This window comes from Tachysurus vachellii, chromosome 1 (assembly GCF_030014155.1).
Source record: "Tachysurus vachellii isolate PV-2020 chromosome 1, HZAU_Pvac_v1, whole genome shotgun sequence".
In the NCBI taxonomy this organism is placed as follows: domain Eukaryota; kingdom Metazoa; phylum Chordata; class Actinopteri; order Siluriformes; family Bagridae; genus Tachysurus; species Tachysurus vachellii.
The window spans coordinates 5,675,036-5,817,726 of record NC_083460.1 but is presented as its reverse complement, the minus strand read 5'-3'; the positions used below and the strand labels follow the sequence as shown (position 1 = coordinate 5,817,726).

General features: G+C 39.2%; 12 protein-coding genes across 16 annotated transcripts in view; 7 read left to right on the top strand and 5 right to left on the bottom strand.

Moving 5' to 3' along the window:
* nectin4b (nectin cell adhesion molecule 4b) overlaps positions 1 to 12,037 on the top strand; it is a 13,460-nt gene extending 1,423 nt beyond the window's left edge. Inside the window, exons 2-11 of one of the 3 annotated variants that reach the window (XM_060869872.1) lie at positions 763 to 957; positions 1,074 to 1,241; positions 2,460 to 2,738; positions 3,869 to 3,986; positions 6,172 to 6,323; positions 7,067 to 7,235; positions 7,344 to 7,419; positions 8,762 to 8,824; positions 9,051 to 9,164; positions 10,354 to 12,037. In XM_060869872.1, the coding sequence (XP_060725855.1) occupies positions 763 to 957; positions 1,074 to 1,241; positions 2,460 to 2,738; positions 3,869 to 3,986; positions 6,172 to 6,323; positions 7,067 to 7,235; positions 7,344 to 7,419; positions 8,762 to 8,824; positions 9,051 to 9,164; positions 10,354 to 10,611 (1,592 nt within the window). In that variant the 3' untranslated portion in view covers positions 10,612 to 12,037. Of the gene's footprint in view, positions 1 to 762; positions 958 to 1,073; positions 1,242 to 2,459; positions 2,739 to 3,868; positions 3,987 to 6,171; positions 6,324 to 7,066; positions 7,236 to 7,343; positions 7,420 to 8,761; positions 8,825 to 9,050; positions 9,228 to 10,353 lie in introns of all 3 variants that reach the window. The other 2 variants (XM_060869863.1, XM_060869855.1) reach the window with 2 other exon arrangements.
* LOC132845716 (zinc finger protein 16-like) lies at positions 11,936 to 17,607 on the bottom strand. 2 transcript variants are annotated; one of them, XM_060869918.1, is made up of 2 exons: positions 17,225 to 17,607; positions 11,936 to 12,990 (listed from the first exon to the last, which is right to left on the bottom strand). In XM_060869918.1, the coding sequence occupies exons 1-2, from the start codon at positions 17,514 to 17,516 to the stop codon at positions 12,053 to 12,055; spliced, it is 1,230 nt and encodes a 409-aa protein (XP_060725901.1). In that variant the 5' UTR covers positions 17,517 to 17,607; the 3' UTR covers positions 11,936 to 12,052. The 2 variants fall into 2 exon arrangements, with proteins under 2 accessions (XP_060725901.1, XP_060725910.1); XM_060869927.1 differs by having other exon boundaries at positions 11,936 to 12,987.
* Positions 17,608 to 21,195: 3,588 nt separating this feature from the next.
* Positions 21,196 to 25,551, bottom strand: si:ch211-155e24.3 (uncharacterized protein LOC100150696 homolog). Its single transcript, XM_060869906.1, has 4 exons — positions 25,103 to 25,551; positions 24,148 to 24,287; positions 23,906 to 23,990; positions 21,196 to 23,779 (listed from the first exon to the last, which is right to left on the bottom strand). The coding sequence occupies exons 1-4, from the start codon at positions 25,314 to 25,316 to the stop codon at positions 22,716 to 22,718; spliced, it is 1,503 nt and encodes a 500-aa protein (XP_060725889.1). The 5' UTR covers positions 25,317 to 25,551; the 3' UTR covers positions 21,196 to 22,715.
* Positions 25,552 to 26,733: 1,182 nt separating this feature from the next.
* Positions 26,734 to 36,570, top strand: si:dkeyp-68b7.12 (rho GTPase-activating protein 30). The gene is made up of 14 exons (XM_060869808.1): positions 26,734 to 26,777; positions 27,739 to 28,114; positions 28,672 to 28,774; positions 28,864 to 29,008; positions 30,596 to 30,678; positions 30,783 to 30,890; positions 30,968 to 31,098; positions 31,221 to 31,386; positions 31,985 to 32,079; positions 32,224 to 32,295; positions 32,501 to 33,211; positions 33,288 to 33,451; positions 33,598 to 34,292; positions 34,818 to 36,570. The coding sequence occupies exons 2-14, from the start codon at positions 28,027 to 28,029 to the stop codon at positions 36,283 to 36,285; spliced, it is 4,029 nt and encodes a 1,342-aa protein (XP_060725791.1). The 5' UTR covers positions 26,734 to 26,777; positions 27,739 to 28,026; the 3' UTR covers positions 36,286 to 36,570.
* An 812-nt stretch (positions 36,571 to 37,382) lies between these two features.
* Positions 37,383 to 40,763, top strand: si:dkeyp-68b7.5 (zinc finger protein 572). The gene is made up of 5 exons (XM_060869795.1): positions 37,383 to 37,907; positions 38,566 to 38,618; positions 38,693 to 38,762; positions 39,028 to 39,090; positions 39,193 to 40,763. Exons 1-5 carry the CDS (start codon positions 37,634 to 37,636, stop codon positions 39,750 to 39,752), a joined length of 1,020 nt encoding a protein of 339 aa, XP_060725778.1. The 5' UTR covers positions 37,383 to 37,633; the 3' UTR covers positions 39,753 to 40,763.
* Positions 40,764 to 42,153: 1,390 nt separating this feature from the next.
* si:dkeyp-68b7.7 (zinc finger protein 184) lies at positions 42,154 to 43,735 on the top strand. The gene is made up of 2 exons (XM_060869781.1): positions 42,154 to 42,541; positions 42,617 to 43,735. Exons 1-2 carry the CDS (start codon positions 42,292 to 42,294, stop codon positions 43,537 to 43,539), a joined length of 1,173 nt encoding a protein of 390 aa, XP_060725764.1. The 5' UTR covers positions 42,154 to 42,291; the 3' UTR covers positions 43,540 to 43,735.
* Positions 43,736 to 45,217: 1,482 nt separating this feature from the next.
* Positions 45,218 to 46,735, bottom strand: LOC132861561 (ankyrin repeat domain-containing protein 34B). The gene has a single exon (XM_060893190.1). It carries the CDS (start codon positions 46,637 to 46,639, stop codon positions 45,218 to 45,220), a length of 1,422 nt encoding a protein of 473 aa, XP_060749173.1. The 5' UTR covers positions 46,640 to 46,735.
* A 6,604-nt stretch (positions 46,736 to 53,339) lies between these two features.
* Positions 53,340 to 59,147, top strand: LOC132845619 (inositol-3-phosphate synthase 1-A-like). Of its 2 annotated transcripts, none has more exons than XM_060869759.1 (11): positions 53,340 to 53,462; positions 53,574 to 53,697; positions 55,111 to 55,272; positions 55,410 to 55,539; positions 55,870 to 56,063; positions 56,167 to 56,316; positions 56,488 to 56,703; positions 56,815 to 56,979; positions 57,344 to 57,457; positions 57,599 to 57,816; positions 58,030 to 59,147. In XM_060869759.1, the coding sequence occupies exons 2-11, from the start codon at positions 53,581 to 53,583 to the stop codon at positions 58,220 to 58,222; spliced, it is 1,659 nt and encodes a 552-aa protein (XP_060725742.1). In that variant the 5' UTR covers positions 53,340 to 53,462; positions 53,574 to 53,580; the 3' UTR covers positions 58,223 to 59,147. The 2 variants fall into 2 exon arrangements, with proteins under 2 accessions (XP_060725742.1, XP_060725751.1); XM_060869768.1 differs by having other exon boundaries at positions 53,388 to 53,485.
* A 185-nt stretch (positions 59,148 to 59,332) lies between these two features.
* Positions 59,333 to 61,723, top strand: tpgs1 (tubulin polyglutamylase complex subunit 1). Its single transcript, XM_060893073.1, has 2 exons — positions 59,333 to 59,853; positions 60,402 to 61,723. The coding sequence occupies exons 1-2, from the start codon at positions 59,534 to 59,536 to the stop codon at positions 60,946 to 60,948; spliced, it is 867 nt and encodes a 288-aa protein (XP_060749056.1). The 5' UTR covers positions 59,333 to 59,533; the 3' UTR covers positions 60,949 to 61,723.
* A 5,851-nt stretch (positions 61,724 to 67,574) lies between these two features.
* Positions 67,575 to 69,965, bottom strand: plekhj1 (pleckstrin homology domain containing, family J member 1). Its single transcript, XM_060869745.1, has 6 exons — positions 69,605 to 69,965; positions 69,396 to 69,463; positions 69,235 to 69,301; positions 68,470 to 68,560; positions 68,299 to 68,362; positions 67,575 to 68,115 (listed from the first exon to the last, which is right to left on the bottom strand). Exons 1-6 carry the CDS (start codon positions 69,780 to 69,782, stop codon positions 68,038 to 68,040), a joined length of 546 nt encoding a protein of 181 aa, XP_060725728.1. The 5' UTR covers positions 69,783 to 69,965; the 3' UTR covers positions 67,575 to 68,037.
* A 639-nt stretch (positions 69,966 to 70,604) lies between these two features.
* sf3a2 (splicing factor 3a, subunit 2) lies at positions 70,605 to 75,097 on the top strand. Its single transcript, XM_060869729.1, has 8 exons — positions 70,605 to 70,762; positions 71,839 to 72,100; positions 72,187 to 72,233; positions 72,937 to 73,046; positions 73,157 to 73,206; positions 73,301 to 73,441; positions 74,236 to 74,304; positions 74,409 to 75,097. The coding sequence occupies exons 2-8, from the start codon at positions 71,903 to 71,905 to the stop codon at positions 74,685 to 74,687; spliced, it is 894 nt and encodes a 297-aa protein (XP_060725712.1). The 5' UTR covers positions 70,605 to 70,762; positions 71,839 to 71,902; the 3' UTR covers positions 74,688 to 75,097.
* A 969-nt stretch (positions 75,098 to 76,066) lies between these two features.
* Positions 76,067 to 89,930, bottom strand: LOC132845649 (uncharacterized). The gene is made up of 7 exons (XM_060869819.1): positions 89,681 to 89,930; positions 80,074 to 80,177; positions 79,597 to 79,625; positions 78,723 to 78,786; positions 77,778 to 77,912; positions 77,456 to 77,559; positions 76,067 to 76,468 (listed from the first exon to the last, which is right to left on the bottom strand). Exons 2-7 carry the CDS (start codon positions 80,168 to 80,170, stop codon positions 76,121 to 76,123), a joined length of 777 nt encoding a protein of 258 aa, XP_060725802.1. The 5' UTR covers positions 80,171 to 80,177; positions 89,681 to 89,930; the 3' UTR covers positions 76,067 to 76,120.
* Between the last annotated feature and the right edge of the window lie 52,761 nt (positions 89,931 to 142,691).

Below are 142,691 nucleotides of genomic sequence, written 5' to 3'. Positions count from 1 at the left end.
AACTAGAAACTGGAGGCAGAATAGTGACATTCTTAGTGAGGCGAGTGTGGTGTAAGAATGAATAGTGATTAATGATTACTCACCTGTTAAACACCTGCTTAGAGGAAGTGTTTAAGATTTTTGGCGTGTGAATGTGTGCCTTTAAAAAGTAAGCATTAAGTTTGTGAGTTATTTTTACTGTACATTTGTGCTTGCATCCAGGAGTTGTGTGACAAGCAGGAACACCCTCAGTGTTTCATGTCTTTATGTAAATATCAGTATGAACAGGAAACGCCAGAACAGCCAGTGTGCAGAAACACAAGAGAAAGAGGTGATCAGAAATGTCTGTTGTCCCAGGACTGAAAACTGAGCAAGATTGAAAATGTTGTGTTGCAGTTGTGTGAGTGTGGGAATGTCCTTGTGTCTGAATGTCAGTGAGCTGCTAACGTCCTTGTGTTATTTTTTTTTAAAAGTCTGTAGACACAGTTGAACATTAACTGAAAAGACAGGTTATTCACCTTAAAATATTTTTCTCCCTAAGCACCCACCCAACCCCTCAACACACACACACAGACAGACACACACACACACACACACACACACACACACACTAATCTTTGAAATCCACAACCACTGACAGTTTAGAGACAGTCTACTCTTCTCCTAAGACTACACATGCTCAAACCTGTTTCTCCCCCACCCCTACTTTGTTTTTATGGCAACATAAATAAATGATGTTTTACATATTTCTCTTGTTTGCTGTCATCTTCTGGACGCTACCAGCCTGTGTCTGTGGCGAGTTTCTTCAACCCCCTCCGTCCCTGACTCTGCTCTCCTTCGCCGAGGAGGAGACTCGACTACCGTGTGAGTTTAAACCACAGGACGGTGAAAAGGTAATACAGGTGACCTGGTCTGTAGAAAAGAGCAGCAAAGACAAGGAGCAGATCATCACCAGACACATGACAGAGGGGCTTCAAGGTGCTTACACACACATACACACACCCATTGTGTTAAAACACACCTTCCAATTCGGTGTTGCCTTCACCTGAACATCTCATGTATGTATATGTTTGAATGTGTGTGTGTGTGTATAGAGTTTCCTAGCTTTGCAGGCCGTGTGCGCTTCACAAGTTCTGATCCAATGAAAGACTCAACATTGTTGATTCTGAGCACAAGGGAGTCAGATCAAGCCACATACACCTGCCACATCTCCACTTTTCCTTCAGGGAACTTCGAGAGACAAATCAGCCTTACTGTCTGGAGTAAGTGAAGTCTCACCTTTTTCTCTGACTTGATCTAACACATAACAGTAAGATGTAAAGATGTAAATTGACATTTTCTGACAGAAGAGAGGACAAATTGCTTTATTAATGCCTTAATAAATTTTAAAACATTGTTATGCTTGGCAAATTGTGATATAAATAAAAACAATAAAACACTTTTTGAGGCATGCTTTTATAAAAAAAAAAAAAAAAAAAAAAAAATTAGCGGAATTGTGTTGAGAATTTTCTTAACAAGATTAAACACGTGAACATTTTGACGTACCATTCAGAAAATCTGTTAAGTGCTGTCTGATGCAGATTTGTAACATTCTTCCGTAGTTTCACTCTCCTGTTTGTGTTTTCTAGAAAAAGTTGCACAAAAAGCCTAGTTAAAGGGTTGAATACAAGAAAAAGGTGCTAAACACCTCTACTTACAAGATATGGGAGGTCTGGCCTAGCTGCTCTATTAGAGATTTCTTAACATTAACAGTGTTTAATAGTAATAACTTAAAATAAAAATCTAAGTTTTTTTTTTTTTTTTTTTTGTGAACAGACAATTGGGTCATTAAACTAGATATAACAAGACCTAAAAACAGAACTGGAGAAGTTTAGAAAAATAAAACGTATCATGTGGGAGACAGAATTACCAAGTGAGATATGAAGGCATAACTATTACCAATAGATATGATGGCACAACCAAATAATGAATAGAATATAACGGGAAACAAGGAGCAAGTGCTATTAAAAAGTGAGAGGCAAGTGGAATAAACACTTAAATTCTTAACACGCATTTTTCGTCATTTGACCATAACTTATTTTAAAGGTTGGTTTTATACGTTTCATGACAGTTATGCAAAGTTTAGAACTGTAAATATACTTTGCATGTATTGATTTTTCCTTAGGGATAAACTTGAATCTTTGTGCTTGGCTTATTCTCAAATAAACTTGAGCTGAAATTTTTACTAGTCATGCTTAAATATTACAGAAGCTGAAATTGGTTATTTTTTCTTTCCTCACTTGTTTTACACTCGCACTGCGCCTAGTGTGCCATCAAGAAGATCTCCAATATAGGTAGTGTTTTTGTGTAAAATATTGTTTATATCACTAATGATGCAGTACTTGAATTAGTGTGAATGTAGAATGTAACGAGATGGCGTGTGTGAGTATGACGACCATTGCTAGGTTATGTAATTAAAACGTTCCTGGCCTGCTTTTCAGGGATTCCCATCTCCACACTGGAACCGGTCGTCCTGGAGGAGGGTCAGTCATTCCGTGTGGCTGCCACCTGCCGGGCGATCGGGCTGCCTCCACCACGGCTTTCCTGGGAGACCGACGTGCCCGGTCAAATACAGAACAGGAGCTCAGGGGACGGGGTCGTCACCTCCCAGTATTCGCTGCACCCTCTGCGCAGCATGAATGGCCGCAAACTGGACTGCTTGGTGTGGCACCCTGCTCTAGATCAACCTCGCAGGCTGAGCAACCAACTGGTCGTGCACTGTGAGTCCACTTTCATGTCAGACTATATGGCATAATACTACTCTCTGTGAAAGTCTTCCTCAAAAGGGTTCTGGGTGTAGATTTAACCTTCGTCACAGCACACGTTGTGCGTCTGATTTATCTGGCAAAAGTTGTTTTGTTCTGCATTCTATTCATTCTATTTATCCTCATGAGCCTGTAATGTCTTCTTTAGATGATATCACTTTTCTTCACAAATCACTTCCTGTTTTTAGACGTTGATTTCTTTACAAAATATGTGAAGAAATCAAAGTTCCCATAACAACATGGAAGTAGTCATGTGGATATGCAAGACTTCATTTTAATAATATATAAATATTTCTCAAGTAACATGATAAGGGTTTATGTACTATTTCAACTTGTCCAGGCTTGTAGTTCAATCTGCTTGAAGTTTCTAGCTAGCCAAATTTAGCAGCCACAAAACACTAATCAGTTTCAGGCTGATAAAGTTTCACTTGTGTTTGAGGTAATTGCTATGTTTACTATGCAAACACTCTCTTTTTTTTTTTTCTGGTTTATGATGATCAATGCTGGCTTCCTGTTGGTTCAGCTTATAGCAATATGCAACGTTCTGGCTAGAAATCTAATCTATACATCTATACACTTTTCCTTTCTCTGTAACTGGCAAGATATAATATATGAATTTATTCTTGGTGTCCACCGACATCCTATGAGTGTGTTGGACGACCTCATGTGTCTCAGAGGAAGCATGTTTTTAGCTGTTGTGTGGTAAGAGAGAACTGGCTGGTGTGGGGGAGATTTCAACACCAGAGCAAGTAACATTTACATAATATAACTAGCCAATGTTTATAAAACTTCTGAGATTGAGAATAAAGATAACTGCTAAGTTAATATCGATACAGGACACTGTATCCAATGACCATTCAATGAATATGAAATGAAGTTTTGTAGGTGTCACAAAGCTTAGGCAAATCACTTTGCACTTAGCTGTAACTGTGAAAGCAAAATTCAAACAGGAAGTGACTGGTGTAAAAAGTGAGATGTTCTTTTCCTCATAACTCACGAGGCAATAAATAAGACATTAATGTGGTGTGTAATATGCTTTAATAAATAAAATTTGTCATATGAATTAATCGTGTGTGTGTGTTTAGTTCCTCCTGATGCTATCGTTTCTGGATACGATCAAAGTTGGGCCATTAATCGGAATGGAGCTGAGCTCAAGTGCGAGGGTGCTGGAAATCCTCCCCCACACAACTTCACCTGGACCAGGTACCTCCTGCCTGTCTCTTCGTCTCTCTCCGCCTGCATGTGTTTGTGTTTGAGCACCCAAAAACGTCTTCCTGGCCTTTCTGTTTTTGCATTTCCTTGCCCACAACACTTAGCTTATGTAACATCAGTTTTCTTTACCCTCCTCTGTTCATGACACTCATCATCATTTATCTCCATATGATCTGTCTGTTTACCCAAAAAAAAAAAAAAATCCATGACTCTGCAAGAATCTCCATATCATCAGGAGAAAAAGCACATCATACCCACCTGGACCAGCCTCTTTCACTACATGTAATCATACACAAAAGGCATTAAACTCCCTGAGCGCCGCTTATTCAAATGTTCTTTTTAGTGTAAAATAAAAGCTGTGGTGTAGCATTACAACCTATTACTAGACAGACAGTGGGGAGACCTGATTTCACATCGGGTGAGAGCGGGAGGTGGGGGGAGAGATGGAGAGAAACCAGTCAGCGAGAGAAAAGACCGAGAGTAGAGGAGAGGAGGAGGAGGGAGACAAACAAGGAGACACATCCTAAGCCTTAAATGACAGAGCTCTGCTTTAAATATCATTTTAATGGGCACCAAAAGACAGGGTTTTAGTTTGATTAGAGACAGTGTGCGGAAGGTATATCAAGAGTGACGCCTGCACACGCAAACTTAACAATCTTTTATCTTTCGGGGTTTGACATCATTATAGCAGGCACAACTGTGGTCGAGAAGGTCTGTGTTTCTGTTCTCAGACAATGCAGATTGTCTGCTCTTAGTCACTCGTACATCACACACATGCAAATATTCAGGCTTTGGCCTGATCGGCATCTATATGAATTATGTAACAGTCCTATTATATGATACTGCATAATTGTAATTATCACACAATTGTAATTAATTATATAAAGAGAATAGCAAAGATGTGTGTGTGTGAGAGAGAGAGAGAGATTGAAGAGCTGGAACCTGAGAACGCTGGTTTTAACTGCGTACATGGAAACGTGACCCCTTTCATTACAACAGTGGTTCTTTCTGGTATGTGTGTGTGTGTGTGTGTGTGTGTGTGTGTGTGTTAGATTTACTGGCTGAGTGACGAAGTGCACCACAGATAGATATTAACTGGGAAAAAGGGTTGCATGAGAAAAAAGGGCAGAAAACTGTACATTTTTATATCACGTGGGTGATTTTTGTTTTAATGCTTCACATTGTCAAGTTTAAAATCTATTCTCGTTTAAAGATATTTTAAATTAGTTTTTGGCTAATTAGCTTAAATATGTAAATGTACACTATATACATCCTTCTAGTTAAAGGATTAAAGAAAGGTTAAAGGTGCAGAAGGTGTACACTTGACTGTACCACCCCAGTGACCCCAGAACTGATCCATTTTAGTACCTTTTTGTGAGAATGTGTGTTGAGCTTTTTATCTCCTTTTGCTTTGTTTCACTTTAATTTATTCTTCTTCTACGTTCAGTTGTTCCCGTTAGGGGGATCATCTGAATCATCAGTTTCCACCTAGCTCGATCCTTGGCATCCTCTACTCTCGCACCAGTTCCCTTCATATCCTCATTAACACATCCATATATCTCCTCTTTGTCCTTCCTCTTGACCTCTTTACCTCATAGCTCCATCTCCAACATCCTTCTACCAATATAACCGTCTCCCTCCTCTGTACATGTCCAAACCATCTCAATCTAGTCTCTCTGTCCTTGTCCCCAAAAGAGCCAACCTGAGCTGTTCTTCTGTGTGCTCCTTCCTAATCCTGTCCATCCTCGTCACTCCTAAAGAGAACCTCAACATCCTCATCTCTGCTACCTCCATCTCTGCCTCATGTCTTTTCCTCAGTGCTACAGTCTCTAACCCATACAGCAGAGCTGCTCTCACTACTGTCTTCTACACCTTTCCTTTGATTCTTGCTGACACTTTTCTGCCACACACAACACTCCTGACACTTTTCTCCACCCACTCCAACCCACTCGCCTCTTCACCTCTTTTCCACACTCCTTGTCACACTGGACGTTTGCCCCCAAATACTTAAACTCCTGCACCTTCCTGACCTCAGCCCCCTGTAACCTCACTGTTCTACTTCCCTCCCTCCCTCTATATTAATTTCTGTTCAAATACCGATGATAAATGTTAAGAACATTTGTGTAAAATGATGTAATAAATACGTAATTAATTCTGATTTATCGACTCTGTTCAGGAAGGGCGGGGTTTTGCCCAAGGACGTGTTTGTGGAGGGGGACAGGCTCCGTTTCACTCGCCCACTAAATAAAACCGATGAAGGTGTGTACGAATGTGAGGCCAGAAACTCTGTGGGATCGGTGAAGACGGAGGTTAATATACAGATCCATGGTAAGACTCACGCTAACTATGACCACTGCAATGTGGCATCGAGATGTAATATTTGCTAAATGTGTGAAAATGACTTATTTCATTTCAACTCTAACCGACTAAAGTGCATTGTGGGAATTAATGAGGACACTCCATATTGTCCTCTCTGTATGTTTTTTCTTTTTTTTTTGCGATTTTGTAACCAATGTAGTGTATAGTACACTATAGCACAATGTTTACTGTGTCACAACACAAGCAAGTGTTGTTTCTCTCTAAATGGATGTTGAGCTTTAAAAAAAACTTGCTTTTCTTGCAAAATAATCTGTCTTGTGAGGGGGAAAAAAAAAGGCTTTTTCCCTTCACTTCAGCTCCTTCTGCTTTCCACTGTAAGATCGCTTTCAGTCTCGGGACAGTAATTTTTGTTTTTTTGTTTTCAAATAAAACTATAGTAAGAGTAAAAATCTCAACCTGTTCATATTGGGGTTTTTTTTCCTTCATAAAAGCAGTAAAGGATTTAAAGTGACACTTTTTTTTCTTCATTTTAACCTCTTAATAAACTATTCATAGCATTTTCCGAATGCTCTCTTCTAACATTATAGATCAGAACTAAATTGCACGTTAATGAATTACTTAAAGCAAGCAGTGTAGGAAAGTTCTGTAACGAAATAACGTGTTATCAACTGACTGCTGCATTCATATACATACACCGCCCCCATTTGGTAGAAAAATGCACTCAACTTTTTTTCTTCCCCTCACACTTCAAGTAGCCTCTAAATCATCCCAGCTGGAGGCTTCTTTCAACAACCTCCTCCTTATAATCGTGGGTGGAGCGGCCGGGGTTTTAGTAGTTGTCATGACGACCATCATCCTTCTGATTACCTGCCGCCATAGACGCAAGACCAGGAAACTTAAACAGGAGCTCACAGAGACGAAGTGAGTCTGCCATCCTTTAGCAGCAACACTTAAATTGTACAAAATCAAACGTCAAACTGAATTCAAACTCTGAAATGTCAAACTCTTTGTCGACTCTTTTTCTTGCAGGGAGGAGATCAATAATCTTTCGAGGCAGACTTCTATGAGGAGACTTAACTCGTTCAGTACTGACCACAGGATGCGGGTACAGTTGGCTAACGTACACTTTTTTTTTTTCCTAGTAACTGTTTTGGTATTTTAATTAGTTTCCAAGAAACTAATAAAACATCCTAGGAACTTCTCTACACACATTTTATACATGTGTATATATAAACAAAACATGCAGCAAAACATGCAGTGTGTCAGCTAGACACCCCAGCAGGAATTTGTTTTCAGTATATGAAGAGTTTTAGACTTGCTTTACTTTGTCTAATCCTAACAAAAGTCCACTAACACTTTAACGCTGATTTTTTTTTTCTTTCTCCTGAACTTAACCGGGCAGCTAACTAACTGCTAGTAAACTAGCTTGCATTTGTTACAATTTTTTGTTAAACGTAACTCGACGAACATAACCACGATTTTGTTCATCACGTACATTAAGCTAACTCGGCTAGTTCACACACATTAAGATAACTCAGCAAGCTATTGAACCATTGTACGTTTGTCACAGGAAGACATTTATTACGTTCTGCTATCTGAGTCTCAGTTTACATGATTAAATTCTCGGCAATTTGTTAAACAATAGCCACACCCATCATATCGGTTCACCTCAAACACTAGTTATCTTGCTAGCAGGCCTGGTCTATAACATACTGTTCAGATAGACAGGAGAAAAAAGTAGAATAAGATTAGTATTGTGTTAGCAAATTTTGCCACACGACAATCTATAGAACTAAAAGATTGACTAAAAAGCTATGTTTTAGGGGGTTTGGGTATTTTATCAACTGTGAGCAATTATCATAAACCTTAAATGATTGCTGGATCTCTAAACAGAAGATCATCCAGTATGGTTTATGATTAGCCAATGGATTTTTTTCTAACCTGTATTCATAGATAAAAGCTTTGTATTTGTTGCGTGCGAATGTTCTGTCAATAATGCTATAAATACGCCATGAACGCTGGCACCTGGGGTGTGATAATAGACATGTTCCTGCTTTAGCATACACAAAGCTTGTATTGTTTCTCAAATGGAAACTTTTCCACTAGTGTCTGGGTAGCCTGGCGATGGCTTTTTACGTACTGTGAAACAACAGAGCTTCTCTCTTTATACAGATAAGCCCAATTAAGATGTCTAGGAAATGATTTTTTACTCAGTTGCAGCTCTAGACACACATGAGCCATGTCATCCATGGCACTGTAAAAACAACACAGACGTGCCAAAAGCTGTCAAACAAGAATGTGGATTGACTTGTTGGTCTCAATGAGTGAAACATGACCCTCTATACAGGAGCATGACAAACAGACCTGAAATGCCATAAGGCTCAAACTGAACGTTCAAACATGGCTGTACAATGATCTATATCTTCTCACCTTGTTTGTTCCTGTAGCCTGAAGAATCCATGCTACTCAGGATGGAATCTCCTGTAAGAAGCAGTGTCTATACGCTAGAGGTATTACAACACATCAATGCAGGAGAAGTCCAGGCAGCTCCTGCAATAATTGTTTTTTTTATATACTGTATATATTTATTGTCCGTTACCTCTCATGTAGTTGCATACTGACACCATCATTTCGGGATGGTGTAATAATATAGTAGGTGGCGTGCAATCATTTTATGATGCAAAAGCAAAACCCGAGCCAGGAATGATGTGATTACTGTATGCTCTTGTTCATCAGGAGAGATCCGGCATATATGACGAGAGAGACGGCGATCGCGACAGCATCGGCCGCCCAGCCCTCCACCTGTCCTGTGACTCAATGCGAGGGAGCGGGAAGAGGAAAGAGACCGAGGTAGAGAAACAAGACCGCATTCAAAGAGTGGCGAGCTTCATAAAGAGCAGTAATATGTCTTTGGTGAGGTTTCCTCTACATGTGTGTCTATAGTACAGTGGATATAATAAATCTACACACCTGTATATATTACAGTAGTATTTATAATGCTCGATTCTGAACACTGACACAATCTGTTACAAAAGGGTGTGCATACTTATGCAACCAAAGTATTGTACATTTCTTATTTTTAATTGTTTGATCATTTCTCATCACAAAAAAAGAAGGGACTGTAGACTTTTTATATCCACTATATACTGTTTGTATGAATGTGTTAAAGGCACATTAATCTTCTGTGACAGTAATTCATTCATTCGTCTTCTACCGCTTATCCGAACTACCTCGGGTCACGGGGAGCCCGTGCCTATCTCAGGCGTCATTGGGCATCAAGGCAGGATACACCCTGGACGGAGTGCCAACCCATCGCAGGGCACACACACTCTCATTCACTCATTCACTCACACACTACGGACAAACTCCACACACACAAGGTGGAGGCGGGAATCGAACCCCGACCCTGGAGGTGTGAGGCGAACGTGCTGACCACTAAGCCACCGTGCCCCTGTGACAGTAATTTTTTACAATAAATTTTAATTATTCCACTTGTTTAGTCTGCTAAAAATAAATAGATTTTCTCTCTGTGCTCTGACAAATGTGAAAAAAAACACATTAGAGTTTGTGCACTGGATTTCTGCTGCCTGGCGAGTTTAATAACTGCATTTAAACAGGCAAGTTAACCTGAGAATTGCTTTCACAGGGCTGTAATAGTATTTTATTTTTTTATTTATAAATATTATTTTTATAATTATTATAAATATAATATATAAATATTATTAGAATATCTTGCCATAATCCAGCCTCTCTTCTAATTCCTGTGGCTTTTTACCTCTTGAGGTGTATGAAAAATGCTGGCTAACTGTAAAGAAGTAGTAAGAATAAAGTGCTCGCTTGAGCCTCGAGCACAAAGCAGGTAAGTGATCAGGAAATGTTCTCGGTGGCACTTCCGTTTCTGTGTCTGGGGTGAAGCAGGTCACATCAGCATATTAAAGCTATATAGAGCCATACCTGCAGTAAATAGTAAGAATTGCAAAAAAGCGAGTTGTTTGGGTTTCTGGAGAAGTAACTCGATCATTTTCTTTCGATCACTTAGGAGGTAGAGCTTCGGCGAGACCCGAGCTATCCTCCATTGTCCATCAGCTCAGGGGCTACAAAAGAAGGAGGGAAAGAAAAAGACGTATGGGGACAGAGAGAAGGCATGCCGGAGGGAGAGGAGGGAGACAGCGCCTTCAACTCGCATCAGCTCTTAGAGACACTGTCGAAAAACTTCCAGTACACCAACGGAGTCCTGAGGCCCAAACCTAACCCGAACGCTATACTGCTGCAACCACGTGGCCAGTACATACAATAAGAAGGCCAAAGTGATTCTGCACAGCACATCATCTCTGCAGGCTTTTCTGGTCACCAGTAATGATGTCCATTATGTGGTCCAGTGGAGCTCATCCTGCATGCTGCGTCTTCTGACCAATGAATTCATCCGACACTCCGTGGAGCGCGTGTTAATATCTAACACGTGTTAGAACATATCAAGACCAATGGAGACCTCAGCTTTCTACTCTACCCACAGGCAGCTCATGGGGCATCATCTACCAGCAAGTCCAGATGTGGATATATCAGCAGATTTAAAGCAGACAACAACGTTTTAAAAGTCCGAGCTGATGAATGCATCGAAATATTAACTAGTGCCTGTGAAATTTGTAGGGACTTGTGTCATTTGGCTAAAAATAGCCCGAATGAGTGCAAAAGTTAATATTAGTTTTAAATGTTTCTATTTGATACCTATTGCAAGGTTTTCTCACAACTAATTGTTCATACAGAATACAAGATAAACCTTAATCTATACACTATTTACCTCATTCACAATAGGGGAAACCACTCAAAAAAGAGAAATAATCAGATTTTTTTTCATTTGTTAAATGTTTTGAAAGATTTCTTCTTAAAAAACCAAAAAAAAACAACAACAAACAAACAAAAAGAAATCAGAACGGATGGATTGGAGGTGATTGGTGGTGGACAACCAACTAGTATTTCAGGGGACACCGTCTTCTCACTGTCTCATTGTGTGTGTGTGAGAGAGAGAGAGTGTTTTGTTGATACTGACAATTTAGGACTTGTAAAATTGCAGTCCTTAGCTTTGAATTCTGTGTTCATAAGAGAATTAAAAAGGTTCCTGAGGTTATGGCAAATCTCCCCAGCTAACAGCGTTGATCTTGACTTGAACGTTACTGTCTGCAGGAAGCAGATGTTCTGTGTTGTAGTTATACAGTATATGATCTCCAGCGCAGCTACGTCATGCAGCGGAACAGAGCGACTCGGACAGACGGAGAGCTCAGTGAAGGGACCGGGGAGACCCTGAAGCAAGCAGGTCAAACTGCACAGTGAGGTTTAGCAGCTTTTTAGCTATTTCTGTCTGTTATTTACCTCAGTGGATTCCTGTTTTTATTACGGTTTGAAACTGTATTGATGCATGCATAATACTAAAGCTCTGCATTACTTTATGACCGAACAATGCCTCTCTACAACCTTAGTTTAGCCCCTGGCTGCTCTTAAATAATTAAGGGTCACCAACGCAGTGTATAGTATTTGCGAAAGATGTAAATATAGTGAGACAAAGCCATCAACTCGTGTATTATTTCTGTATTCCCCTGTGTATTTGTAAAGACAGTAACAGAGAATGTTGACAACTTTTTTGTTTATTGTAAAAAATAAAATGAGCAAAAGAAAGATGGCCAGGTGTTGGTTTATGTACTAGAAAATAAAAATGACACAGAAATGTTCTAATTGTCTTATTTTCAAAAGCTTTTGCTCGGTGTCCTGAGATCCTTGTGTGTTTTCTGGTGTGTGCGTAAGTTGCTTTGTTGAGAGAAACTTCTCCCGCACATGCTGCAGTGGAACGGTTTCTCTCCGGTGTGAATTCTGTGGTGCATCTGAAGGTGGCTGATGCGGTCAAAACTCTTCCCGCAGAACGAACATATGAACCATTTCTCTCTCACTGGCTTATTCCTCAGAGCTAACCTGGCTATAGCAATTTCATTTCCTGTGACAGTTGCTCGGTTCCCATTCTGGATCGTGGTGTTGTTTAAGAGCATGACGCGTTCATTAGTTCTTGAAGGAAGCAGAAACCTGGGCTGGATGGCTGTGTTTGCTCCGTGTTGTACCTGTTTAGGCAGGTTAAGGTCTGTTGGTTCTACTTCGCTCCTGGGCTGCTGCGGCATCCTCTGCGGTCTTCTTTCTTCTATGTCGAGTCTGTTTGTAATAGTTATATCACCCACAGGACTGGATGTGCTAGAACCGACGCTCCACACGGAGGAGATCAGCGGATGTCCTTCTTGCTCGGAAACGATAGAGCAGTCCGGGTCCTCTGCACGTTCCATGCCGTTCTCCACGGAGGACCACGGCTGCGTTTCTCTGTCCTCGATCACAACACACTCAATGTTGCTCTCCTCTAAACTGACCGTCTCTATCTCATTTTCTGCCTTTTCCTGAAAGTCTGGTTCACTCTCTTCCTCGCAGAATGCGGGCTGCTTCAGATTCCCTGTGGAAGGATGTGGCTCTGTCGGTGTGAGCTCCGTTTCCTTTGTGAGAATGTCCTGAGAATCTATTTCTTCTGAGGATCTGTAATTCATTTCACCTGCATGATGGTTTTCCTTTCCATTACATGCATCAGAAGAAGGATGAGGTTTCCAAGAAAGAAGCTGATTTGTCGCTTCTATGCATTCTCCAAAATCTGCTGAGTGTAAAATGCAGAGAAAGATGAAAAGATTAGTTCTACTGAAAGTGTAGCACTGATCCAATGCTACAGACACCTCGGGACAATGTAAATTAAAGTTAATGTAGCGTAGACAATCCTCCAACGGCATTCTTATGCAAGATCAGAAAAAAAAAAATCAGCGAACCTGGAGGAAACATGCTCTCCGGAAGAAACTCAGGTGAGTCGTTACTGAATTCAGTGTCACATACTGGACCCTGTCCTTGTTTGTTTGTACATTTGTACGTCTTTCTCTTTCTAAAACTTGTCCCTTTGTTTGTTTATTTTTATTAACAAATATTGTATTATTCTCTAAATTATCTACATTTTCTCAATTGTAAATGGCCATAAATGTTTTTTCCCCTCGAAATATGAATGGATGTGAGAGACTTTACTCACTGGTCCAAGAGATCAGCATATTAAATTTATCAAAGGGTTGTGATGTCACTATTATGGTAACATTTAAATATTCAGCAATTTACTCACTCATCTTCTACCGCTTATCCGAACTACCTCGGGTCACGGGGAGCCTGTGCCTATCTCAGGCGTCATCGGGCATCAAGGCAGGATACATCCTGGACGGAGTGCCAACCCATCGCAGGGCACACACACACTCATTCACTCACGCAATCACACACTACGGACAATTTTCCAGAGATGCCAATCAACCTACCATGCATGTCTTTGGACCGGGGGAGGAAACCGGAGTACCCGGAGGAAACCCCCGAGGCACGGGGAGAACATGCAAACTCCACACACACAAGGCGGAGGCGGGAATCGAACCCCAAACCCTGGAGGTGTGAGGCGAACGTGCTAACCACTAAGCCACCGTGCCCCCCCTTCAGCAATTTAATTTGACTGAAATTAAATGATACATTTTAGATGGAGAAAATAGATGAATAAATTATTATTATTAATATTATTATTTATTGATTAAATCTGACTTTTCACTGAATTTGCAAGATGGTGAGCCGTTCTAAAGTGACTGAAACCCTCTGGCAGCAGGTTGTCCAGATGATCCTTTCAGCCATACAAAGAGAAGTTGCTTGTTCCAAATCTGTGATTTCTAAAATACTGCATCTTTACAACGTCACAAAACTCATTCAAGTCTCCTAAGTAGGCTTGTTGTCCATGAAAGACAAATGCAAGAGAGGACACGATAATGCGGAGAATCTCAATGGGCAATCGGTTCAACGCTGCAGCTGGGATTTCGCCAGTTCAGTGCTGAACGGAGTAAGGATCCGACTGGTCTTACAGAGTCTCGACGTTTGGACTGAAACCTCACTCTGTAGTGACTAAACCTCTCATTAGCAGAAAGAATCAAAAGGCTATACTAACCTTGTGTGGACAGAGGAGAACTGGTCCACAGTAATAAAAGCAAGTTTAATTTATTTGTGTCCGACGGGAATCGTTATGTCCGTCGTCAAACTGCCGAAACACTGAACCCAATGTGTGTAAAGAAGTCATTGAAAGATGGAGGTGGAGTGTCATGGATTGGGGAATGTTTTCTGCAGCAGGAGTTGGGTCTCTTATACTGTACAGCTACATGACAGAGTGAATGAAAATGTTTACCAGACCCTTCTTCGACAACATGCGATTCCTTCCCAACCAAGTCTTCAACCAATCAGCCAGCAATTTTCATTCACAACAATGCTTCTGTCACGCAGCAAAATAAGGAAAGCAGTTCCTTGAAGCTGAAAACATTGAAATAATGAAATGACCTGCTGAAAGAGTCCTGATCTAAACCCTGTAGAAAACCTATGAAAAATCCTCGGTGACAAAGTTATGGCCAAGAAACCAACTATAGTCACTGAACTTTGGAAGAGATTCTAAGAAGAGTGGACCAAAATCACACCCGAGCAGTGTGATAGACTAGTGACGTCCTGTGGTCGCAGATATTCTGACGTCATTCAAGCTTCCTACTAACTGTTTTCTGTTGTAAACCTTCAGATAATTTTAGTTGTAATCTTTCTCTGCGCTACAGTCATTAATTTTGATCGTTGATTTTTTTTGTTGAAGTGCTTTGGTTATTTTGTAAAACACTGTTCTATTAGCATGGAATATGCACAACAAAAATCCCTTCAAATGTTGAGCAATGAATATAACATTATTCCTGAAAAAAATCAAGTGTTCATAAACTGATCTAATTTTGTTCTCCAATGTGAGATATCTATATATCTATACACAGTGGTGTGGAAAAGTGTTGGCGCCTTCCTGATGTTCGTCTTACTTTAAAACATTAGTTTTGTTTCATCAAACAAATTTAAATATTAGTCAAAGATATCACAAGTAAACACAACATGTAGATTTAAATGAAGATTTTTATTATTATGGGAAAACAAAATCCAAACCCACATGGCCCTGTTGTTAAAACATAACTGTGGTGTATCACACCTGAGTTCAATTTCTCTAGCCACACCCAGGCCTGATTAATGCCACACTTGTTCACAATCAAGAAATCACTTAAAGACCTGACCGACAAAGTGAAGTAGACCAAAAGATCCTCAAAAGCTACACGTCATGCTGAGAGCCAAAGAAATTTAAGAACGAATGAAAAAGAAAGTAATTGAGATCTATCAGTCTGGAAAAGGTTATGAAGCCATTTCTAAAGCTTTGGGACTCCAGTGAACCACAGTGATAACCACCATTATCCACAAATGGTGAAAACGTGGAACAGTGGTGAACCTTCCCAGGAGTGGCTGGCCTGACCAAAATTACCCCAAGAGCACAGCGACGACTCAGCCAAGATGTCACAAAAGACCCCGCAACAACATCCAAAGAAGTACAGGACTCCACCATAAGAAAGAGACTGGGCAAAAATGGCCTGCATGGCAGAGTTCCAAGACGAAAACTGCTGCTGAGCAAAAAGAACATAAAGGCTTGTCTCAGATTTGCCAGAAAACATCCTCATAATCCCCAAGACTTTTGGGAAAATACTCTGTGGACTGATGAGACAAAAGTTAAACTTATGTGAAAAGTGTGTCTCATTACATCTGGTGTAAAACTAACACCGTGTTTCAGAACATAATACCAACAGTAAAATATGGTGGTGGTAGTGTGATGGTCTGGTGCTGTTTTGCTGCTTCAGGACCTGGAAAACATGCTGTGATAAATATAACCATGAATTCTGCTGTCTACCAAAAAATCCTGAAGGACAATGTGTGGCCATCTGTTCGTGACCTCAAGCTGAAGCGAACTTGTGTTCTGCAGCAGGACAATGATCCAAAACACACCAGCAAGTCCACCTCTGAATGGCTAAAGAAAAACAAAAAGACTTTGGAGTGGCAAAGTCTTGACCTGAATCCTATTGAGATGCTGTGGCATGACCTTAAACAGGTGGTTCATGCTCGAAAACCGTCCAACGTGGCTCCAACGACAATTCTGCAAAGACGAGTGGCCCAAAATTCCTCCACAGCGCTGTAACAGACTTGTCGCAAGTTATTGCAAACGCTTGATTCCAGTTCTCACTGCTAAGGGTTATTAGGTTTAGGGGGCAGACACTTTTTCACACCATGTAGGTTTGGATTTTTTTTTTCCCACTTAATAATAAAAACCTTCATTTAAAAAATGCATGTTGTGTTTACTTATCTTTGACCAATATTTAAATTGGTTTCATGATCTGAAACGTTAAAGTGTGACACATGCAAAAAAAAATCAGGAAAGGGCCAAACTTTTTCACACCTGTGTGTGTGTGTGTGTGTGTGTGTGTGTGTGTATGTGTGTGTATGTATACAGACAGTGTAGAACAAAATTATAAGAGTTTATGAACACTTGATTAATAGAACAGTGTTTTACAAAAGCACTTCAACAAACAAAACTTTATTTTGTAGAGAAAAATAATCTAGATTATATATTATAATTTAGATATATAGATCTCTCTCTCTCTCTCTCTCTCTCTCTCTCTCTCTCTCTCTCTCTCTCAATATATATAAATAATAATATATCCTCATGCATAGGGTTCAAGGGACAGATCCACAATGACACGTCTAACGTTTCCATCTCCTCCCTCTATTCATTTCTCTCCTCACATTGTTGTCTTTTCACCTTGATGTCTAGAACATCCTCAGCTTGTTTCCAGATGTTCCAGACTAGTGATATTTACTGTGATGTTGTCACAATGAACCTAGAGGAATGAAATCTTTTGTGTTTTCTATCTTCTGCACCGTAATGTTTGGTGTTTAAAGTGCAGACTGTGGAGCTGCAGGGTTGTTTTTACCTGTGCTGTGTGTACATGGAGCAGGGAGCAGGTTAGGGGTCACACTGAGGCTCTCTGAGCTCTGACACTCCTTCACAAGCCTCAGCTCGTTTTCAGCCGTCTGCAGTTTTGTCTTCAGCGCCTCGATCTCGGAGTCTTTTCTGCAGACCTCCAGGCGAAGCACCAGCAGCCCGTCATCATACAGTTTACTGATTTCAGCCACAGCGGTCTGAGCCACCAGGGCCATGACTGACGCAAGCCGACTGTGGAAAGAAACGCTGCTGCTGCTGCTCGCCGTGTCCTCCGAGAGCATCGTCCTTTTCTTAATAACGAGATAATAATAAAACAAGATAAACAATAAAACCAGTATCTTCCCCCGGATTTCTACAGCAGGACAAAACGTCTGCTTCCGGTTAATCTTTGGCTTACCGTAAATACTCGAATAGAGGTGGGTGGTGAATGATGGTTAGCTCGAATGTTCGTGTAAATCGTGAGTTCAGTGTTTCAGGAATTTCGGGGATAATTTTTCAGGATAAAAAGCGCTTGGGGAACACTGGTGATGAGTGTTTGGTCATTAGGAACAATTGGGATCAATTATTATGTTGGCTTTGTAGAAGCCAACAATCTTTCTGTCCACTTGCCTCCAAAAGTAACACTGACCCTTATGTCCACTCGCCTCCAAAAAGCACCGGCCTTTGCGAATACTTGCACCGTCAAAGCCAACATCAAAGTTTGTCGAGACGAACTTTACAAATCTAGTTGGTTGTTAGGATCTATGGTAACCGGTGATTGGTCCTTGGTATCAATCATGATCGGTGATTGGTCGTTGGGATCAATCGTGATCGGTGATTGGTCGTTGGGGTCCATCGTGATCGGTGATTAGTCGTAGGGATCCATCGTGGTCGGTGATTAGTCGTTGGGATCCATCGTGGTCGGTGATTAGTCAAAGTCAAGTCAAGTCAAGAAGCTTTTATTGTCATTTCAACCATATATAGCTGTTGCAGTACACAGTGAAATGAGACAACGTTTCTCCAGGATTATGGTGCTACATAAAACAAAGACAGGGCTAAGGACTTAGTAAGTAGTCTTAGCCACATAAAGTGCAACTGTGCAACCTGGTGCAAACAGTGCAGGACAAGACAAACAAGACAGACAAGACAGTGCAGGACAAAAGACAGTGCAGGACAAAAGACAGTGCAGACACAAAGTTACAAGACAATACAAAAGGTACAAAAAATGCAATACACAAAAGACAATAAACAGTAAACAGTAACAGAAACAGCACCGACTGACCAGTGTATATACTGTATGTGAATACTGAATGTTCAAACAATATTTTGTGCAATAACATTAGAATGAACACAGTTTCTTAGCAGCAGGTTCTTGGGATAATATATAGAACTGTGCAAAAAACAGCAAATGCTGAAATATTGTATAGTGTGTGCAAAATGGCTGAGATATTGTACAATATGTGCAAAAACGGCTGAAATGTTGGGACAGTTTGTGCAAAAACAGCAGAAAAGGTGTGCAAAACAACATGTAAACAGTTTGCTGGATTGTAAGCAGCATGTAAACAGTGTAATGTGTCAGTGTGTGTGTTTTGTGAGGGTCTATGCAGTCCATACAGATGATGTGTGTGTATGTTGTGCTCAGTACAGTACAGTTGTTATTGAGAAGTCTGATGGCTTGTGGGAAGAAACTGTTACACAGTCTGGTCGTGAGGGCCCGAATGCTTTGGTACCTTTTTCCAGATGGCAGGAGGGTGAAGAGTGTGTGTGAGGGGTGTGTGGGGTCATCCACAATGCTGTTGGCTTTGCGGATGCAGCATGTGGTGTAAGTGTCTATGATAGAGGGAAGAGAGACCCCAATGATCTTCTCCGCTGTCCTCAGAATCCGCTGCAGGGTCTTGCGATCTGAGATGGTGCAGTTCCCGAACCAGACAGTGATGCAGCTGCTCAGGATGCTCTCAGTGGTCCCTCTGTAGAACATGGTCAGGATGGGGGGAGGGAGATGTGCCTTTCTCAGCCTTTGTAGGAAGTAGAGACGCTGCTGGGCTTTCCTGGTGATGGCGCTGGTGTTGAGCAGGTGAGGTTCTCCGCTAGATGAACACCAAGAAATTTGGTGCTCTTGACGATCTCTACAGATGATCCGTCGATGTTCAGCGGAGAGTAGTCACTCTGTGCTCTCCTGAAGTCCACAAGCATCTCTTTAGTTTTATCCACATTCAGAGACAGGCTGTTGGCTCTACAACAGGCAGTTAGTTGTTGCACCTCCTCCCTGTATGCTGACTCGTCGTTCTTGTTGATGAGACCCACCACGGTCGTGTCACCGGCGAACTTGATAATATGATTCGATCTGTGCGTTGCTGCACAGTCGTGAGTCAGCAGAGTGAACAGCAGTGGACTGAGCACGCAGCCTTGAGGAGCTCCAGTGTTCAGTGTGGTGGTGCTGGAGATGCTGTTCCCGATCCGGACTGACTGAGGTCTCCCAGTCAGGAAGTCCAGAATCCAGTTGCAGAGGGAGGTGTTTAGTCCCAGCAGGCTCAGCTTCCCAATCAGGTGCTGAGGGATGATTGTATTGAATGCTGAACTAAAGTCTATGAACAGCATTCGTACATAAGTGTCTTTATTAGTCGTTGGGATCCATCGTGATCGGTGATTAGTCGTTGGGATCCATCGTGATCGGTGACTAGTCGTTGGGATCCATCGTGATCTGTGATTAGTCACAACTTAAGTGAAGCTCTACATACTTGTACTTAGAAGTTAACCAAACCTACTTACTCTCTCAAATGTTCAACCAGCAGCTGTCATATACACACATCACCAACTGGCTGCTTTCCAGAATCTAAACATCTCAAACATCTATACACATCTCCCTGAACTGTTGTAATGTCTCCACAAACAGCAAAATCTTTACTACTAGCTTTGGGGACAGACTATCTGTCAATCTCCCGAGTGAAGAATGTTGTGCTACTTGTTTGCACATTTTATCACTACAGCAAAAATGCTGTTTTTGTTGCTGGCCATCATGCAAGTGGCCACAAGAACCAATGGTCCTCTTACCCAGATTACATATTCACATGGATCAGAAATGCCTAGGCTATTTTAAAATCTGCAATAATGTATCGCCACCACAAGAGAGTTGATCTGTTCACCATAACAAATGTATACGAGTTGAATTGTGAGCAAAAAAATATGTACTGAGGAACAAGTGAACATGGCCAAAGATAACATTATATCACAAAGATACAGTCAGGTTTTTGGTAATTTACAGTCAGATACCGACATGTGTATGGCATGTATTTACCGTTAAACTAGCCTGGCACCTTCATTATGAATGATTTAACGCAATGACAACAAATAATTCCAATAAAAAATCAATTTTTTTCAGTTCATATCATGCGGACATTAGTCACATCTTATCAGAGATCTTGTTATGCGTAGTTGCTTGTACAGAGACCAGCGAGACAGGTCTAGGAAAACTCGGTCACGTATTGTACAATTTCATAACTTTGAGTGCATCACAGTTTCAAATAACACAATAACAGGAATAAAAGAAAACATAAAAAGAAAAACAAAACTCTGAGGTTTAAATAGATTAGCTGAAGTTGCGTTGTTCTAACGCATGAGCAAAAGGTGGCTCGCTGCAAACATGCATTACAACACTTTCTTGGTTCAAAAACCTGTTCATGCCTTGGGATTTATGGCTGCTGTGAGAAACAGCATGAAGAATTTTATGAACAAAGAAGCTGTTTATATGAAAGATGTTTATATCAAGCCCCTAAAAAAAGAGTTTTAATCATTATTATTACTTGAGATTATAACATCACATTTATATATATAAATGAAGCATCATTATACGTGTCTTAGCACTGAGACGTTGTTACCTACTTAACTCTAGTAGCACAAAATACATCATAATGTATTATTTGCTTTTAACACACTGACACTAACACAAAACCCTGATGTAACAAAACTCACATACAAATAAGGTTTGGTCAAACTACACATGTTTAATTTTAAAATAACAAAAGATACATCATTTAATATAAAATAAAATCTCAAATTATTCAAACTTCATATTCTCATGTCCACTGTTTTTATATTAAACGAACAAAATGTCCTCATGAAAATGGCTTAAATGTCCCACGTATGTCCCTTCTATTAAATCCTCACACATTTAGATTCATAACATTTTTACTAACCTTTTCAAGCATGGTTTATGAATTTGCTATCAAAGTGTCATTAATGAAAAGAAAAACAAACTGGTGTTTTATAAATTTAAAAAAAGGGAATTTTTAGTGTTAATGAAAACGAAACGCATCGATACATTTTTTATCAACGTTGTCTTGTTTAATGATCAATGATGAATCGCTTAGATTAGGGTAAAATGAGTGATTTCGACTGGGAAGTGATTTTAAGCCTGAGGTGTTGTAAAGGTCGTGTTATTACTGATTGGGGGTGAAAAACGTCTTGTAGCGTGTGATGTTGGCGTATTCTGCGTCTCAGACACTTTATGATTTATTTGTGCCCCCTTGTGGAGAATCTTCTACCAGTTAAGTGAGTAAAGTCCTTCACGTGCAAAAAGTACTGCATTAAACGTATATTAGGTTAAAAAATAACCTCTACGCAGAACTTCGTCAAGACTTCCGTAAACTCAAACTACAACACAAACTATAACATCTGAATGACACAATTGGGCTGCAATAAACATCAAGAAACATTGTGTTTGATGGAACAAGGACTACTGTTGGTGATACAGTGGTAGAGACCCATTCGTATGCTCTCATGACATTGTGTTGTATCAAAACACTACAAGCAAAACTGATCTACAGCCACTGTAATGTCCGATAGTGTGTGAGTGTGCACATATCCTGAGATGCGGCAGTTTTGCATCACTGTCCGTAGCGATGTAACGACAAACATGTTGCACAATATGACACGGACATCTTCTTTGTTGCACCACGAGGCCATGCAGTGTCTGAAAATAGGTATTATCACTAAAATTAAGATTAAGATAGAGACTTGAAATCACGAGGAATGCAGTAATAACAGAACTCAAACGCTTAATATGCTTTCCAAGTGACATTAACTACTCATAGCAAGAGTCTGTTGCAAATAATTAAATCCTTGGGAATGTTGTGAAAGAAAAAAAGAGAAAGCTTAATGCCCACACTGCCACATTGTGGCACAACCTTCATGCTCTGACCTATATGACCTGTTAGGCCACATTACATTAGCTAGCTAGTGTGGTGTTGTTAGATTTTAGCAGTCATGCTTTTCAAACCTTCAGCAGAACTCCAAGAACAGTATGTCCTTCTTTGAGAATAGCATAATGTTCCTTCAAATCTGACCAAAATTCTGTCATTATGTTGTCTTCTAAATAGAAACAAATGTTCCTAGGGAATGTAAGTGCTGCTCTAATGTCTATAACAGGCACATGACAGGATCTGTGGAACTGCTTATCAACACATGACCATCCAAGTAATAATGTCATCAATGCTGGGCTGTTGCTATACAAAACCCCTGGTTTGTGTGACAGCCAGGCTGTCGTGTTGTTCTCTGACCAGCTGACGCACAGCTAATCCTTGCAGAACAGTGTCTCTGTCTGGTGTGTGTGTTTTTTGATGGGACTTTAAGCTGGAGCGCTGAGTGAAGCATTTCCCACACAGGTTGCACTGATACGGTTTTTCTCCGCTGTGTACCACGGCATGCCGGATCAGATTGCCCTGTTTGGTGAAGCTGCGACCGCACTGGCTGCATGTGTACGGCCTCTCGCCGGTGTGGCTACGCATGTGCTCCTTCAGCTGGCCGAAACGCACAAACGTCCGCTCACAGAACGAGCATCGGAAGCGCCGCTCTCCGTCCACGTTGGTTACCCACTGAGTTCGAAAACGTCTGACTCCGCCACGACCTCTTCCCAAAAACGGCGGATGAGGTATGTTAGAGCCGGTCTGGGAGTCAATGCCGGCTCCGACTCCAGCCTCACTGGGTCTGGATAATGTCCTGTGCTGCTGGTGAGTGCTTGAGCCATCATGCCTCGGTCTTTGTACAATATGATCTGCCTCATGTGCTCTGTCTCTGCACCATGCTGGCTGTGGTTGCTCATGGACACTAACCTGTCCGACACTGTACATCTCTAACTGGTCATTCGGTAGAGTTTTGGCATTGTTTCCGGATTGTTCTATGGCTGCATCCACAGCAGGCTGAGAGAAGACAGAAAGGTCGCATGAAAGCTGAGTGGACGTGAAGGAAATGTCTGTTCTTTCTGCCTCGTTACTGTTGTCGTTGTTATAAGCAAACTCTGGGTGATTCGTTTCTTCTCTCCTCTGCTCAGACCCTTCTACCAATATGGCTTCTGCTACTGCCTTCTCTTCCTCTTCCTCCTTTTCAGTTTTTACATGAAGTCTGAGACTTCTCGGACGCTCCTCGTTGCCCGTAACCGGAGAACTGATGTGCGTGATGTGCATCCTCTGTCCCTCCATGTCATCACTAAATTGATTTAGTTCTTCACTTATCTCCTGAGCGGAGGTGTGTTGCTTGTTGCCATGACACCCAAAATGAAACTGCCCTGCAGCTGAAAGAAACACACACACACATTATACAGCTGAACAGTTGGCGGCTTTGGGATCTGAACTGACATATTTCCAGACAATATCGCAAAACCTCCACTGAGTATATAAAGCAATTCCTATTCTCTTACCCTCTCCCTGTCTCCACAGATCATTATCATTTCTCTCCTCTTTAATGGCTGTTGCTGCCGATCTGTCCTCCAGTATCTGGACAGACTACAATAAAGAGCAAAATAATAGTTTCACATAACAATTCTGAGAGTAGAACATAACTCTTTTCTGGGCTACAAGGACGGGTTAACAGTCAGAATGAATATCATGACCAGACATGAAGACATTCACAGTAACAAACACAGCACGGTGTTGTTCAGACCTGACGGATTTGTTTTGTAGATGCTTCAGAGTCGTCCTGTGTTGGTGGAACTGGCTGTTCAGCTCTGCATGCATGAACACTGGTGTTTCTTACACACAGACCCTGAAAAGGTATCTTCTCAGAGGAGCCGCAGATGAACACTGAAAATAAATGAATAGCTTTTAACAATTGACACTGTCTCAAAGCAGCTTTACAGAACATAAACATTGAACAAACGGTTAATATAAAGAATAAATAAAGATTATTATAGCACAAAAAAATTCAAGATTAATATTAGATATATTTAAATGTGTTTGTATTTATCACCAATGAGCAAGTCTAAGGTGACTCAGGTGACTGCGGTGAGGATAAACTCCCTTGAACGGTAAAGGAAGAAACCTTGAGAGGAACCAGACTCACAGGGGAACCTCATCCTCATATGGGTGACACCGGAGTGTGTGATTATACAGTAAATATACAGTCTGACAAAGGTTGTATTGATGAGGAGATCGTTGTCCTCAAAGTCCACATGGAGTTGGCGTCTCGTCTTTAGTATAGCAGAGTCTCTAGATGTCTCAGGATCCTCACAGAGGTCTAAAATCTGATGGCACTCCATCTTACATCTTATAATTCATCCCATGTTGTGTGATTATTTTTTCAACAAATTATTATTATAATTATTATTATCATTATACAATACAACCCTTTTAAAATGCGTACACTGGACGGACTAAATAGTGCCTAATGTAATTGTGTAGTGTATTGTCTATCGTTTGAGACACAACTCAAGATAAGACAGTAATGTCCCCAGGTGACGTCAGAGCGGGAGGGTAGAGTTTGTCTAGAAGAGTAGAGTTTGTAATTAGTCTTGTGGTTAAAGCGTTGGATTAGCAACCAGAAGGTCATGAGTTCGAATCTCACGTCCTGTTATTATTTATTTATTTTTGGCAAAAGAAAGAGAGATATCGTTTAGTACCTTTCCGTCTCCCTCTTCCACGTACTTTCCTCAGTTCATTCTCCATCACCTGACATTTCTTCTTCAGGCTGTCGATGTCTCTCTGACTGCGGGAGAGCTCGATGCGGATCACCGCACAGCTGTGCTCAACTCGCCGGTTAATTTCCTCCGTTGCTGCTTTGGCCAGAATCTCCATGACGGACAACAGCTGCTCGTGGAAAGTGTACTGAGCCATTTTGTGCTTTTCTAACGCTTCACACAAGCTCTATACGCAGTCACGTCTCGATATGTCCACTTTATAAAACACTCTTGATGCCAAATACGTACAAAGTGTAACATGTCACTGTACACGGCTGTGAACGTCCCCTTCAAACATACGCAGATTCCTACTTCCGGTTTTGTCCCTACGTCACTACCGTAAACAAGTCGAGTGCTATAAACGTGTTATAGACACGCTTTTTCTGTTGTAAATGATCACAGTAACGCTAAGGCATGAATACAATGAGAGAAACGAACATAAAGCGCTCAAATCTCGTTTAAACAGACATGTACATCTACATAAACAACTGATTAGCCTGCATATGTTCGTGCCTGTATTTTTGTAGACCCACATTGCTAATAAAACAGCAGTCTTGACTTCTAAAAACCTCCATACTCTATTTTTGGCCATTAGATTTTGTATTAAATGGAAGAAGGTGGCTGTTAGTTTAAGACTAGGGATCAAAGAGAGCAAAAACTTCCTGACACATTATCTTCATCATCATCATCATCATCATCATCATCATCATCACTACCATTAAGCTTACCTTAGGCACTCTGTCCTAATCAGGGTTACTGTAGTTCCTAGTAATATTTGGCACGAAGAGGGAATACAGCTTGGGTGGGACACCAGTCCATCGCAGACCACCATACACACAGTCACATTCATGCACTCATTTAAACCTCGGGGCAATGTAGTGTAACCAGTTCACCTACTGGCGTGGTCAGAAATCGAACGACTAGCTGTTAATTAACATGGGCACAGGAAATTCATTCTGAAAGCAACCCAGGCTCAGGGTTGAACAAGGGATCCTGATGCTGTGAGGCATGAATACTATTTCCTGCCTACACGACTTCATGAGTCTTGACTTCAGAAATCCACTAAAGGTTATTTCTGGTGATTACTGGTGACCGTAAATGGAAAAGTAGAGGGGAAGGGGCATAAATGGATCCTAGTGAACAAAGAACATCCAGTTATCTTACTGGCGGATTTAGTTGTATCATAAAATGCTTTATGAAACAAAAATAAAATAGAAAGTAAGACTGATTTGTGGCCACAAAAGTGTCGTATAAAATGTACAAACCAATAGACATCTACTCCTAAATAAATGTACACTACTCTATGTTGCCTTTTAACATAACTTGTTAAAGTTTTAATACATATAACTTCCAACTATGGATGTTATGCAGCATTTTATGTAGTTCATGTGGTACATTAAGACACATTTTCACATCATAGACAGACAGAGAGATATAGAAGCAAATGTCATGCACATATATCAGCATATACATGCAGTGTACTAAGACTGTAGAGAATTAAAATGGAGAATTAAGTCAAAAGAGACCAAGAAGTCAGGAAGTCACTAAGGGAAGTTTGGTGGTTTCTTGCGTCACAGATGCTAGCAAGGGCTGCTTCTTGTGCCGGTGGAGTGAAAAGGTAAGGACGGTTAAGTCAAATGTTTTCTTATTACTAGCTGCTTTTTAAAACCAACTTGGCACTGTCGATGTTAGAGGCGTTGGAGGTTCATCAGCTGAATGTTTCTGTTATGTTAGCTTACTGTACATAGAGAGATTTAATCGTTGTTTGACACCATATGCCTGATGCAGAGTGAGAGAAAGAGAGAGAGGCAGGCCTTACATTGAGGTTGTTCATTTCCGTGCACAGCACGAGAGAAAGAAAAAGGCAGATAAAATGTAACAAAGTGCCTGTGTCTGAAGACAAATATTCAAAATGACGAGCACTTTATTAACAAACAGCTTGAACGATACAGCCAGGGATGAAAAAGTGATCTTTTGTCCTGATGTTTTGAAGTAAACAGATAGTAAAAGTGAGAAAATTTGTGAGGGTGTGGCTTTGAAAGCACCCAAATCTCACACGACATGAAAGTCGGAAGCAGAGACGGTGCACCTCATGCTTATCCATGGTCCTCAGGCTGATGGAGCATAATTTCAGTTAAATTTTAATCAGCTGACAGTGCCAGATCTCAGCTTTTGATGACCAATGTCAGGATTTAGACTTTAGATTTTTAGATGCTGGTTGTGAGAATCTGTGAATTGCAGCATAGGCACCAGGAGAATGAGACTGTACTATTTAGATGTAAAAGTTATAGTCTGATAAAAAAAAAAATGAAGCACTTATTTGTTTGTTAGATCAAATTTTAAAATGGTTTGGTTTATATTTTGGCTTCTACAAGGCATGAAGTCTGTAAACTTTCTGTGGATATTTTTGTGATAGATAAGCCATAAATACCATGTATATATTTTAAATCAACAAAATACAGCAATCGAGACTTATTGTTCTGTAAAATTATGCCTGTATACACACTCTCTACACTTTTTTTCACTTTCGGTTATTTCAATACTGTTAATATATTTCCTGCCGTACTTGTTTTGCACAGGCCACAAGAATCCAGCTCCAGCGCAACTAATAATCTTTCAATTAAATCAGATTTATGTGAAATATGAGATTTATAGTGTAGTGATACAGAATGTAGCAGAAGCTTAACTCTGTTATAAAAACAGGAAAAGGTGGTTAGAGGTCAGGTACAAAAACAACACTGCATTTTCCAACACACAATAATCACCATGAGTGGATTAGGTGTCACGTATCACTAAGAGCACAATAGCAAACACACAAACACACACACGTCTGGATGTAAGACTGGTGGTTCATTAAGCGGTGCATAATGAAGAGAGGACGAAGAAAAGGAGGGAGTAAAGAGAAGGTGTTTGGATGTGACCTGGTGGAGCATTTAGTTGCAACTAGTCAAGAAAGTGAGTATTACTTCTCATCTCATGTCCTTTATCTAGTAATAAATACAGTAATAATAAACAACGGTTTTTATAATGTTGTAATAATTTTATAGTTATAGGCCATTATTCCTCATGAGACAATTTCATGGATATATATATATATATATATATATATACACACACATATGTATATGTATACATATGTGTGTGTATATATATATATATATATATATATATATATATATATATATATATATATATATATATATATATATATATACATATATGTATATACACAACACACCAACTTCTCTTTTTATCCCTCTTATTAAAAAAATATGCACTTACACAGTAGATCCCCGTGATTAGTGTTAAAGAAACATTTCCTTACAGAAGATTTCTCCATTTATTATTCCTACTGCTTTGTTTTCACTAAAAATGAACTTGCGGAGTGAGGAGTAAAAAAAAATCTACAATGAAAGTTTCTATTAACTTCTATTAAATTCTCACCGCTCTCTTTCTCTCTCTTCCTTTTACTCTTTTCTCTGTGACATTAAACATCTGTCTGTCACACACAGTTCCTCAGGTACTCCGTAGCTGCTGTATGTTCATTGAAGAGCATGGGATCGTTGATGGGATCTACAGATTGTCTGGAGTGTCATCCAACACACAGAAACTTAGGTCTGTTTACATAAAGTGTCTGTTCACATTTAATCTCCACAGTTCTGAAAGATGCTGTTTGAGCTCTTGGTGTCTTTTTTGCTACACAGGTCAGAGTTTGACAGCGAGGGGTCTCCAGACCTGTATAAAGATTTGTATCTGCAGGACATTCACTGTGTCAGTTCCCTGTGTAAGGCGTACTTCAGAGAGCTGCCCAATCCACTGCTCACATATCAACTCTATGACCACTTTGCTGTGGGTATCACACTTAAACAGTGATTTCACCGATACGTGTGTATATATATATATATATATATATATATATATATATATATATATATATATATATATATACCACAAAACCTCAAACACCTCTGCTCTCGGATTGGTGCTTTCTATTTTTAGATGGTGAAACAACTTGATCATGTGCTCATTATTCATTACATCATCATTCATTACACTGGTCATAATTATGTGGGATTTTAATATTCATTCAGATGTCCTATCCATCCATCCATCCATCCATCCATCCATCCATCCATATATCCAGCCATCCATGCATCCATCAATCCATCCATAGAGTCATTTTCTGTACCATTATGCAGGGTCACAGGGGGCCTGGGGTTTATCTCAGGGGATTTGTGACAGGTGGCAAGGGACACCCTGGATGGGGTGCCAACCCATAGTTGGGCACAATCACACACACACACCTGTGTACCCACTATGGACAATTTAGAGATACCAGTAAGCCTACAATGCTTGTCTTTGGACTTCTGTACATCCCTAGAGGTGTGAGGTAAATGTGATAAGCACTAAACAACTATGTCCCCTAATAAAGAAATTATCTATCTGAATTTCATAGAATAAAATAGAAGTTAGTTAGTGGTTAGCACGTTTGCCTCACACCTCCAGGGTCGGGGCTCGATTCCCGCCTCCACCTTGTGTGTGTGGAGTTTGCATGTTCTCCCCGTGCCTCGGGGGTTTCCTCCGGGTACTCCGGTTTCCTCCCCTGGTCCAAAGACATGCATGGAAGGTTGATTGGCACCTCTGGAAAATTGTTCCTAGTGTGTGATTGCGTGAGTGAATGAGAGTGTGTGTGTATGTGTGTGCCCTGCGATGGGTTGGCACTCCGTCCAGGGTGTATCCTGCCTTGATGCCCGATGACGCCTGAGATAGGCACAGGCTCCCCGTGACCTGAGGTAGCTCGGATAAGCGGTAGAAGATGAATGAATGAATGAATTATTTAGCAGTAGGAAACACAGATTTTATCTTAATTGCTTTATATAACACTTAAGTCTGTCAGAAAGTAGCATTAAAACCAAAACTAATATTAAGTTACAAAACGAACACTAAGTTAGCTAGCTAGCTCTCTTTTTATCATATCATCTGATAATTAATACAAAACAAACACACACATGCACGCACACACACACACACACACACACACACACACACACACACACACACACATGCAGTACAATTTAGTTTAGCAAATCCATATACAACCATGTTTTTGGGAGGTGGGATAAAATTAGAGGACTATTCCAGTGAGGTGTTGAAAGCTTTAATTTTTGTAATATTATCAATGCTGTTTTTTGGTCCAGTGGAGGATCCTTTGGCCAAAACAATGCCATAATCACTATTTCCAAAAAAATTCAAAATACATTTTGGGATACTGGTGTATAATTGGTGTATCATTGTCATTTAGACTATACTGCAGTGTGTTGTTGAAGTTAATTAACCCTTTTCTCCATAAAATGTCCAGATTTATTTATCTAGTTAATTTTAGTTATAAATCCTTACAGTATTCTTTATTTGTAACTGCATGTACAAACTCATTAGGAAGCTGTGGCTGTTCAGTTAGAGGATGAGAGAATGGTGAAGATAAAGGAAGTGCTGAAAGAGCTGCCACAGCCTCATTACCGGTAAACACACCTTCCTGAACGGCATAAACCTTAATAAATCACCACTATAGAAAATTTGAAAAAGTCACTCTATTCATTTCTGGGGTTAACTGTGCTTTCTGCAGGACTCTGGAATATCTGATGAAACACTTAGTCCGGATGGCTACGTATTCTAATCAGACCAACATGCATGCCAGAAATCTTGCCATTGTGTGGGCTCCCAACCTCCTCAGGTCTGTGTGTGTAAGTCAACAAAATCTTTAGTATTGTTACACTATATCCACTAAAACTGCTCTGTGGTTAACTACAGATCAAAGGACATCGAGGCATCTGGTTTTAACGGCACTGCGGCTTTCATGGAGGTGCGAGTCCAGTCCATTGTGGTAGAATTTATTTTGACTCATGTGTCTCAGCTGTTTCCTGAATTGGATCCTGAACCAGGTATTCAGCCATTTAACACTTTTCTCTTTTAATAACTGACTTTACTAGCATTTCACTTGCTATCACTGTGTAGTATAGAAATTTATATTTGGTCAATTTTTGCCGCTATACTCTCTCCAAAGGACTAACTGCAGAGCGAAGAAAGTCTCTCCCTTCACCATGCTTACTGTCCAGCCAAGAAGACCACTTCTTCAAGGCCTTGCCTTTCCAATATCCAGGCAACATGAGTCCTGGAGATGGTCCTATAGCAATGAGACCTTACCATGCCATCATTGATGGCACAGAAAAGTAAGACTAAAATCTCAAACAGTTTTTTTATGTAATCTACACTACATGGCCAAAGGTTGTTGGATACCTGGCCAATACACCTGTATGTAGTTCTTCCCCAAACTGTAACCACAAAGTTGGAAGTACACAATTGTATAGAATGTCTTTATAATGTGTAGCATTAGAATTTCCTTTTACTGGTATTAATATGCCCAAACAAGTTCCAGCATGACATTAAGTGTACATAGATGTAGGTTGAACAGGAATGCTGACTGCAATCAGACATTCTCCAGAGCCACTATTGCAAAGCCTTCCCAGAAGAGTGGCGGTTAATATTACAGCAAAAGAAGACATGATCTGTATTTCAAATAGAGTTAGTACTTTAAAGGAGAGTTTTGTTAAATTGTCAAATTTAACATACTAATTTATTATCACTTTATTTTATAAACGTTATTTTATTAGGGTTAGGGTTAGGGTCATCAACTCGGATTGGATTGGAGCCCCATATTGTACATAATCATATTTTATTATTATTTAAATAATAGTATTTTCCCAGTATTTCCTTTCTGAAACAGTATTAAAAATGTGTGCATCGCTTGCACTTGATCCTTTCTTTCAGGAGGAAGGGATCACTAAAAGGCAGAAAATGGAAATCTATCTTCAATTTAGGCGGAAGGCTCCATGATCACCGTAAAAAGAAGTACGCACCCAAGGGTAAGAACAGCTACCTGTATTCTTTTTAACCTTTATGTTGACATTCCCACTGCTCATCGGTTTACTCTACATTGTAAATACTCTTTTATGTATATTTTGCTCACTTAGCTTATTAATCCCTCGTCCCTTGACTTATCTTTACAGAAAAAGAGAAGACCACTTTAAGGCCTGCTAAAAGTATGGACTCTTTGAGCTCAGGACCTTACATGCAGGAAGGTATATATACAGGATATTCCCCCAGTTCAGTTTTAATGAATGAAAGAAATGGATCTTTTCCCATTTTACCAGTTTTTTTCCTATTTTAAAGTGTTAGATAAGAAAAAAATGCACTAGATTATGAGAAATCATGACCTCTTGTTGTTAATAGTTTCTTAATTTCCGGTTTGTTGATAAACATGGCGTTTCTTCATTGCTTTTTCAGATTCCCAGAATGCTTCTCCACGCATATCTCCTTTAGCCATGCCCACTGGAACTGCAGAAGGTGGGTCTGCTGGGGGTGGTGGCGTGGCTAGTGGACATGCAGGATATGCCGTGACATACAGGCGCACAGGTGGGGCTAGCGTTAGTATGGTGAGTGGAGGAGGTGGGGCGCATGGCACTTACAGGAGCCTGGACCCAGGGACCGCGGCCAATACAGACAAAACACAGACTCCATCCCAAGTGATGCCCAGCAGGGCAGAACGCCGTGCAGGAATGCACATTTCTGGGCCTTTTTCAGTGACCGTCCCTCTTCATATAACCTCAGGGCTGGCGCTGGGGGTAATTCAGGGAGGAAGAGCTGAGGAGGAAGAGCTACGGCAGGGGCAAAATGAGGAGGAACAGCTAAAGAAAGACAAAAAGGACAACGATGAAGAGAAGGAAACAGAACCGGAAGAAGAGAAAGTTCAAACAGTTAAGAAGACAGAAAGCCTGAATGACAACCAGGAGAAGATGGTGGATAATGTGAGTGAAGAAGATGGGGAGAAAGTAGATAAAAGAGAAGACATAGAGCCTGAGGAGGCCAGGCCTGAGGAGCAAGAAGCGTCTGAAGATAAAGGTGAGGAGGAAGAATATTCGAGTGAGAAGGAAGTATCAAATGAGTGGCAAGATTCCAGAGATAGAACTTCAGACATGGATGGTGAAGGCTACATGGGTAAGTAAATAGACATATAGATATAGTGTATCTCTGAATGAAAGCCTTTAAAAATCCATATTTGCTATTCCCTCAGTCATGAAAGGGGTAAAGATGCGGCGTCCTGAAAGAGATGGAGGTCAAAATGAGAGCCTCAACCTCCCACTTCAGGAGGATCAGAACCCTGACCATGAGCTACCTCTGGATTTTCAGGACACTTTTGGATTCTTGGATCTGATGGATTTGCCCACTTCATATCAGGTATATGTAACAGAATCTGTCTCTCTGACCTCAGTTCTGTATTAAAGCCAGAATTCTGCTTTGTTTACAGCTGAAGTTTGTTTGTCATCTTTCAAAAAATATCCACAAGTCTCTTGCAATCTTATCATGTTTTTTATTTTCTTTAGATAAATGAGTTCTCAGTGGAGCCCCCTGCCTTCGACATGGAAGAGGACGAAGAGGAAATTAATGCGAGTCCATTACAGATCCATCCTCATATGGAAACCTCCCCTCACACAAGCAAGCCACTGTCAAACAAATCACACAGCCTTCCTTATACATCCTATCCTTTCCAGCCAGTTCTAACCTTCTCTTCTGACGAAGACTGTTACTCAGGGCCTAGCGATGATGATGATGTTGATTGCAGCGATTCAGACAAAGGTGAATATGAGGACATGTTCATTAAAAGTCTACCTTCTGAATATCATTTTCAGCAGTTAAACTGGGCAAGTCCCCCGATCATCATGTTAGACTCTAACAGCAATGTAGATTCTCAGAGCAAGAACCACTCCGAGTGCTTAGATCAGACCCCGACTGTATCTGAGGACATTGAATATTGTTCCCCTGCCAGTCAATCTGCTGATATGGAAATAACAGACAGTAATGCTGATAATCAGTGCTTAAATGAGGGGGATCTCAGCTCAGTTAATTTAGAGACAGAGCATTTAAACATGGGAAGGAAGGAGGACGAAGACAGAAGCGCAGAGAATGACGTAAACTATCAAAGCGACTCAGAAAAGCTTGGAAATGTAAATGAACCAATTCAAGAGGAAAATGAAACGACGGAAAGTACTGACAGTGGAGATGAAACACTCGCCTGCAGGTAAGAAGCTCACAAAGAAACCTACATTTGTTATACTTATCAAATGTGGCTCCTTGTCGTGTTTAAAAATGTTCTTAGGGGTTAAAAAAAACGAATTCCTTAAAGAGTTCTTTACTTTTTCTTTAAAGGTCCAATGTTTCTATAACAGAATGGTTTCCCTTTCTGAAAAGGCTCAAATTAGGACAGCTTTAGAAAATGAAGAAAGTATAACCCTGTTAAGGTTATAACAAGCCCCCAGTGTTTATATAGCAGCACTTATAAAAACATTGTTTTCAACGTATCAAAAATGTTGGAATGAAATTCATTTTTTCTCGAAAAAAAAAAAATTTGGCTTGAAATTAGTTCAGTCTCTTTTTGTTAAAAGACAAAGCACCTCATTAAGTCTCAGCATGAGATGTGGAGTCATATGAGGAGTAACACTTGTCACTGTTAGAGGGCTCTAAAAATGACAAACAGCTCATTTAATAGACATGTATATATGCTGAATGGTCTTGGTCTGACACTGTACATTGTTTATGATTCCAGTCACACAGACACTCATTCCACAGATGATGAAAATCAAGAAGACACTTATTTTGGTCCAGATATACCTTCTACCACAGTGGAGGCAAGCAACTGTGTAACGGTTAAGACATCCTGCACAACTGATCCTGTTACCAATGAGGAACTTGCAAGCTCTGAGGATCAAAATGAAAGTACTGATAATTACGTTGGCATTGTTGAAAGTGAGACTATACTAGACGTGACAAGCCCTGAATTACAGAGAAGTCACAATAAATGTGAGAGTGACAAACTCTCAGGGAAAGCAGAAATAATTCTGCATACCAATTTGCAAATAGAGACAGATGGGAATGAGCTGGAAGGCATAGAGCTGAGTGAAGAAATGGAAGTTGGTGAGAAGGGAGAGGATGAGAGAGACGCAAGGGAGACAGAAACAGAAGAAAAGACGATTATAAAGGAAGAGAGTATGGAAAGTGAGCATATTGAGGGAGAGAAAAATTTCGAGGGTCATACAAATCTGGTAGATGTGGATAAGATGGGAAAAGAGAGCGATATGGTTCCACAAGAGGAGCAGATATATTTAGAGAATAAACAGGAAGATGTTGAAAAAGTAGATGTTGAAAATCAGAAGGACGGGAAAGAGAATGATCAACAAATGGAGGACGATGACATAGAAGAGGAAATCGAGACAAAGAAAGACTGTCATTTAGAAGGCGTTGCAGAAGTTAAAAAGGGAAGTGTTCCTGAAGAGCTGAGTGAAGAAGATGACAGGCTTTCGGAGGATGGCGAGGAACGACAGCGTGAAAAGGAGAAGGAAAGCATGAAGGAGGAGAAAAATGAGGATCCTTCTACATCAGATAGAGAGAGACCACCGAGAATGAAAGTAAGACATGGGGCAGGTGCGGGGCTTGGGTTGGGCGTGGGCAGAACGGTGATTATATCCAAACACAAAATGTACCAAGTGAAAGCTGTTCCTGTTGTACCACCTAAACCACAGCATTCCAAAATCACTGCTTTCAGACAACAGTTTCAGCAGAGAGATGCTGAGAGACAACAGAAACCCATTCAGTCAACAAATACCCAGAGACAACATACAGACAAAGAGCTTCAGAAGAAAGAATGTGAAAATGAAATAGAGGATGTAGCACAAAACCATGACTACCAAAACACAAAGCAAGAAACAGGAACAGGGACAGACAGGGAGACAGCAGAGGAAAGCAAGACAGAACAGGTAAAACCACAGCTGAATGATACAAAGTCATGCCGTAGTTTGGAAGTTGAGGTAGAACAGGACAGAGACGAGCAAAAGCAAAGGAGAGGGACATGGGATGGAGGGAGTTTGAGAATGGATGGCCAGAAAGACTTAGACAGGGAGTCGAAAAGAACCAGCTGCATTAGTATGTGCTTTGATGAAGCTGTTGCCAGGGCAACAGGTAAAAGATACAGAGAGAAGGAATCTATAGAAAAAGAGAAATTTGTTGAGTTACAATAGAAAAAATGAGCGTGAAGAAAGATTGAACCAGAAAAAGAAAAAGGGAGACAACTGACTGACATAAAAAAAAAAGGTGTATGAATGTGTAAAATAGGATGTTTATAGCTATCCCCACCCAAACACAAATTTGACATAATTTACCAGGTAAACAATAAAGTAAAAAATAAACAAATATTTTCATTCTCAAAGGCTTTGAAACTTTCTGCATAGTTCATTTTAACCTGTAATTACACTTTGACTGTGTGCGTATTGTGGGCATTTATGTAGCTTATATGTTATTTTATTTTCTGCATTATGCATTTTATATGTATTATTATATATAAAATGTATTTTATATATATATATGTATACATATGTATATATATACGTATACATATATATGTATACGTATATATATATATATATATATATATATATATATATATATATATATATATATATATATATATATATATATATATATATACGTATATATATATGTATACATATATATATATATACATATGTATATATATGTATACATATATATGTATACGTATATATATATACATATGTATATATATATATATATATATATATATATATATATATATATATATATATATATATATATATATATATATACATACATATGTGTGTGTATATATATATATTGCCCATAAATATTCAACAGAATTTGTGTAATAGTCTATTGTATATGGGTTTTTTTTTTTTTTTTAAACTACTGTGTAAATGCAGTGGCTGAGAAGCACAAATTGTATTTTACAAATTACATTGTAATTAAAAAATTGGGAAATATCGGTAATGTACAAAAAATGAAAACAAAGACTAAATTGTGTGTAAAACGTAATTGCCCTACAGTTCATGCGTAACTTCGTATACAGGTTTGTTTACATAATGTATGATGTGCCAGTTTTAGACATTTACCCTCGAATAAAGTGATATTGTCTTGTAAAATTGAAATGTATGTCCTTTTTTTCACACAATGCCTTACTAAATAGTACGCCATGTTTGCTAACTATAGTAATTTAAAATGTTACTGTTCTGACGTTAGCAGTTAGCCACTAAAACGTCAGCGTTTACGAAAGTGGAACGCTATTGGACGATGTAGAGTGACGTCAGTGAACGCGGAAGTGAACTCTCGGTGCTAACAAATGTAAACATTTTGTTAAACCGACTGCTTTTTGAAGATAGCGGTTATTGTATTAAATGTATTGAAGTACATTTGATTTTATTTAGTCCCTGGACACTGTAGGCTTCTAACATTGCGGCTGTTATAAGTAGTTTATTGTTATTTTGTGTGTAAAACCTCCAGCATTACAAATATAGACCTCGTTTCCTGAGAACAATGTCTTCTGTCGATATCCATTCCCAGTTAGCGTCCATAATAGAAAGATTTGCCAAGGGGGCACTTGTAGAGATGACTAAGGTTATAGATAAGGATTCGGCACTTTTGCGAGCAGAAATTGCGAGGAGACAAATGGAGGTCGAGGCGCTATTGTGTAAACTACAATACGCAGAAAATGAGCTTAGATCAGCGAGACAGGCTGCAGCTACACGCCAGTCAGCTGCTAACCGCCGGTCTGTAGCTGTACAAGTGACCATCACAGCTGCACTGCAAGGTAAGCAGGATCAAGAAGCATTTAACCCGAGTTGGGGATCATCAGGGACCATGAATGGGCAAAAAAAAACCTTACCGGGATGAAAATAGTCTTATAGAGTGACCTTTCTTTATTGGCTTTTATTCTGACTGTAAAATCAGAAAGACATCACACTTGGAGAACAATTTTCAGTGTATACAAAGAGATAGAGGAGGAAGCTTGCTAGAAAATTGAGGGGAGCTGTACATCATGTTTCCTACGTGCTGTTCAGTCACATCCATAAATCCATCCATCCATACATACATACATACATACATGCATACATACATTTAATGTTATATTATTCCACAAAAGGCATCTCTGGAAATTAGTCAATTAATAAATTATCTAAGTGGCCCATATTTCTGTAAAGGTTTCTCCAGTGTCGCTGTGTCTTTCCTTCCGGGTTCTCCAGTTTCATCCCACCTCCCAAAACCAGACGTAAAGGTGGATTAGCTATTCTAAATCACCTCCTGTGTGTGTGTGTGTGTGTGTGTGTGCGCGCGTGCACGAGAGAGAGAAATAAACAATATGCTTAACAAATGGTACTGGGTGAGTTTACTTATTAGTTATGACCTTTTGAACACCATTGACTAAAACATATAAAGACATAGTCACATTTTTTTCCTCCTAACTACAGAACCTAATGACACTCACACAGACACGCGTATGGATGCTTCTTCTAATGCAAAGGTAAAATTAGTCTTTTAAAATATTTCCCTTCACTTGTGATGCTTTTCGCTTTTTAACCTTTCCTGTTACTGCAGGAGAACAGCGCAGAAGCGTTTCAGGTTAAAGAGGAGAGAACCGAGCTGAAGCCATGGGACAGTGCAGACGGTAAACAGAAATCTTCCTCTAGATATCCATCTGTATTCCAATTACACTCATTAGTCATTTGATCAGGTTGAGCCTGTGTTTTAAATCCATATTCCACAACATCCATCAGCAGAAAGGGACCACTGCTGATCAGATAGTATTTGGATGGTGCACATACATATACTGGAATCATTGTTTAACACACTTATGATTCATTTAGCTAATTCATTTTCATTTCCTGTGTGTGTTAGTCACATCTTGTTTCACACTTTTATTCTTCATATAGAAATTGAGGAGACTCGTGTGTGCTGGGAGGAGGAGCGTCATGCATCCAACACATCAGAAGAAGGTGAGGCACGGAAGTATTTTAGTCACCCTAATGATGTTTTCAGACAGTTTCTTTTCTTATACGTAGCATGAAATTAATTACATTTAGTCCTTTATTATGCAGGTCTTCATGATGCCAAACCCAGTGTTATTTGGGACTCACCTGAATTAGAGGACTTCAACATGAGAACTGAGACATCACAAGACACTACTAATGCAGATCATGCACATCACAGCACAAATGCATCCCCAAACCCAAGAGAAGAAAACACTGTTCACTATCAATATCAGCAAACCACAGACAGTGATGCCGGTCAACACAGACTCAGTCGCTTAACTAACATTAACGCTAATGCTGCAGCACATAATCTAGCCAGCGAGCACAGAGGTGACGGTGTGGGGACGGGGGAGAAGAGTTCACGCTGCGCTCAGTGCGGTAAAACCTTCACCACACGCTTCTACTTAAAGATTCATCAACGCATCCACACAGGAGAAAGGCCCTACACGTGCCTACAGTGTGGCAAGCGCTTTTACTGCAATTCCCACCTCATTTCACATCAGCGCTGCCACACGGGAGAGAAGCCCTACAGCTGCGAGGAGTGTGGCAAGTCGTACTCCCATTTAAACTCGCTGAAACTGCATCAGCGCAGCCACACCGAGGAAGAGGTCTGCAACTTCTGGTGACACAGATATACAAATCAGGCCTTCCTTTTTTGTTTCACACACACACAAACACGGGTGTAGCATTAACTGAATTTACAATATAGCACAAAATGTAAAATGCACAATATTGCTATTATGTCTCATCTTCACTTCTGACTTTTATCTGAAGCGAATGGCCAATTTTTTATGGAGTGAGAAATTTCTACCTACTACAAACAAGATATAAGCCCTTCTAAAAGTTTAAACAATAATCTAATTCAGTTTTGTCACAAAGCTTTGTCTTTATTCTTCAATTTTGTAATAATTATAATTATTTGGTTAACCAAGGCTTGTTCGGTGTCTAAAGATTGCCTCTTTGTTTCATTTTTTAGTCATTTTTCTTTTAATATAGATTACAAGTACAAGTTTCTGTTCAACAGTTTAGCATTGTGACATCATCACACATACCTCAAAACTTCACTTTTTTTATCTGAAACATTGAAGGTAGTGTTTTTTTTATATAATGGACCATATTTTAATAAATCATATCTAAAAGCTACACTATACCAAAAGATATATATCAAATGTTCCACCCCAGTAACAAGCAAATGTACAAATGACTGAGTAAGGAAGTGATTCAGCTTCGAGATGGCCGCTACTATTGTCTCTTGCATTTCAACATCCGCGTGACTGTTTTTATAGATTACAGCACCAGAAACCACATAAAGATGCATCACTTTTTGATCAACAGGTAACAGACTGTAATATATGTGTGATGATACATGCAAGCAGTTTAAACTGTGCTAAACTGGTAGCTACAAGCTGTTATGTTTACAGGTTAGTTACATTAGTCTCATAGCTCCAGTCACTAAACGTGTCTTCTACATTTTATTTTGATTGGATTGTTGAAGTAGTTGTTACTTTATGAATATTTACTACTGTCAAAATATTTCAATACATGATACATGCAAAAGTTTGTATATATACATTTTCTTTTTTTAAATTAAATGGAAAGCTTTTTTCTATGTAGCATATAATTATTTATTTTTCATGTCATTTATAATTAAATAAGAAAGCCTCACAAACGTTATAACAAAAGGTTAGAGGAATGAATTTGATTTAATTTCAAACTTGTAATTTCACAAGTAAAACTAAGTCTTTCTGTAGTTGTGGCATAATGACTAATTATTTTTGTTTTTTCTATATCTAGAAAATCGGTTTATGGTGTTTTTAATGTTTTGGAGGGGAACGATCAGGGACAATTAAATATAATTGAAGACAAGACCAGTTCGGTTAGGTAAAAGCTAATCCCAGATTCTTGATAAATCACACACCACACAATTTTTTAGACCTGCAATTTTTTCGTAATAGTTTAATTACGAACATGCAAGATTAACTTAAGTATTGTTGACTGTAGAGGATTTGGGGTTTTGCAAATGACCTATAATTATAGTTCTAAATACACCATGACTGGATAAAACAGTTAGTAAAGATAAAGAAATGAATAAAATATAGTTATAAAGGACAAGAGCTAGCATATCCATGCATTAACGTTATCCTTTAAGTTTTATATAATTTTGTCCAGTACAATTGATTTCAATTGATTACAATTGATTTTCCACACTAGGTGGCACAGTGGCACAATGGCATAGCAAATTGATCCAGAGCTCAGTCAGGCTCTGCGCCTTGCATGTTCTCTTGTCTGAGTTTTCTCCAAATTCTATCTTGCATAAACATGCTGATGGTTGAGTTAGTAAATTATTTCGTGATTGAGTGTGTTCATGGTGCCCTATAATAATGGAATGATGTCCCATTCAGGGTGTGTTCCCAGGATCATAACCATATCTGCGTAAAGTGGATATTCATGATGATTGAATGATAAAACATAACCTCCAGACAAAATCATGTGGCATAAATCAGAAGTGTTTGTTTGAATTCGTGAAATGGTGAAAATGAATCGAAGGAGATACTACATCTTGCTATTTTCCTATATACATTCTATTTAACGTTTATGTAGCTTATAATAATAATTAGTATTATTAGTATTATTATTTATTAGTATCATTATGCATTTTATATTCATTATTATATATAAAATGCATTTATTATATATATATAATTTATTATTATTATTATTATTATTATATAAAATGTATTTATTCTCTCTCTCTCTCTCTCTCTCTCTCTCTCTCTCTATATATATATATATATATATATATATGCATATTAGAATTATTATTATTATGCATTTTTTATTATTATATATAAAATGTATTTATTATATATATAATTATGCATATTATTAATATTTTTTATTATTATTATTATTATTATTATTATTATTATTATGAAAAAGAAACAACTCAAATAATTTATTTTCCTTTTTTTAAGACTTTATAAGACTTCCTTTTTTCTTTTCTTTTTTTTAACCGGAAGTGACCTCACTGTTGTGACTTCTAGCCTTACCTACCTTTTTCTTGTACCAGTTAACTGTAATTTAACCATTACTAATTCACTGGATGGCAATTTCGCCTCAGGTGCTCGAAAGCGTGTTGTTTATTTCTGTTATTAATAAGGGATTATGGCCGCTGCGGTGCTACAGACGCGGATAACCGCCATATTGGACGTGTTAACGAAGGCAGCAGTGGCGGAGATCAGTCAGCTCATTCAGGACGACAGCGCTGTTTATCACCGGGAGATGAAACGGAGGGAGGATGAGATTGAGGGACTGAAGAAACGGCTACAGGTCACCGAGAAAGAGCTGAAGAAAGTGCAGGCTAACGCGTTAGCCAGGTGTTCAGTCGGTGTGCAGGCCGAAATCCTGCCTACAGGTAAATATTTTCATTGTTATGCATCTGAACCTATTATTTATTTCATGTTTCACTAATACTTTATTTATCTGCCAGATTTGTTGACATGCAGAAAAGAATCATTAGCTGGGAACCGTATGGAAATGAGTTCAGTGCAAGAGCTTGAAGAAGAGAAACCACAGCTTCCTGAAAAAACATTTGCATCTTCACACCATGTCACAAAAGAGCCCAGAGCTCCACCTGAGCCAGGAAAGCAAAGAGATCCGAGGTGCGATGAAGACGAGTTCAGTAGCCTGGAATTTGAGATGAAAATCGAGCAGGTGGAAGAGCTTGTGGATCAGGAACTGAGTCTTCCACGGGCAGATTACAGTATGGCAGATGCAAGCGTGAGCTCTGAACACAAAACGGACCCGAGAGACGTGCATCTGTGGCCGTCCCTTGAAGGCAACTCGGCAAATGACTTCTCCGTCCCTGACGGCTGTATCGGGTTAGAGCAGTATGAACAAGTTCCTACAGACCAGTGTCTGGCCCAGCTGATGAAGGATCCCCCGAACTTGCACCCTGACAACGCATCCAATAAACACGTTGATTCGTTTGCTTCTGCACATGTCAGGATTGACAGAGAAATGCACTTTGAGAGCAGCATTGCAAAAGGTTCTGAATATGGACAGATTAGAGACAATCTGGGTCACATCAAAGCATCGAGGCCATTAAACAGCAGCAAGCACAGACAGACTTTCAGTGCGGTGCCACACTCGCATGCACATTTATCCACAAATACTTTCTCATTGCCGGACATGACGCCTGTGAGGCAAAACGCACAGGCGAGCCACGTCGGATCGAAGCCTTTTCGTTGTGAGGAATGCGGTAAAGGCTTTACCCAGAGGATGAGACTGATCACACACAAACGAATACACACGGGTGAGAAGCCATACCATTGCCAACTTTGTGGCAAGATGTTTTCAAGGCAGGATAACTGCCTCAGACACGTACGTCTACACAGTGCACAAGGGTGGTAAAGAGTCTGCTTTGATCATCGGACTGTTTTTCTAATGCTTATAAGTACTGTGCATAGAATACCACATTACTTCCTGTGCTGTAGATTATCACATGCTATTACCCTATATCTAGTAGTCCCTGGCATCCTCCAGTGGTTGGCACTGGTACAGTGTTTACCATAGCCATAACAAGGCTCTAATATTTTCTCTTATTTTTTTTAAATGTTTTCTCTGTTATCTGTTAAATTTCTCTGTTTTTAAATAGATATGTTTTTAAAACAAACAAAAAAAAAAACAGCAAACAAAACTAAAGTATATCTAAGACAACTAAAAATCTAATCTGTTGGATGTAATAGAATGATCCCATTTTGTAAAATGAAATTTTGTGCTGTGTATTGTGCTACACTATGAATACAATATGAATTCATTTCAAATGCTTGTAGTACACATTCAAGAGGAATCCAGAGCCATGTACCAAATCTCATACTGTATACTACACTGGACATCACCGATATACTGATACAATATTTTGTGTGCGTTCTTAAATATTCAGCCAAAGACATGCACTGTACAATAATATGCTTGATATTTATTGCAACTCTGCACCAACACAACACATTAAGGTCCAAGTTAACATTATTAGTAGGCCTGCTTGTTTTTTGATTATTCAGTAATCCGAGTCAAAATAACAGCGGATTTCTTCCACTTTAGGCATAGGCAACCTGTGAATGCTTTACTTGATGTATACTACTTGATATACAGTGTACAGGTCTGGGATAAAACCTGATCAGGAGGTTGTTGTTATCTTCTTATCCATCATCATTTTTTTTCTGGATTATACTGCAGCATTGTGAAAATAAACACTTTAAAAAAAAATCATTGAGGTTGTCACGATTGCCAAAGACTTGTTGAAAGAGAACGGCTTGCTTTCATTTTTCTGCTTGCGAGCGTGTTCCGTCTTAACGGAAAAATTTTGGGTTTTTTTGGATGTAAATCTTATGAGTGTAATGATGAAATTCCCACGGATTTGAGCTGTTTTTGACGAGTGAGTGATTTGCAGAAATATTAATTATTAGCCCAACCCTCAGGATGATCTGATGTACATGAAGAATAAACCAATGCCATTGTTAATTCAGATGAGAAAAAACCCACAAAGCTAGATTTAACATGTTCATTCCAATAGACAGCTATTACTGTCCAAACATGCCAGTGCATTCTGTTGCAAGGAAATTGCTTTCTATCTTTAAATCATTTTAGGAAATATGTACAGTACAAAAGAGCAGTACTAACGGTAAAGACGGGCATGCGGGTTATTGGAGAATTTTTATTATTGGATATATTTTTTATTCGGGTTCAGAATGGTCGATGCAAATGGAAAATGCATTCGGGATATATATATTTTTCTTTTAAGCCTAACATATTGTTTCTTGATGCCAGTACATTTTTTTCAGTGACCTAATGGTGTACAAACTTTCCCCACACGTCTTTGAAGGTAAAAGATTAAGTAAAAGGATAAGCAGTACTGTATTATTAATCACATAAACAACATATATTTGATGTCCTGTTATATCCGTGTATATATATATATATATATATATATATATATATATATATACATCTCAATGACCCAGTTTGTGTGTTGTGTCCTTTTCTGTTTGTTTGTCAGTTCTACTTGTGGTATTCAGTTTTTTTCCCCATGTCACAAGACAAAAAGGATCTCATCAGTAGCACCTTCCTGTCTCATTTGCTCCAGCTGAATGGAGTGGCGACGTGGAGGCCTCCGGCCCCTTGCGCCTTCCTGCTTATGGCCTTGGGTCGGTTCAGCTTTTGGAGCAGCACTTGCCTCGTCACCACAGGAGCGAGTGGATATGTTTGCAGTGGAGCTGACTGCGAGAGGAGGCAGGAAGGTAGTATTACACACCTGGGGCTTGAAACTTAACTGCTCCTGTGGTTTCCATTTTCTTATGGTGTTAAATCCGCAGTGAGCGGTTGGAGCTGCTAGAGAGCAAGAGCTAGTGTTGTTCGAAGAATGCTGGAGGTTCCTTTTGGTAGGAACTGGTGGTAGTGTTATAGTGCTGGTCTGGTCATGTAGGTGTGTGTCTGAACTGGAGAGATTGAGTGATAAGGTGGGAAGCTGGAGTAAATTATGTCCTGGCAGTGCAGGTAGAGTGTTGCGTCGATTGTGTAGCTGTGCTCGAGATGGTGGAGCAAAGTTCTCTGTGTGGTTTCTGCAAAATGCTCTGCCGGGTTTGAGGTTAGCAGCTTTAGAGGAGCTACTCTGATCCACTTGCCAATCTAAGGAGTTATGGCTGCAGTGCTTCACCTCTTTATCCTCTTCTTCCTTCACAGCTCTCTTTGTAATCCTTTCTTCATAGGTGCGACTGAGGTGTGCCAAGTTGTGGATGGCTAGCCAGGGTTCTGAACTTAGCCGCTGCCGGTCTGATGCCTCCGGCTCTAGAAACAGAGGAGAAGCTGCTCTGCTCCCCTTCCTCCCCGAAGCTCTGAAGTTGAAGATACCCTCTCCTTCAGTCTCAGAGTTTGGTGAGCCTGTCTTGAGCTCGATATCGGAAGGGGACATGCAGGCGACAGGCGAGGTGTCGGGTGATGGAGGCACGTTTAGATAACGTCGGCTAACAGTGGCACCACCCGTGCTGAGATCTGTGGATATGATGATGATGTCATGCCCCTTAGCTCTGCAAGCATCAAGGAGCACGCGGATAGTATCCTGGTCACGAGCATTGATGCTGTAGACCAGCGCAGAACCTCCGACATAGTCCTCGATGCTAGGGTCAGCTCCAGCAGAAATCAGGGCTGTAGCCACCTCAGCTCCGGCACGCTCCATACAAGCGTACATGAGGGGTGTACGCCCAGACTTGTCCTGAGCGTTGGGATCAGCATGGTGCTGGAGAAGAAAACGAATAAGCCTCAGAGAGGTAGAGTTTCCAGACTGGTCAGTCCTCAGTGCTCGGCACATGGCTAGGAGAGGCGTCTCACCCCGTTGATTACGCTCGTTGACTTGGGCGCCACCTTCCACCAGCAGCCGAACCAGACGCATCTTGCCCAACTCAGCCGCCTTGATAAGAGGGCTTCCATCCTCCATGTAGTCCTGCCTCTCAGCCATAGTCCCAAAGATCTGAGATGGTTTCCTTGTCAGTGATTACAGACGGGAAGAGAAATATATACCTTATAGATGTAGCCTTAAGATTTTTGTGGAAAAGGAAGGGATCAATAAAAATGAATAAAAAAAAAAAAAAAAAACATCAGCCAGAACATACATGTATATTATCAGTCCTAATAAACAAAAAGCTTGTTGTGCAGTTGCCAGTTTATTAGGTATACCAGTTTTTTTGACTGGCAAATCAGTGTATATAAATAAACATGTAGTCTATGATAAAAAATGAATATATAAAAAACATCGGTTTATAGACGGAAACCTGCTCAGATAGGCAGCAATGTGTTGTTTCTGATTTTTAAGTTTAAAATGTCGAGCAGCGGAGGCAGTACTACAAAAGCTTGGGACTTGTTTGAATGTCTGCTGCTTTGAAATGCTTTCATGTTAGTAGGAAGGCTGACTGAGTTAAAAGGGAAAAGAGGTCAGCTGTACTGGCTCAGCCTTCAGAGACATTGTATAATCAACCATTTATTTTACAGTCTTAAGAAGTTACAACACACTGAGTCACCCTCTGACTAGAGTTTTTTCTAAGCAAATATTACATACACATACATAAAATTTGTTCGATCTTGTCCGGATAAACAGAAATATTCAGGTGAGTCCCTTATACTGTAGCATGCATTTCCTAATACGTCATGAATCATTTGTATAACATATATTTATTAGTTTAATGGCGCATTTCTTTTTATTAGTCGGTCTATAGATATTTGATTGTATATTGACTTGTATTGAATTATATCCTGTGCTCCTGCATCTGAGCGTCAATAGATGTCTTCCTTTTTTTCTCCTTTCCTGTAATTACTACAAAGTTGCAACTGACCTGCTGTTTCTTTTGAGATCCCAATATTTGCCGCAGGTCCTTGTCCTGGCTTTGTGTGAGATGATGTGCTTCAGGTCAAATGATTTAGAAATCTGTCAGAGGGAGTCAGAGAGCATGGATTTTCTGATTGGGGAGGGCATTCTTCCATGTGTCCATGCACACCGATGCATATAAGAACAAGATGGTGTATTTTTAGCAAAATGGAAAATTAATTCCAATATTTTGTTCACATGAGTTTATAGGTTGTTAATGTAGAGGTAGGTGGGGTGTCTTTCAAAGGAATCTTTAACATTTTTGACTTCTTTGGCAGAGAAAGTTAGTATTCGGTACTATATACATTATATTATACCACAGGAGGGGCACGGTGGCTTAGTGGTTAGCACGTTCGCCTCACACCTCCAGGGTTGGGGGTTCGATTCCTGCCTCCGCCTTGTGTGTGTGGAGTTTGCATGTTCTCCCCGTGCCACAGGGGTTTCCTCCGGGTACTCCGGTTTCCTCCCCCGGTCCAAAGACATGCATGGTAGGTTGATTGGCATCTCTGGAAAATTGTCTGTAGTGTGTGAGTGTGTGAGTGAATGAGAGAGTGTGTGCCCTGCGATGGGTTGGCACTCTGTCCAGGGTGTATCCTGCCTTCATGCCCGATGACGCCTGAGATAGGCACAGGCTCCCCGTGACCTGAGGTAGTTTGGATAAGTGCTAGAAAATGAGCGAGAGTGAGTGAGTGTGTACCACAGACCATGTTGGAGATATGTACTTGTCTAGAATATCTTTACATATTGTAGTGTTATGATTTCCCTTTGCTGGAATTAACCTGTTCCAGCATGACAATGCTCCTGTGCACAAAGCCGAGGTCGATTCAGAAGCAGTCAAGTGGCCTGCACCGAGCCCAGACCTCAGTTCCTGTGGGATGAATTGGAATACCGACTGCATGCCATCACTGAATTGAACAACAGTCTTCACAGCAACATTCCAAATTGCTAGTGGAAGAACTGATTGGAAGAACATACAGATAGGTCCATATATATTTGGACACAGGCAAAATCTTTTGTTTTTTTTTATTTATTTACCAAAACACATTTAAGCTATAGTTGTATAGGTATAGTGGGCAGAAAGTGCAGTCTCTCAGGTTTAATTTGAGGGTATTTAAATCCAAATTGGAGGAAGGGTTTAGGAATTACAGCTTTTGAGAGTAGCCACCCCCTTTTTCAAGGGGCCAAAGGTAATTGGACAATTGAATCAAAAGCTGTTTCATGGACAGGTGTATGTTATTCCTTCATTATGTCTTCATCAATTAAGCAGGTAAAAGTTCTGGAGTTGATTCTAAGTGTGGTATTTGCACATGGAATCTGTTGCTGTTACCTACATCACGCGTTCTAAGGAGCTCTCCATGTAAGTCAAACAGGCCATCATTAGGCTTCAAAAACAAAACAAATCCATCAGAGAGATGGAAGGAACATTAGGCCAGTTGCCAGATCAACAGTTTGGTACATTCTGAGAAAAAAAGAATGCAATGGTGAGCTCATCAACATAAAAAGGCCTGGCCGTCCACGGGAGACAGCAGTAGTAGATGATCACAGGATCCTCTCCATGGTAAAGCAAAACCCATTCACAACATCCAGCCAAGTGAAGGACACTCTCCAGGAGGTGATTCGACTTTGCCAAAAAACATCTAAAAAAAAGCCTGACCAGTTCTGGAAAAGCATTCTTTGAACGGATGAAACTAAGATCAACCTTTAGCAGAATGACGGGAAGAGAAAAGTATGGCGAAGACTTGGAACAGCTCATGGTCCAAAGCATACAACGTCATCTGTAAAACATAGTGGAGGCAGTGTAATGGCATGGGCATGCATGGCTTCCAGTGGCACTGGGTCACTGGTGTTTATTGATGATGTGACAGAAGCAGCCGGATGAATTCTGAAGTGTATAGGAATATACTGTCTGCCCAGATTAAGCCAAATGCAGCAAAGTTGATTGTACGGCATGTCACAGTACACATGGACAATGATCGAAAACACACTGCAAAAGCAACCCAAGAGTTTTTTAAGGAAAAGAAATGGAATATTCTGCAATGGCCGAGTCAATGATCTAAACCCGATTGAAAATGCATTTCACTTGCTGAAGGCAAAACTAAAGGCAGAAAGACCCACGAACAAACATCAACTGAAGTCAGCTGCAGTTAAGGCCTGGCAAAGCATCAGAAAGGGGGAAACCCAATCTCTGGTGATGTCCATGGGCTCCAGACTTCAGGCAGTCATTGCCTGCAAAGGATTTTCAACAAAATATTAAAAATTTGATTTGATTATATTCATTTGTCCAATTACATTTGAGCCCCTGAAAATGGGGGGGACCGTGCATAAAAATGGTTGCAGTTCCTAAACATTTTACTTGATATTTTTGTTCATCCCCTTGAATTAAAGCTGAACGTCTGCTCTTCAAATGCATCATGTTGTTTTTTTTTTTTCATTTTATTCTGGTGGCATACATAGCCAAAAGTACGAAGACAGTGTCCAAATATATATGGACCTAATTGTACGTGAAAATGGACATGTAGTGTATCTAGAATGTAAAACTTCCTCAGGCTATCAATTGTTTAGAGCTGTGAGCCAGCCTGATTCAAGGTCTCTTCAAGATTATGTTATGCACACATGATGCGGTGAAAGTGAAAAGGCAAAAAAAAAAAATGTGGCCTTGTTTTAAACATTCCTATGATCAGTATTATCCTAAGATTTGATGAAAGGGAAAGTCTACCAACAGCCATTTTGATCTTTAAAATATTTACTTGTAGCGTTCTGGAAAACAAACAACTGACATTTCCACCCATATGTCACTCTCTATCACAAGTTAATAAGTTCAGCCGTCAGCAAAGTCATAGCTCTTTCTTTCTTTGCTTATACAGTATAAGCTCTATAATGGATCTCTACTATGGGTAATCATATCAGTATATACATCCAAAAAACATGCCATATGTGTAAGTGCACAGATTCCCAACCCTGGTTTTGAAGAACCTCTTGTCATGCACATTTCAGTGTTTTTACTGCTTGTATTGTATGTAACGTATATCTGTAGCTATAATTACAGGCAGACGTAAGGGACTGGAAATTTTCATCAACGCCCAATCCACTTACTGTGATCTTTTACAGAATGTCAGGTGATGAGAAGCGGTTATATAATATTAAAAAAAAATTTTTGACCATCAGGTTTGCCTTTTAAGCGCTTTAGATTTGATGAGATAATTAGATAATTATCTGCACGCAAGTCATTTGTTATTAACCTCAAGCATTTTTTTTGTTAAATACAAACGGGTTTTACAAACTGGCTTTGTCAGCACAAGAAACAAAACAAAGCTTTCTGCAGAACATCGTGGTGGAAATTTCCACACCCTTTATAGACTACATCATCACTGAGATCATCACTGGTCTTGCGTGGAAATTTACCACAACACTTGATCCCTTCTGAAGGATCTAATTTTTGTTTTTGTTTGTTTGTTTATAAGGATAAATTTTTAGATAAATGTCTTGCAAAATGTATTGTTTTTCCCACAAAAGAACAAGGTGTTGAAATCGTCCTGGTCACAAGGTTGCGATGGTCTTTTAACAGAAAACATTAATTGTGATGTTTGTGTTAATTTCACATATGTATCTAGACGTAGGGACACACTATCGTGTTAAAAAACCATGTTATTCTTTGACTGTATCCAATTATAAAGAGTACAGAAACTTTATTTATCTGAAGCTTTCATATGAAGTGTTGCATGCCAACTTGGAAAACAAACAATAAGAATAGATTGTCTTAGGGTTATTTATGATTTAGTAGATGATATTGGTTTGATAGGGAATAAATTAGTTCCCCAAGTCATGCACAGTTCCTCTCATTATAAACAATGCAGACAAAAGCATCACATTATCCGATTATGTGCATAATATTTCCACACAGTTTTCACATACAGTAGAAGAGAACATGATAGGTTAAAATTTAGTGTTATTATATCACCACATCTTCACCTCATGTACACTTTATCATCTGTCAGAAAGAACAAAAACAAATTATGTAACCTGTTTTTCTGTAGCCATGGTAACAGATGAAGCAGACACAAGCTTAAATTTGGATGAAAATTTTAATTCTTGTAAACGCCTGTTCCATAGTGATCTTTTACCAATATTTAGCGATGAAAAAGTTATTTAATCGCTTTCTTATAACCAATTACATCTGATCAATCATACAAATTAATGTTAACTTAATGTTGGGTGCCATAGATTAGATTTGGTCGCTTTCTTTGTAATTAACATTAGCCATATGTTACAAACAGGCCCAAAAGGTCACGTCAGAAAACCTTTTTAAATTAAAAACCTAAACAAAAGAATATTTCAGATTTGTTCATTGTTTCAGCAGGACATCCTTATGGAAATTTCCACACCCCCTCAAAGCCTATAGCTGAGATTAAACTGGTGGCTCGTGTGGAAAATTTCCACAAGATCCCAGGAAGAGGGGGTGTTGAGGGGCTGCATCATCCCAGACCTCCAAGATTCCTTTAAATGCAACTGCCAAAATAACAATAATCATAATAACAATATACATAAACAGTACACAAACTGAACATTTTTGAAAATGAGTTGTAATGTTTATAGTTATATAACATTTCTAGTTATATAATGTTACAAAATGTCTACAAGACTTGAGTATTCAGGATGGTCGAGGTTGTGCTAGCCAGTTTCTTATTAGCTTAACAAGCTGTTATTTTGTTTTATTAATTTCCAGAGTTGGAGGATTGCGAAGAAGTAACAGTACATAGCGGATAGAAGTGATTAGAGGAACTAACCCCTACTGTATGTTCTTTACTTAATTTCTTTTATGAACAAATTAATAAATAAACTTCATTGTTGTCGTTGTGCATAAACAATGGTAAAAAAAAAAAAAAACAACAACAACGAAATACGGTTATCAGGTCTTTTGATGCCTATTATTAAAAAGAGAATAAAGGAGGATATAAAAAAATAAGATATAATATGTGTGTTTGTGTGTGTGTGTGTGTGTGTGCGCATGTGTGTGTGTATTTTTTGCATACATTTCCAAGTTTGCATTTAAAATCAAATTTATAGTATTTCCAGTTTGTAGGGTTAAATCAGGACATCTTGGTGAAAATGTCCACACCCCTCAAAGCCTACAGCAGAGATTAGTCCTGGTGCTGTGTGGAAATTTACCACACCGCTTGATTCCCTCTGAGGGTCCGATCAATGAAAACAGATCTTCTTTCTGAACATCTGTTTTCATGAAAGCAAAAAAATTCTTCTTTGTTTAAACTTGGAAGGAAGCCACACAGAATGTAGATCTCCATAGTCAAGATGCTTTTATTAGAGAATTAGGGTTAGGATTGGATTTATTGGATTAGGGTTAAATTTATACAACAGGTTTATTTGTTTGATAGGAGATGCCCTCACACCCATTTACTCTCATTATGTACATAGTTTCTCATTGTTGTTGTTGTTCTTCTGCATCTTCTTGTTCTTCTTGTTCTTGTTCTTCTTCTTGTTCTTGTTCTTCTTCTTGTTCTTCTTCTTCTTCTTCTTCTTCTTCTTCTTCTTCTTCTTCTTCTTCTTCTTATTATTATTATTATTATTATTATTATTATTATTATTATTATTATTATTATTATTATTATTATTAAGAGAAAATATCCATTCCTGAGATTCTGTGTATAGAATTCCTAGTTTCTATATAAGTTTTTTTTGTTGTTGTTTTGTTTTTTGGAAAGTTTCTAGAATGTTCAAGAACACGGCTGTGATTGGCCAGTGGGCGGGGCGACGAAAGAGTATAAATAGCTGCGAGCCTCCTGCGGACTTTCAACGCAGCTGTAAAATTATCGGGTTTTTTGCGTGCGTTATAGAACAAACTCCGATCAAGCTTTTATTATTATTATTATTACTACTACTTTTTTTTAGCAGAACAGTACAAACCGTAGGTTATCACTAAAACATACTGTGTGTTCTTTTTTTTTTTTTTGCATGAATTGATATGGATTTACGGGTCGTTTTGTGTGTGGAATAAAAGTGCCCTTTTTTATTGCAGGTGATTAATGATGTCTGAGACGATCCGCATCAACAGCCCTAATGTGCAGTACACTGAGAAGTTCATCGAGTCACAGTACACGTACCAGACCACCTCAGTGAGCAGGAGCAGAGACACGTACACGGTGAGTCCAGAACAAAATGTATTTCATTACTTTACACATCTCATTATACAGAGCTGTGTCATGTGTTTTACATCATATAGAACGTGTAATCCTTTGTGTGAATGCACGTCCTCATCCAACATCCCCTGGGAAAGACCAGGATAAAGCATTACTGAAGATGGATGAATGGATGGATGGATGGCTGAATGAATGTATGAATGGATGAATGAATGAATGAATAGATGGATGGATGGGTGAATGAAAAGATGGATGGATGGATAGATGGATGGATAAATGAATGGCTGAATGAATGCATGGATGGATTAATGAATGCATGGATGGATGAATGGATGGATGAATGAATGGATGGATGGATAAATGAATGGGTGATTGAATGAATGAATAAATGGATGGATGAATAAATGGATTGCTGGATGAATGAATGAATAAATGGGTGAATGCATGAATGGCTGGATGAATGAATGACTGGATAAATTTATGAATGAATGGGTGAATGAATGAATGGATAAGTTTATGAATGGATGGATGAATGAATGAATTGATGGATGGATGGATGGATGGATGGGTGAATGGCTGAATGAATGCATGGATGGATGGATGGATGAATGAATGGATGGGTGATTGAATGAATGAATAAATGGATGGATGAATAAATGGATTGATGGATGAATGAATGCATAAATGAATGGATGAATAAATGCATAAATGGGTTTATGAATGGATAAATGGGTGAATGCATGAATGGATGGATGAATGAATGACTGGATAAATTTATGGATGGATGAATGAATGAATGAATGAGTGAATGAATGAATGGATAAATTTATGAATGGATGGATGGATGAATGAATGAATAAATGGGTGAGTGCATGCATGGATGGAATTAATGAATAGATGGATGGATAGATGAATGAATAGGTGAATGGATGTATGAATGAATGGATGGATGAATGAATAGATGAATGAATGAATGAATGAATGATTGAAAACTGTCAGACTAGGTAGATGTGTTACTCATGCAATAATACCTCTTCTGCTCAGACACCTTTTTTTTAATAACAGAAAGTTACCAAAATGGCTGCAACGTTATGCAATGGTATCTGACCCTCCTTGAAAATGATGTCAAACCAAAAGGATATGTCATGATACACAAGTATTTAGATTTACTAATAGTTTACTAGCAACTAGTATTTATTTTTCAAAGAAATCAAGGGAAATCAAAATAGTTATAAGATATAAGATTAGTAATTATAGTCAGTTGACAGTTGATATACATAGTGCACTTTATAAACACTTAATGACAAGTTATTGCAATTTGGATTTGTATGATTTATATTTCCAATGCCTTTTGAAAATCCTGGTCAAGTAGCTCATAATTTCACCAACTAACAAGTTTCCTCTCTGTGCTTCTAGGTGACACCCCACAGTATTGATTTTTCATTTCGCACAGAGCGCCATGTGCCCAAGGTCGGTGTCATGCTTGTGGGGTGGGGCGGAAACAATGGCAGCACCGTCACCGCTGCTGTTCTGGCCAATAGGCTTGGCCTAAAATGGACAACCAAGACTGGTGTCAAGGTAAAAATAGTCATATAAGTTTTTAAATAACATTCATAACATTGGTGTAACACATTGGTTGTCTGGAAATGCCATTAATGTCAGTGTAATTCTCATACTACTTGTACATATTCCTTTTCTTTTATATTCTGCCACAGAGCGCCAATTACTATGGTTCATTGCTGGAGTCTTCCACTGTATCTCTGGGGTTTGGGCCAAAGGGGGAGATCTTTGTGCCGTTCAGAGAACTGCTGCCAATGGTGCATCCTAATGACATCATATTTGATGGTAATGACAGAAAGCATGTTGTGGATGCATGATGGTGTGAACATTACTAAACTACCAAATGGTGCAAATATCTTTTGCTTCTTGGAAACCCTGGTACGCTGCATGAGGCAGAACAGAAAGATCATATAACTAAATTTGAATGGTTGATTCTTGTATTGTTTTATTTGTTTAATTAGTGATTCAAGATATTAGAATCTATTGACACACTAGAGAAAGAGACCAGAGTCATTCTAGCACTACAGAATTATGTAGAATCAATACAGGACCGGTTTTGCAGCATTTGCATTTTATCTGTATAGCTTATTAAGACTATCCTTATGTATGTTATAGGTTGGGATATCTCCTCTATGGATCTTGGTCGTGCTATGGAGCGTGCTCAGGTTCTAGACTGGAGCCTTCAGGAGATGCTTCGTCCCCACATGTGCAAGCTGAAACCAAGGCCCTCCATTTACATCCCAGATTTCATTGCTGCCAATCAGGAGCACAGGGCTGACAATGTCCTCACAGGCACCAAAGCAGAGCAGGTACAAAGGTTAAAGTGTTGTCTATTAATACACGTTTGTAGCTGTAAAATTGTTTGGAGGATTTTATACCTAACTAAAACTGACCCTGTTGGTATTTATACAGATGGAACAAATCCGTAGAGATATCCGTGACTTCAAAGAGAAGAGTGGCGTGGACAAAGTCATAGTGATGTGGACTGCAAACACAGAGAGATTCATAGATATTGTGACTGGTGTCCATGACACTGCCAAGAACCTTCTTGCTACCATCCAGGTAATTTGTCGGCAAATAATATCTAACATCTCAATCACATCTTCATGCACATTACAGAAATCAGATGTCTCATTTCAGACTTCAGATGTCTGGAATGAACCATATTATTGCCACGAAGGATTATAACCATCAAGTGACACTTGTTAAAACCCTGTCTCTCTTTCTTTATAGAACGAAGGAGAAGTATCTCCATCCACCCTGTTTGCTGTGGCTAGTATTCTGGAGGGCTGTGCCTATATCAACGGCTCCCCTCAGAACACTTTCGTACCTGGAACTATAGAGCTGGCCGTTCAGCATGGGGTCTTCATAGGAGGAGATGACTTCAAATCAGGCCAGACAAAACTGAAGACCGTTCTGGTGGATTTTCTACTCAGTGCAGGGATCAAGGTAAAAGAGACATGTAGCTATGTGCATTTCAGTGCCCTTTTCATTGCAGTATGTTTTCAGCATATGATTCCTTTACAAGATGCTTTACTGTGTGTCTCCTTTGGTTTGCAGCCAACCTCCATTGTGAGCTACAATCACCTGGGAAACAACGATGGCATGAACCTGTCGGCTCCACAGCAGTTCCGATCTAAAGAGATCTCCAAAAGCAACGTAGTGGATGACATGGTGAAGTCCAATCCACTGCTATTCAAGCCTGGAGAGAAACCTGATCACTGTGTAAGAATGATTTCTATGATGCAGCTATTTTTACACCACAGTTCTTGGACACTTTTTTGGGCTTTGTTTGTGATCCCATTTCTGTCCCATATAGAATAAGTAGAACAAATGTTTTAAAACGTTATTGTGATTTATTTTTTTATGCAACCAAACTAATAGAAATATGGAGTGATTTAATGCACAAAATTTGCTATCGTGATTAATTGTATAGCACCTGCATGTGCAGTGCAAATGACACTAGGTAATAACAGTAGACCAACTGAGGTAATTCTGTTGTTTATATCATTATATGCTTGTACTGTAGTTTGATGCATGGAGACTTGCATGGCTTTTGAGTTCACATGTAGAACTTCTGTCAATTTAGGTGGTCATTAAGTATGTCCCCTATGTGGGAGACAGCAAACGAGCAATGGACGAGTACACGTCAGAGATCATGCTGGGTGGCACAAACACAATTGCTCTGCACAACACATGTGAGGTGAGTTTGTTGGAGAGCAGATTTTCCTGAAGGCAGACTTGTTAAAATCTTTATTTGATATTTTCATATAGATGTATTTCAGTTACATTGACATCTCTTTACTGATTTTTTTAATTATTATTATTATATCTATTTATTCAGGATTCACTGCTGGCCAGTCCAATTATTCTGGACCTGGTCATTCTGACCGAGCTATGTCAGCGAATCACGTTCCGTACACAGCAGGACTCATCCTTCCAGTCTTTCCACAGTGTCCTGTCCATACTTAGCTTCCTCTGCAAGGCCCCGCTCGTACCGCACAACGCACCGGTGGTCAACGCTTTTTTCCGCCAGCGAGCCTGCATCGAAAATGTCATGAGGTACAGGAAAGATTTTGTGTTTGTGCTGTATAGAGATTTTCTCTACCAAGATGACACCACACCTTAAATCCTTTTTTTTAAATCAGTTTCGGTGTAACTTGTAAATATTGAAACGTGCGTTAATGTGAATAACTTAATAAACTTAGACTAAGGGGATGTGCTTAGCAGTGCAGTGTTGTTGAAATGAGTTCTCTCTTGGGTTTTGTCACACAGGGCTTGCCTCGGCCTTCCCCCTCAGAACCACATGCAGCTCGAGTACAAGATGCAGAAAAGCTTCAATGTTTGTGAAAACAAGAATATTCAAAGCCTTGTAGCCACAAAGGGAAACAACAACAACGTCGTCACCAACATGTATCAATGCCTTGAGTGCGGTGGTGCCACTGACCAGAAGACTGTTGACAGATAAATAAAAAATATGTATAAACACAAAATGTAAAATCGTAGCTGTGGCTGCAGGTTTTCATTCCAAACAAGTAGAAGTCACACCTGAGTCAAGATCAACTGATTAATCAACTGAAGGTGTGGCTCATACTTGACTGGAATAAAATCCTGCACCCACACCTGCCCCTTACAGATAAGATCACTCATCCGTGGTCCAAGAGAAGACAGAATTACTAACTTTGCTTTAATCCTCAGAGACTAATAACTATTTAAACATTATGTGTCTTGCTCTGAAAAGTACTAACTCAATTAAAAAAGCTCCTTTGCAAAATGATGCTATACAACTTTATTCTAAGCAACTAACTTGAAACACAAATATTAATATGCCGGGAGGGTCAAACATTAATAAAATGCACTTTATTCAGTTGCTAATTGTACTAAAAGAAACTGTAAGGTTCCATTTAGGTCTTTTGCGGGTTCTTTGGTGTGTCTGGTTCTATAGATACAGCATACACCAGAGGGTAGAGGTAGAGCTAAGAACCCTTAAACAACCAAAGAACCGCTGATGAACCACATTTCTATCACAATGTACTGTATTTCATTAGTTTGACGTGATATAGTTAATAGAATTGAACCTAGAAATCCTATCAAATGTATGATTTTATTGATCAGCAGAATGCACCTGCAAGAAACTGTTCATTTTTCTATTGACTTTGTTACGCTTTGTGATGAGAAAAAAAAAAATATCAGAAACCTTTCCAGTTACAAGAGATGTGTTTGTAGTCCCCCTCCCCCCCCTCCTCCACAGTAGAAACTCATTCTATTGTGGTAGTAGATTTTAGATCCAAGTATTAATTGTTGAACCAGCACTATAGGGGATGCAAACTTTTGCACTCTGAATTGTGTGTTTTTGTGCATTTAAAGCTAAAGTCCTAAATAAAAAAAATATCCTTGGTGATGATTTCGATGTTTTTCAGTCTTCTTTTTTTTTTACTGTTTTATGAACTCTAAAAAAAACAACAAATAAATCAATAGAAATACATTCGAAACAAATCACATGATTGAATGAATGAATGAATGAATGAATGAATGAATAAATAAATAAATAAAAACAGCAGGAAGTTTGAAGGCTTTTATGATTGGTGGAGCTTGGCACCTGACCTTGGGGAAAGCGCAATTGCGCATGTCAGCAGCGGTGTCCATAGCAACACTTTCATTACATGCTGATGTCTATAGCATGAAGCCGGTGCTTATTTTATATTGTAGCTAAAATGTACCATCGGGTCTCTTTAGTGATTAGTCCAGCAATCCGTTCTAATCTTTACAGTTCATTCTAATGGCTGAAAAGAGGCGATCTGGGGTCGCTTCCGACTCCAAATCTGCCAAAGCCGAGAGCGATGAGGAGTTTCTGTCTCAGGCCGGAGTGGATGCGCTGCTCGGGTGCGCGCTGCTGAAACTGGTGCAGGCCCGACCCGAGGATCCGATAGGATTTCTGGCTGAGCATTTCACTAACGAGGCGTCGGAAACTGAGAGCGGTGGTGGAGGTGATGCAGGAGATGGAGGAGATGGTGATGGAGGGAAATATCAGGACGCGCTGGAGGAGCAGCAGCTGAACAAGGCGCTTTGGCACCTGAGTTTAGCGCATCACTCACAGAGGTGTGAGCTTTTATTTGTCTAAAATTGTCTTGCCATTAACTGACAGTCATGAGATAAAAAAAAAAAAACCCAGGATAAAAAGATAGGTTTTAGGTACATGGGGTTATTCTTCCATGTTTTTTGAATGGTGGGTCTTTCTTATCATCAGCTGATCTACAGATGTGGTCTTGTAGATCTACAAAATAGGTGTGTATCATAAAATAGCCAATAAGCAGTGTTTGAAAATCCCAGGAATCCTGCTGTCTGACACAACACCACCACGCCGTGTCACTCCACTACTCCATTCCAACTACTGTGCCTACTGTTATGCTGTTATGGAGGTACTAAATGAAGTACTAAATGCAGGAATGGCAATAATTAGGACTTACTTGAACATTTATCTTAAGGTTTTATTTGTAAGCATTTTGAAATATTCAATTTGACCATTTATAACAAAGGTGCCAAAATTTTTGGAACTAGCTGTAGGTATAGTAAGATGTCCATACCTGCATAATCTGTTTCCTGTCTGAATATAACACACTTTAACCAACATCTTTGATTGTTTTCAGATCTGCCTTCAGCAACAACATCCGCGTGGCTTATGATCTGCTTAGTGAATGTGGCACCACCCGGCACGCACCAGGTGGAGTCCAGGGCCGACTCTACACTGAGATGCTGCGGTGCGTGTGTAGTGACAGCGGCCTGTCGGAGAAGACGGCAGCCCCGCTCCTGCATCGACTGCAGTGCCGTGATTATGAGGCTGTGCCCTTTGAGCTCTTTCGACAGGCGGTGATGACATGTGCAACGTTCTCCGATTACCTCCACAGAGCACGATGCCTGTACACTGCCGTGGCTTGCAGTCCTGAGCGGCCTGCAGAGCGGGAATTATGTGAAACTGTCCTCAACGCTCTACGAGAGGCACTGGATACCTCACATGGGTCTGAAGCCACACGTTACCTAGAGGCCAGTGCCAAGATCTCACCTGCTGAGCTGGCACGGGCCATGGTCAAAAAACGGGGTGCCAGCAGGGAGCAGGAAGGGCCGAGCATGGACATGCGTGAGTTTGAGGATGCTGCCGCAGCACTCTTTATAACCAGGGTGCGTGTGGTAAACTGATAAATACTTATGTTACAGTATATACTCCTTGTGTTCCTTCAGTTCATAATGAATGCATTTGAATTGAGTTTACTGACATTGAAAAGATACGAGTAAGTCCTTACACATCTCCATGTTCTGTATTTAAAAACAGTATTCAGTCTATGTGCTAACTGTAGACATACATTTAACTAGTCTCAGCTCCTTGTAAGTCAAACACTTCAGATTTATTGATGGGAGAGGAAAATGACCAGACAAGTCTGAGCTGACAGGAAAACTACAAGTCACTCTGTGACTACTCTTTACAACCAGGGTGAGCAGTCAGTAGTTTTTGTAGCCTTCGTTTCAGCTGAAGCCTTTCTAAACGCTCTCCTCTGATCTGTCTATCAACAACCCCACAGACCTGCTGCTCACTGGATATATATTTTTTTTAGACAAAAACGAATCACCTTCTGATCAGTTCTATACACAGTTCAACAACACAGTGCAAATGACCCTTTATTAATTGTCAGTCATAAATCCTGAATTATTTAACTATAAGAATGATATAAATCTGCAACTGCTAACCTCAGCATGTTATTTTAACCATGTGTTATTACTTCTTTTACCCAGCAGAAGGAACACAAACTAACTTCTTATACCTCAAGAACCTCCTTATATCTCAAACCTCTGCTGCTTTAGTTCCAAATATGGATCCTGTTCTTGTTACCTGATAAGTGGAAACTTGTTTGAGGTGAAAACAGCCCTGAGTCATTTGAGCGAGTTACGGATGCAGATGTTATCATGGAAAATTTTTTTAAGTAGGTGAATAATTTATGCCTGTATTTATTTTGCTAATGCAGTGATAATGTTTTCATGTTATATGTCCTTTTTAATAAAAGACACAAAGGCTTGTTTGAATTTTCAAAAGATTTTTGAGTCTCACTTTGAGTGTAGCTTCAGGTTTAGTTCTTCTTACACTCTGACACTGCTTATGTCAAGCATAATACCAAACCAGTCTTTAATTAAATATGTACGTATCTAGAGTCCGTTCACATTCAGTACAGTAATTCTATATAATTATGTACAAAGGTGTTGAAATAAGAAAACAGACACTGATAACGATTCCAACAGCCTAGTTACCTTCTGTTAGATCGTTCCCTTAGAAATTTAAATGAGTTTAGCTATTGATTTGGCAGTTTTCCTAATGAGCACTGTAATATAAGGAAGCTGATCCAGATCTGGCTTTTAAGAAAGGACACTTATTCTACCACAGAGCTATTTTTAGCTATGCCGTTAGCCATTAGTTAATGCGTTGCTATGGTTATCAGTACTGCTCTCTTAATAGAACGACCTTGAGACAAGAAGGAACCGTTCCGGCTATATGACACGCCAATTTATTTGCATAGATAAAAGGAGGCACAACAGAAACCATAGAAACCTTTTGTTTGGCTCGCTTTGTATCACAAGCGCAGTCATGTGCTGTCTCCACAGACAACATACAGGAAGTGAGAAGGAGAAGCAGATGCACTGCTGCACACGTTATCAAACCTAATGAGGACCTGTGTGTAAATAATTCAGCAGGGTGTTTGTTACCAGATCATCCTCACCACCCTGGCACAAAGCCTAGACTACTGGGTTTGTGTCGATTTTTCCAGTGGAATGACAATAGTAATAGTAATCCCTTCAGAGTCTTCTGGACCCTGAAGCAAGCACGTCTGTCCCATCTGCTCATGCTTTGTGCTGCTAGGCTTTACAACTGGCATCGTGCAGCCCTGCACTGATCAATCGATCCGCCGTATTGTCTGACAGAGCTGCCTGCTTTTATTAAGCAAAAACCTCACATGATTAAAAAGAGTTCAGAAACAACTTAAGGATGTGCAGACAGGGTATTTTAAGACACCAGACTTAACAAATGATCCAGAAGTGTTAATGAATATTTTCACCAGTGTTTTTTATTTACGCTAAGATAAATAATATCTACAAAATTCTTTGAGGGTTTACATGAGATTATATATTCTATATTATATCTAAATACATCAGCCTAAAAGTTTTCTTCCCTTTAGGAAGTAAAAGTCTGGTAAAGAAATGATAATAGAATGATTTGATATTATTTTATTCTTTATTTAAAAAAAAAACATTTAATATTTTTTATTAGCGAGTAACATTTAATGCTATGGATCAAACGTCCAAAGCGTCTGCAAAACAAGTTCCTGTTATCACTTACGTTATAGCAGTTATAAACACGTCATTCCTTTGCCAATCTTTTATATTTTCCTGTCTTGAAGTTGATAAGAGTTACCTTTACAACACTAAAGACCCTATTTATTGTTTTCTAAGGAAATTAGCTGGATGTTTGTTGAAGCAGTTTGTCACAGAATTTGTCACATTTCATTTGGAGAACTGCTTTGGCACTCGCTTCTGTTGTCTGCATGTATAACCAGAGGTGGGAGTAAGTCACACATGTGCAAGTCCCAAGTAAGTCTCAAGTCTTAACCTTCAAGTCTCAAGCAAGTCCGAGTCATTTTTTGTGAGAGTCAAGTCAAGTCAAGTCAAGTCGTAGCTTGAGTCAAGCAAGTCACTGACAAGTCATACATATGTTTGATGATTTAACTAAATGTATATATTAAACAAACTTAAATCTACAGTATTTATGGACTATGAGAGTTTTATTTGCAACAACAATGATTATATGCATTTATTTTTAAAAGGTGTCCACATACAGGTGAGTTGTACATAAATACAATAAAAATCTAAAAATGAATAAAAATCAAAACTACAAAGCCTAAGATGTAAATGTAACTGAAATAAGGCCAACATAAAAGCATGAAAAGTTTCAATATGCCTCAAACATGGCAGAAGACCATGGAAAAGTGTATATATAAAAAAGTACAACGGTTACTTTGCAACCAAATGGCATTTTTGAACAAGTATTCCCTTTTAATGGGACATGAACACATCCTTAAATTAGATCCTTCCTTTTTAACAACAGAATAACAACAATCAATCACGTCAACCAAAAAACGTAAATTATTGAATCCCACAAACCTTGAAGTGAATTAACTATTGGAGAGAGAGAGAGAGAGAGAGAGAGAGAGAGAGAGAGAGAGAGAGAGAGAGAGAGAGAGATGATTGAAGTGAGTGTAATTTATTAATTAAAGGGATAGTTCACCTAAAAATGAAAATTCTGTTATCTTTTTCTCACCCTCATGATGTTACAAACCTGTATAAATGTCTTTGTTTTGATGAACACACATGTAGATATTTTGAGGACTGTTTGTAACCAAACCATTTATGAGCCCCATTCACTTCCATAGTGGGAAAAAATAATACTATAGAAGTGAATGGGGCTCATGAATGGTTTGGTTACAAACATTCCTTAAAATATCTTCCTCCGTGTTCATCTAAACAAAGAAAATTATACAGGTTTGTAAAATCATGAGGGTGAGAAAATTATAAAATATTTTTTTTTTATTTTTGGGTGAACTGTCCCTTTAAATTGAATGTGTGTGCGTGTGCATGCGAGACAAGAATTTTGCTGCGCTTGCAACTCTGAGGTTTTTTATTTTTATTTTTTATTTATTTATATTTATGTTTTTTATATATATGTGCATCCCCATAAACGGTCCATACGCTTTTCACACAAAGCCTAACACTGAAGACTGAAAGCTGACATTTCCACATAAACAGTGACCAACCATTTACACTACATTGCGCTTGCAAAAAAATTAATTTGATAGAATTTTGTCATTCAATTGCGAGCGATGTGGTCGCATACTGCTGTTCTTCTCTTCTCATCTTGCACAAAATCCCGGTACCTGAACTTAATTATTTTTGGTGTAGCGCCTTCCATGTTTCGTCACGACTGTTAAGGTTTATTAGTTAGTGCGCGCGCTCCCTCTGCGTGCCTGCTGCGTCACGTGGTTATATTACGCACTTGCGTGCGTTTAAAAACAGATTTAAAAACAAAAAAGATAAAACAAAAACAAAAAAACAAGTTATTTCGAGTCATTTAACTCAAGTCCGAGTCAAGTCTCAAGTCATGAATGTCAAGTCAAAGTCAAGTCGAGTCTTTTTTTAATATTTGTCAAGCAAGTCTCAAGTCTCAACTGTGCGACTTAAGTCCGACTCGAGTCAAGTCATATGACTCGAGTCCCCCATCTCTGTGTATAACAGATATGAAACATGACGTTATAACTTATAACGGCATATTTTCTATAAGGTTTATGAAATATGCCGTTATATGAAACATGCCGGGGGCACGGGGGCTTAGTAGTTAGCACATTCGCCTCACACCTCCAGGGTTGGGGGTTCGATTCCCGCCTCCGCCTTGTGTGTGTGGAGTTTGCATGTTCTCCCCGTGCCTCGGGGGGTTTCCTCCGGGTACTCCGGTTTCCTCCCCCGGTCCAAAGACATGCATGGTAGGTTGATTGGCATCTCTGGAAAATTGTCCGTAGTGTGTGAGTGAATAAGAGTGTGTGTGTGCCCTGCGATGGGTTGGCACTCCGTCCAGGGTGTATCCTGCCTTGATGCCCGATGACGCCTGAGATAGGCACAGGCTCCCCGTGACCCGAGGTAGTTCGGATAAGCGGTAGAAAATGAGTGAGTGAGTGAGTGAGTGAAACATACCGTAATGCCCCAGTTACAACACGTTATAACTGGGCTTATCTAAGCCTACATATGGCCTATGTTCAAATGTATATGTGTAATAAATAAAAAGACAACATGGGTAAGATACAGACATCAAAAGGTGATGTTTAATGGTTAAACAACGATTGGATTCAAACTATAACCATTTTTTATTGGTTAATAAAAATCAAAATGCAAAATGTAAAATATAATCACAATTACACCACATCACAGTTGGTTAATTAGTCAAGTGTGATATATAAATAGTAGAAATAAATAGAATGTCCGGTAAACTCCCAACTATCCAAAAGAAAATGTAGTACATTTTAATGAATAAAAAGCACAGCTGAGGTCATAGTGTTAGATAATGAGAACGATATAAGGTGCATGATGGTGAGACTCATTCATCGGTCAGCGCCGATCTTCAGTAAACCTTGTTCTTTCCTGCATCCTCCAGTCTGACGAATTTAGTCTTTCTTTATTTTCATCATGCTTGATTGGGGAAATCAGGTCAATGTGGTGATTGGAGTAGATTATTTTAGAGAAAGAATTTTTTTCGTTTAATGTTTATATACCGTAATCTTTATCTTATCTTTTTATTTACTTTAATATACGCCCAAATAATGCTGAAAAGCACTATTATATTTAACCTACCATCTCATTGCTTTCAGTGTCATCAAGACAGGAGTAGCTGAGGGGTGCAGAACAAGGCCTGGCTTGCCACAGTGTTTTGACAGTGTGCAATGTCAGCAAAGCAATAACACTGAACAGCACTTGGAAACGTACGGCACTCACTGCAGTGGCAGCGTATTTATTTTCGAAAGAAACCAGCTCTTAGTCTGTTCACACATGATGATTGCAGGATAAAGAAATTTCAGAAGGAAACATAACTTTTTAGGAAAGGCTTTATTAGAAAAATAAGACAAGTCTCTTTTTTATTTCTTTGTAAAATGAAACACAAACTTACAGATAGCTGGAAAGACATTTCTCTGAAACGTAACGTTCACCTCAGAATTTCTAATGCAACTGAACGGAAATTAAATGTGAAGGGTCTGAAAAGGTTCTTCAGAGCACAGCAATGGACAAACTGTGGCTTATGTAGCTTCATTTTCAGTTCCTTAAAGAAACATTCAGTTTGGGATCCTTTACCCCGTTTCTTAAATAAACCGTTTTTAACCATTTTTCCAATATTTCAGAGGCATCCCTAATAAATACATGTAACTGATCTGGTATATATATATATATATATATATATATATATATATATATATATATATATATATATACTTGTCTAATATTAGCCAAAGTCAAACTTACACTGATAAGAGTTTTGTTTTCAATTCGGTATGCATGTAAAACAACATGTGAGGTTCTGGGAAAGGGGCTGAGCTTCTAGACAGTACCAATCAATGTGTGAGCATTCAATACTCTCAATACATGTGCGAATCATCAATCGTACAATAACATACACTGATGTTAAACCGAGGAGCTCTTATGCAAAACGCATGGCCAATCTGGCAATAGAGCTGGAATAAACATCACGGGATATCATCACCGTTCTTTATAGACTATTAAATCATTACATCTCGCAAGCCTACTCCATTGTGTTAGATTTAGATTGTGTCAGTATCCCGGATCTAATAACGAATCTCCCAGGATGTATAATTTCTATACAAGTAGGTCTCCACCTGCACTCAATTAACCCTGGTCATTGGACTGGATAGTATTTATTGTCAGAAAGAAAAATCCACCACTCTGACACTATAATGCTACTCAGAATTGAGAAAGGAAATTTGTACAAACTATATACAAGCAAAAAATGTCCAACATTAAGTATCTATAGATCTATTTTGAATTGTGAATTGTTTTCTTTAAGACAAAACATGGGCTTAGTTTTTTTACATTTTATATCTATGATACGCAAATAATTACTAGACAAACCAAATGTCTGGTGTTACAGATTAATAACTTAAAGAAAATCAAAAGGCAAAATCATGTCAAAATTAAGACTGATTGAAGCGAACATTTTAGGCAATCGGGAATATTAGGATTGATCAAATTTATTATCATTTATTGCACAAAAAAAACCAACCCCAAATAAAATGCCACGAACAGTCACATTAATGACATTAAGTGGTTCAGTGCAAGTTGCTGTGTGTCACATCATACAAAACAGTTTCATGAAGTGAAATCTACCAGATGCTCTCAACAAAAGATCAAACTGATTCTGTTTACAGAACTGACCACCAAATTTGTCCATGGGTTTTTGTTTTTTTTTGACATACAAGTGAAGCTAAAACACACTGCTACTGGCTCACATTCCACATGGTATGATAATTAAAAATACACAGTGATAGTTGCTGTTTCACCCTTTTCAGGTGACAATAAAATGAAACGTGTTGTGATTCTGAACAAAGAGACAAATGACAGCAGTGAATCGATTCGTTTGAAATAAAAAGGTTCTGCACAAAGCAGAATGAAGCGCAGACTCGCTGAGCATCATTAAGGAGGTGGTGGAGGGAGCGCGTTGCTCACCTGGAAGCGTGTCTCGTCTGAAATCCCATACTGTTCCAACGGGTCCTATTGGCAAGAGCACAACCAAAATGGACTCAGTGAAATGACCCTTAGAAAATTATTATTATTATTATTATTATTAAATCATTTGTTAATAATCACGGAGTTGAAAAACTAAAATCTGGACATGGATTAAAGTTTATTTGAGGAATCAGCTGAATTGTAGAGCATTAGGGACTGGTCCTTTACCTTGCCAGTCAGTCGATGGATCTCAGATCGATAGAAGAAGAGGTTCTTGCGCATAAACTCATAGCTGTGGGAGAAATGGAGAAACATATATGGCAAACCGGAAACACTATGTGACCGGAATGAAGGGCATGCAAAGTTTAAAAAAAACAAACAAACAACAAATTTACAAACCTGGCTTTTATAATAGCATCCATCCATTCGATACGTTGCTCCCGAGAGTTACATTCAAACAGGTACTTCCTCTCTGCCTCATCTAGGAAAGCTGATGACAGAAAAACTGTTAATGCGTGGACACGTGTGTATTTGTGTGTGTGTGTGTGTGTGTGTGTGGAACAACCTGGGAACGAAGGTTTGTTTATTTTAAAAGGCAGGTGCCAAATCAAATACACCTCTTCACACATGCACCTGAGTACATGGAATACATGATTATTTATTTATATATGAAATTGTACAAACCTTTGCCACACAGATGTTTTTCTATTAGGAGATGTTTATTTACAGGATTAATGAAAATTAATCTTATCAAAGACTGTAATGTTATTTTTTCTGACATTATATATATATATATATAATTTTTTTTTTTTTTAAATCTTTAACCGCAACTTTAACACAGGAACAATGAGATGCTGGTGAGGGGAACCACTATTTGTTCAAGCGATAACAGGAACTAACAGGAACTTGTTTCTCAGAAGTTCTACAAAATGAAACATCTATAAACAGATAAAAGAAAAAGTATCATGTGTTGTTCCTTTATTAATAAACAATAGAAATCATTGACAAGCTGCTGTGATATAAGAAGAATAAAACATGGAATGTGCTGGTGCTGTTGTGACAATAATCAGTTTCTGAGTCCATCGTTGATTATTTTCCATGCACTGTTGTTTTTTCTAGATATTTGTAAAAAAATTTCATAGAAATGCAGAATATTTCACTCACTAATCGAGAAGGTGAGATCATCTTCTCTCTCCACTCTACATTGCTCCAGAAGTAAAGCCCCGATCGGCTGCAAACATACACACTGATCAGTATTGATCACTTTTTCATACAAAAATATAAAGAAATCCTGCTCAACTAACACAGGAAGCTCAGATTGTCACCTCCTCCTCATAGGTGCGAAAGTAAAACAGGAAATTCACTATGAGCTTCACCAGCCTCCTCTTCATAACTATGAGGAAGAAGCAAAACAAACAAAAGGTAAAAGAAGATAAAACTCCATATGCAGTAAGAGCACAAAACACATTGCATGGATGATATAAACAGATCAGATAAATGATATAAATGTGTGTTTGTGAGCTTTAGATCTTACCATCTCCTTTCTTGGGTCCCTTCATGCCCAGCTCAGCTGCTCTCTCTGACGGCTGGCGGCTCAGGAACACCAGCTCCTTCTCGTTAAAGCGCATTGTGAGCTGTTTAGATCCAGAGATGATCTTCAGCGAAGATCTCCAGAGATGATCCTTCTTCTCAGCTGGATTATTCCAGTTCATCCATTTTTCTTTTTTTTTGAAACCAGCTTCCTCGCTATTTCACTGATTCAGCAATCACACATATTACGATCTATAAACATTCCGATCATAAAACACACGTATTTCTTTTAGGAAGAGTCTATAAACCCGGCACATGGGAAAACTTCCACCCTGCGTCTCCTGGATCCATTACGACTCAAACCGCGCATGCGCGTAAATGCGGCCTCTACGTCTTCTGTACTGCGCATGCGCCATATTTTCAATTGAATTCAATTCAAATTTATTTGTATAGAGCTTTTATGTCTTAAAGAAGATTTACTTGACATAATAGAAGTTAAAAAACATAATGTACTGAAAAAACATAATACAAGAAGTTTATACAAAGATTAATATAATATAAAAGTTTGAAGATTAACATTAAACATATGAAATGTGTTTGTATTTATCTCCAATTAGCAATGAGCATTTGGGTGACAACACTATAGTGGACTCAACAGTCTATAATTATTTTAAAATTAATTTAAGGTAAAAACGACGACAAACTGCAGTAATACAAAAAAAAATAACAGATAAAGAATATATATATAAGATATTTTTGTTAATAAAAGAAAAGGAATAAATCAGTACCTGAGTACAATATCATTTTCTTAGTCATTCACGATTAAAGCTTCTTTTTTGGAAACAGTAAACAAAACTTCACTCATAAGATTTGTGTATAAAATGTACCAAAAAGCACTATATTATTGACTAGATATTCCAATCTTATGTTTTGCCTGAACACACCCCATAAAACGTAATTTTAATCAAATAACACTTTCAAATGAAGTAAAGTCCGCGAGGTACAAGATAAAAAAGATCAACAAATTTAACTAGTTACAATATAATCAGCTAAATAATGTTCAATAAAGTTATTTATTTCAAAATAACAGGAACAGGAAACGCACCATGAAGCGCATGCGCATTGTGCAGGCTACGGTGGCAAGCGCGAGGTGAACGTTGAGGTACTTAAAAAAAAAACTCATAAAAAGCTAATGTGAATGTGATCTCTAATGAAAATGTGTATTGTTTAGAATTGTTTGGATTTTGTGATTAAATATTTTATTTGTAAATAATATGTTACGGAAATAGGTAACGTTAACTGGCGGCTCAGTATGAATAGGGGTTAGCTTTCTGTTGTAGCCGGTTAGCTTTCTGTTGTAGCCGGTTAGCTTTCTGTTGTAGCCGGTTAGCTTGCTGTTGTAGCCGGTTAGCTTGCTGTTGTAGCCGGTTAGCTTGCTGTTGTAGCCGGTTAGCTTGCTGTTGTAGCCGGTTAGCTTGCTGTTGTAGCCGGTTAGCTTGCTGTTTTAGCCGGTTAGCTTGCTGTTTTAGCCGGTTAGCTTGCTGTTTTAGCTGGTTAGCTTGCTGTTTTAGCTGGTTAGCTTGCTGTTTTAGCTGGTTAGCTTGCTGTTTTAGCCGGTTAGCTTGCTGTTTTAGCTGGTTAGCTTGCTGTTTTAGCTGGTTAGCTTGCTGTTAGCCGAAAACACAACGTGAATCTAAACGCCTCCTATTTGAATATATAGTGCACTAAAGTTGGCAAGGTATTTGAATAATTTCGCAAATATGTAGTGTGTGTGTGTGTGTATGTATGTGTGTGTATGTATATATGTATGTATATATATATATATATATATACATACATATATACATATATATATATACAAACAAAATGTGCATTTGCTCGTTTGATCTGTGAACAACAGTACAATATTTATTTATATGGTGTTTTTAACAATTGACGCCGTCTCAAAGCAGCTTTACAGATCATACACATAGAACAAAATGTTAATATAAGGATTAATATAATATAGATATGTTTAAATGTGTTTGTATTTAACTCCAATGAGCAAGTCTGATGTGACTCAGGTGACTGTGGTGAGGAAAAACTCCCTTGAATGGTAAAGGAAGAAACCTTGAGAGCAACCAGACTCAAAGGGGAGCCTCATCCTCATATGGGTGACACCGGAGGGTGTGATTTATAAATATACAATCTGATAAATGTTTTATTGATGAGGAGACTTTGTGACTTCTGTTTTTATAGGTGAGCGAATTTTGACTGGTAAAAAGGTTTCAGTCTCAGGTGGTAAGTTCACTGCTCTGTAAAGATGGACTTCCAGCACAGAGCCGGTGGGAAGACCGGCAGCGGCGGTGTTGCATCGGCCTCTGAGAGCAACCGGGACCGCCGAGAACGCCTGCGCCAACTCGCTTTAGAAACCATAGACATCAACAAGGACCCTTACTTCATGAAAAATCATTTGGGTTCTTATGAGTGCAAGCTGTGTCTCACACTGCATAATAATGAGGTATGACCAGAAAAACAATTTTTTAATCTATTTCATTACCTATAGGGTCTGATTTAAATTGACTTGATTCTTGACTGCTTTTTTAGGGAAGTTATCTGGCTCACACACAAGGAAAGAAGCACCAGACTAATTTGTAAGTATATTTTGAGGTACCTGTACATCAAGTTTTTTCTGTTTACAATTTGCCTTTAAATTGCAGTTCTTAGTTTATAATTTGTTTGAGATTTTCCAGTTACATCAACTGTGGTGAAAGTTAATTCTTGCTTATTTTTGTTAACGTATCTCTCTTAGCAACTATAAACCATCATTCCTTTACCCCCTCTGGTTTTGGTATTGAATTATTATTACAAATAGCTTGTCAGGTTATTGAGTAACGAGAAAGCTTGTCGGTCTGTCAGGAAGACTTTGCTGTGGTGGAAAACAGACTGTTATACCCTGGAATCCTTCTATAAATGTTAATTCTCACTGAACATTTCTCCATATTTACACCTGTTTTTCTTTGGTACAGAACAAATGATTTTTTTTTTTTAATTTGTTTATTATTAGTTTTGTTGTGGAGTGTCTGGCATATAATCCCCTCTTAATATGGAATCAGTAACGTGTTAATATAACCCTGTGATGTGCAGCTAGCTAGTCACTGTTATAGAAAATTACTCGATACCATCTGATCGATTAGACTTGAGAATTCAGGAGAAGTGGTACAATATATAATATAGATCTTGTAATGAATTACACAGTACAAACACAACAATTTACAGTTTGCAGATGAAAAACTGTTCCTTGTTTCATGTTTTCTCTTATACAATTGATTCTCAAACCACTTTATCCTCTCCTAGAGCACGAAGAGCGGCTAAAGAGGCCAAAGAAGCTCCGGCCCAGCCAGCACCTGAAAAAGTAAAGGTGGAAGTGAAGAAGTTTGTAAAGATCGGGCGACCTGGTTACAAAGGTATAGAGGCCAAAATGCTGAAGTTGTAATAAATTAAGTATTAAATGAGTCTGTGTCTCTTCACGGACACATTTATTTCCTTCTGTTTATTATTTCATCTCTCATTACAGTAACGAAACAAAGGGATTCAGAGACTGGTCAGCAGAGTCTGCTCTTTCAGGTACTATAATTGGTACTTCTGCCTATAGACAACAAAATGTACCAAATTTAATACCTGGAACTGTCATGGAAAATTGTTTATTTTTTGTGCTTAGATTGACTATCCTGAGATTGCCGAAGGAATTGGACCCAGACACCGCTTCATGTCTGCATACGAGCAACGGATTGAGCCTCCAGACCGTCGCTGGCAGTACCTGCTCCTGGCAGCCGAGCCTTATGAAACCATTGCATTTAAGGTCTATTTTCAGTCAATAGAATTCCTTTTCGTCCGTATTAATTATTAAATAGATTTCATTTTTAGAATAAAAATTACAGTTCACAACCTGGAATTAAGGTTATTGGGTCAAAATCACCATATTGAGTCTGAGACTTCGCAAAAAAACATGAATGTGTTGCAAAGTATAAAATACCAAAACAATAACCAAAACAAACTGGGAAGGTGAACTGGAGATTCAGACTGTAACTTTAACTGAATATTACCTCAGGCTTTGATTCAATATCAGTTTCTGTAAATAATAAGCTGTAATATGTAAAAACATTATCAGAATGTGTCAAAAACTACACACGTCCTCTCCTGTCATGTCATATGTACCAGGCAGCAGTCAATATACAAATCTGAAAAGTTTTATTATAACTGTCACAATAACAGGATGGACACGTTAAGCTTGACAACATCCATCTTCACACAGAATGTGATAAAGTAAGAAATATAAGTGTAGGTACTTACTGTGTTTGCAGCAGATTTTTAAACTCCACTGCAGAAAGACCAAATAGGGAAGGGGATGTCTGGGTACGTCAGTTACAATTACAGGGGCATGTGCAAAAAGTTTAATATCATCATGAAAATAGAATATAAATGATAACTTTTTTTTGATCGAAAAACCTGTTCAGAAAAATAACACGTTATGTAAGTTATTCACTTTTTGCATTTTCTCAAGGCATTTATTTATAGATAAAGTTGTTTTTAAATTGAACTGTGTCTTGTTAGACGTTAACAGTTGTTTTTTTTTCCTTCGTCACATGGTCACAGGTCCCGAGCCGAGAGATAGACAAATCAGAAAGTCGCTTCTGGACTCACTGGAACAGAGAAACTAAACAAGTAAGAGTCTGGCAGTGTTTGTTTTTTTTTACAAGAGATGATGCTTAAGAAATGTTCAATCCTGTTGTTTAGATATTAACTGCTTTTCTTGTTTCTCCTTATAGTTTTTCCTTCAGTTCCATTTCAAAATGGAGAAGCTCCTGCCGCCGCCTGGTGGACAGACAGCTCCTGCCACCATCAAGCGCCCACCTCCTCTGATGACCGGCCATCCTCCCACTGACTCCATGCCCCCACCACCACCCGGAGGAATTCCAGGGATGCCCCCTCCTCCACCCAACGCCCCTCCACAGATGCCCCATCCCTCTGGCTTGCCTCCTGGTGCTCTGCCACCTCATCTACGCCCACCATTACCTTCTGATGGAATTCCTTCACCAAACAATTGAGTGACGTTTAGGAGTTTTTTTTTTTTTTTTTTGCCTGTACGTCGGTTTTGATGGGATTTTGTTCAGCAGGTGTTCTGTGAACTTTCCTGTGTAAATAAGAACAGTAGGTGTGTATACAACAGGGTGTGGCGCTAATTGTTGGTATTTTTATAACCACACAGATCACAGCAGTCACCTGTTCGCTTGGAAACCCAAATGTTTCAGATTTCATGTCCAAGCTGTAATAACTGATTTCTGTCATTGTTTTGAGGTCTGCTTAGTCCGGTACCTAAAGCTGGCTTGATCTTCAAGCTCTAATCTACAATTTAGAGTTTTTTTTCTTCCCTACACCCCAAACATCAAATAATTTTTTGTTTGTTTGTTTTATTTTTTTTTATAATGGTTATTAAAATCGTTCATGTTTTCTCAAACGCTGGTGTTTTTGTTTATTTGTCTAATCTCACCTGCACGTCTTGTTCGGTCTGGCTATTGTGGGTTGCAGTCCTGTTGCTTTAACACCCATGTGGATGGTGTTCAGACGGTCATAACTGCACATATAGTCTTCCGTCTGCTGTAAATGTTATTCCGAAAACATTAAACATTATTCATGCCATAGAACTAGTTTGGAGTAAGAATAGCACTAACATTTTGAAGGCTGGTTTCAATAACGCATGCAGTCAATAACATAACAAAAGAAATGAGGTTCTGAGGAAATCCAGTAGGAAATAGCCTGTTTAAAGTCTACAGAATCTGTTATAAAGTTAGTTTTTGACACTTGGGGGAAATAATAGTATGAAAAGTCAATAGTTGTGATCGTTGTTTCACAACTTCAATATCAGTATAGATATTGGCTAGCAGTTTTTAAAGGTTGTATAACATGGAATATATAATGCGTTATTATTATTATTATACTGCTAACAGGTAAATATTGCCTAAAATCTACTAAGATTCGGAGACTAAGTGCTAAATCAGAGTCGCTCTAATATCGTTCCACAACGTTCTATTCATTTTGGGTTTTATTTTAAGAGGCGTTCTGTTTTGTTTGTGAGTGTATCCATGGTGACCCTGCCCATAGAAAACATTGCTGAAGATACTAAAGATGGGAAAATGTCATGGCATGTCTTAAAAACATTCATTTCATAAATCAACTATTTATTTTCTATACAGTTTTCTTAAACAATGTTCTCATATTTATGAATGCAAACTGGTAAATGTCATTGCATTGCAAATAGGTGTATTATGTGAAACATGAGGATTTTGAATGATTTTTTTTATTGAATATTTTACATCCACATATCTGCTGCTTTTTAAAAAGACTGAAAGCTTTTTTTAATCTTTTGATCACCTGAAGATAATCTACCACACAATCACATATATATGAAAGTAATTAATTCCTCTAGTTTTATCTGTAAGCCACCTCAGTCTCTTCTCTGTCTTCAGTGCATCATCTTGCTTTATATTTTTACACTCCCTTTCTTCTTGCTCTCCTTCCTTGTAAATTTGACCACCTTCTCTTCCTCTTTCGGATTCTTCTCTCCGAGTCTTTTCACTTTCTCTCTTGGTGCCTTCATTATCTCAGGACTAACCTTTTTGTCCTGTCTTACTTTATCTCTCCGTGCTTTAAACCTGCCCTCCCTCCCCTTCAGAAGTTTCCTGTCTGGTATGGCTTTGTGTCTGAGACCACGAGTAACTTTTTCTCGAGTCACCTTCCTTGAATTGCTTCGTCTGCCTCCTTCTTCATCGTCGTTATCTTCATCGTCGCCCAACCACCAGAGAAACGTGTCCCACAGCAATGTCTCAGGCTGGAAACAGGTTAACAAAATCAATGACCACATAAACACGGTCTTTAGGTTTAAATTAAATTGACTGACACCTGCTTGTCCGTCGATAAACAGACACGAAGTACGTTCTCAAATGAGAGAGATCATTGTGTGTAAATCTATTTTAGTTATTACATGAAAATAAATATTTGTGAAATAATTTAGCTTGTTGGTGGCTTAATGGTTAGCACGTTCGCCTCTCACCTCCAGGGTTGGGGGTTTGATTCCTGCCTCCGCCTTGTGTGTGTGTATCCTGCCTTGATGCCCAATGACGCCTGAGATAGGCACAGGCTCCCCGTGACCCGAGGTAGTTCGGATAAGCGGTAGAAAATGAGTGAGTGAGTGGCTTAATGGTTAGCACGTTCGCCTCACACCTCCAGGGTTGGGGGTTTGATTCCCGCCTCCGCCTTGTGTGTGTGTATCCTGCCTTGATGCCCAATGACGCCTGAGATAGGCACAGGCTCCCCGTGACCCGAGGTAGTTCGGATAAGCGGTAGAAAATGAATGAATCTTATGAATTTAGCTTATTCTCTAGAAGGGTGCCAATAATTATGAGATTGACTGTATATGTTTGTAAAACAGACATTTTTAGTCTGGTTGACCAGACAACTTTTTTCCTGTTACATAATGCACATTTCATGGCCTAGATCCATAATAATCACAAAATTCATTTTTATGTATCTAGATTTTTCACTCATTTTTTGGTTTCCATTTGTTTCCTGCTTTGTAATTGTGTCCCATAATTTAGTGCTTGCAGATTAAAAAACATTTTTTTGCTATTAAAGCATGTGTCTTTTTTTTTTTTTAAATACACAAGGATTTTTAAGACCTTTCATTAAGGTTTGTATTAAATAAGCATTAAACAAAAATGTTCAACTTTAGTTGCATGTATTTTTTTTTTTATTCAAACCAAAGAAATGTCACTGACTTCAACATGTATTTTAGATAAAAGTCTTGTGATTGCTGTACCTCAGGTGCCTGGACACGGTGCTTCCTCAACACAGTATGCCTGATGCTAAGCACAGTGCCTATGGGCTCTAGATCCGTCCCATCTTTGCGACCTCTTACAAACTCTATAAAAAAGAACAACACTCAATGTCTTTGACAGTCATCCTACGTAACATATAGAGAGTAATTCCCAGCAGTTCGGTAGTTTACTAGCTATGCAAATGTATTCCTGAGAACAGTATTGGAAAAGACTCACACGAGCATGCCATGTAAACTAAAACGAGTCTGAGGAGTACAAGGGATTTCTTTGTAAGTGCTGTGTAAGCACATTGTAAGCACTGACCGTGTAGCCTCTGACACCCTGAAGTGAGCACCAGAATAGTGATGGCTACGAAGAGGCAGCGGTTAAGTGTCACTCCCTCCCATGGGACCTCGATCTGGGCCACATTCTGAATGGACAATGACTTTCGTAATGACACTGTGAACAAGACGTGGCAAAAGGAAGTCTGATTATTGGTATACTGGCACTGTATATGGAAAGTAGAATTACTGACATGGTAAAAAATAATTGAAGAGACTGAATGTATTAAAAGTTTGACCAAAAATGATGAGACATGATAAGAAAATAAATTGCTAACGGAAAACTAGTCTAGAGAATTCAGGTTCAAAACTAAACACAAATCATTTACATAACTTACTAAGTAAGATAATAATAACATTATTATTATTATTATTATTATTATTATTATTATTATTATTATTATTATTATTATTGCTGGTGTATGTTTCTGTTGCAGTCATTTTAATTGATTAATGAGCTCATACATTTATTATTATTATTATTATTATTATTATTATTATTATTATTATTGTTGTTGTTATTGTTGTTGTTACAGTCAATTATATTTATTAATAAGCTCTTATAATTATTGATCTGTTTGACTAACCCCAAACCTCAATATCTCTTGTCTTAAATGCCAACTTGGACCGTAAATAAAAGTTATTCTTTAATATAGCCAGAATATTACGATTTACATTTTATTCTTTATATCAGAGTCTTATTAGAATCGTTAAACAGGATTACAGTCACAGTATAAATCTGGAGTGCGACTGAGGTGACTCTGGATGTAACAAGATTGATATCCCTGCTCTGTAGAACGACAAGTGTCCAGGTACAAGGTCGGTTATCAGTGAATCAGCAGATGCCATTTGTATCATAGCTAAGTCACTAAGGAACCCTACTTGCTTTCATGCATTAATAATAGCATCGTGAAATTAAAGGACTTACCGCCTCTTGAGACCGGAGCCTCACGAGGTAGAGACTTTGGGAGCTGCTGGATGACTACAGGCTCCTGTAGAGAGCAGTTAAGTTAATAAATTGAGTTAACTGTCTCAACAGTCACAAATAGTTCAGAGAGAAATCAAATTACACCAAATGTCTCAATCAGCCAAGACAAGATTGGTACAACCTACAAGGCTAATATAGCTAGCAAATAACTGTAACCCAGAATCCACTCTGTGACTTGAACAGACCAGCTGATTTGGTTTAAGACACTGTAAGACACTATAAATCCTTACACTGTAATATTATTACGTGGCAGCCAACCAGAATACATTTAGCAGACACCTTTATTCAGAGCGTCTTAAATTTTATACAACTCAGCAATTCAGGGTTGAGGGCCTTGCTCAGGGGCCCAGAAGTGGCAGCTTGATGGACCTGGGATTCAAACTCTAAGCTCAACCACATCCCCACAGAATAAACAATTAATTTGTGCAATTTAGTATCATTCTACCTTTAACTTTAGCTTTTCTAGCTTTAAACAGTGGTCGAAATTGAGCTTAAATTTCTAAATATTTCCTACTATTTTGCAAATATATTAGTATCACTATAGCTAATATTTTGAAAATATTGACAAATTTAGCCATGCAATTATAGAAAAGTTATTTGTTAGCTACGTTCTCTTAATAGCCTTTACTATAAATTTACTTTAGTAGCCTTTAGCCTTTATTTACTTAGCCTTTACATTTGACATGAAGGTTAATCAGGAAGTTTATTATTTTTTATTCTGTGCCAGTGACCGCTGCTAGTCAGCACTTTCATTGTTTGGTTCAGTGCTAATATTTCTCTTTCTTTTAGCATTTGCAGTGACATCCAAACTCACCTCTCTCATCCTTCTTTGTGGATACATTTCTGAAAAAGAAGGATTCAGAATAAATCCATAATTTGGGAAAAGTCATTATATGAAGAAGTGAAAGCAAGATGCATGAGAGGGAATGAAGGCTAACTTTAATGCGTTTCTCATGCTAGCAGGTGTCTTGTTACTATTGCTCTGTGACTATGCTTCAGCATGTGTTCAGTGTTTGGTCATGGCTATTGTGATGCCACTATAATTAGACACACAGGTGGTTTCTAGGCCCTTAAATATCACTGCCGCTTTAAAGTCAGAGAAGATGAGCAGCTTTGTTTCCCTTGAACCCTCCAAAAGGACAAGTCCACTTTCCTGCTTAGACGTTTGCCAGAAATTCAAGGTTATACTTCTGTTTGCGTCAGTTATCAAATACATGTTTCACAATTACTATGCAGTGCTAATTGCACTTTTTAATAGTGGCGTAGAGAAAAGCAAATCTAGCAGATCTACCTGGTCTACGAGATTGTCTGGGAAGTTTTGGTTGAGGGACATTCTGTTGTTGCACTCCAAGCTCTTCCTCAAATGTCTCAAATGTGCTCTCGTCCATTGTGCACCTGACAAGAAAGAGGTTTATAGTTCATTTTGTTACAGTTTACAGTTAGCAAGGACGAACCGTCTAGTCAGATGTCAAATCACTTACTCCAAGTCTCTACAGTGCTACACAAATTAAGTACAGATCAAATCCATAAAGATTTAACTAATTATATGTATGTATGGTGGCCTGGGAAAGCTCTTCACATGGTAAAAATATGACATTATTAATAAATGTTGTTATGACAACTACAGGTTTTGCTGTAGTGAAATGTGTTTTTCGTCCACGTGCATCTGATTATAAACTGGAAAATGAATCTTGAATAAACTGGAACAAAGGTTGATGCTCAGTCTTTAGGCAGACTGATAATCCGCCCTCTTTCTACCTCGGTCCGGGATTGATTCCGGAAAAGAGAACCAACGGAGTCATTGGTGGTGCATAAGTCTCTATCAGTGTGAGATCAGTGCTGCTCCTAATAAATGTGGCACAGCATCTTAAGCAAATCCAGCAAAATACTGTACATTGTTTTTTGCATACTAATAACAAGAGACATAGACTTTGTACAATTGGGGTGATATGGCCAAACATATCACAATATTAGAAGATATTTTCACAATATTTCAATTGGATAAGGTACAACTTCTAACAACAATAATAACAACGATAACAAGCTGTTGTTTAAAAAGGGACAAAGAAGAAAGTTCTACCATCCAGTCATCTTCTTTCTTTGAGAAAACAACAGAGATGGTCATTGTTTTAAAAGTTCTCACACATGACCAAATGACACAATGGTGCAGCTTCCTGAAATAGGACATGCTCAGAGTTCCAAACAGCGGCAAGGATGAGCTCAAAAACGTTTCCTTCTGCCCCACATTATGAGGAACCTTTACCTTTTCCATAAGCACATAAGACTTACCCGACTAGGCATGAGGAGGAGTCACCAAGGAGCAACGGTCACCAGAGGCTTTGGTGTCATGGTCCTTCTGAGGGACACACACTCCCCCAAGCGCTCAAACACACTCACTCACATGTCTCCTGCATGCCGTCTGACAGCCAAGAACAGGTGCAGAGGGATGAAAAAGCTAAAAGTCGGGAGGGCCAGGCTATAGAGGGAGGCTGCTAATGCTCCTACACTAGTGCTTCCTGGTGGCAGAATAACCAGCAACAAGGGAATGGACTTCAGCCAACGATGATGACAATCAGATAGAAATAACCTGCATAAACCACATGTGCGGAATTAATCTCATACAGTCACATACACTCACATGATCATATCCAGAATTGTTGGCACCTTTCACAGAAAAATGATACCATCCTTTCCTCTAAACTTAAACAAAAGTTTTAGAAACCTTTTTAAGATCTTATGTTATAAGAATCTAATATTGTTTTCTCTAAAGTCATATCAAAATGGCCCAAACCTTAACTTTTTATCCTAAGAAAAACTGCATATTGTAACTGTTCTGTCACCAGAAACCAGAAAATTAGTTTGCACATATGTTTTATCATCCACTGACAGGATAACACTTTTTAACACAAATAGACAGACAATTCATCTAATGGTTATAAAAATACAAAATCAGTTCTGAATTTACATCAAGCAAAATCATTGTAATAATGAAAATATAACTATTTAAAAATATATAAAAAAAAAAACTCCTAGCCATATTAAACTCAAATGATCACGCATTACATGTGGTATTATATGTTTTAGTTATTTATCTTTTCTCATATTTCATGGGTGTCAATAATAACAGAATGGACTGCTACATACCGGAAGTCCACATTTAGTTTTGACATCAATTTAACTTTTAATATCTTTTTATCTTTATATAAAGGTTAATATTATTATAAATAAATATTTAATTTAATGAAGTACATTAAGTGTAAAAACAATTTAATGAAATACATAATTTAATTGTTTAAGTTGAATAGAGCACATTCCATTTATTGTGTTTAAAACTTTGTGTGTGTGTGTGTGTGTGTGTGTGTGTGTGTGTGTAAACTCACGCTCTCTTCAAATATTACACACAAGTAAAATATATTCATACATATCAGATCCAATCACTGTATTCACATATGAACATATATTTTTTCTAATATGTTCTATTTTATTTTCTCATATCTTATTTGTCTTATTTTTATTCTCTTACCCTATTTATTTTTTTAACACATTTTAAAAACACACATTTTTGGTTGCACACGATACTTTGAGGTTACGCTCTCTTATCAAAGTATTTTCAGAATAGTAAATAATTCTGTTTTTTTTTTTTCATAACATTTTTTCAGAAAGAAAATAACAGTAAAACATTATCAGTATCAGTAAAACATTAAATGCACTGTACCGCTAGGGGTCGCTGCATCACCACTCAATTTCCCTCTATGACGCTGACAACGGTATTTGAAAATAAATGTCATATATTTCAATATATCACATTTCTGTGGTTTACTTTCATCCATCCTGTACATACTGTATGATTCTACTCCCAAACACACAGTAAAACATTTTTTTTAGAGATGCCAATCAGCTTATCACATGAGTCTTAGAGGTGGCTAGCATTCAACTAGCAGTTGCGACAGAATCTGTGGCTGCGTGACGTAATGAAAATGTGTATAAAACAATGAATGTGTATATTCACTGCTAAAAAGACAAACAGAAATAAACCTTGTTTGTTCGGGATTGTGTTTAACTGCAAATGTGATTTTATTGTAGTGGATATATCTTTAAAACAAAAGCCATTATTACACTTGTCTAGTCTGCTAATAGCGCTAGCCTTAATAGTAGTCTAGGTCTTATAAAGATATTTTCTGGTGAAACTGAATAAGAGGATGTCTCTTTCGTCTGTAAAATCATGAGCTGACGATGTAGCTTGACATAAAAGCTCGGTGTTCTTTTCTGAAATGAGTCCTGTGGGATAAAAGGCACCCTTTTTCTCTTTTTTTGCTCTGCCGCATGGGGGTTGTGTCTAATTTACTGACCTTTACTGATACACTTTGTTCTCTTTTGTGGCCTGGTTGTGATGTCTGATGATGGAAAAGCTTTATGTTATGAATAAACCATAAATATTTCTAATAACAGTATGTATAGTGTATGGCAGTGTTGGTTGGAATCTAAAAAGAATGGATAAAGTTGGCTAAGGCTCAGATTATTTGCAGATGTCCTCTCTTTTACACATTATCCTGTCCTCTACAGACGGCAAGGCTGCATGTGATATGCGGCTCATCTTAAAGCTTTCTGTCCTTAATGTTGCTGCCTGTGTGAGCTTGGTGATGGCTAAGAAAGTGGGCTAACATAGCCATGGGCATCCCAGTGCTCTATAAACCCAGCACCAAAGGAGCAACGGTGCTACTTCCTACAGCAAACCATATGAGGAATGAGGATCTGCTATTTCTCCGTATAGTACAAAGGACACGGAACGGAGAAGACGAAGAACACGATGAAGGACGTAATCGGCTAGAAAAGTTGCTGCACTCAAGGATATGAGAAAGAAGTTAAGAGAAGTTTCCAGAACGATTTCTTAGCACGCTGTTTCCACTGAGACACCTGCTGATGCTAATCATGAATCTGTGGATCAACATCGGTCGTTTGGCTGTTGAGCAGATGTGCAATGATTCGGTTCAGTAATAGTGATGCTTAGTAGGAGGAAAAATAGTTCTTGAGTTCTGTTGGTAATCTAATCAGATCGGGCTGCATTTAGAAAAGCGGAAACAGTTGGGACAATCGTTTCCAACAGCAGGTAATGAGCGTGTGCCATGTATGTCGGTGCAATTGTGTGTAGATGAGAATGAATTAGGGGGCACGGTGGCTTAGTGGTTAGCACGTTCGCCTCACACCTCCAGGGTTGGGGGTTCGATTCCCGCCTCCGCCTTGTGTGTGTGGAGTTTGCATGTTCTCCCCGTGCCTCGGGGGTTTCCTCCGGGTACTCCGGTTTCCTCCCCCGGTCCAAAGACATGCATGGTAGGTTGATTGGCATCTCTGGAAAATTGTCCCTAGTGTGTGATTGCGTGAGTGAATGAGAGTGTGTGTGTGCCCTGCGATGGGTTGGCACTCCGTCCAGGGTGTATCCTGCCTTGATGCCCAATGACGCCTGAGATAGGCACAGGCTCCCCGTGACCCGAGGTAGTTCGAATAAGCGGTAGAAAATGAGTGAGAGAGAGTGAGAATGAATTAACCAAATACAGTGCTCACCGTTACAGGAAAAGCTGATTAAATGACGAGGTGTCAGTTGCACCAAAAGGTGTCAGAACTTCATACCTAATATGTAGGAATTTTTTTTACGAACACACCAATATACACTAGCTATTTGGGACATGAAAATAATCATCAACACGGTGGTGTGCTTGCCTCCTATTACAGCAGGTCCTAAAGTGTTTATCATCTTATACCACATCAATTTGCCATTGCTAGCAAAACAGCACATTATATATTTTATAGTTACATTTAATGCTACAAAACAAGTTAGTTTCTGTTTTTTGCTTATTATATTATATAAATGATTTCACATTTCACAAACTAAACAGCTTGTTAATGAAAAACCCTAAAACACAACATTCTCTACTAAGGCATGGTGGAAAACTAATATTTGGAAATAGTCTTGTTACTATAGAGCAATTTACTGTAGCAAAAAAAATGAGATATTTGCTCAGCTATTGAGCACAGCATCGCTCAGACTTGTTTGTCCAGCTCATCACACAGATTAAGGATTAAGATCTGGGGAATTTGGAAGCCAAGTCAACACCATGAACTCGTATGTCATATTTCTCAAACCATGATCTATTTTTGCAGTGTGGCAGGGTGCATTATCCTGCAGAAAGGAGGCAGGTACTATGAGGAATTACATTGCCATGAAGCATGAAGTTGTTCTGAAGCTACAACAATATATTAAGTAGGTGATACTTGTCGAAATAACATCCACATGATTGCCAGAACCCAAGGAGTACGTTTCTAAGAGCATCACACTGCCACTGCCAGCTTGTCTTATTCCCATAGTCCATTCTGGGGAATATCTTCTTCAGGTAAATGATGCATCTGTCCATGCACATGATATAACAGAAAACATAATTCATCAGACCAGGCCTCATTCTTTTATTGCTCCATAGTCCAGTTCTGATGCTCATATGCCCTTTGTAGGCACTTCTGATGGTGTACATAGGTTAGCATGGGTGCTCTGACCGGTCTGTGACTACACAGCCTGGTATACAGCATGCTACATGCACTGTATTTTCTTCCACCTTCCTTTCAGAGCTAGCATGAATTTTTTCAGCAGTTTGTGCTATTGTAGCTTTTCTGTAGGATTAGAAGAGACAGGCTAACCTTCGCTCCCCATGTGCATCAGTGAGCCTTGTGCTCCTATGACTCTGTTGCTGGTTCACTGGTTGTTCATTCTTGGACCAGTTTTGGTAGTTACGTACCATTTCATACCAGGAAGATGAATACCCATCAAGACCTGCTGTTTTAGAGATACTCTGACCCAGTCAACTAACCACCACAATTTAGCCCTTGTCACAGTTGCTCAGATCCGTATGCTTGCCCATTTTCCTAATTCCAACACATCAGCTTTGAGATATGCCTTTTCACTTGTGTCCCACCCCTTGACCAGTCAGTGGTTTTAATGATATGACCGATTGGTTTGTATATGTATAGAACACCCACACTGAGTAAAGACACTGATCATTTAGTGTGCTACAGTATAACATGCTGTTCTGAGCTGAACTAACAGAACCTGGCTTAATCTCTTTCTCTCCCACGCTGCAGTAACAGCAGCTTTGATATTCCTTTAAGCGAATGCTGCTCACTCAGCTGCTGTGTACACAATTACAGCATCCAGAGGAAACTCACAGGCAGGCAGCAATGTAACCTGGGGCCTCTTGACAAGTTACTGGATACTGTGACCCAAGCAATTTTTGTTCTCTCAAACCCCAGCAAATCTTCCCCCTCCAAAACCTTTTGGCAGCCAATAAAGATCAACATCTGGGCAGCTATGGGTTAATAATCTTCCTCAATGATTAACCACCTGCTCTCTGATAATCCAACCACGTGTATGCCTACCGAACATCAGCTCAGAGTAGAGAAATACACTTAAATCTGTACACTTTCCCTCTACTTTAGTAAGAACACCTGCTCATTTATTTGATTCCCTAACAGCCAATCATATGACAGCATTCATTCATTCATTTTCTACCGCTTATCCGAACTAGCTCGGGTCACGGGGAGCCTGTGCCTATCTCAGGCGTCATTGGGCATCAAGGCAGGATAGACCCTGGACGGAGTGCCAACCCATCGCAGGGCACACACACACACTCATTCACTCACGCAATCACACACTACGGACAATTTTTCCAGAGATGCCAATCAACCTACCATGCATGTCTTTGGACCGGGGGAGGAAACCGGAGTACCCGGAGGAAACCCCCGAGGCACAGGGAGAACATGCAAACTCCACACACACAAGGCGGAGGTGGGAATCAAACCCCCAACCCTGGAGGTGTGAGACGAACGTGCTAACCACTAAGCCACCGTGCCCCCCATATGACAGCAGTACAATGCAAAAAAGAATTAAATCCAAGTGAAGCACTCCAAGTGAATCCAAGTGAAGCACTCATTGCTGTCAGTGACATTGACTGTGGTATGGTGCCAGGTATTAGGTATTTCTAGAACTCATTCTCTGGGTCTCTAGAGTTAAAAGAGAATGGTGCAAAAAACAAAAAAACATACAGTAAGCCTGCGGGTGGAAGTAACAGGAACAGCGAACAGGAATCTGAGACTACAGTGGACAAAAACTCACTGAAATTGGACAGTTGGTGATTCCTAAAAAAAAGCAGTAAGAGACTTCTCTGCATTCCATTTTAGTCTTTTTTTATATATTTTTCATTCATCAATACTTCATTTCTGGCCTTATTTTCACAGCCACATTTCAGGTTTTGACCTCTCCACGGATTTGCTCATATCAACTGCATAACCTGTCGAATAACCTTTTTTTTAATTAAGAATTCCATACAGAGCCTGCATAAGAAGACACCCAGCCATCTTAGATGCTACTGTGATACAAATTTTTAATAAAATCTCCTGAATTACACGCTGAGCATTTATTTTAAGATTAAAAGTCAAAGTGGAAAGATCTAAAAAAAATCACATTGCCTTGCATTAAATCTTATTTTAAATAAATCTTTATAAATTGTGTTGACTGGTTTATTTTGTTGTCTTATACATAGCTGGTCCTGCACAAGGAACATCCTGAAGGCAAGATAACAGTGTGGCCTGTATTGTTAATGATCTTTTTAAGGCTTTGTTAATACAGTGATTAAAGAGGATCATTCAGTTTTTAGAAAAAATTAATAAAAAAAATAATTGCACATTAAAAAAACATTTTGTTTTAGGCCACAGATGACTATTAAATATTCATTAAACACACTTTCTATAAATAACCTGGACGATCTTAAATTCTTTGTGAAGATCCGTATATAGTAATGTTACTATTTATACTGTTTTCATATCCAGGTTTTTTTCTAGATCATTTTTTTCTCTCTAGCTCATTCACTTGTCTGTATGTTATCTGTCTATCTGCTTGTTTTGTACAATGTTTTACAATTTTGGTTAATATACTCAACCCTGCATTTACATCCAAGCCTATGTGATTCCTGACTGAAACAATGGGTTACAGTAAGTGAAGGAGGGTGATTTCAAGTCAAGTAGCTTTTATTGTCATTTCAGCCATACATAACTGATGCAGTATATCGTCGCTGTCGGGCGGAAACCTCGTATGTCCAAATTTGGTCAATTTCATATTTTTTCACATATCGATGCTATTGGTCAGTCCCCACATGGGTCTGTTATTTTTACAAGTTATTAACCAATCTAAAGTCTTGAAAATAGCTTGAGCGCAAATCTCATAACTCCATTAGACACTTCAACTGTCCACCTCTTCCTCACTCCGCGGGAGATATTCGTGGCATATTTCTCCTCAAGAAGAGTTGCAACGAATCAACACGTCTTCTGAGGTAAATGTCTTCAAAACACTGGGCTCAAAGAAAAAAAAATCTTGACCCCCGCTAGTTCTGGTGCTCGTCTGAGGACAGGAATTTAGCGCAAGACAATCCACTGCAACGCGGACTAAAGCCTGTGCACTGCAGATAAGGTACGCCGTTTTTTTCATTTCCTGAAAAATAACGGTTTTGGAGATACGAGGATTCCGCCCGATAGTGAAATGAATGTTTCTCCAGAACCACGGTGCTATATGAAACAACACAGAGCTAAGGACTGAAAAGTAAGTTGTCTTAGCCACATAAAGTGCATTTAGTTTACTGATTCTTACTTCTGATCATTTCTGTTCAAATGAAGGTAGAAGGACAATCTACTGTAATATTATAAGTTTGTCATGCTCTCAAAAACCCTCAAACAAAGTGAAAGAATGACAGCAGATTATGCCCTTGAGTTCTAAACACTAGGATCAGGCTGAGGCTGTACAGTAACAAACTCTCAGAGCTGCTTTCTGTCAGGGACTTTGGAAAGATGTCATCAGTGAGTTAGTGTGCACAGATAGTCATCCATCACTAGAGTCTTTCATTAACTGTGTTATTTGTCTTGATAAACTGTTGATGGAGAAAAGAACAGGTCCCATCATTCAGCACTCCTCCTTCCTTCAAGAAAAAAATCAGTGCCATGACCGTGTGCATCTAGGTCATACTTGGCTTACTCTATCTAAACCAAAGGGGGTCTGCTATTACTGTATTATTACTTTAGAGGTGTGACCCATATCAATATACTGTTCCCAATTTGTCCTATAGTCTGCCAGGTTCCTTGAGGTGGAAAGCACTTGGTGGCTTTGCTCAATGTGGTAATATAACATTCAGACTCACCACTGGGGCAGCAGGAGACTTCGTAGATGAAGACCTGACTCACGAATAAAGACCTGACTTCTGTTACAAGTCAAACTGCTTTGTTCTTCATGGAAAATTGGGTTCTTCATGAAGAAACCACATAACTCCTTAAATATCCAAGAACGTCCCTGCCTTCAGTCTCGAAATCTTCTAATCTACCGGTCAAGAAGGGAAATTCCTGTGGTTACATCATTGTCAAAGCTCATGCATACCTCATTCCATAGTCACTAACGAATCCACATCCATATAAGGCTTTTTAAATTGATCAGCTTCCCAGTATAACTCATTAACTTTAACCTATTTAAGTATTAAGAAGTTGTATGGAAAGAGAAAACCGGTGCACTCCCACTCCAATATCAGTATGATTTCAGTATATATTTACTTTCAAACACTAACCACTTCATTTTCTAAAGCCCTTAAGCAAGACTACATATGACACCAGCATCTGCTACCCTCATCATAGCAGAGAAAAAGGGATGTCTGCAGCCATGCATAGATTATCATGGTCTAGACCAGATCGCTGTCAAAGAACATTATTCCTTCCCCTTAGTCCCTGTGGACCTAAACAGTAGACGTCAACCCCCATTTTCACCAAGTATGATCTCAGAACTGTCTAATTTGCATTCAAGATATGGAAAAGTGGAACACTACCTTCAGTACTGCCTCTGGCCACTGAATATTTGGTCATGCTGTATGGCTTTATTGATACCCCTCAGACTTCCAGGCCTTCGTGACTACTCGCATTGCCTAGAAGAAAATATTAAGCATGTCAAATGTGTCTTCTCAACACTCTTGTATAGACACCTCTTTTTGAAGGCTGAACCAGTCCCCAGAAAATCCTTTCAGAGCTACATCATAAGCAAGGTAGGTGTTCTCGTGCATGACTTAAACGTGTTCTCGGTCAGTGAGTGGCCTATGTGTAGTCACATTGTAGCACTCAAGCAAGTAAAGTTCACTTCCCTCGAACTTTTCCAGCAGGCAAACAACATCTACTGCCCAGTCTTACCATAAACTTTATTACACATAGCTGTAGACGTCAATACGGCCTTGTAGTACCGCTCGGACATGTGCATGTTTTTTTGATGGTTGCCATTCAAAATAAAAACAATACACACTGAAATCTAATCACACTTCGAGAGAAAACATCACTGCTCCGCCGCACACACTCTGCTATTAGGAAGGGAACGCGGTTGATTTGATTGTTATTACAGTAGCATACTTAACCATATCTCTTAATTAAGTATTCAGCATCACTCTATGACACATGCAATGCCATGATCTGCCTTATGCCTTGTTTTTGAGTACGCACTATGATCGTGTAAAAGATCGTGAGTCCGCACAGTTATTGTAATTCCATAAATTCATAGCCATGCTTCTAACTGGATATTACATACACTCGTAAACGAAACAGATCTGTGAGACAACTATAAGATAAAAACAATCCGCTGCTTTAGTGTTTTACAAGGAAAACATTTTGTTCTTTGTTTAACTTAATTCAGTTCAAGGTTTTGAAACAGCTGGAGTTTTATGAACGTTTAATCACCATTATCTCTACAGATAAAACAAAAATGATATAGGAGAGCAATTAAATAATAAGATTATTAAGCAAGCGCCCCAATAAAAATCTAATTATTTTGCTAACAGCACACTCCCAGGATGGGAATCAGGTGCGCTTGAAGGATACAATAGTAAATCCTGCAGATAAGAAGGGACCCATCATCCATAAGACAAAGATAGGCTTTGTATTTAAATAAAAGTGAATTCAAGTGAGATGAGCTCAAAATCTAAGCATTTTCTAGTTATATACAATTAGCTAATTATTGACACTCATTATATACTTATTATTAATAACCTGCTTCGAGTATAATTACAAATATTATTGTCAGATGTTCAAGGACATTTAAGGGGCAGTGTGTAAATCAGAATGTCAAAAAAAGAGTTAATATTTCTTTGTTATTTCAGATTTTCTCCAGATTCAGATTTAAAGACTACACCGTTGCAGGGTTTTGCCTTCCTCGTTGCCTATTAATGATGACCTCATTTATACCAAACGGTAAAAAACTTAAAGCACTCAGGATGTGGGAGTTGTATCCGAAGGGAGAACAGATGAAACATAGAGCAGTGAGAATCACCAGGTCCTTTATTACATAATGGTGCCCTCATTGGTTTACCTGTCTACAGTGGGATGTGTGTTGGTTCAGATGGACAGCATGGGTGTTTGTACTCAACCCTCAGGCTACAATATTTTCACATTTCTGATCCATTGCAACAGCCTGTCATGCCTAACTGCCCACACACACATACACACACAGACACACACACACGCACACAGATATACATCAATCCAAAGCAAGCTGTATGTTTTTCATGTTTTTCAGGGAAGACAGGAAATAGACAGACGCACTCTATAAATGTGTACATCCTTTGAGTCGGCATGCCAGAAAAAAAAAAAAAAGAAAACTTCTGCAAGTTGCTTGTCTGTTTAAAATTTTTATAAAGGTTTTCTACTTTGCACTATACAGGACATAGATGTAACCATGGCAACCTTAGCCATCAGCATTCTTTCTAAAGAGTTTTGAGGCTTTTCAGACCAAATCTAGTGTGTGTGTGTGTGTGTGTGTGTGTGTGTCAAAAAGCTCAAAGGTTAAAGGACTTGACTATAAATAATTGAAGTGAGAGACAGAACATATAGTGTAGCACTTAATATCAGGCAGTTTCACTAAAGCTAGTACCGTTACTTAAATACAGGATAATTAATATCATGTTAGCTATTGCTAGTCGGTTTGAACTTCACTGCTAGCTAATATATTTCCAGTTCAGAGAACTAGCTAGCTAGCATTACTGATTCACTGTAGACGAACCTGCTCTAATTTCTCTTTAAAAAAATGCAGTGTAACGGAAGTATGGGCTGAATTGCATTTTAAATTGCAACCAGCCCGCTAGTTTCCTCTGAGGTCTCTTACCTTATCAACAAAGTTGAATTTTTCATAAAATGTACTAACATGATAGTGAGAGATACCAGTTTGTTCACATTAAAGACCATGAACCATTTTTCAAACACATCAATTGTATTTGTGTGATTCCAGCTTGGGGGGCACGGTGGCTTAGTGGTTAGCACGTTCGCCTCACACCTCCAGATTCCTGCCTCCACCTTGTGTGTGTGGAGTTTGCATGCTCTCCCCGTGCCTCGGGGGTTTCCTCCGGGTACTCCGGTTTCCTCCCCCCGGTCCAAAGACATGCATGGTAGGTTGATTGGCATCTCTGGAAAATTGTCCGTAGTGTGTGATTGCGTGAGTGAATGAGAGTGTGTGTGTGCCCTGCGATGGGTTGGCACTCCGTCCAGGGTGTATCCTGCCTTGATGCCCCCTGAGATAGGCACAGGCTCCCTGTGACCCGAGGTAGTTCGGATAAGCGGTAGAAAATGAATGAATGAATGAATGATTCCAGCTTGAGAAATCAATATAGGATAAAGAATAAACTAGCAAGTCAACATAGCTAGCGCTTTCCTAGTCGCTCAGTGTCTTTCAGACCATATTGGCTATGTAGAAAACCCCTAGAAATAAAGTTGCCTTTTAGAATTTTGAAAATCGGATCATTTTTTAATTACCTTGCTATGGTTTGATAATAAGTGAGGTGAGCTTTGCAGATTAAACTAGTTTATGACATCAAGCTTATCAGTAGAACACAAGAGCAGATAGCGGAGTAAGCAGAGTCAGAACATCAAATGAGCTATAAAGAGTGCCTCAAAGGTGGCCTACTTAACACAGTGCGTGCAAGACTGTATTGTACTTCCTTTCCCAGAAAGCAAGTCAAACAATGACTTAGGAGAACTCCTAATCTTGCATATTAGATCTGATGGAACAAGAGCTTTAATGAGGGGCCCAGGGACCTACCATGGTGACAAGCTTCCTTCATCCTTGCAGGCTTTCATTAACTTGTAGTTTAATATCTACATTAATATCTACTGGCCTGTTAAAGCTAGCGCACGCTTAATCCTCAGAGGAGGAGAAGGAACTCGTATAACCCCAATTACTTTTTTTGCAGAGAAGTGTGCTTCATCATAAGGTCTGCAATAAAGATTGGGGTTTGAATCAGGTGACAGCGAGACCTCACACGACCTCTTTAAGTCACAACTGAAAAGTAAAGGAGAAGTTTAGGAAGCAGTGTGATATGCTTCAGGTGCTCTTCCAGATATGGAGACAGAAAGGGAGATGGAAGTCGGTTTGGATTTATGAGATCCAGCTGCTGTTCTGAGTCATTCAGGTGCCTGGAGGAGTGTGAGTGTGTGAACATAGCTTCAAGCCGGTGCGTGATGTGACATTCTGTGCCCGAGCCAGGCTAGAATTGATGTGCTTGGCAGACGGATTGGCATGACTTTTGTCCTGCTTGGTGTGTGTGGTGTGGGAGAGAATGAATCAGATGGAATAAGAATAAATTGGACATGCGTGGGACAGCTAGCTTGATGAGAACAGGCTGACATTCAGTAATGACTGTCATTAGGAGTAGAGAGAGGGTGGCTCGGAAATCGGAGAAAATGGCAGCGGGGTCAGATTCCTTCATGAAAAGGAAAAATAAAAGGAGCCTTTTACTGTCACACAACTGAGGCCAAAGAAATGTCCTTTCTACAGATTTGAGCTTAATGACTATTATTGTGCATTTCAATAAAAGCCTACAGCTTGAGATTGTAGATACTTTCTAATGCTTCATGTTTCCATGTTGGCACCAGGTTTTTACTTTTAAAGTGACTTCTCCAGTCAATATTACAATAGTCATTTATGTATATTGATGGAAAACAAAATTGGCTTCACATTACAGCTGTTCGTTTATTTTACCCACCCAAGAGACAATTTAATCCTGCTCTAAAAAAGATGGTATTATCCCCAGAAGAATAGAGTGTGTTACAAGCCTAGGTGTTGAGAAAAAAATAATCTCAGTTATGAGAACGTGAAACATGACCTAGAGACAAAATCTGACAGCAGACAAACAGAGCAGAGCAATATGACAGTCACAGAGATGAAAGTGTTGCATTTGAAAGACCCCAGCAGAGAAAAATCCTTAGCTTGCTCTCTGTGGGTCGGAGACGTGAGTGTCTGTGTGTCTGTGCATTATAAGGCAACGTGACCGGTTTGAAAATGACGTTCCACACAGTCGCACACAGTGTGTGGGGAGATCTGAGTGTTACAAATGCAGTGTATTCCTCTGTGGTTGACTTTTCTCCAGCAGGACTTAAATTGTGTCTAGATCAACAGGACTCTGACCGAGGTATAAACTAGGAGTTTTTAGATTGTCTTATCAGCCTTAAAAAAAGACAACAGGCAACTTTCTTTCTTACCACCGCCATGCGCAGATGATGTTATGAGCGAGAAATGCCAAAGCTCATTTCCGTGACTGCGCCTCAGTCAAGATGAGAACTGAAGGAAATCAACAAACCATCTCAGAATAACCAAAAGCCCAGCTGTGACCACCATCATGAAGGGACAGCGCTTGTTCTTTCCATCTGTGTCAAATGAATGATACAGCAATGCTTGCCAAGTGTTTAGAACTGAGACCAAGACACAAAAACACACTTGTAGTTGCAGTCTGTGTTTTAGTAAAAATACAGTACTCTGAGTATTGATAAAAATGACAACTATAGATCATAGGTATTCATGGTTATATGTAAAAGTGCAGATACATAAATTCCTTGCTTGCAAAGGTCCAGATAATCAACTAACATGACTAAATGTAGTACCAATAATTGTTGTTAGAAAAAACAAACAATTGGCTTAGTGTTTAGCACGTTTGCCTCACACCTCCAGGGTTGGGGGTTCGATTCACGCCTCCACCTTGTGTGTGTGTGGAGTTTGCATGTTTTCCCTGTGCCTCAGGGGTTTCCTCCGGGTACTCCGGTTTCCTCCCCCGGTCCAAAGACATGCATGGTAGGTTGATTGGCATCTCTGGAAAATTGTCCGTAGTGTGTGATTGTGTGAGTGAATGAGAGTGTGTGTGTGCCCTGCGATGGGTTGGCACTCCGTCTAGGGTGTATCCTGCCTTGATGCCCGATGACGCCTGAGATAGGCACAGGCTCCCCGTGACCCGAGGTAGTTCGGATAAGCGGTAGAAAATGAATGAATGAATAAATGAATGTTTTCCTAAAAGCTGCATGTCACTGGTTTACTAATCAGACAAGAGAATGTAAATAAATTGAAAAAATATCTAGAGTTAGTAAGGGAGGGCTTAATCTATCTTCTGTCAATCACAATGCCAGTAGCTAATCACTACTGTATGTACTACTATTCTTCTGTACGCAGAAGAGCTCTTATCTGAGTGTGTTACATTGCCCTGTGTTGTAGTAAGTATCATGCATAGAAAATGTCTAAGAAGTCCAGTTAGTAGATGTTGCCTGATAGGGGAGAGCTGGATGATGGATGGACGTTTTGTGAAGAATCTGTGGAGGTCTTTGGAGACCCTTTCTGAACTAATGTAGCTATTCTCGGGTCTGATAAACTGCCTTCAGCTAAATAATCTACATAAATGCATGTGATTAGATAAGCTACATTAGCGGATCTGCTACAGAAGTCAAGTTGGTGCAAAACTGGAATCGCTGAGTTGCCGCCAGTTTTTTTTTGTTTGCCACATACAGAGTTTTTCAAATACTCTGTTCAGTCTGCTGAGTGCACATCTGGACTGTGGTTCACATGAGAAACCATGCTGATGGGTGCAAGTTCACGAATACTGCAGTGACATCAACATAGCCTTATAAACGAGAATTTGAAGAATTCACACTACAGAACTGAAAAAGTGAATGGAGACGACTGCACCAAGGCCAAGAGATGGTGTTAAGAGGGAAATATTTTATAACATCCTTTGAATGAAATCCAATAAACTTTCTTACAAACTCCTATGTGTGAAAAATAACATTAGAACGACTGCAGTTTCTTAGACCAAGTGGAATAAGCGCTAAAGGTTAGAGTAGAACTGGGTATTTTTATAATATGATAGATGATGCTTTGGCTTGATACCATTTTGGAAGTTGGTTGATACTTTTGCATTCTGGGGCAAATGTGTGTGAACAGACTCCAGGTTAGTGTTGCCAGCTTGTGCTTTCCCTTCCAGTTGGGCAATATTCAATCAATAACCTTGTCCTTGTAGACTTGGTCTGCTTTTGTTCATTATTTATTTGTTGCTGTTGGGTTTAACATTAATTTGGTCCAAACCCTACTTTAATAGTGAGCTGGATGGTTGTTAATCCAATCTGGAATCCCTGCTTATGTGCTTCGACCACAATGTCAAGAGCAATCTCTCTCATTCTCTCTTTCTCTGTCTCTCTCTGTCTCTCGCTTGCTCGCTCACTCGATAATAACAGCACTCATTTCCTACTCTCCAACCTTTCTACCACTTCATCACTCTCCCACATCTCTTGGCCAAAAACAGTGACTAAATAAACAAAATGCAGAACATTTTAAACCAAAGTTAATATATGAATTCAAGAATAATGTATACCGGACAAAAAATATTGCAAAACGAACTACACTTTTAAAAATCAAGAGAGAAGAGAGAAAAGACATTTTTAGGCTCTTAACATATCAATTATATCCCCGGACATTGTTGACTAGGTTGTGACTCTAAGGTGCTCTCAGTCTCAGTGTTGTAATGTTGATTATAGGAGATTACAGTATACTTATTTGTGTATCAATCTATGCATATAAGCAAAAAAATGGCATATTTGGTGCCACTTTTAAATACTGACAGTGAGGCAAAATCATAGTATCGTAAGATTAGTAGATTTGTAGCCTGATTACATTTCAAACTGTTTGTCGTTTAATCTTCAAGTCTCTCCAAAATATCACAAAGCTTAACAGGATGTAAGGGAAAAAGACAGTAAACCTAAGCTGTTAGAAAAATATATGCAGGGTTTTTGTTCCCAGGAAAAAAGTACGAACAGAGGCAGCATGATGGATTTTTATTGAAGTCTACAAAAGCATTGATGTTTTACAAGCTGGCACAGTTGCGCATTGGTTAATGATGCTGCTACTGTGGTTTTAACTCACCTCGTTTGATCCAAAGAATGGGATGTGGTATGTGTGAAGCTTTTTAATTTTCTCCCTGCATCCGTTAATTTCTCCAGGTTCTCTAGTTACATCACACCTTCCAGAAATCATTCACGATGGTTTGGCTAGGCTAAACAGCACCTACTGTAGATAACTACTCTGTATATGTGTGTGTGAGGAAGACTAGCATACTAATCCAGGGTGTATTTCCACCTCACAGCCAGTGTTATTGGGATTTACCACAGCTCTGTCCAGGATAAGGTTACAGAAGATGCACGAATGAATGAATGTGTTGTAGATAATGAAATGACAAGAGAAAAAACTTGACAAAAATTAATTTCATGATATTTTTGACCTAAAAGTGAAAACAAACATTTCCTTTTACTTTATGTGCCTTAAAAACAAAAATATGTTGTCTTCATATTTCTGTGTACTATTTTTTGTTATTTGGTCATGAAAGCAATGCATTGTATGTTACTGAACGCTTTGCCTTCACACTTCATGAGACATAATTTTTGGACTTGATGTGACTTTGGCTTATGACCGTGTTAATCATCACATTATTATAAAACGTTTATAATCCTCTCTTGGTCAGCTCATTAGTGAAGAATGAAGGTGCCTCATTTAGCACGCTTCACTTCCTCGTGCCTTCAAAGCTTCCTTTGATGTGATCGTAGCTGGATGCAGCAGTGAACGCAGGGAAGAGCCGTGAGCACGTTTGCTGCATTTCCGTGACCTTGGCAGCCGTTTTAACTCTTGGTAGAGGTGCCGGCGTGAATATTAAGTCGGGCGCGTGCCTATATTGTCCGAGGAGAGAGCTCGTGGACCACTTATCAACTGGTCAATTACAGGCATTAGCGACCCTGACAGCAGTCTGATGCACTGCTCTGAGGCAGGCAAAGTGCACACATGAATAAATGGTAATTAATACATACATCCCTCTTGAGAGCGCGATGCAGTCTCGTGGCAAATTGCACCATCAGTAAGCTCGCGTGCTTTCACTCGCGGCTTTCCCAAGGTGCTTACTGATTAATTATGATTAACTGAATTTTATGTATAAATCTTCATCATTATTATGTATCTTATAACATTTCCAGAAATAGTCTCAAAACAGTCGTTGTAGTCTATTTAAGGATGAAAATATTGCCAGTTTTCCAATAATCTGACAGCAGACCTATGACACCAGAGGCTGCAGACTGGGGTCAGTTATTAATGCGGTTACTTCCTCCAATCAGCAATAAGCTACAGTGGTGACGTCACGTTAGAGTCAAAATGGCGGCCACTGTAGCGAGAACATTCTGTGGAACTATTGTCCACTTTGGCGTACAAAATGACAAACAAAATGCTATGCCAGTATGCATAGTATAGACAACTGGCAGTGCACACACTAGGTAAACTCCGACAACATACGTCATAATAGGTGAAGGTGAAGGTGAAGGTGAGGAGAGAGAGCAAATCTAGGAGCACACCATAAGGTTAATGACAGCTGGGTTCCTGTGGTCTAATTCTTCACAATTTTGACAGATTGTATAAACAAAAATGATCAGCTGAACACATTATGATCTCGGTGGGATGAATATGGGATCACCTGTAACAGTCCTACTGATCCAAGTAGTTAAGATATATAACAAGTCTAAAATGGCTGTGGCTTAGTGTGTGGTGGTGGTTAGCACGTTCGCCTCACACCTCCAGGGTCGGGGTTCGATTCCTGCCTCCACCTTGTGTGTGTGGAGTTTGCATGTTCTCCCCGTGCCTCGGGGGTTTCCTCCAGGTACTCCGGTCCAGTGTGTGTGGAGTTTGCATGTTCTCCCCGTGCCTCGGGGGTTTCCTCCGGGTACTCCGGTTTCCTCCCCCGGTCCAAAGACATGCATGGTAGGTTGATTGGCATCTCTGGAAAATTGTCCGTAGTGTGTGATTGCGTGAGTGAATGAGAGTGTGTGTGTGTGCCCTGCGATGGGTTGGCACTCCGTCCAGGGTGTATCCTGCCTTGATGCCCGATGACGCCTGAGATAGGCACAGGCTCCCCGTGACCCGAGGTAGTTCGGATAAGCGGTAGAAGATGAATGAATGAATAGCTGAAGGGAAGAACAATATGACTGCAGATAAACAAACAAGCAAAAATGACACACAAGCATAATCATGCAAAGGACGACATATATTAGTTCTGTGTAACAAAGCAAAACAAACGTTACTCTCTCCACCCATATTGACAAGCCCCACCCCTTTCTGCTCATTGGCTACACGTTTGTTTTGATTTTTGTTTAGATTTTTGTTTATTATTCGGCCCGACTCAGTTTTCTGAAGCATTTCTCAAAAATCGGAGACCCCGCCTTTAAATGTGAAGGAAACTACTAAAAAAATCTGTTGTATCCTTGATCCTATTTGGATCAATTCCGTAATCTAATCTGTTCTTCAACTGTAAACATTTAGCTGCTTGTATTTAAGATATCACCTGGAGGAATCACAAAATACAAAAAATAATTGCACTTTGATATATTGGTTTCCTTCCCAACAAGGACAAAGCTCAAATGATTGATGTGTTTAAGCATCATGCAGGGCCCAAAATATATGCATCTAATTGAAGAAAGTCATCTGTCTCAAACTTTGTGCAACTTTTTGAGTTCACATATATTTGGTGATATTGTGTAGATTTTGCTGCATGTTTGAATGAATATCTTTGTCATACTGAAAGTATTCATGGTGTTCATATACTGTCTACCAAATTCTGACTTTAGGGTCGGTATATGTAAGCCAGAAACATCATAAAATAAAATGTCATCAAAACTACAATTAGGCAAAATGAATAAAAATTCACTGTGAATCTAAATTCACAATTAAATCAGAATTCATTGTTAATATTTTCACATTTGTGCTGAATCAGTTACCCAAGGAACCTTCACTTCAGTTAATAATGTATTAAAATGTCCCTTAAGAAAACATCGAGCATTCGTCTAATAGAAATGGTCAAGGGAAAGACAGCAAGGACATGTTCAAACACAAGAGCAATTCAGCTGAGCTATTTTTAACTGACAGACCATTAATGTGAGATGTTGGCTGAGTTTGTTTTTATCCTTCCTTGGGCTACAGTTTACACGTTCACATGGTTTATAAGGGCAGACTCCATTAACTTTTTTCCACCCCACATATCAAATCTTCCCATTTCTACAGCCACCTCTCCCCCCTCTCTTCCTCTCTGCTCTTTCTCATGTTTTTTTTATCTCTTTCTCTCCTCACTTCATCTATTCCCTCAGGAGATCTTTTATATCCTCTCTCTTTCTCAATAATCGATAGCCCATTTCACCCCATCACAGCTTTCACTTTATTGATAAATTCCCCAGTTTAGTGCCACTCCGCTGGCTGTCAGTCAAACCTGAGAGTCTCAGTGGATGTTTATGTCAGATGAATTCCTGTACTGCAGGATCTTCTGTACTTGATCTGAGACATCAGTTTAAGTTTCTCTGCTCGCTTAGATTAGTTAAATGTTTGGTGTAAGGATGGCTTGACTTTTACACAATAACAGGTTAATGAAAGAGCCTGGAAGTCTGCTACCTCTCACTGTCTGTGGAAAAGAAAAAAAAGGAAAACAGGGTTGCTCTCTATTTTTAGATGCGAAGCACTTACTGAATCTCACTCAGTTGTCTCCTCATTTGCATAGCTTCCAGGAGGGAGAAGTTGCTAGGTCTCCAAAACGAGACTGTATAATTTAACCACAACCTAAAATCTAATATATTATTGCTTACAAAAGTTAAATAACATAAACTTTTTTGTCTGTTGATAAAATCCCAAAAGCATTACCTACTAATATTTTTTTTTATCTTAAACTCTTCTTTGTATTATGTCCATTGTTAAAACATTGTTAAAAGTACAATACAAATAAAATATTCATTCATTCATTCATTCATTCATTCATTCATTCATTTTCTACCGCTTATCCAAACTACCTCGGGTCACGGGGAGCCTGTGCCTATCTCAGGCGTCATCGGGCATCAAGGCAGGATACACCCTGGACGGAGTGCCAACCCATCACAGGGCACACACACACTCTCATTCACTCACGTAATCACACACTACGGACAATTTTTCCAGAGATGCCAATCAACCTACCATGCATGTCTTTGGACCAGGGGAGGAAACCGGAGTACCCGGAGGAAACCTCCGAGGCACGGGGAGAACATGCAAACTCCACACACACAAGGTGGAGGCGGGAATCGAACCCCCAACCCTGGAGGTGTGAGGCGAACGTGCTAACCACTAAGCCACCGTGCCCCCCACACATAAAATATGATGAATTAAATTGCATGGCATATTACAGTTTCATTTGACAGCTTGAGAGTTAGTAAAAGGACTGATTATTTGTTAATTTGTTTGTTCTGATAAATATTAGGTCCTGGTATTATCAGATATTTGTCTGGTTTCCTGTTACTTGAAAGCGAACTCTTTTTCATTGCTTAAAATAAATATCTTTACATTCAGCATCAGTGCAATGAAATAATTTCCTCTATTTAATAAAAAAAAACTCTCAAGGACAGATTTATAGAAATAAATCTCAGTTCTGCTTAATGTAACTCTATAGCCTTGAGCTGGATGTGTAGATGAATGCTCACCTTTGGTTTCCCAACAGTCACTGGTATGTACCAGTTTAAATGAGATCACAGATCATACAAGTGAGTACTAGACAGTGTAAACAGACAGTATAATATATAATATCAGAAAAAAATAACCTGGACAGTAACAATTTGTTCATCACAAACCACATGAAGTGAAACTGACAGGTTCGTATACTGAATATTGGTTTGCTTTCATATAGATTCATTCTTGACCAGTTTTATACATCACTTTGTTTCACACAGATTTTTTACATTTCCAAGTACTCATTTGATCTGTTTATTGTTTTGTTATTGGGTTCCTCTGGTACCAGCACTCAAACCATGAAGGAATACCTGCAAACCGGGAGCCGTTCTAGTATATAAGAAGCTTTTTAGCCATGGAGGCCAGCATGAGATTTATACAAGTGGTGCCATTTGCTTTTGAAGGCCTTTTTCACTCCACATATCGATAAATCATTGTCTTCAAACGTAATAACATTTTCTCTGCAAAACCTGAAACAGGAAGTAATGAGACAAGATTAGTCAATCGTCTTACTCAGCATGCAGTACTAAGAGTAAACAGCTTGCAGACAGAATTCATCCCTTAAGATTGCCTTAAAAATTTACTTAGATTCCTGTTATAATAGTAGTTATAGTTGTGTATAATGGAATAAATATGCATCACTTAGAAATTGTGATAGACTAGAAATTAAAAATACCTTAAATATAGTAAATAACCTCTATTCTTATTATAAGGTTATTAAGCCTATTTTGGGGCATATGTTACTATTTTTAAGCTGTACATTTTCTTGTTCAGTGGGCACAATGTTTTGCTAATTTTATGCATCTAGTTCATGCAATTTAATGCCTAGAAATAGGCTTAATCGTCTCATATCTGGTATCTATGAACTTAGCAATGGAAATAGTAGGTCCATTTGTCTAGATTTAAGATAGCAACACTTGCTTAAAAGATGGCATTTTTTCTGAACCCACCAGCTCTTGTCCTTGAAGGAGGTCTGATATCATGTGGTCCTAAATGTTCCTCACTTTCATATGCACCATGCTTGCTTTGCTATTCTGATTCTTTTTCAACCTATTCACACCATTTTCCCTACTGATGTGATTGACAGCACAGGGCTGGAGGGCTTTGTATGTGTATATGAGATTGTGTGTGCAGTGTTGATGGAATATATATCATGCATATATGATTGTACGTGCAGCTACTGTCAAAGATTTTCTATTATAACGAGAGAATTAAAAGATGTTTATAATGTTTAAGAGAAAAAATGGACAATCTAAAGTGTGTGTGTGTGTGTGTGTGTGTTTGTGTGTGTCTACTGAGCATCACTCAATCAGGTGGAGTATCTGATGCCAAGATAGTGATAGGATTTTGCGTCTCTTCTGACACCTCAATCCTTCAATACTTAACAGGAGGACAGTGAAATGGCTGATCCTTGCTCCATCTGCCACTCCACACACACACACACACACACACACACACTTTGTTTGCTGCTCGACTAACAGAGCGTTTAGCAGTACAGGGTTGTGAGTGAGAGAATGGCTTTGAAATGTCAGGTGTGCCACAGACGATGTCCAAAGGCCATTAAAACTGACATTATCTTTCACAAGGAGGAGAGCGAGAAAGAGAGAGAGCGAGAGAGAGAGAGAGAGAGAGAGAGAGCGAGAGCCAAGCAAGCAAAAAAGATGTTTCCACAGGGACAGTTGTTGGCCTAGTCAGTAGGGGCTATCTAGGGCTTGGTGCCATTTTACAAACCTCCATACAGTGTTGGACTGAACTAGAAGTTTCCTGACCAATCTCACACTCTCGACCAATCCCACTTGAGGGTTTAGTGTAATCCCACCAAGTTTGATCAATCTCATCTGATCCTGCAGGTCGTATTGTTTGCACCTGCCTGCAATATTTCCTGATAAGCTTAGTCAGTTCTTTCTCTCCAAATATAGACTAAATAGTAGCAGTGATCGTGATCTGAATGCAAGCAGCAAACATGTCACTTGTTACCATGCACTGAGCCACTATAATGTTCGTCTCTTTATGCCTTATGCCAACATCATGCCAACAAACCACTGGCTGAAAGTCTGATGCATATGGCACACAAATTTCGACACTTCAGTTAAGAAGTTGTCATCTGCTTTCTTGGTTTTGCATGTCATGTTTTTAACGGTTCACCTGAAAAAAAAGCCATGGTGATGCTCTACGTCCCACATGGAAGAAGGAAGCCAGTGTGTTTATGACTGTGACTGGATTTTCTAAATGATGTGAAGTTCAAGGTACTGACTCATTTATTTGCACAATTTTCTTAAATGATCTATGGTTGCATGCCGGTCTGTTTTTATAGGGACATTGACATGACCATGAACATGATGCTGAACAAAACACACTGTGATTGGTTGCTTTACATTCAAATCAATTCAATATCATATTAAAAAAGATTAATATAATAAAAAAAAAATCAAGATTAATATTAGAAAAACTCACTTAGATGGAAGAGGAACCAGACTTAAAAGGGAACCTCATCCTCATTTGGGTGACACTGGAGGGCGTGATTTTAAATGTACAGTACGGCAATTGTCCTCAAAGACTACATGTAGTTGGCATCTTATATTAGAATGTCCAAATACTTCATGAAGAAGTGGAATCCAACCGGAGCTGGTACATCTTTAAATCCCTAAGGATCCTCACAGGGTTGTGATCCTCAAAATCATAACCCCTAACCCTATTCAAGTTCACCGTGATGACTGGATAAGAAAATCGTGGTGGAGCCGGCCTGATTTCAACTGGACCTCCGAGGTTGAGGATGCAAATCAAAAGGCTTCCTAACATTTTCTCTCTTTGGTGCACTTAGAGAAGAGTCATTTGTCTGGCATTTCCAGACTAACAGGCCATTCTGACTTTGAGAGCCAGACAATGCTCCTGTCTTCTGTTTGCTTTATGAGGTACCAATAACAAGCAGTAAAGCTGGAGGTATTTGCATTAGGGCTCTGTGTGTTAATGATAGAGATGGGAAATGTATCAGATCATCACAGATGAATTACCGACATCTGTGTTAATATTCAGATCCATGCTGCACCACTTTATCAGCTTATTACATTATCTCCTGTGCATCTCAGTTCCTGCTGTTTTGTCTTACTTTCTCTTTAGCGTGCCTCTTGGCCATTATTTTCACGCTCCCTTTTTTCTTTCGATATTTTTTCTATTTCTTTTGTCTTTTTTTTCCCCCACATCGCTTGTCTTTTCCCTCACAACAACCAACCAACGAACCAGCCAGCCAGCCACCTACCCACAAGCAGCCTTCCTGAGCCTGAGTGCTCTTTTCAGCTAGTTGGCTCCTGACTGTTGATTGAGGATAATTACACCGATTTGATGGCAGCTTTTCAGAATTCTGTGCTTGCTGAGCAGTCAGCCCACACGCCTAACGTGACCGGTCACGGAAAGGCGCTTTCACAATGCTACCTTGTTTTTTTTTCTTTCTTTCTTTCTTTTCTTTTTTTTTTTTTACATAAAATTGCACGTCCACATGACAGGCTACAATTCTCATCTGCTATAAGTGCATTCTTTCTGAAAGATTTTTGTAGCTGCGCATTGGATGGTGTGAATTGGATTAGCTGCAAGTGCAAATAACAGCTGGGTATTTGTTTTTGCTCATGGCACGTCAAAGGTGTTAGAAAATAATTTAGTCTCAAGTACCTTTGTGGTATTAAAGCCAAACTTTTATTTTCTATGAACGTCTACAAGATTTCATATTTATAAAATGCCTCATGAAACCTTGGTGCATACAACACTGACTTTTTTTTATATGGATTGTAGAACTTTCTCACCTCCTGATGCAGTTCCTAGTGCATACATTTTATTTATTTATTTTTTTTTCATTTTAAACCAGAAATATATTTTAAAGCCTTCAGCTCTGTTCTGTCTAACATGTTCTTGTAATTACTGTGTGATCTGCCAGTGAGAAATCTTTTATCGTCTCTCACTGTGGCTGTAACCTAGTAATAACCTAGTGTTTTTTCAATGACCAGAGTCTGACCTCTGCACCAGGGCAGATCCTCTCAGAGAAAAACACAATATCTGTTTGAGTCTGTGTGTGTGTGTGTGTGTGTGTGTGTGTGTGTGTGTGTGTGTGTGTGTGTGTGTGTGTGTGTGTGTGAGAACCCACACACTGGATTGACAGCTCCTACAATCACCCCTCTGGCCTACACACAAACATACACACACGACTTCAGAGCTGAAAATGTGCTGGCACGTGGGTGGTGAATTCTAAGTGAAAGTAAACAGCGAGTGGGCAGCAGCTCTGATTGACATCATTTGCTGTGTGATTTTATAGCCCTTACTCATGTACTAGGGACCATCTCAACAACATAAAAGAATAACCTAACAATGACAGTTTTTTCCCCCACAACCTATATGGTATAGACACATTACCGATTAGACCAATTTAACGATGAGATATTTAATGCAGCGTCTCGGCTAAGCATTTCTTCTGCATTATTATGCTCTGTTTGTTGTGTAGTAGTGGAACAAACTTACTTAGTTAAGTAGAAATAGTGCTACTGTGCTAATAATTCACATTATATGTCTGCAGTTGACAATCTGGAAATGTTTCATTTTCTAGTCTTTGTTAAGTGAGTTGTCACATTACACATTACACATTATCCTAAATGTTACCTGTATATTACAAAAACAATTGATCACTACTGCATGACATCTTAAGTTTAATACAAAGCTGAAACCTGAAACAAGCTGGCTAGCTAATCTTGCTTACTCAGCTAGCTAATAGCTGCAATGGTTGGACGTTGAGCTGTGAAATGCCAACATCTCTATGGGATTTGTTTTACATAATTAGCAGATCATTATCATGCTGTTTCCTTTAAAGCTTCCTGAACAGAAGATACCTGATAAATTGGGCAGAGGAAGCTCTTCTGTCACCATTGTCTCAGATATTGCTGCTGCTGACTAAAGTATTTGTCAATTGTGTGTAAACCTTTAGCAGGAGACTGTTGTTTTTTTCCATCTATTCATCCATTTTCATTAACTCTTACCCCTACACAGGGTCATGGAGATCCTGTAGTCTATTCCAGGGGACTCTGGTGTCAATACATCACAGGGCAAAATCACGAAAACACACTCACACTCACAAACTCTGTTAGACTGATTGGATTAATAATTAGTCGTTCTGAATGTCTACTTTAGATCTGAGACCTGGGTTTCACCCATGAAGACAACATTTTTTTCTTAAAGGAAATAAACCAACATGAAGACCAGTGAGTTGTCTAGATGAGAAACGCAAACAATTGTGAAGATGAAAAAAAGGGAAAATCATCAAAAAATGTATTTTCCATTCCTGTGTACATGTCTGTCTTGCTATATCACCTCTAAAGTTCCCTATTAAGCATTTTAACCTCATTATTATAAAGTTTCAACATATTTTTCTATAGTTCTTATAACTACAGACAATGTGCTTCCCTCGTTATGCGTCTCAACCAGATGTAGAGTTACAGTGTTGTAAATTCACTCCCAAATGTGAAAAGAAAGAATACTGAGTTAAAGATTTCATTCTGACTGTGGTGCCGGAGCATTGTGGACATTTTGACAGCTGATTAAAAGCTGATACGGTTTGCTGTTTTGGCAGTTAGCTGTCCTACAACTGTACGGTTTTCACAGTGTTAAGAAATCACACTTACTGTAGCTAGAAAGGTTTTAGTCACCATTAAACAACCTGACTGGTAAACTGAAATTCCCATTAGCACAGTATGTTTGTAATATACAGAAGAAGCAGAAGTATAAGAAGGCTGTATTTGTAACATATATATATTATTATGTTATGACACCAGATTAAATATTCAGTTCTTTATTAAGAAATGCCAATATGTCAATTTCTGATATTGTTTTAATCTGAACTTTTCACATATTAAACAAAGGAAATCTACAAAATGAGTATTTCAACTGAGGAAAATGTTAGGATGCCTTGTGCCCTAATAAATAAATGATTGAGGGGTTTCTTGCATGTACAGTCTGTTTCAAATCACCACACAGGATCTCAATAGGATTTAGATCTGGGCTTTGACTTTCCAGAATTCTTCATTTTTTTCTGTTCAGCCTGTCCTTAGTGGATTTACTGGTATGTTTTGGGTCATTGTCATGTTGCAATTTCCAGTTCCACTTCAGCTTCAATTTTCTGTCAGATGGTCTCACATGTTCCCATGTTCCTCCAGCACCTTCTGATACAATGTAGAATTCATAGTAGATTCTATGATGATGAGCTGGCCACACGTCCTGCTGCAGCAAAGCATCCCCAAACACTTCCACCTCCATTTTTCACAGTTCGTATGAGGTTCTTTTGCTGCAATGCTGTATTTGGTTTACACCAAACATGCCCTCTGTTATGATCTCCAGAAATTTTAGACTCATCTGTCCAAAGCACATTATTCCACAAGTCTTGTCCTTTGTCTCTGTGTTCTTTCACAAACTTCAGTCTTGCCCTTATGTTTTTCTTAGACAGTAAAGGTTTCCTTTACCTCCCACACCTCCCATGATAATTAAAGTTGTTCAGTCTCTTTTTGATTGTAGATTCATGCACATTGACATCAACTGTAGCAAGAGCTTGCTGTAGGTCCCGTGATTATATTTTAGGATTTTTGGAGACTTCTTTAACCATCTTGCAGTCTGCTCAGGTGAATTTGCTTGGACAGCCTGACCTGCCCATGTTAGCAGTTGTTTTTAAACGCTCTCCACTTATAAATGATTTCTGGAGAGTGGAATGGCTAATTACAAATTCTTTTAAGATCTTTTTATATCCCTTACCAGACTCATAAGCATCAACAATCTTCTTTCTGATGGCCTCAATTCTTTTGGATTTCACCATGGTAATATCCATCACTTCAACAATTAAGAGCAAACCAAACTAAATATCTGAGTTTTAAATAAGAAAAGCCTTCTTCCAAATGTTCTTTAACAATATTCTAATAATTTTCACCTGATGCAAAACACCTGTAGGTGAATTTATCCATTTGATTACAAATAAATGTGGGAGTGTCCTTACTTTTTCCTCACAATAAATTTTTTTTTTTTTTTAAGTTTCATTTAAAAAATCAAATCATTTAAAAAAGACATTTCTTTGGTTTTATTTGATTAGTTATATTACATAAATCTTTCTATATTGTTAAAATGTTAAAATTCTTTAGTCTTTTTAACATATTTTAAACTGTTTTTATCAAAATCACATTTATTTTTTTTAATTGTTCTTTGTTTTTATTATGATTTTATCGTGTCTCTTATTTTTACATATATTTTTTTTTTCTCTTATAAACTGTTGTCTAATTTCTATGTAAAGCACTTTGAATGACCTCTGTGTATGAAATGTGCTATACAAATAAACTTGCCTTGCCTTGCCTTGCCTAAAATGAAGATAAAATGTACATACTATTTAGAAAATAACACAGGCTTTCATGGGGTGTTTTTTTTTTCTTTTTTTTTTACATGACTGTATATTGAATTATTATTGCAACTGTCAGATTAACAGAATGAACTGATTAGGTTTTGGACAGGTTCATGGTTACAACAAGGTCATATATCTGAATAATTTTCCTCCTTGTATTCTATGGTGTGTTATTTTAGCTACAGCCACCATGTGTTTCTCCCTGACTCAGTAATATTAACTATATCATTTGTAACAGCAAACAAACAAACTAAAAATGTACTGCATCTTAAATCGAGTATAATTCCAGTGTAATAATCTGTATATGCTGCTTCCATCTCATCTTCTCTCTCTCTCTCTCTCTCTCTCTCTCTCTCTCTCTCTCTCATCTTCTCTCTCACTCTCTCTCTCTCTCTCTCTCTCTCTCTCTCTCTCTCTCTCTCTCTCTCTCTCTCTCTCTCTCTCTCTCTCTCTCTCTCTCTCTCTCTCTCTCTCTCTCTCTCTCTCTCTCTCTCTCTCTCTCTCTCTCTCTCTCTCTCTCTCTCTCTCTCTCTCTCTCTTCTAACTCCACCATGAATCAGATCAGTCATCTCAGGAGCAGGAGAATGATTAATAGGCAATTGGCAGTCACACATACCCTGACAAATATCCAGTCACCCACATCTTTATCTCTCTCTCACAGACGTGTTTAAGAGCCAGCCTGTGTGTGTGTGTGAGTGTGTGTCTGTGTGTGTGTGCGTGCGTGTGTGTGTTCACATATAAACAGTTCTCAGAACTTCTTGAAATATGCATTTGATGTTTTATATGTACACAAGCAATATATTTATATTGTTTATATGGCTCTGAAGCATATAGAGTTATCAGTTAGGAAGATGTTTCTAGATGCTTTCATGCAATCATTTATATCTGGGCTTTGTTTTACACACACACACACACAGGCATGCACTCACGCATGTGGGTTGTTTTGAACACACGCTACTTTTTGTTAGAGATAATGTTTGTGTTGTACTCAGCTTTGAAAGAGCTGGACTAATTTGGACCACATCATGCTGATGTCTTTGATCCTATTTAATCTCTCGTCTTTGTATGCGGGTGTGTGTACACGATTTAAGAGTCAGGCCCTATATTTAAGACAAAGCTATAACAGATGTGGCAGACATTTTCAAGATATATTTCTGTCCATCAGCGCTGGATGCAACCTACTGAAGTGTGGCGTAAATATAAAAAAGACACGAATTATCATTCATTTATTATCACTCAAACTGGTTTGTCATGCTGCTGCAATATTTAAGCAAATCAATTCCTCTTCATCTCTGTTAGAAGCGAGAGTGCACTGGCACCTCTGCACGGTGGCATTTCAGCAGTGACGTTAACATACTATCAGATTTTTCGTATTGATTTCGTATTGACGTAACAAATGTGTTTTTGTCTTCTTGTAAGCTTTTGTGAAAATTCACTCATAGCAGTTGTAATTCCTCGTCTCTGCATAATGAAAATATATTCGGCAAGTCTCCTGTTTAATTCATTTTCTAACTTTTTATCGGTTCTACTTTTAAAATCTAACATCCAGTATCTTAACTATGAAATAAATTAAAATAAATATTCTTTGATCTTCTGATGTATAACATTTAAGGTATTTAGAGTGTGTACAGTATATAATGTGGTGCCATTACTTATACTCACCAAGCACCTGCTCATTTATGCAAATGACCAATCAGCTAATCAACTAGGAGCAGCACAATGCATAAAATCATGCAGATCTCACTCCAGGACTTCAGTGAAGGTTCACATCCAAAATCGGAAATGGATAAAAAATATGATTTCAGTGACTGTTGGTGTCATATGGATTTGAGTATTTCAGAAACTCCTGGGATTTTCACACACAGCAGTCTCTAACTGAAGCTTGTGACCTGTATATACATGATGTTATGCATTGCGCTATTGCCACATGATTGGCTGATTGGGGAACTGCACGCATGACGACATCACAATGGTGTCTGAAGGCGGTAACTTGAAAGGAACAAAGTAAGTTGAAGGACATGACTGTGCTAGAAGATCTTGAATGTCACACTCTTGTTGAAGGACAGATAAAAGGGCCCTTTATATCTTGAGTGCATGTGTGTGTGTGTGTGTGTGTGCAAAAGAAATAAGAGGATTAAAGGTTAATAGGTGCTGGAGAATTTATTCACCTCTATTTTTACAGCACTATAAAAATATTTAGCTTCTAAGCATGACCGCTGTCACTCCACTAGGATCCTTGCACACATCTCTCCAAGTTGGCCACAGCAGTCCGAGCCAACATCACTAGGCTAGCTGGGGAAATAATCTCCTCCGACCTTATCCGTAGCTGTAATGGAAAAAGAGCAGTAATCTATTCTGACACGGTGAGGGGGCTTGCTCCTTCATACACCGTCTCCATATTGGATTTTTTCCCCTTTCCTCCTCATGCTGTTTGCTAGAATCTCATTTGGAGCAAATGTCATTTCAGACGAACCATTTGGAGGTGCCGAGCTTATTAATCGCGCATGAGACCATGTCGGCCCGATTAAAGGATGGAGCCTATGTGCTTGGGCATCCCGCTTGTCTACTTTACCCTGGAGGAAGATGATGAGTGTGTGGAGGAAGGAAACAGAGAGAGAGTGTGTGTGCTTAAAGAATTTGTGTACTAAGTTAATGGAGGTCAAAATAGCACACTGATAGAGTAGAGTGAACATGTATGAAGGTCTTTATTATTACTAGTAGACACGTACTGTACCATGCAAAAGTCGGAACAATGGAACAATGCATTAGCATCGTTTGGATATATGAACACCAGAGGTCTCAGATGGCACAACCTATATGAGTTAAAACATAATGAGCACACACTGGGCCCAAGAGTTTACCATAACTGACACATGCTATACAATCTGTTTTTAAAAGACCACATTAGAAGAGTTAAAAGAGCTATAAATTACCCCTCAAATGACACAAATCTGAAAGAGACGGTGGAAGGCGGGCATTTTAGCTGTCTTTAGAGCTCTATTTCCAGGTGTGGTTCCAGAGGTGTGGCCTCTGTGCCTGTAAGTCTCCCTGAAAGAGGTGTGGCCTCTGTGCCTGTCAGTGTCCCTGAAGAAGGTGTGGCCTCTGTGCCTGTAAGTCTCCCTGAAAGAGGTGTGGCCTCTGTGCCTGTCAGTATCCCTGAAAGAGGTGTGGCCTCTGTGCCTGTCAGTGTCCCTGAAGAAGGTGTGGCCTCTGTGCCTGTAAGTCTCCCTGAAGGAGGTGTGGCCTCTGTGCCTGTCAGTCATCCTGAAGGAGGTGTGGCCTCTGTGCCTGTCAGTCTCCCTGAAGGAGGTGTGGCCTCTGTGCCTGTAAGTCTCCCTGAAAGAGGTGTGGCCTCTGTGCCTGTCAGTGTCCCTGAAGAAGGTGTGGCCTCTGTGCCTGTAAGTCTCCCTGAAAGAGGTGTGGCCTCTGTGCCTGTCAGTATCCCTGAAAGAGGTGTGGCCTCTGTGCCTGTCAGTGTCCCTGAAGAAGGTGTGGCCTCTGTGCCTGTAAGTCTCCCTGAAGGAGGTGTGGCCTCTGTGCCTGTCAGTCATCCTGAAGGAGGTGTGGCCTCTGTGCCTGTCAGTCTCCCTGAAGGAGGTGTGGCCTCTGTGCCTGTAAGTCTCCCTGAAAGAGGTGTGGCCTCTGTGCCTGTAAGTCTCCCTGAAAGAGGTGTGGCCTCTGTGCCTGTCAGTATCCCTGAAAGAGGTGTGGCCTCTGTGCCTGTAAGTCTCCCTGAAAGAGGTGTGGCCTCTGTGCCTGTCAGTGTCCCTGAAGAAGGTGTGGCCTCTGTGCCTGTAAGTCTCCCTGAAAGAGGTGTGGCCTCTGTGCCTGTCAGTATCCCTGAAAGAGGTGTGGCCTCTGTGCCTGTCAGTGTCCCTGAAGAAGGTGTGGCCTCTGTGCCTGTAAGTCTCCCTGAAGGAGGTGTGGCCTCTGTGCCTGTCAGTCATCCTGAAGAAGGTGTGGCCTCTGTGCCTGTAAGTCTCCCTGAAGGAGGTGTGGCCTCTGTGCCTGTCAGTCTACCTGAAGGAGGTGTGGCCTCTGTGCCTGTCAGTCATCCTGAAGAAGGTGTGGCCTCTGTGCCTGTAAGTCTCCCTGAAGGAGGTGTGGCCTCTGTGCCTGTCAGTCTACCTGAAGGAGGTGTGGCCTCTGTGCCTGTCAGTCTCCCTGAAGGAGGTGTGGCCTCTGTGCCTGTAAGTCTCCCTGAAAGAGGTGTGGCCTCTGTGCCTGTAAGTCTCCCTGAAAGAGGTGTGGCCTCTGTGCCTGTCAGTATCCCTGAAAGAGGTGTGGCCTCTGTACCTGTAAGTCTCCCTGAAAGAGGTGTGGCCTCTGTGCCTGTCAGTGTCCCTGAAGAAGGTGTGGCCTCTGTGCCTGTAAGTCTCCCTGAAAGAGGTGTGGCCTCTGTGCCTGTCAGTATCCCTGAAAGAGGTGTGGCCTCTGTGCCTGTCAGTGTCCCTGAAGAAGGTGTGGCCTCTGTGCCTGTAAGTCTCCCTGAAGGAGGTGTGGCCTCTGTGCCTGTCAGTCATCCTGAAGAAGGTGTGGCCTCTGTGCCTGTAAGTCTCCCTGAAGGAGGTGTGGCCTCTGTGCCTGTCAGTCTACCTGAAGGAGGTGTGGCCTCTGTGCCTGTCAGTCATCCTGAAGAAGGTGTGGCCTCTGTGCCTGTAAGTCTCCCTGAAGGAGGTGTGGCCTCTGTGCCTGTCAGTCTACCTGAAGGAGGTGTGGCCTCTGTGCCTGTCAGTCATCCTGAAGGAGGTGTGACCTCTATGCCCTTTAAATTTCAGTAAAGGAAATGTAGCCATCCACTTTCAGTCTCAGTAATGGAGGCATGGTTTCTGTTCCTGTCAGACTAAATGTAGTAGGCATAGACTCTTGGCCCTTCAGTCATATTGAAAGTAGTGTGCACATTTCAGTCTCAGTGCAGGAGTCATGGCCTCCATGCATGTCAGTTTCATTAGGTTTCAGGTACTGTGGTCTCTGTGTCTGAAATCTTCAGTAAAGGAGGTGTGGCTTAATTACCTATCAATCTCAGTGAAAGTGGTGTGATCTCTGTGCCTGTCAGCCCCAGTAAAAGAATCCTATGATTTCATTATACCCTTTAAAAATGATTCTTTTGTAATATATTATATTGTATTGAATTATTGGCAGTTTTAAATGTACATTTCACACATGATTACATATGGAACTGTGAATCGTGTAGTATAGTGAAGAGGCGAGCAATTACAGTCTAAAGGCATGATGGTGAAATGATATGCTGATGCATATGTGTGCACTGTGATGTTGAATGATGTCCTGATTACACACTACATGTCACACATAGTATAGTGGCAGATGTATGAACTTTACATGCACCCTTCCACAGAAGCAGACACACACACACACACACACACACACACACACACACACACACACATACACACTTAGCACCTGAATCACTAACTCTTCATTCCATCTCAATTTTTCAGCTGAAGTGATGGGCTCACTTGAAGTGATGGTCTCTCTCTCTCTCTCTCTCTCTCTCTCTCTCTCTCTCTCTCTCTCTCTCTCTCTCTAGTTCCTGCTTCACACATGGCAGAAAGGATGAGGGAGAAAGCAGAAGAAAAGAGGGATTCATTTCCTTTGGAAAAACCCAGTGTGGTATTACCTGGGGCTATGCAGGGATTTTCTCTCTGACTTGCTCTCCTTTTTCTTTTCAGCTTGGAGCATAAAAGGAGAAGTGAGTGGAAAAAGAAAGATATGGCAGGACATATGAGGTTGGGTAAGGTTTTATAATGAATCAGTGCACAAGAGCACCTTGACTTAAGACCAAATAAAACTCACAGATGTACAGTGGAAGCTCTGTTTTGAGTTTATGCTCACATGACATCTGAATGATGTGTGTGTGTGTGTGTGTGTGTGTGTGTCTGTGTGTGTGTGTGTGTGTGTGTGTGTGTGTGTGTGTGAGTGTGTGTGAGTGTGTGTGTGCACACAGAGCCTTCTGCTCGGTAAGTAAACAGTCATTAGGATGCTCAGTGGACCGAAGCCACAGGCCTGAAGTTCTCAAACAGCTATTGATGCAGCAGTGACCACTGATCCGTATTAATGCTGCCATGCCTCCAATTCTGCATCCAAAGTCCAGGCAATGAAAGCCAGCCATCAGTGAAAACATACATAAACTGTAGACACTGTGGCTCTCTGAAGTCCAGTTTGAGCTGCCTTAGCATTCTTGCTACAACCTAAGGCACATCTATATATTTCCTATTATAACTCTGGCTTCATTAAGCAAGGCAACAATGCACCACAAATGTGTTATATAAAAAGAGAAATATCATGCAGGGGAAATGAGGCAAGGAAACAAACTAGAAAAGTGATGGACACTAGGCAGTGGGGAGTTATAGAACTGTGGCTAGGAAATAAACAGTCCTGCAAAAGTTGCTTAAAGTATCAGAAAACTTTTTCTTTACTTCTTGGCAGACATCAGTAAGTGATCTACTCACAAAGAAATCTGTTTTTCTTAGCAGCCTAGGCTTTGAAAATGGTAGAAGAAAGCGAGGTTTGTTTTTACGACATCATCCGAATCAATTTGGATAAAGAGGCGTCTCTACTTGCCTGTCAATCTAAAAAGGTGCAAAAGAATAAAAAAAAAATGTTGCATGTGTCTTGGAACAAACACTAAAGAGAAAAGCTGCGTCTGTCTGGATTTTGGAGTTCAAAATATTTGGCAGTCTATAATTGTAGCTCTTTAAATCCACAGACAAATGAGCTGTGACTGTGCTGCTAGTGACAATAATACTGAATGAGGTAGAGTAGCCAAAACCTTAATTCTCATCTCTCACTCACTCAATCATTTTCTACCGCTTATCCAAACTACCTCGGGTCACGGGGAGCCTGTACCTATCTCAGGCGTCATCGGGCATCAAGGCAGGATACACCCTGGACGGAGTGCCAACCCATCGCAGGGCACACACACTCTCATTCACTCACGCAATCACACACTACAGACAATTTTCCAGAGATGCCAATCAACCTACCATTTTAAAACAAACAATGGCATGCTCCTAAAACTATTTTTCTGTTTGCCACTAACTGATGGAAGTCCAATTGTCCCAGGTCATTACTTTCATTATATTTAATAGCACCGTAACAAAATATTGTATTATTGTTATTTACTAGCAATATTTAATATAATATTGTTAGCACATAAACCATGAGAAGCTTTATCTATTATCATCGAGCTTCAACTATCATCAAGCTTCAAATAATTGTGTCTCTTATCATCACATTTTTCCTGCACAAGCAGATCGTTGTCTATTTGCACAGGAACACTCATCTTATTTCTTTGCAGTGCTGCCAAGCAGATAACAAAGAGACAAAAGCACAGGTGTGTGAATGTGTGAGTAAATACACCCAGGATGCCTGTTTATGAAGGGTCCAGAGGCTGACTTTACATGCCACAGTAAGTAGCTGACGAACAGCCTCACGTCTCCAGACTTCAGCCCAAATAAGATCCAATCATCTGATGCTAATTACCTAAATAAAAAGTCTCATTCTGTCCCTCGGGGCTATTACACACTGACATTACAGAGTATCTGTGTAGCCAAAGGGAACTTAGGGGGAAAAAGTAATTGCATGTGGATTGTAGCAGACTGAGTGACTGACAGAGCGAGGATTGGTGGCTGAAAACCGTTGGCAGGATTCAGAATGATGACTGATGGCTTCCATTAGGTGGTCAGAAATATCAACCAAACAGTAATGACCGAGTCAATATAGCCTGCACAAATTAATCTCTGTGACTCAATAACGAGGTTTAATCACTTCATTACGCAGGTTCATTAGACCTCAAAGCCTTAGGGGTTTCAAAAGAAAGGACTTGTAGTCTGACACCATAACTCAGACTTGTGTTTTTTGTCATTTGTCATATAATTTTCTACGATCCATTTCTGAACATTTCTCAACGTTCAATGCCTGCAATGACGCTGGCCGCAGAAATTGTGGCACCACTTTGCGGCTTGTCCTTGGCACAACCTCAATGCCATCTGTCACCAGTGAGGATGTCGGCCATAATGCCTTTGTCCCTCAAAGGCAGAGCAGATGACGGAAACAGAGAAAGGCCATTTTAGCCAGAAACAGGAAAATTAATTCTCTCTCTCTCTCTCTCTCTCTCTCTCTCTCTCTCTCTCTCTCTCTCTCTCTTTCTTGTGTGCAAACAAATGCCATTATCAGTTCATCAAGATACATCAAGGGTGACTGATTGGCACCATTATCCTCCAATAAGACAGGACTGGGTCAGGGCACACAGTACTAGCGGTAGAAAGGTAGGAAAGTAAAAAGTTGAACGTAGCCACCAGCTCAGCAGTCCTGGGATTTGAAATCACATCCTTCTGTATTTCACTGAGCAGTTCCTCCAGAATATATGATTCCCCAATTGCAGAAATAAATACAAAATCAAGCAAACTCCCTAATAATAGGAGGGGCTTGATTCCTGTACACCAAGCATGAGTAGAGTTATAACAGAAAGTGTCTTCACTGGTAGGATTTTGAAAGAAGAATCATGTGCTTGCCAGTTTAAATAACAGCCAATCACCAAATCTCTGCAAGTTGCAAATCACCACACTCGTGCTGTAGCATTACATCATCATTATATGTGATAAATCCTAGCGATCAAAGTTTACATCTGAAATAATTATATTAATATGATAATAATAGCACTCCATCCAGGGTGTATCCTGCCTTGATGCCCGATGACGCCTGAGATAGGCACAGGCTCCCCGTGACCCGAGGTAGTTCGGATAAGCGGTAGAAAATGAATGAATGAATGAATGAATGATAATAATACGTTCCATGTATGTAGAAACTTTCTACGTCCATGGTCACTGTACAAAAGCTAACTAACTAAACGATTGAATAAATACATCTCGGATATGAGTGAACAAAACATATGGTGCACCACCAAGCAGCACTTGAACCTTAGCTTCGAACCTTTCTCCTTAACATCTGGCAGAATCATATTCAGCATGCATTACAGCGTAAACAATGCAGCCATATCCTTATACCTTTGCTTTGTAAGGTATGTCGTGATCTGTGCCTCTAGAAGGAGTCTAAATATTCTTAATTGGCACTGAGGTGTTATGTGGGAGCCAAACGAGGTTCTCAGTGCAGATGTTGTTTGTGTGTTTGTGTGTGTGAGTTTGTTGGTATTTACTTGCTTAACTTTGTATGACACTATAATTTTAATAGTATGCATGCCTTAGAAATGGAGAATGTGACAAAGTGTGTGTGTGTGTGTGTGTGTGTGTGTGTGTGTGTGTGTGTGTGTGTGTGTGTGTGTGTGTGATAAAAGGCAGGCCGTTGTGGTCAGGAGTGTGTTCCTGTGGGCAGGAGATGTAAAAGGTGGGCAGCTGTGTGCTGGTGGGAACTCGGCTTTGCGTTGCGTTAATGCTGTAATTGGATCCCAGTTCAGTCTGCAGCTGTGGTGTGTGTGTGTGTGTGTGTGTGATGTGATTGAAGCTCCCCTTGGAACACATATGATAGTCTCTTTGTGCCTGTGCCTGTTTGCATCTTTTAATCTACTTCCTCTTTCAAAAACAGCCTGACATAAAAAAGACTCTCTCTCAGTCACGGCTGCTGAAAAGTTTGTGCGACTTGAGAGGTCACGTCATTAAACACACATGGTGACTCGACCGAAACTTAACATGACCGATGCTTATCAATCTCACAGCATGTCCAATTAACAGTAGAGTGGCACACGCTTGCTCATGCTCCAGATATTTCTCACTCCCGAATATTCACTCTCTCACACAGGAAATTAGAAAAGTCACACCTCAAAATTAAAGGCATTTTTTTTCCCGGACATCAGGGTTTCTGTCTAGGTAAATGATCTTCCATGAGAAGCCTTTCAGTTGAGGGTAGGTTTGGTCTGTTCTGTAAATTAGCTGTGGTTTCTTATCACACTTGTCAGAAAAGAAATGCTGAGATGGATACAGGAGCAAGTTGGCATGATTCCAAAGTAAAAGTCAATCTCAAACACGGTGAACCGGCGCACGCCAGACGATCAACAAACAGGATATCAAAGAGCTGGCAGAGGCAAAGACAGGGGGCAAAAGCAGGGTCACACCCTGAGTAAACAAACAGTAGAAGTAACTAAAACTGGGTTAGAACGGTGCACTTTGTGTGTGTGTGTTTAATCAGAAGTCTGGTGACTGAAACACAAAGGTCCAGGTGTATTGTAGTTAGTAGAGTCCAATGTTTGAATGTTTACCTAGACCTGAGGGAAAATAAACTACAATAAATAAAATATAACTTTATTTAGATTGCAATTTCTTTCTAAACACAAACGGGATCGTCTCTCCTACTCGTAATAAACCCGTTTGCATGATCATTGCAAGCATTAGATTTCTTTTTTCTGAAAGAAATCTACAATATTAAATGAGTAAGAAATATTGTGATGACATTTTGCTAGCTTGTGTTTATTTCCCCTGTGTATTGTGACACCGTGTAGATTGATGTCCAGAAATTATGTAATTACTGCTAAGCTGGGGTTGGGTTGCCAGTGTTGTAATAACTCAAAAACAACTCAAAAAAAAAATTCGTAGATCAAATTATTTGAATTAATGGCAAAAAAAACAAACAAAATATGCATATTTACTTATACTTATGTGCGTGTAAATTTACTTATATATACTATAATTTACAGCTTTATGGTAGTAACATGGACTTGATATCAGAATGTAAATGCTATCCTAAGGACATTGTCACTTTTTAGTATATACACCAATTTGTATAATTCAGTCTGGGTTAATTCCTTTTACTTAAATGTTAACTTATTGTTTTTTCCAAGCTAGCAATGTTGACAGGTAGATGTCTATCAGGTTTATGTTTGTTCAATCGTACACTGATTTGATCGCCGCAAGTCTCCAGTCTGTGAACTATGAAGTTGCCAGTAGGCATTCCTTCTATTGGTTGCCATGGTAATAACATTTATCAGTGGGTGGTGCAACTAGCGTTCCAAATCAAGTTTCTCCAACTAGCGCTCCAAACGAAGCCGTGTGTGCGCTCTCCTGTCTTCACTCCCATTGGAAGTCATTAAACAAAGTTACTGCATATTTGTATAAAGTTACACTTTTCTCAGCATCAATGGACACGCCCACATCCTGTTGCCTCCAGTCTTTGCAAATGAGCAGTTTCCAGTTGAGGCAATTCAAGATAACATGTCACCTTACTTATGAATTATGTTATGGAGAAATGATGTAGGGGGGCACGGTGGCTTAGTGGTTAGCACGTTCGCCTCACACCTCCAGGGTTGTGGGTTCGATTCCCGCCTCCGCCTTGTGTGTGTGGAGTTTGCATGTTCTCCCCGTGCCTCGGGGGTTTCCTCCGGGTACTCCATTTTCCTCCCCACAAATCGCTGGCTTTTTCCAAAGACATGCATGGTAGGTTGATTGGCATCTGTGGAAAAATTGTCCGTAGTGTGTGATTGAGTGAATGAGAGTGTGTGTGTGTGTGCCCTGCGATGGGTTGGCACTACGTCCAGGGTGTATCCTGCCTTGATGCCCGATGACGCCTGAGATAGGCACAGGCTCCCCGTGACCCGAGATAGTTCGGATAAGCGGTAGAAAATTAGTGAGTGAGAGAAATGATGTATAATTTTTTTGTCATGTTTTTTATCTCTGAAGTAGTGACTCTTTTTAACGATAGCAGTTCTAGTTTATTAGGGAAGTTCTGTCCTGCAGGTATCAGTTTCAGAGAAAAGGTTGAAATCTCATAAAAAACATTTTCTGTTCTGAAGAATCAAATAATTAAAATAAATAATAAAAAAAAATAAAAAAATCAGCCTTTGAGAGAAGTGTTGTCCCACATGTCCTCTTCTCTGTGTGTATGAAATAAAATAGCTCTTTTTGGCCTGTGTACATGTGGCCTACCACCATTTATTTCAAAAGGTCCTATTGAATTTTGTCCTTGAACATCATTCCATAAATTCGTAGTGTATTTATTTTACAGTGAAATATTGTGGTGAAATATCGAGGTTGAGCAGTGAACTCAACACTGTTCCTCGCTCTAATCAGTATTTAAGGACAGAATCATGTGTGTTTGAGCCACACCTCTGTCTATCTGTCAAACCTGTGCCCTGCTTGTGCAAATGAAATGAAAGTCGTCTTTGGTTCCACAGGAGATCCAACTATCACAGAGATGTACATTTTCTTTATTAACTCGATTCTAAATAGCATCCATCGTGCTTAATAAAATATGTGTCATATTTCGGAAGTGGGATGGTAATTGGGTTGGAAAGCCTTATTCCGATAGCGGCAGGTACCTTCAGGGACAGAGCCTTTAAATATTCACTCAAGTATATTGGCAATAACAAGCCCTTTAATGCATATTTAATGCATTTTAAATTAGCATGCAAAAAAAGTTATACATATAGTATAATATTTACTGCCTGCATGCTCCGGCTCCTTAAATTTTATATTTATTGGATTGTTGTTTTTTTTTAATCTTGCTCATCACCTGACCTTTTTTGCATATCTGACTCTAAGGATTAAGCATCTTTTATTAAAACCATGCATTTGCCTCCAAACATGCAAGATATCTTATAAATCCAAACAATAGCACAGAGAATTTTTGAGACTACACAATTGAGACTATGTTGAATATGAAAACATGTTTATATTATATCTAATATAATATTCAATAGATGCTATTAAACAATGTAAAGCTTTGTTTCTTATTCTGTTAAATTTCCAAAAATTTTCTTTAATAATAATTTCATAAAAATAAAGGCTTAAAATGAGAAGAATCTGCCTGTGTTAGATATTGAAATCTGGGAGTTTAGAAATAATCCTATATTAAAATCCACTAATAAATAAAATAATGTAATTATGTAATTATCTTATACCAGGAAATACTAGTCAATTTAAACAATATATATTAAAATTGCATTTTTTTTGCACTGAGAAAAAACAAACCATAGCAAATATAAAATAATGCAAAAAAACAAAAGCTAACGTAATATGATTATTGAACAAATATAGAAATATTACCTTAGAGGGTAAATACCGTAACACGTGTAGACTAATTAGGATACAATCAGAAAACAACCTTATTACATATAACTATATATTCTCACTCACTCTCACTCACTCATTTTCTACCGCTTATCCGAACTACCTTCGGTCACGGGGAGTCTGTGCGTATCTCAGGCCCATCGCAGGGCACACACACTCTCATTCACTCACACACTACGGCCAATATTCCAATATTCAACCTACCATGCATGTCTTTGGACCGGGGGAGGAAACTGGAGTACCCAGAGGAAACCCCTGAGGCACGGGGAGAACATGCAAACTCCAGACACAAGGCGGAGGTGTGAGGTAATTGTGCTAACCACTAAGCCACCGTGCCCCTTAACCATATATTACAAATCAAAATATTTTCTGGAAAGCAAATACACAACAAGCTCACCATTGAAGAAATATGGGATATTAGGTACTGTAGCTAGCATTTATCTCTGTTAATAAAATTAACCTAAAGGCAGCGTGACAGTAAACTCTATAATATTTATATGATTCACATTATTAAGAATTAAATTACTAAGAGATGACATTATATGACTAGTTTTGGCTTGTTATTACATTAACATTAACTTACCTGGGCTTTGCTACAGTAAGAAACAAGAAAATTGTGTCACAGCTCATTAATGGACATCCTGAATTAATTTTCACGTTGTTATTTATTTCAAACTGATTTTTCAGGATTCGTTTTTTTAACGCGTATTTATAAGCTGAAAAATTGAGCGTATAGGGCAGTAGTTGTGCATATGTAAAGCCTATGCATATGTAAAGGTTTGTGCGTTTGTCTCGGGTTGGATGTAGTCATATATACAGTAGCTGTGTGCTTGTCTGTGCATATTCCACAGAGAGAGATGATGAAGGTCATTCCTATGCTTTACATTCAGCACAGATTGTTCTCCTTCCGCTCATGTGAGCATGTGCACGTGTCTGCTAGCTTGTGTTTGTGAGTGTGGTGTGTGTACGTGGGTGTGTGGTGTGTGTAAGTGTACACAGGTCTGTGAAGTTGAATAGGTGATGCCTGTGGCTGAGCAGATGGCAGCGGTCATCGTGTCGTTACTCTGCTCCGTCTCTCAGAAGCCCCGAAGGCCTGACTGCAAATGTAGGTCACGGTCATGTTGGAGCACGCTAACTGCTGATCACGTGTTCGTGACAAAATGCTGCTGTCAGCGCTGAGTAGCATGCCGCAATGACTCCAGCACTCAGCAAGAGAGTAGAAGGAATGAAAGCATTTCTGTATAAAGTCAGAGAACCAGTCAGGTATAACAGAGGCTTAAGACTGCATTCGACAAAATCTCATGGAGAAAGAAGTAATGAAGAGTCATATGTTAATAAATGTCATTGAAGTCCCAGTGAGAGCTGAGAGCCATCTCTGTCCTCTATAGAACAGCTGAATCCGTTAAAAGCCCATAGGTATGGACGGAGACAACATTCACACACATATACACACACACACACAGAGTGAGTGTGAGAGCTAAGGTTGAGGACTGTAATAAGTGCTAGTACCTGGAGGGATATAAACAATACATGATGCTAGTATTATAAGCTTCTGTCAGGGTGAATAGCAGCTTTGTGATTTAAAGGCATCAAAGTTTTAGAACCTCAACTGGGAAAGCTCAAAGGAAGTGCAATCCACATTATTAATTCAAAAACAGAAAGCGGATTGTTGGCCAGAAAAAAAGTTAAGCCTTGACCCATGGAATTTCCTTCATGTCAATTTAATCGATAATATATAAGATCTATTCATTAAAAATGACTGTAGTTGCCTTAAACATCTTCTTTTGTCAGTGTGAATTTTATTGTTTCAATTTTCTCAGCATTAATGAGCAATAAGCAATAACAATGTTATGTTAATTTAAGCTAATGGATAGTGCTATGCTACATAGGCTACATGCCAGCAGTAAAAACACTAAACTGATTCATGTTTACCTCAGATGTGTTTGTAAATTATTAGGAGATGACTTTATATGTTTAAGTTTACCTCGCAATTACACGTAGCATTGGTAACCAAATGTACATGGGCTTGCAAAGAAACACTGAAAATATGTTACAGCTCATGAATGCAGAGCTATAAGAAAATGTTGATTCAAATTAGACTGAAAAATGTGAACAATTTTCTCATAAATGAGGTCTATATGACCATAAGCCTAAAGCAGGGCGGTGCTGAGGTAAAATTTTCTTACAAGTCGTTATAAAGTGTCATGAAACTGATTACTATTATTAGTATATAATGGTAATAATGGTATTAGTATATAAATTACAGGAAAGGAGCTGTTTAACACTTGTATTACTATTAAAAATATTTTATATAGCTTTCTAATGAAGTCATTTGCTAGCATTTCAAACCATTTTACTACCCCAGGTATCTCTGTACATGACTTTTGTTTGTTTTGATAATGCTTTTAGTTCAAATATCAAACCAGTCACGATAAACATTTCAAAGCCTGATATCGTTTGTGAAGATTCACCATGGTATGTGTTGTAGCTCTCTTTCTGACTATCTTCCTCCTTTTTATTAAAATTCTCCAGTATTGTCATTTATCACAGTAAAGATTCCATTTTTATGATAGTAATATTGAAGGAAAGTGCTCATCTGTCTTTTCTGGCTGTGGCTGATCAACATTCTGTGGAAACGTTTTCTTTTCTGCTTGATCAATAGAATTTAAACACTTTTGGACACTCACCAAAACTGGACAGATTAGAAAACTGTCAGCTGTTATACCATGTTTTAGTGAATCGGTGCAAACTTTAATCTCAAACTGGAACCCAATGTGGTCTTCATCTCTTGTAGCCCTTCACACATTTCTCCTCAAAGTTGTGTATTCTGAGATGCTTTTATGGTCATCACTTTGTAAAGAGTGGCTATTTATGCTACTGTACATCATCATCCGAAATCTTTCATGAACAATGCTTTTTCACATTATTTTGTCTAAGTACTAGAGTCTCTTGTGTAAGACAAAGTTTTTGAAATACTTAAACTGGGCACTAAGCAGTAAGCAGCACTAAGATCAAGTTTTTTCTCCATTCTGAATGTTTGATGTGATGCAGAAACTCTTGACCAGTTTCTGCATGACTACATGCACTGTGCTGTTGCCATATGATTGCTTTTTTGGATAATTCAGTGAATATGCAGGAATACAGGAGTTCCTAATAAGCAAAACAGCTGTATTAAATAAACGTAAATACACTATATAGCTGAACGTTAGTTTGTGGACATACAACCTCCACTGTTCTGGGAAGGCTATTCTCTAGATCTGAGATTTCGCTAGTTAGCCATAAGAGCGTCAATTGATGTTGCACAAGCAGGCCTGGTGTTCATTTTCATCAAACCAAAGGCAAACCTTGTCTTCCTGGACCTCACAATGTGTACAGGGGCATTGTCATGCTGGAACAGGTTTGGGCCACTTATTTCCAATTGAAGGGAAATCTTAATGCTATAACAAGTAAAGTCTTTTTTGTCTATGTTTTCTTATACAATTTGTGCTAACAACAGTTTGGTGATAAACCACATATGTGTGTGATGGTCAAGTGTCCACAAACCGTTGGTCAAATAATGTCTAAAATCCAGAAGAAGAAATGACTTATGAAACATTATTGAGGAAATAAATGCAACTAGGTTTGACAAATCTATAGTCTGCACTGTTTTTGAAGCTATACTTAGCTCCACCCAAATGCCCAAACCACATGGACGGGTGCTTAAGAACTGCATGACTGACTTGCTGTTGGAAATGGTGAAGATTATGTAAAAACACAAGCTGTGCTGTGAAAGATCTAAAAATGACCTGCCTCCTATAGTGCACCAGCTACAACTCTTATACTGTAGCTAGCATTACAGTGATGTATATACTGATGATAGCTTTGTAAGGATTTAGCTGAAATGTCAATGACAACGGAATAAAGAAAAACATTGGTGTCTGAAAATGTGAGTACAAGTTTGGAGTCTATGTGTATCACTTTTTATATTGATTCTTTCAGAATTTATGCCGTCATTGGATCTGGCAACTCCAGCGCTTTGTTCAAGTGCTGAACTGATGACAAAAATTTTTCCCATGAAAGTGAGACTGGCAGTTCTCTCTCAGTCACTCGTCTTCATCACTTGCTGATGTTGTCATATGCATTACATATTCGAACTGTTTCCTTTTCTGAAATACACCCTTGAATATTTCCTGCCATCGTTTTTCATTCCTTCTTTGTAATAGTTGTGGTTTTCCTGATCGTATTGCTGTGCTTTCGTTATTGATGCCGGGAACGGAAAAGTATGTCTTCATTAAATTAACAAGACAAAAAAATCATCTGCTGTCATCATTACTGTCATCGACTTACACCAGAACACTGTGAATGATTTCCTAATTGTGTGTGTGGGAGAGCGGAGAACTGAGAACCAGAGTCTGCTCAGACTTTATGAGTTTTGCAATTAAGTGTGAGAGACAAGGAAAAAAAGGCATTAAGGCTTTGTGAGTCATGCTCAACCTTTCTGACCTAACCTTTCACTGTTCCTTTCCTTCTGTTTTCAGTAGTTGGTAGCGCTGATTTTTGCCAGGGCATTGTTGCAGATTATGTTTGCACTTTGTCAGTCTGCAATGAAACAGCAACATCAAGTAAAATCAATCGGTATATAATAATACATGACAAGTATCCCAATGACCAGTGAGGATATCTGTCTATCGCATACAGTACAGCTGCTGTTAACTAGTTATAGCTATCAGTACAGTTGCTGCTAGCTAACTATTTGTACTCTGTATACGTACATCGATGAACTGGAAGATAACCTTCTTAATACAGTATATTATTGATCCTCTGCTGTGGCCTACCTGACTCTATAAGAACCCTGGAGTTGTAACAGCTCCAGTTGGATTTTGCTTCATGAAGTATTCGGACAGGGGGGTACGGTGGCTTAGTGGTTAGCACGTTCGCCTCACACCTCCAGGGTTGGGGGTTTGATTCCCGCCTCCGCCTTGTGTGTGTGGAGTTTGCATGTTCTCTCCGTGCCTCAGGGGTTTCCTCCATGTACTCCGGTTTCCTCCCCCGGTCTAAAGACATGCATGGTAGGTTGATTGGCATCTCTGGAAAATTGTCCGTAGTGTGTGATTGCATGAGTGAATGAGAGTGTGTGTGCCCTGCGATGGGTTGGCACTCCATCCAGGGTGTATCCTGCCTTGATGCCCGATGACGCCTGAGATAGGCACAGACTCCCCGTGACCCGAGGTAGTTCGGATAAGCGGTAGAAAATGAATGAATGAATGAATGAATGAAGTATTCGGACATTCTAAGAGGAGATGCCAACTACATGTGGTCTTTCAGGACAACAACCTCCTAATTAATACACAATTGTCAGACTGTATATTTATAATCACACACTCTACTGTCACCCAAATGAGGATGAGGTTCCCTTTTGAGTCTGGTTCCTCTCAAGGATTCTTCCCTTTCCATCTAAGGGAGTTTTTTCTTGCCAGAGTCGCCTCAGTCAACTCAGGCTTGGGATAAATACGAACACAATTAAATATAAGACTAATATTAATCTTGAATTTTTGTATTATATTAATCTTGGTATAATATACATTTGTTTGTATTATGCTTCTTATGTTCTGTAAAGCTATTTTGAGACAATGACCATTGTTAAAAGTGCTATACAAACGAATTTCAATTGAATTGAATTGAATATATCTGAAATCTCTCACTGCAGACCAGGTTTATGTCTGATTTTGTGTGAATCCATTTTTTCTAGTATGACTCAACATTTTCAGTCCATTTCTTTTACTAGTATTTGTCTGGTCACGGATGGCTTTCATCATATTTATGCTGAATGCTGTCATGCTTAAAAAGAAAATAACTTCATACAGTAGTAGATTTGTGCACAGTGGTGCATTATCGAAGTGAGCTCTGTTCCACTTTTTACTAATATTGTTGCCGTGGTTTATTTGGCAGTTATAAAGATTCAACCCAACATCATCCAGCATTTTAATGGAATTACTCAGTTGTTATATGAATGTTTATGCAAATTCGAAAAAAAATACAGCAGTTTATGTCTAGTTATGAAAACAGTCCTGTCAAATTCAAGCTACAATCTTCTTGCACTGTTTGCAAACACTTTCTTAAACGACAGCAGGGTTAAGGGTCGTCCTTGAAAAGAGATTGAGAAGTTTTCTTTTTTAGCAGTGCTTCCTGACAGTAAAGGTACTGTAGGAAGCATCTGTAAATTTGACTGACAGGCTGCTGAATATCTCTTCCTCTATAAAGATGCGTCTTCAACGCATATTGTACATCTCTTATTCTTTCCTGCTTCCCTTGTGTCTACGTGTGTAAGACTGATATGGGCAGAAAAATAAATACAACTTATACATTATTATACATACAGTATGTACAATTCGAGTTTTGTCACGTCTTGAGATCATGAGCTATGTTTGTCTGCTGTTGTGGGTCAATTTATTTGCTGTGGCTCCCATTTTGTATATTCTGTGTTAAAGAGCATCAAAACACATCGAAACACATCAAAACACACCAAAACACATCAAAATTCTGCCCTCTTCCACATACATTACTCACAGAAGACCATAAATTACTTGTGCTGCTGTGATCAAAAGGATCGATACCTTTCACGAATACACACACACATGGAAAATGTCGTTATTTTCCTATCAGCCCACTCCCTGTCATGTTTTATTGCATACATCACTCACACTTTTGTATCAACAGTATTAACATGTAAAAAATATTTACAGAACATATTATATTTACATTCTGGGAAAGCAGCAAACTGATGAAGAATGTGAAAATCTTTTGGTCAAAAAAATTGGAATTTGTAATTTTCCCTAGTTATTTTTCTGTTAAAATACTGTAATAGTGAAAATATATACTTAAACTTCTATACAAACAAATATATGTCAAATCTTACTCAGGTTTTCTTGAACCAACTCGATGCAGAACTCGTATTTGATCCACAAACACAGAGGTATAGATTTGTAAAACTGGATTTGTAAGACATTGAGATCAAGATAAAACGATGGTGATGACGAGATATAGAAGCTTTTGCATGTAGGAGAGCAGCATCCATTCAAGCTTTTCGTGTAATGAATCCAAAACGGTGTCTTAAAAATACACTGATTTTAGCTGTAGCTCTGCAGCATGAGCCACTACTGAACCCTGCAATGTTGGTTCACTTTCCTCCTGATGGAGCTCTGACTCAATTATAATTTCATATTTACAGCATTTCATAGTGTCACTGACAACTTTGGATCACAACGTTTTTTACTGTGCACATTTTGTCTAACTTTAAAAACTATCAAGAAAATGATTATTATTTTATTTGTGCTGTAATATTCCCAGGGGGTACAAAGGAAAATGTCAACATTCAATCTTTTAAATGAAACTGTCAGAAGCACATACTGTATCAGTACATTTGAACAGATATTCTGTCAAAGTGCTGCGATGTATCAGAATTAGCTGATTGGGTAGAAATTACGCACAATACAGTACGTGCAAAAAATGCACATAAATCTCAAATGAATTGCACATTGAGGAACTGTGCAACTGCTAAAACATTGATGAAGGGTCTTAGCTGAAATAAACCCCAAGAAATCAATTAAGTGCATGTTAATTGGCAGTCTAGTGACTTAGATTTCTGCTCTCTCACCTCTTTGGCTCAGGTTTGATTTCTGGGCAGAGAACTGAATCAACTACTGTGGGATGTACAATCTAGTGAACTCTCAGTGACGGTCTTAAGCCCAGATAAACATGGGAGGGTTTCGTCAGGAAGGGCATCTGGTCTAAAATTTGTGCCAAATCAAATATTCAGATCAGGTGATCCACTGTGGCAACCCATAATGAGAGAGAGAAAGAACTACAACAACAACAATAACTGTAACAGTGGATGTAGAAAGAAAAGATGAATGAAAAGGGAACATCTTGTATATTGTATTTTTTTTGTTTAATGCAGTTAGATAAAATTAGCTACAGTTCAAGCTACATGGGAAAAGTGATTTAATACTAATCAGAATAAATCTTGTTAGCTGTCAGTAATCGTACAGTCTAGTTCCCGGTCAGCAGGGAAAATGAAAATGAAAATTTTACTCTTTTTTTTTTTTATTCAACACACTTGCACCAAATGACCACATCTCAACAATGTGCTCAGTAGGAGAGTGTCATTTGGGACAAAGTATAGGTGTTAATGGTTTAATCTTGTGTGGTGAAACTGATTTATTCTCTCTCTCTCTCTCTCTCTCTCTCTCTCTCTCTTTCTCTCAGTTTCTGTCACTTTCACACACTGTTTATGGTGATAAATATTGCTGCTCACCTCACCTACATTCACTCACACACAGACACACACAGACACACACACACAGACACACACACACACACACACACACACACACACACACACACACACACACACACACACATTTTTAGCTTCAGAGGGAATGAAGACAGCCACGGGGCAACATCATCTCCAATCCCACACTGCAGAATCTCAATGCTAATGGAGATTAGAAAGGAAACTTCTCGATAACTCATTTGCATTCTGACTCCTCGCCTGAGCTCCTACCGTCATCCCACTGCGTCTATGTGGTACCGTCTGGCTCTATCCCAGATATTTTCGGAAGACGTTTGCATTCTCACAGTTATCTTCACCTGACTGTGAATCAAAATATGTGCGATTGCATTTTTCTGCCAGACAGACCATAGGATTTGATTCCTTTTGAGAGTTGGGGGTGTATGTGGTAGACTCCAGGTGTTACTGCATATGGTTGAGCAGGCTGCTTTGGCACACTTTCAGAGCCATGCTCCGTCTCGAGACCCCTACAGCAAGTCTCTGAGGACATACCGGTACAATGTTTGGGGATTAAAATCAGACCGCGCCAAACCTGTGGTCTTATACATGCAGGATTTCGGGCTACGGTTCAAAGTAAAAAAGTCCAGGCGTTCTCCTTGGCTTGCCCTTTAAGTAAAACAGTCTGCTCGGGCATGAGTTAGTACTATAACTCTTCTTGAAGAAATGGTGAATCATCTACAAGAGATCATTAGAAACCTTCCTGCTATAAGATTAAACTGACCTGCTGTTCCACAGACACAATCCATCCAGAAAATAAAAATGGAATAAAGGCAAATGCACCCAGATTTCACCAGTCTTGCAGTATTCTGTTTTTTAGGGCCTGAAGGCTGTGCTCAATTAAAAATGCCTTTTTCCACAGGTAGATTCTTCCTACTTTATTGTTTTTACAGCTATTAATTTACAGCTCGAATGCTACAGTAACTGCCATTATTTATCTTTCCACACAGTATACAGTATATACAGTATTCATACACAGTATTTTTTTTACTTCTAAAAGCTTATAGGTGTTTATAGACGTACTGTAAGTATTCTCCTCCTTGATCTTTTCCACATTTTGTAGTGTTATAACTTGAACTGAAATGAACTTTATTGACAATACACTCACCGGCCACTTTATTATTTACACCTGTCCAACTTCTCGTTAACGCGAGAAATTTCTAATCAGCCAATCACATGGCAGCAACTCAATGCATTTAGGCATGTAGACATGGTCAAGACGATCTGCTGCAGTTCAAACCGAGCATCAGAATGGGGAAGAAAGGTGATTTAAGTGACTTTGAACGTGGCATGGTTGTTGGTGCCAGACGGGCTGGTCTGAGTATTTCAGAAACTGCTGATCTACTGGGATTTTCACACACAACCATCTCTAGGGTTTACAGAGAATGGTCCGAAAAAGAGAAAATATCCAGTGAGCGGCAGTTCTGTGGGCGCAAATGCCTTATTGATGCCAGAGGTCAGAGGAGAATGGCCAGACTGGTTCGAGCTGATAGAAAGGCAACAGTAACTCAAATAACCACTCGTTACAACCGAGGTATGCAGAAGAGCATCTCTGAATGCACAACACGTCGAACCTTGAGGCAGATGGGCTACAGCAGCAGAAGACCACAACGGTACTAGTAAGGTGTTCCTAATAAAGTGGCCGGTGAGTGTATATGGAATGAATCTAATTTAAATAATTAATTAAGGAATAAAAAAATAAACCCCAAAAGATACTCAATCGACCTATAATTCCTTCTCAGAAAATCAAGTAGCTCTCCTCAAACCTTAAATGAGTAAATAATGTCATGGCTACACACACAGTGGTGACTATATCAATTCATTCATTCATTCATTTTCTACCGCTTATCCGAACTACCTCCGGTCACGGGGAGCCTGTGCCTATCTCAGACGTCATTGGGCATCAAGGCAGGATACACCCTGGACGGAGTGCCAACCCATCGCAGGGCACACACACACACACACACACACTGTCATTCACTCACACACTACAGACAATTTTCCAGAAATGCCAATCAACCTACCATGCATGTCTTTGGACCGGGGGAGGAAACCGGAGTACCCGGAGGAAACCCCCAAGGCACGGGGAGAACATGCAAACTCCACACACACAAGGCGGAGGCGGGAATCGAACCCCCAACCCTGGAGGTGTGAGGCGAACGTGCTAACCACTAAGCCACCGTGCCCGTTACTATATCAATTAAATATCACTATTTTAAATAAGTATTTATTTTGAAAAATCAGAAGCACACAGTTTGCTGGTGAACATATCTAAATAAACATCATGAAAACCATGCAACTATCTGATCAAGTCCAAGAATGAGTCCACGTGAGCCTCATACTGTTGTTGATATGGGAAAGCAATTGATATAGAGGCTGTACTGTAAGATTGTACAGAACATATTGCAATAAGCTGGATATGACCTATAAGAAACTTCCAGAATATTAAGCCACTCAGTTACAGAACAAACAGAGGGTTGTTTAGTCATACCAACGTACCGGTTTGGCAGTTCATGTGCTAGTTTGCCTTTGCTTGCTCAGTTTCTCATGCTGAGAATTGGTAAGGCTAAAGATATGCATGCTATACCTTCATTAGCTCCTGAGACAGATTTTATCCACAGAGGATTTGTCTCTAGATGTTGGACAATCAACAAGTAGTCATACTTTATTGTTTTCTACAAAATCATCATTGACCTCAACCATCATTGAGTAGAAAACTATCCTTATCACAGCTCCCCTGTGGCTTTAAATTCATAATCAGAAGGTTACAGGTTTAGATCCCTCCATGTTACATCAGTTCTATGGCAGTGACATCCGGCATGGGCACTATGATAAACTCCAGGGTGCTTTCTTTCAAATATATAGCCTCACATTTGAGTGCACTAATTACTTGGCCATTGTTGTTCAGTATGAAAGCTCATTAGTGAGAACAGATGGCATTGTTCAGGGCTGAAACAAATACTTGTGGCTCTTGTTGCGAGCAGGCACTACAACCTGATAACCTCAGGAACCCAAGCTGCATTTACTCAGAAAACATATGCTTTACTATTAGGTTGTGGAGATATTATTTGTTCATCTTATATTATCTCTCTAGACATTATGTCTTTTAATGACCGCATGCAGTTTATGTAGATGATTTTCCAGTTTCTGACACTGTCACTGGATTATTATTATTTTTTTTTGGCTGGATTATTATTTTTATTCGGTGGACTGTTTCTCAACCCACACTGTGATGGCTGAAACAGTCATGCTAGCAAGACACTATATCAGAGTTGCAACTGGGCTGAAAAAAGGTCAACCACCCAGATCATATGGGGTTAACAGTGGACCTGTTATCTTTTTCCACTTGCTTAAGAATTATAGATGCATTTGCAAAGCATCTTTCTAGCTTCTGGGTAAAAAAACACTAATTATGAATTAGTCCAGATTTGGCCAAAATATCTTTAACTCTACAACAACATTTTAATTAGCATGATCTGTTTTGTATGTGCAGGGGGCACGGTGGCTTAGTGGTTAGCACGTTCGCCTCACACCTCCAGGGTTGGGGGTTCGATTCCCGCCTCCGCCTTGTGTGTGTGGAGTTTGCATGTTCTCCCCGTGCCTCGGGGGTTTCCTCCGGGTACTCCGGTTTCCTCCCCCGGTCCAAAGACATGCATGGTAGGTTGATTGGCATCTCTGGAAAATTGTCCGTAGTGTGTGATTGCGTGAGTGAATGAGAGTGTGTGTGTGTGCCCTGTGATGGGTTGGCACTCCGTCCAGGGTGTATCCTGCCTTGATGCCCGATGACGCCTGAGATAGGCACAGGCTCCCCGTGACCCGAGGTAGCTCGGATAAGCGTAGAAAATGAATGAATGAATGAACGTTTTGTATGTGACTCATTACAGTTGTAAAAATTATACAGAAGAAACACAAATGTTTCTTTCTCCAAAGTAAATGTTGATATCAAACTCATTCCTATTCTCTGTGATGCCCCAAGTTAAAGGTGTTATATTCAACCACTAAAATTCTGTGTAAAGCTATCAACAGAGGATTCCTGATTCATTTTACATCAGACCTTGTAGTAATAAAATTATTTATTTATTATATTGTTAAAATGTCTGATGTCTATTTTTTACCATTTGGCCAGCAGAATGGAATACAAGCGTAAAGTGTGCAACTTTAAGCTAAAATACCTAGACTAAAAAAAATGTATACATTGATATAATAAATTGTTTGTGTCTGTAGTTCCACCAAAAAATAAACAACAAAATCTATACTTAAGATTTTTATACTGAAGTTTGATTGGTTCTTATATTTAATGATGCAGTAACTCTGGCCTTCTCATTTAATTTCATTCATCTCAATTTTTCCAATGGCTTTTTCAGCCTTTCAGAAATTTCAAGCTTTAAATAAATAAATAAATGAAATCCAATGTAATGTCATTAAAAAAGCTTTATGATGTTTTGCGGCAAGTTCAGGGTGAGTTTTAATTTATTAGTTAATTTATCATTAGATATCTTTAGGAGATGTGGAAGCATTCATTCGATAGCAGATGAATAAATACCATGTGGATGGAATTGATGTACACACATACTGTCTGCTTTGCCACTGGTGTTCTGAGTCATAGTTTAGCTGTTCATCTGAAATAGTGATCACCAGCTCAGCTCAGCGACAGTACAGGTTGCATGATGATATAAGAAGAAGGCATTTTGCACTGTCTATACACATTTATTACACAATATAATTGTATTTATTTAAATGTTGTAAATGCAGATGCGTCTCTGACTTTCTCTTCCTGTTTGTCTCTCACATTCACCCAATATTTATGTAGCTGCTAAGTGTTGTTACTCACCCACACATGCTAGTCTGAGAAAAAAACGAGAAAAGGAGGGCAGCCTCAGGGCAGCAGCATCTCCAATCCCACATCTAAAGTGCATCTCTTTCTGTCTCGATCACTTTCTCTCTCTCTCTCTCTCTCTCTCTCTCTCTCTCTCTCTCTCTCTCTCTCTCTCTCTCTCTGAAAATGAAGGCCAGAGGTCTATTGATCTGTTACCTGAGGGACTTATTTCAGTGGGTTATTGAGAACGAAGTGAACTTGCTTAAGGGAACCATTTCAACATTTTACCAGGGAAGGAGGAAACCTGCTAGAGTTTTTGAAAACATGAAGAGTGATGCTGAATAAACTTGTGCAGAGATAAAACGTGATGACCTTCACACACCACCTTCTTTCAATATGGTTAACATGTAGATGCATTAGTGTCAGAATGTGTGATGGAAGTGTGTGTGTGTAGCAATTCTCTCTCTCTTTCTGTCTCTCTCTCTGTCTCTCTCTCTCTCTCATTTTTTTTTCTCTCTCTGCCTTGGTTATCTCTGTTTACTGTATATCTCCATTTTCTCTCTCTCTCTCTCTCTCTCTCTCTCTCTCTCTCTCTCTCTCTCTCTCTCTCTTCTTCCATTTCTGTTCTGGTTTCTATCTCTATATATCCATTTCTTTCTCCTTTTCTCTCTCAATGTTTCTCTCTTGCTCTCTCATCATCTCTCTCTCTCTCTCTCATTTTTTTTCTCTCTCTGTCTTGGTTATCTCTGTTTACTGTATATCTCCATTCTCCATTTCTCTCTCTCTCTCTCTCTCTCTCTCTCTCTCTCTCTCTCTCTCTCTCTCTCTCTCTCTCAGACATTAAATACAAGCTCTTTGCTGTTAAACTTCATCCCCTGCCACTGAAACTCATTCCATAAATGCCATAATTTTGGTTACTGTTTTTTTGGACTGAGCCAGGTACTTTACACAAAGCAAAACCAGCCTGATATCAGCACTGAAAAAACACAGTTATATACTTATACATTTTAAGTCTATAGGTTAACTAAACAATTTAATGCATATTAGCTCATCACAAAGTCTTGCCATTCTGAACCTTGATCATTCCTGACTGCTTTATCATGTGCTAGATCCTTGCTGTGTTTGTTGGTTTACTCTTTGGATCATCCTATGTCCTTGTTTGTACTATCGACTGAGATTCTGAGCCTTGCCTGCTTATTGACCCAGATTTGAACTGCGTCTCAATTGTGTTTGCTGAGATCTGTATTAAAAATTTCTTCACACATGGATCATAGCATGCTATGCGTAGTGTAAAAATAAATGTTTGGTGGTAGACAAGCGCACAGGTTTTTCACCCTTTGAGGGTTGCAAAGAATAGAGCAATGTAAGGAGAGCAGTAGAATTTAGACGTGAACTGGCATCTGAGGACAAATATTTAATTATGTACTTGCCTAATCAGGGTATAAAGGCAAACAAGAGATGATCTGTGCTGCCCTTAAACACATTTAGACTTCATCAAACCTCTCCATAGTTTCAGAAGTTGTTTGGACTTTGCATATATCCACAAGGCATTCATCTACAGCTTTGATTTTGTAACCTGGGTCAGAATATTCCAGGGTAACCTGGGTCAGAATATTCCAGAAGTGTGGTCTTTGGCTCCTATAGTTGTGTCTTTGGATTCTATATTTACGGCACTATTTTTGAGTAAAACTGTAATTGAAATTTAGTCACATATACGAGCTGTAGGTTCGTATTAGCAGACGTCTGCATCAGAGAAGAAAAATGTCCGCAGATGTGCAGTAATGTAGATGCAGTGGTACATTTACATGCATCTCATGGCTGCAGAGGCTCAGCGACAAAGCCGCTGCAGCAGAGCACGTCATCTCCGGAGACTTCCAACACACACACACACACGCACACACAGAAAGGAAGAGAGAAGGAACAGTAAGGAGTCTGACATTTGAAGAGAAAAAAAAAAAAGAGTTCATCTTTCTTTCTCTTCAGTGCAAAGGCATGGAGCTATTGAGGAGCCAATCAGGCATTTCACGCTTGTCACCTTCACTATAGATGGGATACAGATTCTTTTCCACATGTAACAATTTTTCATCGTACTCTTTGGCGTGGTCGTATTGTATTGCTCCATCAATAATTAGTTCCAAAAGTCCCCATTAGGAAATAATGAATGAGGGCTTTTAGCAAATCTTTTCTATTTTTAGTCTCTAATTTTTTAACGTCTCACACATGAAAGGATTCCAATGGCTTTGGGTATTATAAGGCAAAGTGTATTAATCGGAAAGAGCTCAGCACGGTCTCTTATATTCAACCTGTACGGTTCTAAAGCCGGCAGGAGGGTTGAGTGATTAACCTTGGGGGAGAGATCAGGCTGACACGTACACACACGTGCTTCACATCAGGTGCTGTGCTGAAGTATAAAGCAGCAGTATGTGAGAATATGGGAATAGAAGCATGGAAAATTCCAACTTTGCTAAATATAGCCAATCAGGCAAGACATGCTTTGTGTCTGATGGTTTATTTATTGATGAACTGGAGCTTCGTTAGATAATATAAGTAAGTTCACCCAAATTCTTTGAACATGTTCCAAAATCTTTGTATAATTTACTGCTTTAAAGGAGTCTTTAGGTTTTATTTTCTATGATGAATTTTCTATAAATTTCAAATATCAGAAAGGACATTTTGTCTTTTTGTAAGTTCTTTAAGACTTCTTGTACAAAGTCAGGGCGAATATGTTTGTAATGTGTTTTTTGAAATGGTTGAAAAAATGTAACAGAAAGTTTCGAACATTTACGTCATGATAATCGAAAAAGAAAATGTGGAAGTGGCCTGGATTTTATCACCATGGATGTAAATATCACATCACTTACTGTTGTCCTTTGTTGTGTCCCAGCAGGTGTGTATCCCACTTTATCCCAAGTTTTATCCCAGAGCACAACTGACTTGAGCAGTAAGGTCAAAATATTAGAAACAAAAAACGACCAAAAATATTTATTTACCAATGTATTGTTTGAAACATAGCAAGGTTTAAGCTCAACCCACTTGCCACAATCACTCACTCACTTTCTACCGCTTATCCGAACTACCTCGGGTCACGGAGATCTCAGGCGTCATCGGGCATCAAGGCAGGTTACACCCTGGACAGAGTGCCAACCCATCGCAGGGCACACACACACTCTCAACCTACCATGCATGTCTTTGGACCGGGGGAGGAAACCGGAGTACCCGGAGGAAACCCCCGAGGCACGGGGAGAACATGCAAACTCCACACACACAAGGCAGAGGCGGGAATCGAACCCCCAACCCTGGAGGTGTGAGGCGAACGTGATAACCACTAAGCCACCGTGCCCCCTTGCCACAATCACATAATGTCATATATCCCAGATATATCAGCTTGTTTCCTGATGGATACCTGACCCTCACACGTATAGGTGGGTCTTCCTCAGACTGCCGCAATGTAAAATGCTCTCCCATTTTTTGGTCTCTTGGAAAAAACATAAGCCTCATTTGCATCAGTAAAGGTATTCCAAAATCTTGTGATAAATAAAAGTGGCACAAACATGTATGGTTAAAAAAAACAGCAATACTGTACAACATGATACCCTGTCAGTACTGACAGTAAATGATTTCAACGTATTTCTTTTTAACTCCAATTGTCATGATAAATTTTAGATATTGTTATTTTGTATAAACTCAAAAATGAAACTCAAATTAAGTTTATTTAATCAAATTTATTTGTCTTGACTATTGGCAAAATGTTTCCCAGTCCATTACGCTATTCACCTGAAGTGTCTCACCTTTCTCTCTCTCTCTCACTCATTTTCTACTGCTTATCCGAACTACCTTGGGTCACGGGGAGCCTGTGCCTATCTCAGGCGTCATCGGGCATCAAGGCAGGATACACCCTGGACGGAGTGCCCACCCATCGCAGGGCACACACACACACACACTCTCATTCACTCACACACTACGGACAATTTTCCAGAGATGCCAATCAACCTACCATGCATGTCTTTGGACCGGAGGAGGAAACCGGAGTACCTGGAGGAAACCCCCGAGGCACGGGGAGAACATGCAAACTCCACACACACAAGGCAGAGGTGGGAATCGAACCCCCAACCCTGGAGGTGTGAGGCGAACGTGCTAACCACTAAGCCACCGTGCCCCCCTGTGTCTCACCTTTATATAACATTATTTATTACCAGATATGTTTATCATCTATGATTTAAGCAGCATGAAATGCAGGTTAGTCATCTTTCCCAGCTTATATTTCCTGCCTTTCTCTCACTAGAACTTCCTTTTTCTTTATAAAGTCCACGCACATCCTCTTTCTCTCTGATGATAAGGGCAAGTATGTTAGAGATGGTGTTCATACGCTCTTCCTTCTTGCCTTTTTTCTCTTTTTTCTCTCTCTTCCTGGTTAATGCTCAACCTAATGAAGCTGTCAGGCCTGATCTATTGTTCCATGCAACACTGCCATATAGATTTTGAGCGAAGGAATGCTATTTGTCCAGGGCTGCAAGCAAACACAAGTAGGTAATTGCCTTATGTATCACTGAAGACTGGTCAGTGCCTGGGCAAATGAAGTAATATATCTGAATGTGCATGTATGAATCTGGGTGAAAAACACATATTAATATTGCTCACTTTGTCACACAATTCATTATAACCTCAGATATCACTGAGGTGACTTTTCCCGATCTAGCACTACCTCAGGCGTGCTGTGATTATAAATCAACAAGGTAAGTACGTAAACAAACTGGTTGATTAGCATAAGTTTGGGATGCTAACTTCAAGACGTGTAACTAATGCTAAGAATTTTCAAATGTATTTCTAATTCAAGAGAATGCAGTTTAATTGTAAGAGGTGAATTTTACTCGCAAACTTGTTCTTGAATCAATCTTTCAGCTGAAGTGTTTATTAGGTTATTTATGGGGGTTTTTTGGGAGATACCAGGAGTCAGCAGCACAATTTATTTGGATTTAATAAGTCTGAAAATTGTTTTAGACTGACTTTTACAAACTCAGTAACTAAACCAAGTAAATATAAAGTTATCACTGATTTATGGCCTGAATAGCAGATTAACAACAATTTTATTATTATTTAGGATAGAATTATATCATTTATTTTAATATTTTTTCTTTTTTTGTTTATTGTCTTATTATCATTATTTGTTTTGTTATTATACATTTTGAAATGGAAAAAAACAGGGTTATTCTTTTAACCCAGCTGTAGTTCTTGTAGTTATTTGTTTGATTATTGGATTAATTTAGGGGGATGTGGTAGCTAAGTGGTTAAGATGTTGGACAACTGATAGGCAGGTCATGAGTTCAAGTCCCAGGTCCACTGAGTGTCCTGCACTGGGCCCTTGATCAAGACCCCTTACCCCTCACTGGCACAGTTGTTGCTTTTGTTGATCTTGTTTTGTTGATTTTGTTGATGTTGCTTTAGATATATTTCCGTTCCATTTAAGTATCTTTTATAGTATACAGTTTTATCTTTTAAGTATACAGTCCAGCTTTTGTCAGAGAGAAATTTCTGAGTTGATATCTAACTTGCTGCTTTTCTTAAAACTAAAGTTAGCAATATGTCTTCCATGTTGTTACATGTTTTCATGGCATTAATATTCATTAATATTCATAAATGAATACATTCATGACGTTGCATAAAGTTAGATTATAAACCAACTCCAATGCTGCTGGCTATATCTTGCCCAATGATGATCAAATTTAAGAGTTCATTATAATTTTACTAATAACTTAATAGCCATTAAGATATAATATTCATTTTCCTAGAAATGGGAACGTACAGTGAGCCACAGGGACCGTGTAACACAGGACGATACTTCTCGTTGTGGATCTGCGTGTGTGTGTGTGTGTGTGTGTGTGTGTGTGTGTGTGTCCAGGTACAACCAGTAATCAATAATCAAATCAATAATTAGCTGAGTTGGAGCATGCATGTTGGAAGAGCTATGCATTCTGGGAACTGCAGTTTAATACTGATTCTGATCCACAAGGGACGGTTGGTTCCTGGTAATCTCTAAACACATGCACACTGCAGTGTCAAACATCGAGAACTGATTTGTGAAAATGTATAGAATGTGTAGAATGTTTTTAGCTTGATTATAGCTTGCTTGCATACCACTAACACAGAATCTTCTTCCTACACCAGCTCATACTTACAGAAGTGAGGGTACTGTATATAATAGTGTGGCTTTTACTAGCAAGTGTATTTGTTTACATGCACATTTTCTAAATGCTCATGAGTGAATCCTGTAGAGTGTCATCAGATATGCTAGTTTAAGTTAGCTAGCAAGATATTATGCTAACAAACATGTAAGTTTGCTTACTTATGCATCTCATATTATAGAGATTACATAAGCCTATTTGATTATATATTATATTTGTTGTTGTTGTCTGTGACCCATTTTAGTGCATGATCCAGTATGTCCTTTTGTCTTTTTTTAAAGCGTGAATAAAGAGGTATAAACTGTAAAGATGTGTGAGATAACAAAAGAAGAGGAAAGACTGAACAGATTGCACCGCCAGACTTCAATTTCTCTAAACAACAAAGAGGATTTATTTTGTAATGTTATTCTCGAAGGTGGCCACTTCAGATGTGACCTCAATTTGTCACATTGAAGGATGGACTTTAAATGTCTTTGTGCAGTTGAATCTTTTGAAAGTAAGTCTGGCTTTTCGGCAGCAATCGCTCTCAGAAAAAAATAAATAGAATTTCCGGTTAAGAAAACACACGTAGTGAAGGACAGCTGATTATACATTATATACAGGGCTGTCACCAGTACATACAGAATGGGAGGGCATTTCATTTTCGTAGGGGGTGACACTTTTTTATGATCTGAGAAACAGACATTCACCCTAATTTATTATAATTAAAATAGACCACATTAAAGATTTGTCTCCACACTTGTTGTTGTTGGTCGAAGTATTCTTTGACATTATTGAACCTTTAAACCACTTTCTTATATCCATGGCCTTGGTGTACGAAACCACCAAAATTAGATTTTGTGATCGCATGCAATGTGCAGCCTCTGCGCAAAGGAATAAATTAAGTAATGTTATAAACAATACTGTATACTATATATACTATTTATATCTATACATATGCTACACACAAATTCTCACTCACTCACTCATTTTCTACCGCTTATCCGAACTACCTCGGGTCATGGGGAGCCTGTGCGTCATCTCAGGCGTCATCGGGCAACCCATCGCAGGGCACACACACGCACTCTCAATCACACACTACGCACAATTTTCCAGAGATGCCAATCAACCTACCATGCATGTCTTTGGACCGGGGGAGGAAACCGGAGTACCCGGAGGAAACCCCAGAGGCACGGGGAGAACATGCAAACTCCACACACACAAGGCAGAGGCGGGAATCGAACCCCCAACCCTTGAG

Bases quoted from the DNA above. Each gene is read 5' to 3' on its own strand.
- LOC132861561 (XM_060893190.1), bottom strand. From the start codon at position 46,639: ATGGCTGAGAGGCAGGACTACATGGAGGATGGAAGCCCTCTTATCAAG.
- tpgs1 (XM_060893073.1), top strand. From the start codon at position 59,534: ATGGCTGAAAAGAGGCGATCTGGGGTCGCTTCCGACTCCAAATCTGCC. The intron at 59,854-60,401 runs GTGTGAGCTTTT...GATTGTTTTCAG, and splicing joins TTAGCGCATCACTCACAGAG to ATCTGCCTTCAGCAACAACA.
- LOC132845619 (XM_060869759.1), top strand. From the start codon at position 53,581: ATGATGTCTGAGACGATCCGCATCAACAGCCCTAATGTGCAGTACACT. The intron at 53,698-55,110 runs GTGAGTCCAGAA...CTGTGCTTCTAG, and splicing joins GGAGCAGAGACACGTACACG to GTGACACCCCACAGTATTGA. The intron at 56,704-56,814 runs GTAAAAGAGACA...TTTGGTTTGCAG, and splicing joins TACTCAGTGCAGGGATCAAG to CCAACCTCCATTGTGAGCTA.
- si:dkeyp-68b7.5 (XM_060869795.1), top strand. From the start codon at position 37,634: ATGTCTTCTGTCGATATCCATTCCCAGTTAGCGTCCATAATAGAAAGA. The intron at 37,908-38,565 runs GTAAGCAGGATC...TCCTAACTACAG, and splicing joins CATCACAGCTGCACTGCAAG to AACCTAATGACACTCACACA. The intron at 39,091-39,192 runs GTGAGGCACGGA...TTTATTATGCAG, and splicing joins ATCCAACACATCAGAAGAAG to GTCTTCATGATGCCAAACCC.
- sf3a2 (XM_060869729.1), top strand. From the start codon at position 71,903: ATGGACTTCCAGCACAGAGCCGGTGGGAAGACCGGCAGCGGCGGTGTT. The intron at 73,442-74,235 runs GTCTATTTTCAG...ACATGGTCACAG, and splicing joins ATGAAACCATTGCATTTAAG to GTCCCGAGCCGAGAGATAGA. The intron at 74,305-74,408 runs GTAAGAGTCTGG...TTCTCCTTATAG, and splicing joins GGAACAGAGAAACTAAACAA to TTTTTCCTTCAGTTCCATTT.
- plekhj1 (XM_060869745.1), bottom strand. From the start codon at position 69,782: ATGAACTGGAATAATCCAGCTGAGAAGAAGGATCATCTCTGGAGATCT. The intron at 68,561-69,234 runs GTGAGTGAAATA...TTCTGTCATCAG, and splicing joins TGATCTCACCTTCTCGATTA to CTTTCCTAGATGAGGCAGAG. The intron at 68,116-68,298 runs GTAAAGGACCAG...TCTTGCCAATAG, and splicing joins TCCATCGACTGACTGGCAAG to GACCCGTTGGAACAGTATGG.
- si:dkeyp-68b7.12 (XM_060869808.1), top strand. From the start codon at position 28,027: ATGAAGAGAGGACGAAGAAAAGGAGGGAGTAAAGAGAAGGTGTTTGGA. The intron at 32,296-32,500 runs GTATATATACAG...TTGCTTTTTCAG, and splicing joins AGGACCTTACATGCAGGAAG to ATTCCCAGAATGCTTCTCCA. The intron at 34,293-34,817 runs GTAAGAAGCTCA...TTATGATTCCAG, and splicing joins GATGAAACACTCGCCTGCAG to TCACACAGACACTCATTCCA.
- LOC132845716 (XM_060869918.1), bottom strand. From the start codon at position 17,516: ATGCTCTCGGAGGACACGGCGAGCAGCAGCAGCAGCGTTTCTTTCCAC. The intron at 12,991-17,224 runs GTAAAAACAACC...TTTTACACTCAG, and splicing joins TCCATGTACACACAGCACAG to CAGATTTTGGAGAATGCATA.
- si:dkeyp-68b7.7 (XM_060869781.1), top strand. From the start codon at position 42,292: ATGGCCGCTGCGGTGCTACAGACGCGGATAACCGCCATATTGGACGTG. The intron at 42,542-42,616 runs GTAAATATTTTC...TTTATCTGCCAG, and splicing joins GGCCGAAATCCTGCCTACAG to ATTTGTTGACATGCAGAAAA.
- si:ch211-155e24.3 (XM_060869906.1), bottom strand. From the start codon at position 25,316: ATGGCTCAGTACACTTTCCACGAGCAGCTGTTGTCCGTCATGGAGATT. The intron at 23,991-24,147 runs GTCTGAACAACA...TCTTTATTGTAG, and splicing joins CTACAAAACAAATCCGTCAG to TCTGTCCAGATACTGGAGGA. The intron at 23,780-23,905 runs GTAAGAGAATAG...TGTTTCTTTCAG, and splicing joins TCTGTGGAGACAGGGAGAGG to CTGCAGGGCAGTTTCATTTT.
- LOC132845649 (XM_060869819.1), bottom strand. From the start codon at position 80,170: ATGGACGAGAGCACATTTGAGACATTTGAGGAAGAGCTTGGAGTGCAA. The intron at 79,626-80,073 runs GTAGATCTGCTA...CTTCTTTTTCAG, and splicing joins CAGACAATCTCGTAGACCAG to AAATGTATCCACAAAGAAGG. The intron at 77,560-77,777 runs GTCAGTGCTTAC...TCTTTTTTATAG, and splicing joins AGGGTGTCAGAGGCTACACG to AGTTTGTAAGAGGTCGCAAA.